The 144,179-nt window shown below is 41.1% G+C and overlaps 2 protein-coding genes across 3 annotated transcripts in view; both read right to left on the bottom strand.

Moving 5' to 3' along the window:
* Window positions 1-20,976, bottom strand: part of HBP1 (HMG-box transcription factor 1) — a 34,075-nt gene extending 13,099 nt beyond the window's left edge. The window contains exons 1-7 of one of the 2 annotated variants that reach the window (XM_079786048.1): window positions 20,928-20,976; window positions 12,710-12,893; window positions 10,308-10,536; window positions 4,755-4,893; window positions 4,278-4,389; window positions 4,077-4,189; window positions 106-262 (exon numbers count right to left, since the gene is read on the bottom strand). In XM_079786048.1, coding sequence (XP_079642174.1) covers window positions 106-262; window positions 4,077-4,189; window positions 4,278-4,389; window positions 4,755-4,893; window positions 10,308-10,536; window positions 12,710-12,893; window positions 20,928-20,942 — 949 coding nt within the window. In that variant the 5' untranslated portion in view covers window positions 20,943-20,976. Of the gene's footprint in view, window positions 1-105; window positions 263-4,076; window positions 4,190-4,277; window positions 4,390-4,754; window positions 4,894-10,307; window positions 10,537-12,709; window positions 12,894-20,771; window positions 20,901-20,927 lie in introns of those variants that run through there. The other variant, XM_079786049.1, reaches the window with a different exon arrangement.
* A 9,933-nt stretch (window positions 20,977-30,909) lies between these two features.
* Window positions 30,910-104,407, bottom strand: PRKAR2B (protein kinase cAMP-dependent type II regulatory subunit beta). Its single transcript, XM_079785398.1, has 11 exons — window positions 103,855-104,407; window positions 82,036-82,071; window positions 60,588-60,640; window positions 57,530-57,613; window positions 48,879-48,985; window positions 45,127-45,280; window positions 40,717-40,818; window positions 39,379-39,453; window positions 34,918-34,983; window positions 34,651-34,789; window positions 30,910-32,993 (listed from the first exon to the last, which is right to left on the bottom strand). The coding sequence occupies exons 1-11, from the start codon at window positions 104,165-104,167 to the stop codon at window positions 32,860-32,862; spliced, it is 1,263 nt and encodes a 420-aa protein (XP_079641524.1). The 5' UTR covers window positions 104,168-104,407; the 3' UTR covers window positions 30,910-32,859.
* Between the last annotated feature and the right edge of the window lie 39,772 nt (window positions 104,408-144,179).

The following is a 144,179-nucleotide window of genomic DNA, read 5'->3' as shown; positions in this document are numbered from 1 at the left end:
CCCTTCAAATTCTTTTTCTTAACTACCAAAGAATTATGCCACAAGACATATTATACATTTAAGATTTCTTTTAAAAGTTACTACAAATTCAAATTGAAGCCCTACCTTTATTTTTAACATAGAAAGGGTGGTCCAGCTTACACTCTACAGTTAGTAAGCCATCTTCTACTGTACCAGGATCAAAAGTTAACTTCAGTACAGACTCGCCAAATGATACACTTTCTTCATGTGATAACAGCTTCAGACCATCGGAACCATAGCCCTGAAAATACATGCATATATTAAATGAACTGGCAACATTCAATTTAACACATAGTGAAGTTCCTACTACAGTTAAGATTTTGTAGAAAAGGTAAAAATAAACAAAAAGGATCCCTGTCTTTATGGAGCTTTTGACCCAGTAGTGAACAAAGGCACATATATAAATCACTACAACATAAGGCAGAGTGGAATAAACATTTTAGTTCAAGTATAAATAATGCTAATACAATTTAATTAAATCCAAGAGAGAGAGAGAGAGAGAGAGAGAGAGAGAGAGAGAGAGAGAGAGAGAGAGATCAATCAGGGAGGCTTTCGATTCCCCTTTGAACTGGGATTTAAAACAAGAATGAAATTTAGAAAGGTAGAAGAACATGCCTTACACCAGGAATAGTTATAATAAACAACTGCTTTGGGTAGTGCTGAGTATTTTCTAAAAATATAAGATGAATTCAAAGTTGGGACAAGTACTGAAAAGGAGGAGCCAGACCAGTTAGTAAGTAAAGGGCCTTAGAGACAGGCAAAGTGCGCCAACTTTCCTTTGAGAGGGTATTGGGAAGTCAATAAAAGTATTTTTATTAATATGATTGTTCATTTTAAGATGATAAATGACTTCAGAATAAAAGTTACCTCTAATATTCAATTTATTTCAAAATATAACGAGAGAAGCCCATCAGTCTTGAATTGACAAGTACAGTAGTGGTAGAACCAGGCTAAATTTAAATTCAACAAATATTTATTAAGCATTTAGGACATGCCACGTACTAGACTGTGAAAATATAATCAACAACACACAATCCCTACCCGTAAATTCACAGAAAAACGAGAAAGACATGCCAACACCTAGCTATAATATCCAATTATTATTACATCTAGTGCATGAACAAAGTAAAGAATGGGGCCCAGCTGGTTTGGCTCAGTGGATAGAGTGTGGACCTACAGATTGAAGGGTCCCAGGTTCAATTCCAGTCAAGGGCACATGCCTGGGTTGCAGACTCAATCCCCAGTTGGGAGTGGGAGGGGGGGGGGGAGAGGACGTGCAGGAGGCAGCTGATCAATGATTCTCTCATCATTGATGTTTCTACCTCTCTCTCCTTTCCTCTCTGAACTCAATAAAAATATATTTAAAAACAAAACAAAGTAAAGAATGGGAGAGAAGGACGACTGTAAAAATCTTTAAGGAAATAGAACTGATAACTAAATATGAAGGGAGGAAAGGGAATAGCCAACATCCTGGTTTTGAATCTGGTAATCAGGGATAAGAATATCTTTAAAAGAACAGAGTTGAAAGTAGGCCAGGAATGGGAATTTAAAAAGGTGAATCCAGATTTGATTATACTAACAAGCCAAGTTTGAATAACTGACTGATATTCATGTACAAATAGGTCTAACATGCAGTTGGAAACATACAGGTAAAGGCTACAGACATGTATTTGCAAAAAACTGAATTACAGAATCTACTAATTCTTGGGGCTACAAAACTTTAAAACGAATCCAGTCCCATTTTACAGATCAGGAAGCCAGTGCCTACTAGGGTTAATTATTTGCCCCAGGTCACTCACAAAAATAGTTACTGGAAGAGCTGGAAAGGTAGCCCAGGTTTCCTACTCCAATTCCACAGTGCTTTCCACAGGCCACAAGGAGGTGACGCTGACATTATCAGCAAAGAAGAATTGATTTAAGAGAGTGAAATCGAAGAGAAACTTGCTTACATTCAACATTATGGGCAGACAAACCACCACTCAAAAATCAGGGCACTGCAGTGCCACACAAAACAAAACAATGTTAGGAACTCATCCACTCTGTCCGATGTTGAAGGGATGTCAAACAGAACAAGCAGAAGCCTCTCTAGTAATCAGAATCAAGCTAATAACCTCTGAAACTGCAGGAGAGTGGTACAGGCCAAAGTCAGACCACAACAAACCACTACAATGAAGAGGGGAGAACTGAAGGCAGCCGTGTGGGGACTAATTTTCTAAGAAACTCATCATCAGGGGATAACTAACAGGAATTTCAAAGAAGCACTTCATTCACATGCCCAATTTTTCTACCTACAGTGGAGATGGAGAAATTAAAGGTTTCAAAGACAAAGGTGTCAACAAATATTTATCTTATTGTTTTGCTTATCAACTTAGAAAATGCCAGTGTTTTTTTATTTTCAACTAGGTGACAAAAAATTTTAATTGAGAAAAAAATGTCTTTTCAACATATTATGCTGGGACATCCGTATATCTACATGCAAAAAAAAAAAAAAAAGGTTTGACTTTTGACCATTACCGAACACCATCTATACTCATAAAAGGGTAATATGATAATTAGACAGGGTGACTGGACATCTTCCGGACATCTGACTTCCTTCCGGACAAAGCCACGGTGGTGGGGGCCGAGGCAGAGGTGGTTAAGGGCGACCAGGCCACCTGGGGAGGGCAGTTGGGGGCCATCAGGCTGGCAGGGGAGTGGTTAGGCGGCGATCAGGCTGACAGGCAGGCAAGTAGTTAGGAGCCAGCAGTCCCAGATTGTGAGAGGGTGCAGGGGCTGGGCTGAGGGACCTCCCCCATGCACAAATTTCGTGCATCGGGCCTCTAGTATACATATATTATCAAAATAGATCAAAATCCTAAATGTCAGGTCTACAGCTATAAAAACTCTTAGGAGAAAACATAGGTGTATATCTTCATGACCCTGAATTAGGCAACAGTGTCCTATGTATGACACCTAAAGCACAAGTAACCAAAGAAACAAATAAATTACACTTCCTCAAAATAAAAGTGAAAATACAACCTATGAGTGGGAGAAAATATTTGCAAGTCTCCAATCTGATAAGGTATACTTTCCAGGACATCTGAAGGACACTAGTCTATACTAATAAAAGGGTAATATGCTAATTCGACCGGGAGACCTTCTGGACGTCCTTCCAGACAAAGCCATGGTGGCGGGGCCAAGGTAGAGGCGGTTAGAGGCGATCAGGCCAGGAGGAAAGGGCAGTTGGGGGCGATCAGGCTGGAGGGGGGCAGCTGGGGGTGAGCGGGCCGGCTGGGGGGGAGGGGCAGTTGGGGGCCATCGGTCCCCATTTAAAAGTAACAATATAATCAACTTTTAATTACCCATAGGAGAATTAACCACCTTGTAAGATTACCAAAGATAAAGTTTTGGTTTGTTTATTCATTTATTTATTTTTAATCCTTACCCAAGGATATATTTATTGATTTTAGAGGGAGGGGGTTGTCAGGAAACATAGATGTGAAAAAGAACATTGATTGACTGGATTGCCTTCCATAATGCCCCGACTGGGACCTGAACCTGCAACCTTTCGGTATACTAGACCACACTCCAACTGATTGAGCCACACTGGCCAGGGCTCATTTATCTGTTTTTGTTTTTTTAATATATACTTTTTTTATTTCAGAGAAGGGAAAGGGAATGGGAGTGAGAGACAGAAACATCAATGATGAGAGAGAATCATTGATCAGCTGCCTCCTGCACCTCCCACACTGGGGATCGAGTCCACAACCCAGGCATGTGCCCTGACTGGGAATGGAACCATGACCTCCTGGTTCATAGGTTGAAGCTCAACCACTGAGCCACGCCGGCTGGGCAGGGCTCATTTATTTTTAATGCCAGTTTGATTTTCCCATCTAAGAAAACATAATTACAAAGGTAAACCTAAAGCCTCTCCATCATAAGTAGTCACAAAACCACTACCTACAATTTAAGATCATTTAAATATGAAAGTAAATGAAGGATACGCCTGTAGAACAAGAATAAACATTATGTTTCATTTTGAAAGTTCTTTTTTTTTTTAGGAATTTTAAATCAACCTTGTGAGTGCCCATTTGGAGATCTTCCTCATTATCACAGCCTTCAGCTCTAGCAAAATCTTCAACATCCTGCCATTCCTTATTGCTTCCCTTATGAAAGCATAGTCGTGTGCCTAAAGTTTAAGTAAAAACAAGTATTAGTTATGTGATAGTATGCTACACAAGTAAGCTGTAAACAAATTCAAGTATTTTTTTTTTTACCTTTCAAAAAACAGTGCCAAGCAGTTGAAGGCCAGGAATTGCACCATCCCAAATCATCATCATCTGAGAGGGAGGACATGCAGAAAATGCCAGATTCTGACTCACTATTTGCCTGTGAAGAAAAACATTATAAACTGTTTATTTTTAAATGTACCTTATTACCATCTGTCTCTAGCTCAAGAGTTCAGGTTCTCTCCTGACTAGGGGATAGCTTAATCATTCTAAGCTTGGGGCAAAAATATACCTTTGAAAACTGAAGTTTTTGAAAGTTTTAGTTAATTATATATTCCCACTTGTAACAAACTTTCCTACCAATTAATAGAGCTGTACATAAAATCAAACCCAGATCACTAGAACAATGAGACATGCTATTTTCCATCTGTATGTGCTTCAAAAGACTTTTTTAGAGAGGGAAAGTTAATATATTATAACTGTTGTGCAAACTTTGTAAAAGTTTAATCTCATGAATAAACTCACCCTTTCATGTCTGACTGGTGTTTCCTCCTTCCAGTGGTGAGGGAAGGCTGGCTCGCTCTTAGAAGAAGAGGACACTGGTGGAGGGCGTGCATAGGAATGTAAACTTTTGCTAGTAGCTATGATGTGTACAGGAGATGATCTAAAATAAAGAAGCAGTTTTAACCATAAAGCATAGGTCCTTAAAGTCAATCTTTCCTTTTGATGAAAAAATTTTATATTCAAATTGCCAACATTAGTATATACACAAAACACTAGTAGAGACATCAAGATTACATTTATAGTAAACTAGAGGCCTGTTGCATGAAGATTCGTGCAACAGGCCTTCCTTCCCCCGGCTGCCGGCACCGGTTTTCCTCCGGCACTCAGGACCCGGGCCGCAGCAGAGCCAAACCTTCAGCCTTCAGGCTTGGCTCCAGCCACAGTGGAGCCTTCAGTCTTCGCTCCATGCCTGTGTATGCAAATTAACCCACCATCTTTGTTGGGTTAATTTGCATACTCACTCCTGATTGGCTGGTGGGCGTCACGGAGGTACAGTCAATTTGCATCTTTCTCTTTTATTAGTGTAGAATGTCCTTTAACTTGCTTACCCAAGCCCTCCTCACACATTTTAAACAGGTTTTTTTTTTCATATCTGACAATGTATTTTAAGTTCCAAATTGCCATTTCATTAATTTTGTATCAACAAGTACATATAAATGTGAACATTTTCATTCATGAATAATAACCCCTGTGCAGGGCGCCTTGTCCATTTCTTTCTTCTACTTTGATATAGTCAGTAAGTCTTAAAGTGAGTGAATCTATGCTTACCACTGAACTCTTTACCAATCACCTATCACTGGGCAGATACAATGAACCACCTTACCCTAAATGCTTAAACTTCTTGTAGCAGAAAGCAGCCTATTTGCAACTTCTTGTACGTGGACACTATTTTTTGTTTTCTAATACAATTTGTTAAAGAGCATCTACATATAAGGGCTAATTATTTTCCCACAGGATCACGTTTTAAAAAACAACCCCTTCCCCAGTTTTCCCCTCAAAAGTCTCTTTAACAGACACTGCTCCTTTTAGAGTACTTGCGCTCACAAGAACATACTAAAATCCTTTCCCCTAAAACAGATCAGCTATTCACAGGAAGGGTAACAGTAAGAAGCAAACCCATAAAGGATGACCAGTAATGTGTACATACTAACACAGGAGTTTGGAAAGCAGTAGAGAGGAAGACAAGGGGGTAGATCTGTCTGAAACTCCCAAATCAGAACAATTCTCTAAGATGCCAAATAGGGATTTGGTCCTTAACAGAAAAAAGTTAATGCATATCTATACTAACCCCCTTTTCAAAAAGGGGAGAAGGGACATCTTAGTTTCCAATTTGTCCCTTTCCCTGAGAAATTTTATTAGCCCTCCATTTTAATTTTATTCTCATTAACCTTTTTTCATTATACCTTTGCTGAAATTATCCTAATAAAAGAGTAATATGCAAATTAACCATCACTCCACTACACCTACAAGCCATGCCCATCAGCCAATCAGGAGTGAATATGCAAATAAACCCAACCAAGATGACTACGGCCACAGAGAGCAGAAGGGAGGCTTGGGTTTCCCCGGCAATGGAGGAAGCCAGCTTTCCGCCTGCCCTTGCCGGCCTAAGCCTCCACTCAAGGCTACAAAGTTTCAATGATAGAAGATACATAAATCCAAACAGAAATGGCGGCAGCCACGGAGCTGGAAAGAGCAGGAGGCTAGGGTTGCCCCTGGCGATAGAGGAAGCCAAGCTTTCCGCACACCCTGGCCGGCCCAGGCCTCCGATTAAGGCTTCAAAGTTGTAATTATAGAAGGTACATAAACCCCAACAGAAATGGCTGCCGCCACAGAGCAAGCAGAAGGCTTGGCTCCGCTCCAGGCTACAAAGTTTCAATTGTAGAAGATAAATAAACCCCAGATACCAGGGCCTCTGCTTGGGTCGCCAGGGGGCGTGGCCGGCCTGCAAACCACCACAGGCCCCTCGCCCAAGCCACCCCACGCCCCAAGGGAACCCCCACCCTGATCCGGGACACCCTTTAGGGCAAACCAGCTGGCCCCCACCCATGCACCAGGCCTCTATCCTATCTAATAAAAGAGTAATATGCAGATTGACCATCACTCCAACACACAAGATGGCTTCCCCCATGTGGACAAAGATCCTGCCCCCATGTGGACATAAGGTGGCCACCACTAGATGGCCAGCAGGGGAGGGCAGTTGGGAGGGAGCAGACCTGCAAGGGAGGGCAGTTGTGGGCGATCAGGCCAGCAGGGGAGGGACCAGGCCTGCAAGGGAGGGCAGTTGGGGGCGATCAAGCCTGCAGGTGAGGACAGTTAGGGGTGACCAAGCTGGCAGAGGAGGGAAGTTGAGGGCGACCAGGCCTGCAGGGAAGGGCAGTTGGGAGGGACCCAGGCCTACAGGGGAGAGCAGTTGCGGGGAACCAGGCCTGCAGGGGAGGGCAATTAGGGGTGATCAGGCCTGCAGGGGAGGGCTGTTAGGGGCAAACAGGCTGGCAGGAGAGCAGTTAGGCATCAATCAGGCTGGCAGGGGAGTGGTTAGGGGGTGATCAGACTGGCAGGCAGAGGTGGTTAGGGGCAATCAGGAAGGCAGGCAGGCGAGCAGTTGGGAGCCAGCAGTCCTGGATTGTGAGAGGGGCCTAAACGGGCAGTCGGACATCCCTCGAGGGGATCGGGCCTAAATGGGCAGTCGGACATCCCTGGTGGGATCGGGCCTAAACGGGCAGTCGGACATCCCTCGAGGGGTCCCAGATTGGAGAGGGTGCAGGCTGGGCTGAGGGACACCCCCCTGTGCACGAATTTCATGCACCGGGCCTCTAGTCTATACTAATAAAAGGGTAATATGCTAATTAGACCAGATAGACCAGACGTCTTCCGGATGTCCTTCTGGGCAAAGCCACGGTGGCGTGGGCCGAAGCAGAGGCGGTTAGGGATGATCAGGCCAGCAGGGGAGAGTGGTTAGGGTCGATCAGGCGGGCAGGGGAAAGCAGTTAGGAGCATCAGGCAGGCAGGCAGAGGGGTTAGGGGCAATCAAGTAGGCAGGCAGAGGCGGTTAGAGGCGATCAGGCTGAGGTGGTTAGGGGCGATCAGGCAGGCAGGCAGGTAAGCGGTTAGGAGCCAGTGGTCCTGGATTGCGAGAGGGATCCCAGATTGGAGAGGGTGCAGGCTGGGCTGAGGGACCTGCCCTCCTCCCTCCCCCGTTGTGCACGAATTTCGTGCACTGGACTTCTAGTTTTAAAATAAGGATCTATGAAACTATACTTTGCTTTCATGTTTATATCACTTATTAAATAAAAAACCCACCAATTTCTATGCATTTTATCATATTCTCTAATCAACTTTCTATTTCAAAATACAAACACTAAACGTTTCATCTTTGAAATTTCTTCCTTTTATTATACATTCCTTCCTTTTATTATACATTTAGAACTTTACAAAATATTAGAGAATGACCAAACTGCTAAAAATTCCTTCAGCCCATTCCTTCCTTCATCACTAATAAAATATAAGTTTAATCAATTCTTTTGTTTAACCACTTAAGTAATAATGCAGTGTTCTAAAATGTATAATGGCCTGGATGTTCTGTAAAAATTAACAGGCTAAACATGTCTAAAATTCTAATACCATTGGTCCCTTCATCCCTCTTTCTATCAGGAATAATATAAATTTTACCTGTCCTCAACCCCTTGATACTGTACAGTTACGACTTTAGACATCAAAAGCTCAATAACTAACATAGTTTAACACTCTACAAGAAGTTGCCACTATCTGTTAGAAGGCAGGCAAGACAGCAGAGCACAACTGTTGGTCTTGTTCCCTAGGAAGAAAGGAGGCATAGAAAATGATGCAGAGAATAAATTTACATCTTCAGGGAGATACTCCTTTACTTATGCTTTTATTTATATTGATTTCCTTCTGAAGGGTTTACTCAACTTTGAATGAACTATATTACTAATCTTCATGAATTTGTGGCGAAAAATGAAAAGTATTAGCTTTAAACAAGAAATAGGGGAAAAAGAAAGTCAAATGCTAAGTCAGGGTTTGTTTTTTAAATGTAAAAGAATTTTTTGCTTTTTGACTATTAAAATTATAATGAAAACTGAGACTATAAAAGAATACTCTAAAAGGCAAGTTTTCTTTCTTAAGGAAATTTTCATGGAGTTAAACCAAAGTTAAAATGAATTTACTCTAATCAAGACTAGCATCCTGCCGAAACCGGTTTGGCTCAGTGGATGGAGCGTCGGTCTGCGGACTGAAAGGTCCCAGGTTCAATTCCGGTCAAGGGCATGTATGTTGGTTGCGGGCACATCCCCGATGGGGGGGTGTGCAGGAGGCAGCTGATCGATGTTTCTCTCTCATCGATGTTTCTAGCTCTCTATCTCTCTCCCTTCCTCTCTGTAAAAAATCAATTAAAAAAAAAAGACTAGCATCCTGATATAGAAGAAAAGCAGCATAATTTAATGGGTTGTAAAATAAAACAGGTTTCACACCTATAAAGTTTATTCTTTAGCAATAATTATACTAACTTAAGAGCACTTACCAAAATTGAGTTATTTCAACATCACCTAATATGAACTGCAGTCTATCCACCCACATGAGTGCAAATTTGGGCATTTCTCCCCTCTATAATCTATCTTATTGTCTGTCTCTTTTTACATAGATAATTTTACGATTTTAGGGATAATTAATAAAATATTATCCACTTAGGCCTCTAGATGTAGGAATATTGCTTGAAAGCTTCCATAATTTCATAGCACAACTCATTTTCTTAAATCCTAGTCTGGGTATATGAAACAGTGGTTTTCACCAATTGGGAGCCCACTTTTATAAGTTGAAGATTTTAAGATTAGCTAGTTTTATTATTAGAAAACAGATAAATCACATAAGGCCACATACCCTGGAAGAAAATAAACGTCAACAAAAAAGGAACTGACCTCAAGGTTGATAAAAAGCTTTAAAATATAATCCTATATAATAAAAGCCTAATATACAAATTGTCCCCTCAACTGGGAGTTCGACCAGGAGGCAGGGCTGGCTGGCCAACCGCCCGCAGCCCCTCCCCTCAGCTGGCCCCGGCCTGATTGGCCCCGATCAGGGTGGGCCGGCTAGACCCCACCCATGCAAGAATTCATGCACCGGGCCTCTAGTATTTATTATAATTATGGTTCTTTGGACAACTACAATTTTCATTCCAATAAGTAGAAATATAGCATAATAAAAGTACTTCTTGGTCTGATTTATTTTCTAGTGACTTTAAAATACTTGCAAATATTCTTCACTCTGCTGTTTTCATATCACTTTTATCTAATTCTCAGAATGTAAAATCTTATTATTGAGTAAAATAGCTCTTTGATCTTTATAAGACAAGAAGCTTAATTCTAATGACTTTACTTAAATCCTAATTTAAGCAAACCATTCATTAAATGATTAATAGCATTACTTTTAAAACTAGAAAAAAATAATTAATAGCCACATTTGTAATGATAGAAGTTTACAATACAAATACAGCATTCTTACCTGTTGTAAAATGAGCACTGCATAAGTGGACTTTGTGGACTGGTGGCGATATTTGCTAATTCTGTTAGCCAATCCACCTCATTTTCACGGTAAGTACTTTCTGATATGTCTGAGGTATTTTGGTTCCAAGATGGTCTTGGATATTCTTGATGTGAAACATCTGAATTTAGCTGGTATATGGCAGATTGGGTAGGATCACTTTGAACAGCCTGAAGTTCAGGAAGGTCATCTGCAAACACACAATCAAAATTATAAAAAGGAAATTACTAATACCGGGCAATACTATAGTTACAGTTGGAAGAGAAGTCCTCAATTTAACTTACTAATTTTGTGAGGGAAAGTATAAGTTCAAAATGTGTTTTTTTGTATAAAACAAGTTTCAATTTTTAAAAATGTACATTAAGGGTTAACAGAGCTTAATAGAAAAGTGAATCCAATGAATGTCAATGTAATAACTTCACTACCTGAACCATGTAATTACAACTGTTCATAGACTGGAAAAATAAGGTTTATGCGGAAATCCTGATTTTTCCCCTCAATTTTTTATACTTCACTGAGGAGTAATCTACATTCTATTGACACATTTTTATATGAACACATTGAGGAAAAAGGCATTTTATGTGTGTATATATGTACTTACTGTTCACATACTTTTATTAACCTGTTATACAAGATTACTGCAATAGTGAAAATAATTTTTAAAGACAAAAATCATATAAATTTTTAGGTACTACTTACTTAATTTTATATAGGCCAAATTATTATTATTTTTTTTACTGAGCAATTCTGAACTCAGTAATACTTATTGGTTATTTTTCCTGTAACTGTGTTCCCCAAAGGTACTTCATGATACTTTCACTCCCTAAGAAAGAAGACTAGAAATACTACCTAAGTAATATTCATGTACACACCAAGGCTATGAACATTATAAGAAATTCTAAAAAGATGTAATTCTAAAATATTCAGTAAAAAATGTATTATATGGAGGAAAAAGCACCGTGCAGGCCTTAAAAAGTCTCTATTAAATACACACCTACACACTACATAGATCTATTGGTTCCCTTCAACATATGTCATGAAACTCTTCTAGTCTTGGAAGTTTTCCTAAACTGTCACTATAAATGTTTCTACACATAGCTCCTATCCAGGCAAATACCCCAGATAGTCTACTAAAACAGAAATAACTTTAGAAGCAGCCAAAATATCATATCAATTTGAGATAACCCCACCCTATAATTCTCATTCTGGTATAGCCACTTCCCTTCCCTCATAGCCAACATCCTTCTTTGACCATCACTTCTTACTATATAAGAGTTAATTTCTGCCCTGGACAGTGTTCTCAGTGGTTAGAGCATCGGTCCACACACTGAAGGGTCGCAGGTATTATTCCTGGACAGGGCACATGCCCAGATTGCAGGCTCGATCCCCAGTAGGGGATATGCAGGAGGCAGCCGATTGATGTTTCCTTTCACATCGATTTTTCTGTCTTTCTCACTCTCCCTTTCTCTCTCTCTAAAAATAAATTTAAAATCTTTAAATAATAAAATGTGATGGTGGAGAATTCAATTACCTGATTATAATAGTCTTTGCTCAAAAGTAACCACTACTCAAATAACATTAGCAAATTCTTGGTATTCAAACTGGTTATGTCCCAAGACCTTCAGAATCTCCAAATTCCCACACAGCATTCCAGCATATAATCTCCTCTATTTCATCTTTTGTAAAATGAGAATAATCACATCTTCTTGAGGTTTTTGTGAATATTAAGGAAAACTACATATTAAATGGGGACAAAGCCAAGCTGAAAAGCTGGGCAGCAAGCCAAGGTTACTCATTAACTGTTTACTCTTCAACACTTCAAAACAATATAATTCAAAATCATACCTCAACAAACCTACACATTTCTACACGTCACATACATTTCAATAGCTCAGCAGTACTGAAAACCACAAATGTCAGACCCTTAAGCTTCAAGGATCCTCTGTGATGTCCCCATCATACTAATAATCCAGCCATGAAGAGTGGCCAAGCATAATTTACTGAGCTCATTGGGATGTTTTAAAATACCTTTTGAAAAGCCACAGAGCAGAGTTTTCCTAAGGTGTTTAATAGCCCAATCTTTATCCACAAAGCAAGGCAGGATAGTATAGTAATTTGTAAATTAGTCTCTATGATAACCATAAATAGCTCAAATTTATGTTCATTTTAAGTAATATTTTTAAGCAATATTACTTAAAAATGACTTAGGAGTGACTTAGGTAGGTCACTCTTTCAATAATAAGTGAACACTGAAAACTAATGTACAAAATTTCACATACTTTTTAGCAGTTCCAGGTAGATTAAAACATGAAAATTAATCTAAATTTCAGTGATATCCCTAAAAACTTTTTAATTTTGTTTACCAAGCTCCATGTGCTCATCACAGGAGTTATAGCCGGGTGAGGATGGCAAATTTTCTTTACACTGCAGCAACTCCAATGAGTCATTCATTCCTGAAGCTCTCTTATCCATTACCAACAGGAGTTTCTGTACTGCATTAGGCATCTGATTTGTCTTCACTTCCCACACCATGTTATGGTGCTCCGACTTCAAAATAAAAATAATGCAAGGAAAAAATGTCAAATCATGTGATATGGAAATTACATAGTAGAAAATCAGAGACATGACATGTTGTATCTTTAACTTAATCTATACATTGCTATTTGTATCACTATCAAATCGTTTAGACCAACATGACCGCATATCTTGCCATACATCCATATATTAGCACTAAATTATACCCAAATCTCAAAGGATTAATAACATATTAAATGTATAAAAGTCCTTTCTTCCAAAGAATAAAAGCAGTTTTTATATCAAGTATCTCTTTCAGACACCAATATTGAGACCAACAAAGCCTTTATAAACTTGTATCTTCAAATGTAAAATAAAATTAACACACTTCCCTCTGTTAAATTCAAAAAGACTAAAAGAACTTTTATTTTAAAGATTCTATTTTAATTTCTCTATTTACCGTATTCATTATTTTTTCGCATCTTCTAAAAGTAAACAAGTTTAACATAAAATTATATTGTCTAAAGAGCATTTAAGGTGTATTTCTTAAAATGGCCATATATTGTAAGTCTCATAAAAAATGTTCTTGCCCTTGGACTGAAGGGTCCCCAGGTTCTATTCCAGTCAAGGGCATGTACAGGAGAGGCAACCAATCAATGTCTCTCTCTCACATCAATATTTCTCTGTCTCTCCCCCTCCCTTCCACTCTCTTTAAAAAAATGAATGAAAAAATATCCTCAGTGAGAATTAAACAAACAAACAAGTTCTTATGTCTTCTTAATGTGAATTTGGGACCTAGCCATAATAAAAGATACCTGTCCTTCTGAATAGGCTATTATTTCTAAAAAAAAATGAATGCTAATCATGTCAGATTTAGGTAAATTCATAGTAAATCTACCTTTATCTCAAGGCCACAAAGTTATTACAAGAAAGAAAATAATATAGGATAACACACCTAAATAATTTCTCAAGGAAGTCCACCAACTACATTTTGTTATGAAAGTAACCTTTGGACATGATCAAATTAGTTATTTAAGATGAGTGACAGTAGCAGGAAGATTTCCTGATTTCTCAGGCTCTACTCCAAATCATTTCTTTAAAAAAGTTCTGAACTAATAACAAATACGCAAAAAAAATTTTTTCCTCAAAATAAATTTTAAAAAATTGCTGTTAAAAGTACCCCAGGTCAGCTAATCAAAAAATGCAGTGAAAAGATGTTAAATGTTTAACATTTATATCAGAGTTTTCTAAGTCATGACATACTCACCAAAAATCACTGGCAATACTGACAAGTATTTTCTACAAAGACTTTTTCATAATCTTTTAAATTATGAAATATGTTTTTCTGACTATATACAAAAATTTAAAAGCATTTTTTAAAGTAAAATTAGTTCCAATTCCACAAACCAGATTTAGATACTGTTAAAATGTTGGTGTATTATCTGACATATCTTTTACAAGCAGAGACCCAAGATCAAATATTTCTTCATATACCTTTTCCTTAACACAAGTTCATAAGCATTTTCCTGTGTCATCTACTTTTTTCAAACACCTATTTTTAAAAAAATAACATACATCATTCACCATGTACCAAAATTAACTTATTCCTCCTATTACTGAACATGTTGTTCCCAATTTCTTCACTCTTCTAAATAACATTGTATTTACATTTTTTTAAGTTTTTGCTTATATCTGCTTATTTCTTTAGATTCCTATATTGGTGGCTGGCAACTAAAAATCTTCCTAAGGTTATTGACATATATAACCAAACTTCATAATTGCCTTTATTTTCTAATATGCTATTTTGGATGCTTTCTGCCTGCAAGCCTCACAAATGACCCATATCCTGGGCATTGCTTTAGAGCCTTACTCAATACCAACTGTCTGATGTACTATGGAGTAGTGAAAAGGGCACTGGGTTAGGTGTAAGAAAACACGGGTTTTGATTCCAGCTTGAGCACTTGCTAAATATGACCTGATTGAGCTTCTCAATAACTCAATGTAAAATAGGGTTAATGAGACCTGCCCAACTTTCCCCTTAAAGTATTTGTAAGGATGAACTGAAACAAATCGAGTGAAAATAAAGTGAAATGACTTCCTTCTTTGGACATGATCAAATTAGTTATTTAAGATGAGTGACAGTAGCAGGAAGATTTCCAAGATTGACAGCTGCAGGAGGCAGCCAATCAATGATTCTCTCTCATTACTAATGCTTCTCTCTCTCTCTCCCCCTCTCCCTTCTTTTCTGATATCAATAAAAGTATTTTTTAAAAGGTAATTGGTAATATCAGTAGATTCCTTACTTAGTAATGCCTAAGGCCTGAGAGGAACTAATCATTCTATGAGTTCTTTACATACATACAGTCAGCCCCACCTTTGATCTTAAACTTGAAATTTTTCTCTTTTTACCTGTATAATGAAATTCGGATGTTGTCCTACACATATATATCTCCTTAGAGCTATCCTTAACTGTAGGAAACAGTGCTGTTCTTGGAGTCCACAGAAGCAGTGTTGCAGTTTGTCTGCCTTCCCCCTCGCTCTGCAGAGCTGATTTTCTCATTCTTCCCAGCTAGATTTTCTCCTATCTGCAGGTCCTGCAGTGTCCACCATTCACCATGTACATACAATACATCAATACTACCTCCTTGCAACTATCATTTCTTCAGCACCCAGCCTTAGTTATCTACCAATATCCCATCACAATATTCTTTGAAGTTGAAAAAAAAATTTAATTTCAAAACAGAGCTACCTACAAATAATAAAAGGGACCAAATAAATACTTGCGGAACTTGAGTTCTATGTGTTTGTACCTCATGGTTACTGGCTATGAAAAGCTGATCTTGAATAATGGAGGTTTTGCTACCGTAAACCTCCTGTATAGTAACTGGGAGCCTAGACTTAATCAATAGACTTGAGTTTCACTCTTTTAGGCTTTGTCACCTTAGGTAGGTCACTTAACCTTGGATTTGCAGTACCTCTACTTCTCTCACAGGCCTAGTGTGATAAATACATGAACGCAAATGTAAGTTTTTGGCTTTCGTTATTTTTGTCAAACTATTTGGGGAAAACAGGCCCTTGAAACAGTAAAGGAATATCCAGAGTCCATACTCAAAAATACTCCCTCACATACATTGTACCAATTAGATATTCATTCTGATTAACAAGCTCCTCTTTCAAATACTTCCTGGTAGAGCTAGTCCTATTGTTCATTCATACTTTTGCATACTCTTTAGTATTATAGGATTCACATGTCATCTCTTCATTAGATCACTGATTCTCAAAAGGGAAGAGTAAAGCTCTCCAGCAGCTGTACTTTGAAATGTCATTTTCAGTATTACAAATTTTTACTGGGTGGGATTGGGAAGACCCTACTGTTTTTGTTTTCAGAAGTACATATCCACAAAATCTTAGGTAAGAGGCAAGGAAAGGAGGACTAGATAATCAAGTCTAGCCCACCTGGCGTGGCTCAGTGGCTGAGTGTTGATCTACGAACCAGATTATGGTTCGATTCCCGGTCAGGGCATATGCCCAGGTTGCGGGCTCGATCCCCAGTAGAGGGCATGCAGGAGGCTGCCTTCTCATCAAGGATTCTTTCATCATTGATGTTTTTCTCTCTATCCCTCTCCCTTCCTCTTTGAAATCAATTTTTTAAAAATGAAATAACTAAGTCTCAGTAAATGAAAAAGAAGGGAATAAGTTTTACCAAATGCCTACCTACTCCCTACAGAGCATTTCCACAGTTTATCTGATCTAATATAGACTGACTAAATGAGACCATATTCTTTTTTAAAAGAAATGAGAAAAAATGACAAAAGATATAGACGAACACAAGTTGGACTGCTACTTTCAAGTGCCTATTCTTCCCTGAATCCTTACCTTTCCATCCTTACTATGGATTTCACAGAAAGGAGCTCCTATATGCCCTCCCTTAATCCTGAAGAACTCTATACCAAACTCAAATTGTTTGGAGCAAAGGGTGAAGAGAAGGTAATTTGCAATGAATTTATATCACTAACATGAGAACTGAGGTATTTGAAGTGAATTGCATAACTTCAAGCTAAAATGATCCTCCAACCCTGCAGGTGTGGCTCAGTGCTTGAGGTCAGGGTTTGATTCCTCGTCAGGGCACATGCATAGGTTCCAGCCTCAATCCCCACTAGGGAGCATGAAGGAGGCAGCCCATCAATGATCTTCTCACCATTGATGTTTCTTTCCCTTCCTCTCTTTGAAATCAATAAAAATATAAATAAAATGAGCCTCCATAACAAACTATATTTTGAGGTACAAAAATAAATAAAATGAGCCTCCATAACAAACTATATTAAGTGCAACTTTCCACACCAAAAATAGTTGGAGGCCTTAATGCAGTTCTTCTAGAATATCTTCCATAAACTTTAAACAAAAGATTTCAAAGAAATGTTTCTACAACTTGTTTGCCATTGTGCTAAGGAAAGAAAGGGGGGACCATAACCCAACAGTGGGTAAAATATACTACTACAGAATATCACTTACTACCTATATGACTGAAGAATTGAACCTCTATGCCTCAGTTTTCTTATTTGTAAACTAGAGGCCCGGTGCACGGATTCATGCACTGGGGGGGCGTGGCCTGTGGGGACCAGCCGCTGTGGGAGCGCTGCTCAGCCAAGCGACTGTAGACCCGCCCTCTGAGCAGCTGCTGAACGAGGAAATTAGTCTGAGCTGATATTTCGGGGTAATGTCTTAGGTAAAGGTGTGTTCTGTGTCCTGGAGGAACCTGGCCGAGAGCTTTGTACCCCAAAGGCACTTGGTGAATGTCCTTGATATGTGATGCCAGGTTGGTGACACCATTGGGGATGTTCAGGGCAGCTGTGCTCCAGGATCCTCAGCCATCAGTACAGCCTCCCAGGGGGTCCACAGTCACATCCCCTCTTGCCACCCACTTATGCCAGTTCCCCGCGCTCTTTCTAGGAGCAGCGGTTGCCAACCAAGTGGTCTGCAGACCACTGGTGGTCCGTGAGGTCCAAAAGGTTGGCGACCGCTGTTCTAGAACACACCTTAGAGGGCCTGCATCAGCTGGTGGGTTCAGGCCAGAGTCTGGATTGTCTCAGGTATGTGATAGGTGCAGAGACTCAGCCTCACCCTGGGCCTGCTAGCGGCTGCTCCTGCTGTGGGAGCACCGCTCATCCCAGTCAGCCAAGCGGCACTCCCACTGTGGGAGCACACTGACCACCACGGGGCAGCTCCTGCTTTGAGCGTCTGCCCCCTGGTGGTCAGTGTGCATCACAGTGACTGGTCGACCGGTCGTTCTGGTAGTTCCACCATTAGGTCACTGGGCTTTTATATATATAGTAGATAGATGGGACCAGTACCTGTCTGCCTATTATAATTACTGTAGGTATAAAAGATCCCATATGCACTCTTGTACCTCATCGGTCACTGATAACCAGACTGACTCCTGCCCTTTGCTGGACAGTACCAAATGACATCTATACAAATTCTTATGAATTCTGAGCTGATCTGACATGAAATGCTGATATTGGTGAAGATAACAGAAAACCATAATACACCACTACAAGAAGCCACACACAAACCTGTTTAAAAGAGGACTGTCAATTGAAATAAAAATTTCATATTTGAAACTTGTTTTCCTAAACTTGATTGTAACCTTAAAACATTTTACATTACCTGTAACAACTTGTGAAAGAATATTTTAAGGTATCTGTCAGCTTTAAAATTTTTAAATTTATTGTGATTTATATTTTCATTCTACATAAATATTTACTTTCATACTTAAAATACATGCAAAATACATCTCATTAACATGGTAGTATCTTATAATTTATGACAGGAAAAAAACATACTGATATCTTTATTTCAAACAGAAATAGATATAAGACACCAGCTTGCAATTCTCCCCTCCAGGAAATCTTCAGTGCCTAGCAGTTTATTCATTCATTAAGCCCAACCTATATCTGCCTCCTCTACTGAGCACTTGGACAGTGACAAGAGTCCAAAGAAATGAAAATACAGTGGAGGAGACCATTCTTTAAAGTGAAAGTACCATGTTTGAAGTCTGAGAGGTAGGCAACTGTGAAGCATGGAAGATTATGGAGACATGTGCAGGGAAATCCCAGCAGAAGGTAACCTTTTAATGTATGTAGAAATGAACAAAGTCTGAGAAGTGAACAAAGGGGAAGAAGGATTTTCCAGGCAGAAAGAAAAGGTAATGGGCATGGACTAGAAAGTGAAATCAAATTTTCATTCTATAAAATGTATTAGTCAAGTTAGAATAAACAGCAATATTTTGCTGTGAAGTGGCTTCCTCAAAAGTATAAAGTACCTCAAAACTGGAGTGGATTTAATTCTTTTGAATATAACTCAAATTTCCTTAAAACGTGCCAAATATTGCCAACCCAGCAATAACTGGGTAGTTTACTCAAGGAAACTGAACAGAAGATCCTAACACTTTTGTTTTTTTTGAGCATCAACATTTTATTTATTTTTTTAACCTTATTTTTATTGTTGGCACTATTACTGTGTCCCCATCCTCCCCTCACTTTGCCCTCCTCCACCCCAAGCCCCCGGCACCCCCCCTTCCCTCAGGCCATATGTCCTTTGGCTAATCCCTTCACCACTCTTGGTTAGAGAAGTAAAACAAAATAGGAAGAAAAAAAAAAAAGGCAAAGACCAAAAGTTCTAGGAATACATTACAAATGTAAATTATTAATAAAGAATAGAAAGGTATTCACAATGTTAAAATTATCCTAATTCTCAGAAGTTAACTTTAATTTCAAAACCAGTTTGGAGTCAACTGTTACAGCTTACTTAGATGGCACTTCGTTGGCATTATTGGCAGGACACTAACAATTACTCCTAGTATACACAGCTCCCCCCCCCCTCTGTTTTTTTACCCATCAGTGGCACCCCCAGCTAAAAACTCTTTGAGTACTGCCCTGCTGTCAGCGCTCCTTTTAAAAACGATCCTTCCTGAAAACTTCCGAAGAATGAATTCTAAATACGCATTATATAATGCACAGAAGCGAGTGAAATCCCCTCGAGTCAGACAGCAATGCAGCGTTGAAACAAGTTACAAAAACCGGGCCCCCACGGTCGACTTGGCCAGGATTCTTTTTTGTTGTTTTAATCGGCCCGGGGCAGCAGCATAGGCTGGGAGGCGGAGACTGGAGTCGCCTGCCAAGTCTCGGTACTCGGTCACACAGAGGCAGCGCCCGCAGGTTCACGCCAAGTCCATCCCCCACCCTCTTTCGCCATTCATCGCGTTCCCCTCCCCTCCCCCATCATGTGACCGCAGCCAGGACGAGAGGCTTGTTTTTCCCCTCCGCTCTGCCCCAACGCGCAGGCGCCTCGGAGCCCATTCATTCGAACTGCGTAACAATGAGCCCGGGGGCCCAGCGGCTCCGCGAGCTCCCCAGCTCGGATCGCGCTGCCACCGCCCCCGAAGGGGGCTGCGCCTCACTGGGGTCCCCCATCCCCGGCCGGTCCCCACCACGGGCCAACCCCCGACCCTCCGCCCACACTCGGGGAGTTGAAGTCAAACTTTCCTGAGCAGCCCCTGCGCCGCGTCGGCCGGTTCACCGGCCCAGGTCCGCCCCATCTCCGCACCAGGTCGGGCCACCCACAGCGCTACCTGGCTCGGAGCAAAGTCCTCACCTCCTCTTCCCCGCCCCCGCCCCCGCCCCCGAGACCCCCCGAGCCGCGCCGCCGCGAAGCCCAGGTGAGCTCGCGGGGGACGCGGGTCCCGTGGGTTTTTAACGGGCAGTTAACTGGATGGTTAATTGTCTCCTCCGTGAGGGCAGCCTCTCGAAGTCAAGGAACACGGACCCGAGCGCTCCCGGCCGGCCGTTCCCCTCGGGATCCTGCCCCTCCCTTCCCCACCCCCACCCTTTCCCGAAGTGAAAGACAACAAACCCGCCGCGGAGTGCGGGCAGCCCGGGCAGGGCGGTCCTGGCCGCGACAACACCAGCAGCAGCTCGCGTGACCCCTCTCCAACTGACGCCTGCCTCCCGGCGTACATTACTGCTCCCGCCACCGCTCTTACTCCTCAACCGAAACTTTCCTACTTACCAAACCCGTCGCCATTACCAAGTCTTTCAAGCTTCGTCTTCCCCCTCCCCTCAACCCCCTGGGGGTTGAGCCTCCGCCCAGCTCTTTCGCCCTCTTACTGGTCTGCAGAACTGCCGTTCAATCTTTCCCCTTTCCCATTGGGTGATACCTTGGCCTGTCTCGGGGGGCGGGCTTGTATTGACTTTTGTGTTGTGTTTACTGGAGGAAACGGCACGTCAGTCACTAGAATGAGCGCTTCGGATTGGATTGCTGCTGAGACTCCGGGGACCAACGCCAAACTTTGCACCCGAAAGGGATTTTGGGTTTGTAGTCTCAGCCTTGGCTTCGTACCTCTGGGAAACAGCACGCCGGAGGAACCGGTTGGACTACATATCCCAGAGGTGCGTGTACAGCGCAGTCTTGATAGTAAACAAGAGTCATAGGGACACGTGTATCAGCTGGTTTGTTTTGGTGTCTGGGACAAAAGGGAGGAGGCGGAGGAAGGGAGTGTTTTAAAGGTTTGGCCCCTTCTCTTTCTCGGGTCCTGTCCTAGCACTCAGAAGGGCTCTAGCCTCTCGCAGCACCCGTTCCCGGCCGTAAACAGCCAAAGTGTCTCCTTGCTCAGAGTTTGGCAGCTGGCCAAGGTATTGTTTCAGTGCTAGGGGAAGGAGATGACTACACACCAGCGGAAGCAGTGCAGCCTCAGGAGGGACCTAGTCACCCACAAATCTCGGTCCCAGTCAAAATGAGGACTATAAAGGTGGTGCTAGGCTCCCGTGGAAAAAAAACAAACTAGATTTTCTTTATTCTGAGCCTTTCTTCATCACTCCCAAGACAGTAACTTAAGATTTCTTTGCCAACTCAGTAGTAGTACACCCAAGGTTTGTTGCGGCTATATGCCAGGCACTGAGAGACTTGGGAATGGGCGGTTGAGAGAGAAGCTTAGGGTCTAGAGAATTTACAAAGCTGTAAAAGGGGTGGGGGGTGAGGGCGATTACTATTTGCTTTGAAATTGAGGGAAGTCAAATCGGCGTTTTCCATACTGACCAGCTTGCTCCAAATTGGTTACGATAATGCAGAGGGGTATAAAGTGACTTACACTGATATAATTTGTAAATCATTATCTAAGTTTCTCTGGTGAGTTTTTGGTAACCATCCCCCCCCCCCCCCCCCGCTTTCTATGGCTTCCCATTGTTGAAAGAATGTTTTTCCACTAGGAATTCCTCCTTAAATTACTAATGCTCTGTCTGACTCACCAGAGGATGGCTTCTCTGCTTTACAGTAACCTTCACTTCAAACATGGCTATCCATCACAGCCCATCTAGTATATAATTGATGTGTTTACCATTCACATTATAAAGCCACTATAAAGCCTTTTCCCTCTGAACCTTTAGTGTTTAATCGTTTAAGCTGTGCTTTAGGTTTTATATCTTTAGATCATTGTATGTATGCCTTAAGTTTAAGAGGAGGAAAATTTAACAGTAAGAAATCAGTAAAGTCAAACTTTGGAAAAGAACCTGAAATCATAGCTAATTATTTCTTTATTAATTAATTACATTTCTTGAAATTTTAGATCTGCCTGAAAGCCACATAATAAATCAAGAAATCCAAAATCACACTTATATGTTGAAAAGAGTTTTCAAATTCTTTTAGGGATTCCTTGTGTGGACCAAAAAAAGGGCCACATACTAAACCTGACAAGCTCAGGGGAGGCCAGCGTGGCAGGCCTTACAAACTCCGAGATCTAAAGTGACCACATAGGATGGGCTGAAATGAAAACTTTCTGGCAAAAAGCAGGTCTTGGAAGGTAGGCACGTCCTAGACCCTCATCTTAACTGATAAAGGTCAATCTTTACCTTATCTAAACCTCTCTATTGTCTTCTCACATCTAAGAAAATATACCTTTGGAAAGACTGAGTAATTTCCTCCCTCCACCCCACCCCCAGCCCCTACCCCTCAGGGCACAACCACCAGAGCAGAGACCACAAATCCCTTCATGGTGATTGTTGACTGTTAGCTATTTTATACCCACCCATCTAAAAGAAGATGTCTATTCGTTTTACCTTTTTAAAAAAAAAATTTTTTTTTATCGATTTCAGAGAGGAAGGGAGAGGGAGAGAGAGATAGAAACATCAGTGATGACAGAGAACCATTGATGGGCTGCCTCCTGCATGCCCCCCACTGGGGATCAAGCCAGCAACCCAGGCATGGGCCCTGACCAGGAATCGAACCGTGACCTCCTGGTTCATAGGGCAATGCTCAACCGTAGAGCCATGCCAGCCGGGTTATTTTTTTACCTTTTATCCAATTTCAGAGATTCCCCTACACACCCATCTCCTTTGTTTTCTCCTACCACCCTCATCTATCAGCAATTACTAGTAATTTCATGTGACCCCCCTCTCGCCTCCTCCTGTGATTATAATATGTAAAATAAGGTTCATTCTCTGGAGCATTTTCTCAGTCCCTTGAGATTTTGCTTCCCAGCAGTTGTCATCAGTTTGGCACAAATAAACACATGAAAATTCTTAAAGGTTTGGACTTATTTTACATTGACACCTGTTTGAATTCTTAAAGTGAATTATTTATAAAATAGTCCTTCCTACCATGTGATCAAAGGTTTATTTTCTGTATTCACAAATAGTAATCAAACATATATTTTTCTGAAAATAATCCAGATGGCCAACAAAATGCCAGACTTTTTCCCTGAGGAAAAAGGACAGGATTCAAATGTATCATCATTCAGAGATTAATAAGAGTGAACCAAAAAAAAGAACTCGACCATGCAATTCTGTATATCCTTATTTTCTTCCTCTTCTAGTTTTTTCAGTAGAGGTTCATTGTGCTTTAGAATTGAAAATATAAACTCCAGCCCTAGCTGGTTTGGCTCAATGGATAGAGTGTTGGCCTGAGGACTGAAGGGTCCCAGGTTCGATTCCCATCAAGGGCACATGCCTGGGTTACCGGCTCAATCCCCTATAGGGGGCATGCAGGAGGCAACCAATCAATGATTCTCTGTCATCATTGATGTTTCTATCTCTCCCTCTCCCTTCCTCTCTGAAATCAATAAAAACATATTTAAAAATATATATATAAACTCCAATGTTAAATTTCTTGATAAAAAGAAAAGCCCATATAATTCACCTCACCATTTAAAATTAAAACCTGAGATATTTATGTCTAACTCCCTCCATGAAATTAAAAACCTTCCCCTCCCCCCAAAAATGAGTTCTCAAAATAGCTTGAGCCACTCCTTTCCCCTCTTCTGGGCATAAACTGTGAGGTCTGCTTTTGACTAAACCTTGCTTTAAAAGTTTTTTCTACTTGTAAGTTTTACTGAAAGCTTTATAAGAGGGTGAAGTACTTCCTCTCTCTGTGGCCTTCAGGCTAAAAGCTCCAGCTATAGATACCCACTCTTCCCTTGATATATAAGAAGCCTGAATTTTGAGCTCTCTTAAGATGGATTTGAGTATTGGTTCTCCCATCTTCTTGAGCTCCCTTACTCCAAATTCTGATGTATTGAATATTGGCCTTATCTTAGAAGCATGTTGCACACAAACCGAGAGCCTGTAGCAGCCTTAATGGAGACATTCTTATTGATAGGTACTGTGATGGGAATGTCACTGGAAAGAGGACCTTTGGCTGGTCTGCAAAGGCCAGCCTGTAGTGTGTGAGTTCTTGAATTCGTGCAGGAAAAGTTTCACAATGAGTCCTGACGACTATGAGGGAACATGTATTAAAGCTGGGGATGTAAAACACAAAAGCATAGAAGAAACAACAGAACAGCCTAGGCTGGGCTGCCCTCGCTCTCCAAGAAGTCACAGAAAAGTGGGCCTTGGGAACAGGTTCAGGGGACTAGCCCGTGACCAGCTGCTGCTGCCCATTGCTCCCCAGGTTGCATGTCTCGTGGGGTCCCTTAGCGTTTAGGAGGTGCATGCCTGTGGGGGAAAGAGGGGAAAGGGAATGGCAGGGACTGCTTCCCAGAGGGAGAGCACCCACTGGGTCCTTTGTCTTGAGGCTTTGATTTCTCTCTTGTAGCGGGAATCCTAGGGGAGGTCTCAGGGAAGGGTTAGCCGAATAGTCATCTGTTTTCTAAGTGTGCTTCTCCAGGGCCGTGGTCTTCCCTGATTGCTCAGTGTCAGGGCAGAGGGTCATGGTCATTGCAGCTGGTCCTGGTGTAGCCCACATGGTTTTGTTGCTTTTCTGGGGCTGGAGCTGAAATGCAGCTGAGGCCTAGATGTTATCTCTAGGGAGGTGACCAGTTTGTGCAGCTATTTGTCTCAGTTTCCCTATTCTACTTGTCCTGGCTTACTGGCCTGTCTCAGGAAGCATAACTTTAACCTCAGATCAAGATATTATATATTATTATAAGTAATAGTTTATTTTTCAATAGCACTATTAAGTTGTTTCTATTCATTCATTCAAAAAATATTTATTTAGTTCCCATTATTTGTTGACCACTTTGCTAATTGATAAGGATACAAAGGTGTTTTCACATACTTTCATTTTTTTCCAAGTCATTGAATATAAGAGCAAAATTCTGATAGTTCAGACACAACTGATTAAATATCAGCATTAGAATTCTCTCTGAGCCAGGCCAGGCCGGCATGGCTCAGTCATTTGAGCGTTGGCAGGGGGTCCCGGCTTCAATTCCTGGTCAAGGGCACATACCTAGGTTGCAGGGTCAAGGGCATGTACCTGGGTTGCAGGATCAAGGGCATGTACCTGGGTTGCAGATTTGAGATTTAATCCCTGGTTGGGGCGTGTGTGGGAGACAACCAATCAATGTGTGTCTCTCACATCAGTGTATCTCTCCTCTCTCTCTCTCCCCTCCCCCTTCCATTTTTCTCTAAAAATCAATGGGAAAAAATATTCTAGGGTAAAGAACCTCAAGACGAAGAACCCAGCGCACCACACCTCCTCCACCCCTGTCTTCCCCCGTAGGCATGCATCTCCTAAACTCTAAAGAACCCCAGGAGGCTGGCGACCAGGGCAGCAATGGGAGCAGTTGGTCCCAGACAAACCCTCTGAACCTGTTTCCAAGGCCCCCTTTTCTCTGACTTCTTAGCCAAAGCAGACCAGCGTGGGCTCATTTCCCAGCCCTTCCTTGTTTCTCTGTCCCCAGCTTTAAGAAACGTCCTCTAAAATTCACCTGGCCCGGCCGGCGTGGCTCAGTGGTTGAGCGTCGACCTATGAACCAGGAGGTCACGGTTCGATTCCCGGTCCGGGCACATGCCTGGGTTGCAGGCTCGATCCCCAGTGGGGGGCCTGCAGGAGGCAGCCAATCTATGCTTCTCTCATCATTGATGTTTCTATCTCTCTCTCCCTCTCCCTTTCTCTCTGAAATCAATAAAAATATTTTAAAAATAAAATAAAATTCACCTGGACTCCTGTTGTGAAATTTTTCCTGCACAAAGTCAAGAACCCACACACTACCAGCTGGCCCTAGGCAGACCCGCCACGGGCCAGGTCCCCTTTCTGGTAACAACTGGACTATGTTTCTCTCCTCTCTCTCTCTCTCTCTCCCCAACCCCTTCCATTTTTCTCTAAAAATCACTGGGAAAAAGTATTCCAGGGTTGGCAACCGCTGTACTATTAGGACTGTTATTGGAGAGGGGCTTGTGTCTCCCCTCGTTGCTTGTGGAAGTAGGGTTCTTGGGGTACCGCTGAAATAAGCATTTCTAGAGGCCCCCACAGGAGGATGAGATACAGTAGAAAGCTTTATTTCTATAGAATTACACTTTAGTCTACTCATAAAAGAAGTGTCTGGTGCCTGCCAAGGTCTCTAGTTAGATTTGCTGCTTGTGAAGCTCATTGGATGCTGCTCTGATAGTGTCTGAAGCTGTCCACTGGGTGTGCTGGTTTGGGGGCGTATTGGGAGGGCCATCTCTGGTGCAGGTTATTGTCAGACACTGCCTGGGACTGGCCCTGGGGAAACTTGTTTGGAGCTACAAAGCAATCCAGTTTGTGGCGGCTTCTGATGGGCCTTGGTGTGCGCAAGAAGGATCAAGCTGTGCATCCAGGTTTGCTTTTAGCAGCACTGTACCTGGGGGCAGGTCAGCAAAGGTCCCTAGGAACCCCCTGAGGCCTGCCTCCCCCTCTCTCTGCCTGCCAGCTGCCTGTTAGGTCAGTCACTGAAAGAGCCTCTGGCAGTACTCATGTTGCATGCAATAGGTTCTCAGTGAATGACTAAGTAGGGTGAGAGGTATTCTCCAGAAATATACGGGTTCAGTCTTGGTTCCAGGGCAGGGTCTAAGGCCCAAATGTCCCAGGGTATATACCAAGTCTAGCTGCCACCTGCTAGGTGCTCACACCCCTGTGTGGTGTGGCAAGATCTCAGAGAGTCATCAAGGTGAGGCTAACAGAGTTTATCAGGCCTAAGGAGACCAAGATTTGACTTTGTGAAGGGAAGGCTTTGTACCGGTCGGGCATGTGACAGGAAAATTTCCCATCTGAGAGCCAAGCAACTCAATCCCTGTTCCAGATTCTATCAGTAGCCTGATCTCAGCAGGGAGGGGCTACTTGGAGTCAAGAGAGTGGGAGGTGCCTGTCAGGTTTGGAGGAAGTTGGGGTGTGTGGCCCCTACCCCAGAGCCAGACAACTCAGACTGTCCTAGATTCTGCCTAGACTTCAGTAGGGTGGAGCCACCAAGAGTCAAGAGAGTGGGGCCACTGATAGCTAGGCTTGGATGCAGGCAGGAAGGACCAAGCTGAGCAATAAGGTCAGCTTTTACCTGCTGGGGGCAGTTCAGTGAAAGTCCCCAGGCACCCCGACAAGATCTGTTTTTGCTCGCCTCCACCTGCTGGCTGGCTGTTAGGCTCAGTCACTGAAAGAGCCTCTGGCAGAGTTGGGATGAGGGCACAAATGGATCTCCCTTGAAGGAGAAGTGTCAGTCAGGTTCAAGGAAAAGTGGGTGGAATGGCCCCCACCTCAAAGCCACATAGCTGTCACTGACACCCCCTAAGTCTGCCCAGAACTCTACCCACTGGCCAACGCTGCTGACTCCTCAGCAGGGCCTAAACTCCCCAGGGTGGGGCAAGTGGGCTTCCAGAGTGTGGAGCTATTGCTTTCCCCTGGCAGATGCCACAGGGACTAGAGTGCCCCACCCAAAAAGGATGGAATCCGAGATATGGGTGAATGACTCAGCACAGGGATCCTGGCCAATGTCACCTTAGCTCCTGCCCCAGAGCCACAAACCCCCGACTCCTCAGACGACTCTAGTGCACTCTGTCCTCCCTCTGCTAGAGCCCTGGGTGACTGTGAGTGAAATTTTGTGTTGGCACTTTAAGAGATGCCTGTGTCTCCAGTGGACTCTCTCTCCCCCATGGACTGAAACCCTGCTTCTCTTCACACCAGATATTATGTGGGCATCTCTTCCTGGCTGTGGTGCTCTGGACTGCGGAGTATGTGGTTGAGACCCCACACTTCTTAGGGGGAACCACGCACACAGTTAAGATATCCCTCCAGAATCTCAACTCCTGTCCTTGGGAACAGGGCCAGCCCTTTTCACATCTCCACCCTTTCTACCAGTCTCGAGGTGGCTTCTGTAAATCCTTGGTTATAGGACTTCTCTTCAGCTAGTCTTCAGCTAGTTATTCAGGATAATTGTTCTTTAATTTAGTTGTAATCCAGTTTGGTCTTGGGAGGTGAGTATAGCTTCCACCGACTTCACCACCATCTTGAAATCCATAATTCTATTTCTCCATCATGTATTAATCATTGTAGGCATTAACATAGATAAATATCAGAATCCATTCTTCAGTTATTTAACAAAGCCTTGGCTTATCCAGATGTATTACTTACTCCTCTAGGCTTATACATTATTAATTTTCTTTAAGAATGCCAAAGGTCATCTAATCCTTGCCAGAGACATAACATTTCTTGAGAAAAGTAGGGAAAATTATATCATTATTTTAAAGATGCTTTAGAAAGGAAAAGGACTCAGCACTTAATCTTACATATTTCAGTAAAATGCATAGTCCCTTGTTTCATGCACCATGTTTCACTGGCAGCATTTTTGAGCATAGTAAATGGTCTGCTACCTATAAATGTATAACAGTAAATCAAATACAACTTGTGTCACAGGTTGTATTTATTTGTGTTAAAATATATGCACCAAGTCCTAGTTCATATGGATATGCAGGAAGCATATACACACTCTTTATAGTTATTTAAAATAATTAAGCGTCGCCGAAACCGGTTTGGCTCAGTGGATAGAGCGTCGGTCTGTGCACTGAAGGGTCCCAGGTTCGATTCCGGTCAAGGGCATGTACATTGGTTGCGGGCATATCCCCAGTGGGGGATGTGCAGGAGGCAGCTGGTCGATGTTTCTCTCTCATCGATGTTTCTAGCTTTCTATCCCTCTCCCTTCCTCTCTGTAAAAAATCAATAAAATATATTAAAAAATAAAATAAAATAAAATAATTAAGCGGTGACCTGGCTAGTGTGCTCAGTGGTTAGAGCGTTGGCCCACCCACCAAAGGGTTGCAGGTTCGAATCCCGGTCAAGGGCACATACCTGGGTTGCAGGTTCAATCCCCTGCCCCAGTTAGAGTACATGCGGGAGGCAACCAATCGATGTCTCTCTCTCTCATATTGATGTTTTTCTCTCTCTCCTTCTTTCTTTACTCCTCCCCCTCTCTTCCATGCTCTCTAAAAAAATAAAAATAAAAATAAAAAGTCAATGGGAAAAATATCCTTGGGTGAGGATTAACAACAAAATAATAATAATAATGATAATAATAATAAAGGGGGGAAACCTTTATGTTAAAAGAGTGTTCTCTGAGACATTCTTTTTTTTTTTTTTTCAAAAATTGATTTTAGAGGCAGGAAGGAAGAAAGAGAAACATGGATTTGTTTCATGCATTCATTGGTTGATTATTGTATGTCCCCTGACGGGATCAAACCCGCAACCTTGGTGTTTTGGGGCGACTTACTAAATGAGCTACCTGGCCACAGCCTCTGAGAATTCTTAGCCACACATAATACATCCTTGAATGAAACTTCAACAGAGAATTTCCAGATAGTAGTAAGGATTCTTAGTGATTAGTAACATCCACAAGTCAAATGAGGCATTTTAGATACTTTGACATAAATTCCTTAGCCAGATTATTTGGTAATCTAATATAATTATATAAACATATCACAATTATATGAATAAATTTTTAAAAACTCTATTGCCATTCAGAACCACACTTTCTTTTTTTAAAAATATATTTTATTGATTTTTTTACAGAGAGGAAAGGAGAGGGATAGAGAGCTAGAAACATCAACCAGCTGCCTCCTGCACACCCCCTACCGGGGATGTGCCCGCAACCAATGTACATGCCCTTGACCGGAATCGAACCTGGGACCCTTCAGTCCGCAGTCCAACGCTCTATCCACTGAGCCAAACTGGCTTCGGCAAAACCACACTTTCTTGCCACATTATGCTCAGGTTGTTAAGTTTTCACATATGCTCTCTCTCTCAGGCTTTCCACATGGTGCAGTATGCACTATGGAAGTCATATTAGAAAACAAGCCAGCCCTGGCCGGATGGCTCCGTTAGAGTGTCGTCCCATGCACCAAAAGGTGGTGGGTTTGATTTCTGGTCAGGGCACATATCTAGGTTGTGGGTTTGATTCCTGGTTGCAGTGTATATATGGGAGGCAACCAATTGATGTAGCTCTCTCAAATTGATGTCTATTTATCCTCTCCTCTCTAAAAACAAAAAAAAAAAGTCAATGAAAACATATCCTCAGGCCCTGGCCGGTGTGACTTGGAGCATTGTTCTGTGCATTGGTAGGTTGCAGGTTCGATTCCAGGTCAGGGAACATACCTAAATTGTGGGTTCAATCCCTGGTCTGGGCATGTATGGGAAGCAACCTATGTTTCACATTCATGTTTCTCTCTCTCTCTTTCCCTTCCTCCCTCTCTAAAATCAATTAAAAAAAAATACTGTCAGGAGAGAATTTTTTTAAAAGGCCAAAAAAAATTTCATTAAACACAATTAACATAGTATATTATAAAAGTGTGCTTTATTAATAAGGAAAATTTAAATATAACCAATACTGAAAATAATGTAACTGGCACTTACAGCCTCAGAGTTCTTTATTAAACAGGCATTTTTTGCTATTCCATGAATAGTTAGCAATGAGCTTATGTAACAAAATAGTGAATAAAGAATACAGAATGATAAACCAGAAATCTGGAGTTCTGTGTGTTTTTTATTAACATGGCTTTTAAAATAAAATCAAACAGAAAACAAGTCATGTTATCCAAAGTATTGAGCTACTTTCAGGGCAGCTTCCCTGTTCTGTTAATTAAACTTTGGGACATTGCAACATAGGCTAGGGGAGATGAACTCATAGAAAACATTGCTCTATTCATTTACCTCCCAGTCTACAAAAAAAGAAAAGAAAAAAAGAAAACAAGTCATCTTCATGTAGTAAGTTCTCTTCCTACAAAAAAGTTTGCAAAATTGTTCAAGTGTTCTAAAATGTGGCTGAAGTTATGCTTTACAACTTCTTGTGTGTGTGTGTATATATATGTGTGTGTGTGTATATATATATATATATATATATATATATATATATATATATATATAATCTGGTTCACATTTTAAACCACATTTTCATTATACCAGTAAGACCATAAACATTCTCTAATAAGACCACACTAGCCACAGAATAATTTTACTTGTGTGTATATTTCTTTAAAACATGTTTCTCAAATCTAATTGATTGGTTAAAAGTCAAGTGGTTAGAATTAATCTCTCTAGACACTGGGGTCATGTAGGCTAGAAATGTAAGGCTATATTGCTTTGGTTGACTATAATTCATCTTACGCAGCCAAAAATAAGTCTATAAATTACCGATGAAAATCTGTTCTGGTTGAGTTCATTCTGCACTACAGCAACTGGCAAAGCCTAATGGTACATTTGGCATGGGCAGAAATTCCTTTTATCTTTGCATATGATTTTGTTTCTAAAAATGTATTACCACCTTGGAGGAACCCTATGGGAGCAGATGTCTGAAAGAAAGCTACTATGGATACAAATGAAGAACAAAAATATTCTGTGGGCATGTTAAGGACCCCAAATTATTTTTAGTAAAGATTTTTTTTGTAGTATATATAAGATCTTAGACTTTTAGAAGACAACAAGTAAATTTAAATAGCTTTCCAAAAAAACTTTGTGACATTATATGTCAAACTCAAATTTTTAAAGATAAAGAACACAGAGAATTGCAAATGAAAAAGGAAGCAGAGGGAAAAAGTGTTAATGATCTCTCACTTAAAAAAGATTCTTCCCTATTACAGTGACTCGATTGCCTGTCCTTAAAACCATTGGTTACTGACATTATGCCAAAGAAGTCAAAATGTACTTTATTGCAAAAATATAAAAGGTTTTTAAATTGCATATGCTGTTTTATACCATTTCACCAATAGGCCAAGGCCAGCATATAACTTTTCAAGCCAGAAAAACTTTAAAAGAAAAATGATTAAAATTGTACTTACTATATATATATATAACGAGTTGTAAAAAGAATGTGATGCCATGCTGTATAGCATGATTCATTGCCGAGTTCCCTCTGACATGGGCACCGTCACTGACATATCATTCTGAGTAAGTCAAAACAAACACAGATCGCCTATGATAACATCCTTTAATTATCTTCTTAAACAGATACTTGCAGTATATTACAATCATTTGAATAAACCTTTCAGTCAATTTTGTGGAGTAGAAAATCATTTTATCAGTATGTCGATATTTTTTATGATCTATTCTTTAGAAAGTGATGTTAAAGCCTATTGCCTATTAAATCACTACTCTGTTTACTGATACATTGTAAATGTAAAAAAAGGAAAAAACCGGAAATCACAGAAAATGCTTGGCATCTACACAAACACATTCTCAGTGGACTAACCACTACTGTGTAATTTTGTCACTATAGGTCTTCTTGCTCCATACGTTTGCTTCATGCAGTGGGTTCAACAATATCCATGTTTGTTCCAAACAGGGCAACTAATTGTTCTTCATAGGTGGTGATGTTCCTTTTCATAATTTCCATGCAAGGTCCCAAAAGCCTTTCAAATGCTTGCACATCCATGGCTAAGAAAAGGGGAGAATAAAAGAAATATGAATAACGTTCTTTGAAAATGGACAGAATTTCTGAGTCATTTATGATATTCTGCCTATGTCAATAATGCAATTATTAGATAAACATACAAGAAAAAGGCGTAAAGATAAAAATGTTCCACTTCCAAAGGAAGTAGAGTCCCTGGGCAATATGATGTGTAATGCAAGGTTGGTGGGAGGTTCCTGATCCAGGTTGGGAAAAGAATGAGGGACTGTTAAAGGCAAGGCCTTGAAATAAAAAAAAATTAGTGACGTCAACACCTGAGTACATAGAGAATCCTCAGAGATGGCAAGGAGTGTGTTCTGTTCCCCTCAGGGTGTACAATGCCATGTTTGGAAGACCAAATGTTACCTTCTATAGTTTTTACACTCATACCATTGTCTAGTCACTTAAAAATGGCAACCAAAATAATGCTTTTGTCCACTTCTATAACTATATAAGTCACTTTACCTGCCTGTCTCATGCATTTCTAAAAACTAAATTTATAATACACACATGGAAAATATGATCAGTCTTCACCACAGAACTAATCACAAATTAGAATTCACTTTTTTTTTTGCCTTTCAAAAAGGTAAAAAGGCAAGGCTTACAAAAATAGAGTGAATGGCCATTCTTGCACTGCTGGTAGCATGTAAATTGGTACAAATAAAAGTGACTTGGCAATATACAATATATCAAAAGCTACAAAAAGAAAACCCACTTCTAAAACCATTTCTAAGGGAAAATCCTATGTATGGAAAAGTAGTCTATACACACCAAACAAAGGCCCTCCCTCCAAATGGAGCCAAAACCCTCAAAATAGTTACCAGTGTGTGTGTAGGGGAGGGGGTGGGGGAGGAGGGGACACTGGGCGGGACACTGAATAGTTTATAATGTGCATATTACCCTAACAGAACGTTACAATTTGATGTAATAAAGTGAGAATATGCCTAAGTTACAATGAATGAAGAGAGCTGCTCACGGCTGGCGAGCGCAGCTGCGGTGGCGGGAGCCTTTCTCACCTCCGCGGCAGGACTAAGGATGTCCGACTGCTGGCTTGGGAGAGCCGTAGCGGTCAGTTGGACATCCCCCAAGGGCTCCCAGACTGCGAGAGGGCGCAGGCTAAGCTGAGGGACCCCCCACCCCTGAGTGCACGATTTCTCATGCACCGGGCCTCTAGTATTAAAATAAGATGTTATCTCATGCCTAGAAAAAAAGGATACAATATATATGTACGTGAAATTATTATTATTATTATTATTATTATTATTATTATTGATGTCAGAGAGGAAGGGAGAGGGAGAGAGAGAAACATCAATGATGAGAGAGAATCCTAGATTGGCCGCCTCCTGCACACCTCCCACCAGGGACTGAGCCCACAACCCTGGCATGTGCCCTGACTGGGAATCGAACCGTAACCTGGTTCATAGGTTGATGCTCAACCACTGAGCCACTCCGGCTGGATTATGTGAAATTATTTTCTTTTAAATGGCTTCCACAAACTGATTTTTTAAAGCAATGAATGCTTCCTTTGTTATGTTGGGGACCATAAAACCTGTGGACCCTATAAAATAATCTGTACAACATGGATACATAAAATGCAGACACAACATCAACCGGGAGAAGCATGCCCACCGTGGTGAGTCCTACCTAAACATTTGACAGTCCCAATGGCGTGTGCAGAGGCTGCTCGAGGTTTGTTGGTTACCAGAGCAAGTTCTCCAAAGTACTGTCCCCGAGAACACCGAGCGATTTCCACCGCACCGTTCTCTTCCACTTCTGCTTTACCCTGACAAGGTAATTAAAAGCATCAGCTTTGACTCTGCATGTTGAAAAAACAAAAGTTAACCTTAGTCTAAACATCAAAAAGAAAATTGATTATGTTCCTAGCTAATATGTGGATTTTTTAAAACTCACCTTCCTTTTCATAGTAATTTTCACTTCTCCAGATTCTACAATGAAAAAAGAATCAGCCAAATCTCCCTATAAGAATAAAACAAAAACAGTGAAAATGCAAATTTAGTTGACAAAAATCCTCTTGCCTATCAAAACCCTGAAGTCAATCCAACCCCAATGTACAGATGATTTGCCTGGAAAGTGAATCCCCATGGAGAACAGGCTTTATTTATCTTCCTAAATAGAGGTTACAATAGACAATCACATAGTAATGATTTCATTTGTAAAAATTATCTGAAATAATATACTCTCTACCATAGCATTTCTGAGTCAAGAAAATATGGCAAATAACGGTGGGTAAGAATTCCACCCAAATATCAGCCTGGATAACGGCACAGATGTTGGAAAAGGCAGCACCATTCCCAGCAGCACCTGCTCAGTCAGCAGGAATGGCAGTAGGTGCTGTGCACACTGTGTTGTCCTAATGTAACAAGTATTAGCATGGCAGCCCAAGATAAGCCATCGACTTTCAAAGAGAATACACCCAGACTTATTTGGAAACTGTAGATATGGGTCCTGATGTTTTGACTGCAGTCAGGGACGAAAGATGCCAGTTTACTGACAATCCACCTCCAGGCCTCAAAAACACTGGGGGCTTTGGGAGCTGGATGAAAAAGGTGAAGGGATTAAGCGTAAAGAACAAACAAAAAAATAAAACCCTTAAAAAAGAGAGAAAGTGTCATTTCTAACTGCATATCCATTTTTTCTTGGTGGTGGTTTATTTTTTTGTTAAATATATTTTTATTTATTTCAGAGAGGAAGGGAGAGAGGGAGGGAGGGAGGGGGAGAGGGAGGGAGGGGGAGGGAGGGGGAGAGAGAGAGAGAGAGAGAGAGAGAGAGAGAGAGAGAGAGAGAGAGAGAGAGAGAGAGAAACATCAATGATGAGAGAGAATCATTGATTGGGTGCTTCCTGCATGTCCCACACTGGGGATTGAGCCCTCAACCCAGGCATGTACCCTGACCAGGAATCAAACCATGACCTCCTGGTTGAAAGGTCGATGCTCAACCACTGAGCCATGCCAGCGGGGCTTGGTGGTGTTTTTGAATAAACTCTGATTTCCAATGCTGCCTTCTGAATTAAATAGTATAATATAGAAGACAGTAGATACTGACTTTTCCTGAGCCTCTCAAAGTGATTTTGAAGAAATTTAGATACTTCAAAACTCTTTAGTACTATAATTCTAGAAATACATTATCAGATTACATCACAAAATATTGAGTCAAGATTTATATTATACTAGAGGCCCAGTTCACGAAATTCATGCAGGGGGGTGTGTGTCCCTCAGCCCGGCCTGCACCCTCTCCAATCTGGGACCCCTCGGACATCCCTCTCACAATCTGGGACCGCTGGCTCCTAACCGCTTGCCTGCCTGCCTGCCTGATTGCCCCTAACGCCTCTGCCTGCCTGCCTGATTGCCCCTAACCGCCTCTGCCTGCTGACCTGATCGCCCCCAACTGCCCTCCCCTGCTGGCCTGATCACCCCCCCTAACTGCTCTCCCCTGCCGGCCTGATCTTGCCCCTAACTGCTTGCTCCCCTGCTGGCCTGATCGCCCCTAATTATCTCTGCCTTGGCCCCCGCCACTGTGGCTTTTTCCGGAAGGAAGTCAGACGTCCAGAAGATGTCCAGTTGACCCGGTCTAATTAGCATATTACCCTTTTATTAGTATAGAATAGATAGTATAGATATGTATGCTTATAAATGCTTAATAGACAATACCTCAAAATATCTTTAATAAACTCCAAGTAAAGTGTACATATCTCCTTTCCCTTATCTTTACAACAGGTTTTCATAAGCACTTCGTGTTAACTTTTCAAGTGTTTTGAATCATAGTAGGTCTATCAACTGCTGTGTAATTCAGTTTTCAAAACATGCTCTAAGTCCATGTAAAACTGGTGAAATCTGAGTAAGGTCTATGACCAATGTCAGTTCCTAGTTTTGATGCTGTGCTACATTGATGCAAGATGCACTGGCAGAAACTGGGTGAAGAGTGCATGGGGCTTCTCTGTACTATATTTGCAACTTCCTGTGAAGCTATAATTATCTATAACAATCAAAGTGTAATATGCTAATTTAGACCAGACATCCTTCTGGCCGTCCTTCTGGACTACCTTCTGGATGAAGCTGGGGCTGGGAGGGCCCAGGCAGCTGCCGAGCTTGCATCGGGCCAAGGCAAGCCGCCATGGCTGCGAGGGCCGAGTCCCTTGAATGAATTTCGTGCATCAGGCCTCTAGTATCAAAATAAAAGGCTAAAATAAAATCATTTCAAAAGTGCTCTATATTTTTTATCAATTTATATAGTAGAATCTTAGCCCTGTTTTCTAATTTGATTCCACTTTTTCCCAACCCATCACTGCTCTAATCTGTTAAGTGTGTGAGGTGGAGGGACAGAAATTGATTTACTTATTTGCCTTCTAAAACAATTATTCTTTCATCTGTCTCACAGACTTTGAATCTTTTTTCACATATACCCAAAGAAGACACAATATTTAATTTTAATGCTCACCTGAGGATATTTTTTCCATTGATCTTTAGACAGAGTAGAAGGGAGTGATGGGTGGGGGAGAGGGGGAAGAGAGAAAGAGAGAGAGAGAGAGAGAGAGAGAGAGAGAGAGAGAGAGAGAGAGAGAGAGAGAGAGAGACCAATTTGGTTGGCTCCCAAATAAGCCCAGATGGGCGGGGGATGGAACCTGCAACCAAGGTATGTGCCCTTTTGACTGGGACTTCAGCCCATGACCCTTCAGTCCGTGGGCAATGCTCTAACCACTGAGAAAAACCAGCCAGGGCAAGAGAGAATATTTTAGATAAATAGTACAACACAACATAATATATGATAAAAATTACAGAATCTAACCCTAGCTGGTTTGGCTCAGTGGATGGAGTGTTAGCCTGCGGACTGAAGGGTCCAGGGTTTGATTCCAGTTGAGGGCACATGCCTAGGTTGTGGGCTCAGTCCCTAGTGGGGGGCCTGCAGAAGGCAGCCAATCAATGATTCTCTCTCAGTGACTGATGTTTCTATCTCTCTCCCCCTCTCCCTTCCTCTCTGAAATCAATGAAAGTATATTTTAAAAAAATTACAGAATCTATTAAAAATCTGTTTAAATCATTTGCTCAATACTCCAAAAATATAACTAGGAATAAGGTACTATCCACATGCTTTATTTCTGAACTTCAACTGTTTTCATAAATCCTACTTCTTAGCAGCCCTATTCTAACCAAGGCATGTATTACTACTACTGACTCCAACTGGATCTTAGAAAAGATTTGTTGGTTAAATAGCATGTTAGCCCTTATTTAGTATCTGGAAGCCAACACAGTATACGGTACAGTGTGTTCCCTTCTTGGTTAATTTTTTCAGGGAGCAGCCTCAGGTGTCACTATGAATTGATCATACAAATTCTAATATATTCCAATGTACCTTCTGAGTCCTTATTAATTTCACCTGTTTTTTCCTCTTATAAATGGCATCTTATTATTCTTTATATGCACGTTGTGTACAAATATAAAATTATGCAGAAATGCATTTGATGATTTAAGATATATTCATTAGGAGTTAATCCTATACAATAAAAGGCTAATATGCAAATAGACTGAATGGCGGAACAACTGGAACAACCGGACAACCGGTCGCTATGACGTGCGCTGACCACCAGGGGGAGTGCGTGGAACATGGTGGGTGTTGGCCGCGGTGGGATGGTGGAGCAGGTGAGCGGGGGTGCCAGACCAAGACAGGGCGCCAGTCACTGTCATCGGGGTGAGCCTCTGGTGGTTACTGAAAAGTCTTTGCTCCTGCGCGCTGCAGTCCCGCTTGGCGCTTGCACCTGCTGCCGGCGCCGGCCCCACTCGCACCCACTGCCGGCACCCGGCGCCGGTCCCCATTGCTCGGCGCCATCAGCGGGTGCGAGCAGTGGCTGCCAGCCCTGATCGCTCCTGAGGGCTTTCCCACCTCCCCGTGCTCCTGAGGGGCGATCCGGGCAGCAGCTGCCACAGCACCCACTGATGGCGCCGGCCCCGCTCACACCCACTGCTGGCGCCGGTCCCAATCGCTCCGCGCCGTCAGCGGGTGCAAGCGGGGTTGGCACTGTCAGCGTGTGGGAGCGGTGGGAGCGGGAGCAGGGCTGCCGGCAGAGAGGGCACCGGGCAGGGGTGTGGAGGATGGGCTGAGACCCACCCCGTGCCCACTGCAGCCTCACGGCCCACAGTTCCTTTCAAGGTGCACGAATTCGTGCACTGGGCCCCTAGTTATATAAATAAAAGTATTCAAATAGCTTAATGGCTATAAATTAAACCATTTTTAACTGGTCATTGGTAAAAATAATATTCATTTTATCCATCACTACATGCTAAAATTCATCAAGATATACAATGTATAAGAACCTTTTGGGATAGAACCTTAAACTATATTGTGTAAAAAGGATTATACCTGAGCAATGATTTGTTCTCCATCGTTGTATACTTTGGTGCCTATCACATCTACCACTTTCAGGCGTTCAGAAACCTACCAAGGAAAAAAGAAGACTATTAAATAGATTAACTGGGAAATCTTACCTATTTCAGAGGTTTAAAAATTGGTAGCCTAAAAGCCAAATAAACCGAGCAGCATGTGGGTTTGTGTGTGTTATATTAACAGCCAGTATTTTAAAATAAATTTCTCACAAAAATTTGAATTTCCAGCTTCTCTTGAAAAATCAGGAGAGCCAGCAACATTCAGCCTGCATTTTCACCTGGCAACAATAAACTACGGTGAAATAGCAGCTGTTTCTTTAGATGGAGCACATGTTCTCCAGTTTACCAAAATCCCATCCTTGTGGCTTGATTTTTCTTTTTTATGTTACTTGCTTAGCTCTGAGTGCATTTGGATTTCCAACCCCTGATGTATTTTTATTTAAAGAGATGCTGCTAGAGAAGATCAGCTGCCTATTATGCATTCTGTAACGTGGCCAAAATTTCTGCCAGGCATATACTGACAATACAACAAAGATACTTCAGTAGATGAGTCAGTACTAACTACAAAGTATTTGGCCCAGATGCTGGAAGGATGATGTTGCCAGCCGCCAAGACGGGAGAGGGGCAGAGTAGATTTAGGATGTGAGATCTGAGATGTCTATTAGGTGTCTGAGAGGAAACATTAAATACTCAATTAGATAAGTAAGTCTGGCATTCTAGGGAGGGACCTTGTCCGATGATGTCAATTTTAAAAGACATGAACACACAGTGTTTAAAGCCAGGGGATCTGACAAGTTCACCAAGTGAATAAGAATAGCCTGAATAAAGTAGCAAAGATGACTGAGAAGAGGCCAGTGAGGACATGAGGGCTTTTTTTTTTTTTTTTTTTTTTTTAACTGGAAGGATTTATTTTTTGGTGAGGGAGAGAATTTTGTTCTATTTTTTGTTTCTTTTCCCTGATATGTTTATAATAGATATTCACTACATTGAGTTAATATTGGCATTGTGTATTTAGATCACCTCTCCCTGTAAAGGTATAACTAGTAGCTACTGCTGACATTTACATGGTTATTTTAAGTCTGCTTCTAGAAAGGGACCACCTATACCTCTGCTATAGATGCTCGCAGGAATCTATTACTTATAAACAATAAGACAAATGCAGGTATAGGTAGTAAAAGAAATACTGAGCTATACAAAAACCATAATTTAATCTTTCAATGAAAATACGGATTTTTATTCAAAGAAACTTTTGTATAGAAATAAACATTCCTAAGGAAACAAAAGCTTTTAAAACAAAATAAAAACATATACTTACTTCCAAAGATTTAAGGAATGGCAGTGACTCAATAAAATTTTCATACATTTTTCTCTTTTTGGCATTATTTTTTACAATTATTCTCCTGAAGGTTACCCTGTCCTAAAGGCAGAATATAAAATATTATTATACTTTTAATGTTAAGATTTTTATTTCTTTAAGCATAAAATATAAAGCCATATAAAATATTATTTTCAGTTTTTTAACGAAGAATCAGTTTATTTTATTCAGAGATTTACCATCATGCAATTAGGCTAACCCCACAAGGTGGCACTGTTGCACCATTTACAAAACTAGATTCCAGCACCGTGTTCTTTTTCCCACCTCAACTTTGAGATATAATTAACTTAAAAGTATACAAAGTATTGATTTGATACATTTATACACTGACATGACTACCACAGCAGAGTTAGTTAAAAGCCTTTATCACCTCACATAATTAACATTTCTCCTCTGTAGTAAGAACATTTAAGATTCACTTTTAGCAACTTTCAAATATATAATACAACACTGTTAACTATAAATCATCATGCTGTATATTAGATCCCAGAATTTATTAATCTGATCATTGGAATTTTGTACCCTTTGACCAATATCTCCCCATTTTCCCCGCCCTCAGCCCCTGGCAACCACCACTGTACTCAGTTTCTATGAGTTCGCACTAGCACTCAGTTCTTTTACCATAGGTAACAGCCTACAGCATTACACCATCAATTCAAGAAGACACGACCAGCATTTTTTTTTCCATTTATTAATCCGCACCTGAGGATATTTTCTCCATTGATTCTTAGAGAGAGGAGAAGGGAGGGGAGGAGAGGGAGAAGGACAGAGAGAAACATGGATGTGAGAGAGACATCCCGTGGTTGCCTCACACGGTGTCCAGACCAGGGCTGGGGATCGAACCTGAAACCCAGGTATGTGCCCTTGACCAGGAATCAAATCCACAACACGTCAGTGCACTGGCCAACACTCTAACCACTTAGCAACACTGTCCAGCGTGACCAGCATATTTTTATTGAGGTATAATTGACATAAAACATGAGTTTCAGGTGTAAAACATAATGATTCAATATTTGTATATGTTGCAAAATGATCACCACAATAAGCTTAGTTAATAAGCTTAGTTAATATCCATCACTTTACATAGTTAAAAAAACCTTTTTCTTTGTGATGAGAACTTTAAAAATCTACTCCTGTAGCAACTTTCTTCTTTTATTATTTTAAATAAAAAAATTTTAAATCATTTTTTATTTTTCAGTTACACTTGATATACAAATTATATTAGTTTTAGGTGTACACTCCAGTCATTAGACATTATAATCAGTGGTCACCACCCGGTGGTCCTCGGGCCACTGGTGGTCTGTGAGGTCCAAAAGGGTGGTGACGGCTACATTATATAATTTACTAAGTGATCATCCCAATAAATCTGGTATCCATCTAACACCGTACATAGTTACTAGAATATTATTGACTAGATATTATATTCTCTTTGCCACACTTTACATCCCCATGACTATTCTGTAACAACCAATTTTCTTAATCCCTTCGTCTTTTTCACCTGTCCTCCAGTACCCCTCCCATATGGCAACTGTCAAAATGTTCTCTATTTATGCGTCTGTTTCTGCTCTGCTTGTTTGCTTACTTTGTTTTTTAGATTCAATTGTTGATAGATATATATGTATTGCCTTAATTGCCATTTTATTCATATTTTTTAAACATTAAAAAAGATGATTTTTTTTTTTGAGAGAGAGGAAGGAAGAGGGAGAGAAACATCAATATGAGAACATAACATCAATTGGCTGCCTCCTGCACACCCCTTATGGGGGATCGAGCATGCAACCTGAGCATGTGCCCTGACTGGGAATCGAACTGGCAACCTTTTGGTCCACAGGACGATGCCCCACCAACTGAGACACACCAGCCAGGGCTGTTCATATATATCCCCCCGCCCCCCCGCCCCCCCACCCCCCCCCCCCCCCCCGCTCCATCTTGAAGAAAACCCTTTAACATTTCATGTAATACTGCTTTGGTAGTGATGAATTCCTTTAGCTTTTTCTTGTCTGGAAAGCTCTTTGTATGACCTTTGATTCTAAATGATAACTTTGGTAGGTAGAGTAATCTTGGTTGTAGATCCTTGTTTTTCATTACCTTGAATATTTCTTGCCAATCCCTTCTGGCCTGTAAAGTTTCATTTGAGAAATCACCTAACAGTCTTATGGGAACTCTCTTGTAGGTAACTGTTTTTCTCTTACTGCTTTTAAGATTCTCTGTCTTTAACATTTTGCATTTTAATTATGTTGTGCCTCTTTGGGTTCATCTTATTTGGGACTTTCTGCACTTCCTGGACTTGTATGTCTACTTCCTTCACTAGGTTAGGGAAGTTTTCTGTCACTATTTTTTCAAACAGATTTTCAGTTTCTTGTCCTCTCAGTTCTCCTTCCGGTACTCCCCATGATGCGAATATTGGCATGTTTGAAGCTGTCAGAGAGGTTCCTTACCCTATGCACATCCCCCTCCCCCCCGCCCCACCCACCGGTTTGCTGTTCTGATTGAGTGTTTTTTGCCTCCTTATATTCCAAATTACTGATTTGATGCTCGGCTTCAACTACTCTACTGTTGATTATCTGTAAATTATTCTTCATTTCAGTTAGGGTATCCTTCATTTCTGACTGTTTTTTTTTTTTGTGTGTGTGTGTGTGTTTTTTATGGTTTGCATGTCCTCTTTTATGCTGATGAAGTACTCACTAAGTTCACTGAGCATCCTTATAACCAGCGTTTTTAACTCTGCATCTAGTAGATTGTTTGTCTCTATTTTGTTCGGTTCTTTTTTTAAGGAGCTTTGTTCTCTTCTTTCATTTGGGAGATGTTTCTTTGTATTCTCATTTTGGCAGCTTCCTTGTGTTTGTTTCTATCAACTAGGTAGAGCTGCTATGTCTCTCAGGCTTGGTGGCCTAATGTGGTAGAAGTTCCATAGGGTCCAGTGGCACAGCTTTCCTCAATCACCCAAGCTGGGCACTCCGGGTGCACCCTCCTGTCCCCATGTGGGTGGGCTGTGTATACCTTCCTGTTGTAGTTGAGCCTTGATTGCTATTGGCATGTCAATGGGAGGGATTTACCCCCAGGCTTATTGGCTGCTAGGACTGACTATGACCACTGACCACCGACCACCATGGAGGATCAGCTGTGCGGGCGCCTACCTCACAGAGCAGGACTTAATTCAGTGGGGTTCTGGTGCCTGCTGAGTCTGCCCCCTGAGTGTGCCACTTGTAGAGGTGGTTGGGTGGTGCTCTGATGTCCTCTGGGAGCACTGGCTCTGGGGCCTCCGGGGAAGTGCAGGCCAAGGTCAGCTACTGCCTATGTTCTGCCCACAGATTACAATACAGTCAAACCTCGTTTCTCGAATGTCTCCCACCTAGAACAATTTGGTTCTCGACTAAGAGGTTCACAAAAATGTCTCAGTTGTCGACCAAAACTTACAGTTTTTGACCTGACAACCCTTTCAGGCTGATACCTCAGCATCACAAAAAGCATCTCTCAGGCAATCAAGGAGAGATGCTTTTGTTGCTGGCGATATCAATGATTAGCACAATTTTAAAACATAATGTTGCTAAGGGTGTGAAAGTGCTCACAAAACAACAATCACAGGCAATTGGATAGGTAGAAAATCTGTTGTTTGGATAAATGAAAAGCAGTTAACCAGTGACAGCATTTCGGAGGCAGTGATATATTAAAAATGTGTTTAAGGCTAGCAGGGGATGGTTCTTTATACTTAAGAAGTTTTTATTTGTAGATTAAACAGTACATTAGACATGTACTGCATATAAGAAAGGTTAAAACAGGGAATCATTTGGGGGTCTGGAATGGATTATTTCAATTTACATTGTTTCTCTAATGAGAAAAAAATGATTCGGTTTTCAAACAAAGCACTTCTCGAACGGCCGTCTGAGCAAATTAAGTTTGAGAACTGAGGTTCCATTGTACTTACACAGAACGCTATGTCAAGAAATAGCACTGAAGGCTTTGGTTGTTTCTTGTGTGGCTGGCTGGTTAGAAGGGAATAAAGGGGGATCATTTTGGATCTGAGTGTCTTTTTCCAGGACGAGTACACTGAGCACCTGACTTGACGGGGGAAGAGGACATGAAGATTTCACTCAGCCCGGTCTTAGTGCCCAACATTTCAGCATCCAGTAGCTGCTTAGTAAAATCCCCTGGTGCCTGGTGATCTCAAATAAATCCACCTATTTAACACGTTAAGCGCCCAGACAGTCACCGGTGAATGACACTATACTTTCCATCGGAAGACAAAATAGGCTGGGCACTTAACATGTTAAATAAAATACTGTCTCTACCTGGTTGCTGTCATAATGCTTTTTACAAATAACACTGAGCTCAAAGAAATAAGTCACTCACCAAACCCCACAGAGCGCCAGGAGAGGTAGCAGTGATTGTAGCTGCTCTGGGTGTGTTGTACATTAAGGCCAGTTCTCCAAAGCTCCCACGATTATCATAGTTACCAACACATCTTCCAACACCATCACATTTCACATAAATATCGAATGTTCCTCTGTTGGACACAGGGAAAATAAGAGGCAAAAGTAATTCAGGTAAAACCTCATTCCAATAAAACCTGATTTGAGAGAAAAGCCCTGTGCAATAAAATCTCATTCCCAGCCTCCCTTTCCCCTCTGATGACAACAAGCAGTAAAAGGTCATTAACATATGCCAGGGACACCATCTGGTCCAGACAAGCATGAAGGAACCCTCAACTAGATGAGGGTGAGGACCATACTTGTGCCTGCTGGGGAAAACGAGGCAAAACAATACAAATTTGAGGTAATAAAATAAATGATAAAAATATAACTAAGAGCAACCAAGCAGTATATGCATAGACTGCTATCAGAAAGAATGTATATGAAAATGCTGACTATAGTTATCTGTAAGCACAGGAAGAGTGAAAGGTTTCAGGGACATTAACTATCTAATTAAAAGTTTCTGTTTCTAAAGTGAACATGTATTAACTTTGAGGTCAGAAGAAAGTAACTATATATATGTATATACTAGTGTATATACACACTGAGTGGCCAGATTATTATGATCTCTGAACGCATAATAATCTGGCCACTCAGTGTATATCCTATATAATAAAAGGCTAATATGCAAATTGTCCCCTTGACCAGGAGTTCGACCAGCAGACAGACCGGCCAACCACCCATGTACCCTCCCCCTGGCCAGGCTGGCTGGACCCCACCCATGCACGAATTCATGCACCGGGCCTCTAATACACACACACATACACACAAAAACACCACACACACACACACACACACACACACACACACACACACACACACACTGAGTGGCCAGATTATTATGCATTCAGAGATCATAATAATCTGGCCACTGTGTGTGTATGTGTGTGTGTGTATAAATATATAAAAACCCAGGGCCTGTAATGACCAACCGAAGGCTTGACCAAACACCGGAAGTCAGTCCTGCAGTCGGTGCTGGGTTGTTGTGGCGACCCAGCACTGACTGCCGAGGGGGCTGTGGATCAGGCCCAGAGAGAGGCCCAAAAAGAGAGGCAGGGTCAGATCCACAGCCTCCATGGCAGCTGTTGATCACCCGTTGCCTCTCTCTTTCTCTCCAGGCTTCGCCAGCAGCCACACCTCTGTTTCTCTCCGGGCCTCCGCGGGAACTGCTGATTAGCCCCGCCTCTCTGATCAGGCCTGGAGATAGGACCGGAGACGCTGACTGGGATAGAAACCGACCAATCAGAACCAAATTGGCTGGCAGGGGAGGGCAGTTAGGGGTGATCAGGCAGACAGAGGCAGTTAGGGGCAATCAGGCCGGCAAGGGAGGGCCGTTGGGGGTGAGATCAGGTCAGCAGGGGAGGGCAGTTGGGGGCAAGATCAGGCCTGCAGGGGAGGGCGATTGGGGGCGAGATCAGGCTGGCAGGGGAGGGCAGTTGAAGGTAACCAGGCCAGTAGGGGAGGGCAGTTGGGGGCGAGATCATGCCAGCAAGGGAGGGCAGTTGGGGGCGAGGTCAGGCTGGCAAGGGAGGGCAGTTGGGGGCGAGATCAGGCAGGCAGGTGGAGAGTTAGGAGCAATCAGGCAGGCAGGCAGGTGAGCAGTTAGGAGCCAGCGGTCCCAGATTGCGAGAGGGATGTCTGACTAGGGGTCCCCGATTGGAGAGGGTGCAGGCTGGGCTGAGGGAACCCCCCCTCTGTGCATGAATTTCGTGCACCAGGCCACCAGTATATATATAAAATAGTTCTAACAACTTGGTCAATCACTACTGTACAGTACTTGTGAAGGTCCTTTATCATCTAGGAAGGGCTGGCAAACTGTGGCCCACACACTGGCTGCCTGCTTTCGCAGTTTTACTGGACACAAACACATGGGTTTATGCATAACCTATAGCTGATTTGCGCTGTGACAGCAGAGTTGAGTAGCTGCAACAGAGGCCACATGGCCCACAAAGCCTAACAAATTTACATCATCTGGCCCTTTATTTTACATCAAACCCCAAACTAAGAAAAAACACAAAAAGTGGTAGAAATTCAGACTGAATACCTGATCCTGGTAATTTTATAGTTTCTCTGTGCTTATCTTTTAGTTGGCATTCTTTTTCTAGGCAAATAAACCTCATTTTGCATGCTACTGAACTACATACGTCCAGATCCTATATTTATGTGAACTACACGCTTCTGTGGAGGGCTGTCTTTCCATGTACTGTAGGGTATCAGAGAACAAGGTTTCAAGGCTTGCTGAAGCACCTGTGATGGCAAACAGTCCTTTGGCTTTATCTTATTGGTTAAAGCCTAACACAGACGAAAAAGGGAGGGCTTTTATTAAAAAATGGATCAGGAATGGCTACAATACAAACAAAAACGTAAAAAAATAGACAAAGATATTAATGAATAAGGAAGGGAATAACTGGCTTTTAATACCATTCACAGATAGAATGGCTGTTTCAAGGATACTATTTAGATTTTTTTCATGAATAATTATTTTTCACGTATAGATTGATTCTCTTCTACTTCATACGATTTACACTTTTGCACTAAAACTGTTCTCTACATTTTCTACTTTGAATAAGATAAAATATACAATAAGTGTGCTGATGAGAAAGAAAATAAGCCATAGGCCAATTGAAATCATGAATCTAAAATCTGTTAGAATACTGTGCGCTTTTTTTTATACAGATCCCTTCCCCGATAACGTGAGGCCTCAGGCATGGAAAGAACACAGAGAGAACTGGCTGTGGGGTTGGCTCTACACCCATCATCTGGGCGATCTTAACCTACTCACGTCACTTCTGTGTGCCTGGGAGTTTTCACCTGTCAAATGGGTGACTAGGATCTGCCTGAAAAGGATGTGCTACAGACAAATGTAAGGGAATTATTATAGTCAAACTACCTACTAAGAGAAGATTAATCCTGTATTGTATGTGGGGTTCTAATATGCCCCTACAATCAAATACAGTTAAAACAGTTGAATAAATTTCTGAGGTGTTTCATTGATGAAAGCCATTAATGATACCAAATCCACGACTTTAACTTACATATGAGACAAGTGGTTCTGTTCGGTTCTAAAAGCAGACTCCACCACGGCCCTGGCTACAACTGCCTTGGCACCAGCTCCCTAAGGTCACCAGGGCATGTGGGATGAGGGAATGGGGGCATCAGTGAAAACCCTTGATCCAGAGAGCATGTACTACTGATTTATGAAAGGAAGCACCCAGAGTCAAGATCAAGGAATGAGGACTAAGCTGACAGATGGTGAATAATTTTCCTTAAGACTTCTGAGTTGAACACAGTTGTACCCAGAGAAGCAAATGTGATGCAATAAATCAGGCTGGAGACGATCTGTGTCCCACACAAAGCGAGAAGAGCTGGGGACACCAACTGTCTCATAACTACGTCATCATCACTTTACAAAAGTGAAGAAATAAAGACTCAGTTCAGACTGCTCTCCATTACATTTTAGAACTCTTACCTAATTACCCCTAAAAGCATTCAGAGCGGGCTTACAGTGCTATTAGGTAATAATAAGAGTAAAGAGGCAAAAGCAACTATGTATTAGTTTGATATCATTATAACAATTGAAATTTTACACGAAAGGTTCGTTACATTTCAGTAGGGAAGTTATGCAAAACTTACCTATCGATTACGTAAAAGTTGTCACCATCATCACCTTGATCAATTACATGTTCCCCTTCTTTGACCAATTTTTCAAACATGGCATCTAATACTTGAGACATCTGCTCCTATTTTTTAAAAAAGAAAAGATATAATATTTATGTTTATCTAGAACAGGTTTTCTTTCTTATTTATTTATTTATTTTAATTTCTTTATTGATTAAGGTATCACATATTTGTCCTCGTCCCCCCATTCCCATCCCACACCCCTCCCCACACATGCCCCCACCCCCCTGTTGTCCTTAACCGCTGGTTAGGCTCATATGCCTGCACGCAAGTCCTTTGGTTGATCTCCCCCTTTACCCCCACCCTTCCCTACCCTCCCCCTGAGGCCCGACAGTCTGATCCATGCCTCCTTGTTTCTGGGTCTTAGAACAGGTTTTCTTAAGTAATCATAATTAGCTTTATATTTCTGTGAACAAGTGCAAAGAATTGGAAATATCACCATTGCTATTAAGTCATGTCAAAAAAGAAACACAGCAGTCTTTCTGACCACATACAAATATGATTAAATATTTACTCTCATATTCAATATCTAAACGAAAGTAATTATAATTAGTCTATTTCAGAATATTTGCAATTATCACCACTTTAACACGAAAAATCAACCACCAAACCACATAAACTTTTAGCAACTAAAATGACCAGGTTAAGCAAAGAACTACTGCAAATATCTTTAAAAAAATCTGTTTTTAAAACTTCCCTATATTAGTCATCACTAGAATTTATATGGAGATTACCTAAATACTTAGTGAATTTACATTTGTAATTTCTTTCAATTACATCTTTTTTATTTTTTATATATTTTTTATTGTTAATAGTATTACAGATATCTCCTATTCCTCCCTTTCCCCACCCCCTTCCCAGTCCTTCTCCCACCCCCACCCCAGGTCTTCACTACCCTATTGCCTGTGTCCATGGGTTATGCATGTAAGTGCAATTACTTAGTAAATTTAAATCCTGACTCCAGTCCTTTTTGGTCTAGCATCAAAAACTGAAAAAAAAAAGAAAAAGAAAAAGAAAAACAGCCCAGCCGGTATGGCTCAGTGGTTGAGTGTCAACCTATGAACTGGGAGGTCACAGTTCAATTTCTGATCAGAGAACATACCCAGCTTGTGGGCTCGATCCCCAGTGGGGGATGTGCAGAAGGCAGACAATCAATGATTCTCTCTCATCATTGATGTTTCTCTCTCTCTCACTCTCCCTTTCTCTCTGAAATCAATAAAAAGATATATTTAAAAATACATATACTTATTAAAAAACAAAAGCAAAAACCAAAAATGATTGTGGTGAATATTCTATCACTATTCTTTGTCACTAATATTCTCTTCAAGAAGCAACCATTTACCACCCTAGAGAAGGCTTATTAAAACTGAAGCCAGAAACATCAAATCTATTAACCAAAAGCTGCCCTTAACAAGGATTAAGGATAGACTTCAGCTAGTGAGAATAAATAAGAGGTAAAAGAAATCCTTAGAACAAACACAGAAACAATTCAAAGGGCTTCAAATAGACAAAACAAATGGATATGGAAACATAGTATGATGCATAATAACAGAAAAGTCAAACGACTTAAGAGGATTATTTGTTTTGCCACTTATTAGCTTTGAACACTTGATCAAGTAACTCTCTATGGGTATTAAAAGGGTACAACACTAACTTGCCCACCAGGCAAAAATCAATCCTATGTAATAAGAGCCTAATATGCTAAGTGTCCGGTCAACCGGTTGGCCATTCAACCAATCAAAGGGTAATATGCTAATGACTAGAGGCCCGACGCATGAAGTTCTTGCAAGGGGCTCGGTCCTTGCAGCCCCGGCTACCCTGGCCGGCCCTCGCAGCCCTGGCTTCGTCTGGAAGTTGTCTGGATGGTTGTTCTGCTGTTCAGTCTAATTAGCATATTAGTTCTTTATTATATAGGATATGCTAAGGCTGCTCAACCGCTTGCTATGACGTGCACTGGCCACTAGGGGGCAGACCTCCGACCAGATTAGCTTGCTGCTGGGGTCCAGCTAATCGAGACTGAGCGAGGTGGGCTGGACATACCCTGGAGCCCTCCCACAGTCCCTCCCTGGCTGGCCAACCTCCCATATCCATCCCCAGCCCTGATCGTGCACCAGTGGGGTCCCTTGGCCTGGCCTGCACCCTCTTGCAATCCAGGACCCCTCGGGGGATGTCGGAGAGCCAGTTTCGGCTCAATCCCGCAGGCCAGGCTGAGGGACCCCACTGGTGCACGAATTTGTGCACCAGGCATCTTGTTATTTTAAGTTAAGGAGCTGAAGTTAGATTGGGTTGGGGGCGGGGAGAGGGATACAAGTGGAAAACAGACTGAAGAAACAAGATGCTCTGGATGAAAAACACGAATAGACCACATGAGATTCCCTTCTTTTTGAACATTTCATAGGCAATATGAAGGTATGAATACACACAATATAGAGTACGGGAAGGGGAAATTGATGGCAGGTGGCAGAGAGAGGGCACAGCCCAAAGTAGGACAGATGGGCCTGCAGCATGAAGTGTTCGACCAACTCTCAGGGCACCATCAGGCTGGAAAACAGTTGGCTCAGTTGGGACTGAGACACAGCTGAAAACAAGTGGACTGATTCACCAACACTTAATTTCCTTTTTCTGTTTGTTTGTTTTGTTAATCCTCACCGGAGAATATTTTTCCATTGATTTTTTCCCCCATTGATTTTTAGAGAGAGTGGAAGGGAGGAGGAGAGACACAGAGATAGAAACATCAATGTGAGAGAGACACATTGAATGGTTGCACACATCCTGGCCAGGGGGGGATCAGGCCAACGCTCTATCCACTGAGCCAAACCAGCTAGTTTCCTTTCTGTTGTTGTTGTTTGTTGTAGCCATTTATTATGGGTGAACTGGTTTTGATTTGCATTTCCCTAACGACTAACCATGTTGAAATTTTTTCATGTGCTTATTGGTCATTTGTATATACACTGAGTGGCCAGATTATTATGATCTCTGAACACATAATAACCTGGCCACTCAGTGTATGTATGTGTGTGTGTGTGAGTGTGTGTGTGTGTGTGAGTGTGTGTGTGTGTGTGTGTATATATATATATATATATATATATATATATATATATAGCCTGGTGCATGAATTTGTGCATGGGTGGGGTTCGGCCAGCCTGGCCAGGGGGAGGGGACATGGGTGGTTGGCCGGCCTGCCTGCTGGTCAAACTCCTGGTCGAGGGGACAATTTGCATATAAGCTTTTTATTATATAGGATATACACTGAGTAGCCAGATTATTATGTGTTCAGAGATCAGAATAATCTGGCCACTCAGTGTATATTCTTTGGAGAAATATCAATGCCTATATTTTGCCCATTTTTGAGTGGAGTTCTCTTTTTGTTGCTGGATTGTACGAGTTCTTTATATATTCTGGATACCAAGCCCCTATCATACATATGATTTGCAAATATTTTCTCCCATTATGTAAGTTGTCTTTTCACTTTTTTTAAATAATGTCCTTTGATACACAATTTTTTTTTAAATGAAATCCAATTTATCTTTTTTTCTTTTCTTACTCCTGCTTTTTGGCATCTAAGAATCCACTACTAGATCCAAGGTCATGAAGCAAACCTCTGTGTTCTCGTCTAAGAGTTTTATAGTTTTAGGGCTTACATTTAGGTCTTTGATCCACTTTGAGATAATTTTTATATATGGAATGAAGTAGGAGGTAAGCTTTGTTCTTTTATGTGTGGATATCCATTTGTTGAAGAGACTATTTTTCCCTTATTGAGTGGTCTTCAAATTCTTGTTGAAATCAAATAGTCATAGATGTAGAAGGTTTATTTCTAGACTCTCCATTATCCCATTGTTCTATATGTCTATCCCTATGCCAGTAACACATTGTTTTTTTTTATGTTTTCTTGTGTTTTTTTTAAATATATTTTTATTGATTTCAGAGAGGAAGGAGATGGAGAGAGGGAGAGAGAGAGAGAGAGAAACATTAATGATGAGAGAGAATCATTGATCGGCTATCTCCTGCATGCCCCCTACTGGGGATCGGGCCCACAACCCGGGCATGTGCCCTTGACTGGAATTGAACCTGGGACCCTTCAGTCCGCATGCTGATGCTCCATCCGTTGAGCCAAACCAACTAGGGCAGTAGTAACACATTGCTTTGATTACTGTAGCTTTGTAATAAAAGTTTTGAAACTGGCAAGTGTATCTTCTAACCTGTTCTTCTTTTTCAATATTATTTTGCCATTGAGGCCCTCTTGTTATATACACAATTTTAATACATTAGACAACAACAAAATGTTAATATTTTCATGATTTAGCTTCATAACACATCTTACCAATTTTAGCTTTTATATATAAATTAATGCTAATAAAAATACTTTTTAAAAAGATTATGGAATCTCTACAAATACTAAGACATATTACTAAGTAAAAAAAAAAAAAAAGATCTGGGCAGAACACTGTGTAGAATTTGCTGCCACCAATAGTTTTAAAAGGTTATACTTACATATACATAGCACAATCCTGGAAAAATACACATGATAAAGCTAAAAGAACTTGGCTCCTTTGAAAATGGGCTGCTGGGAGACAGGGATGACAGGGAGAGTTACTTTCACTGACTACTCTTTTGTTGTTTTAGAATTTTTACTCCTTTGTTCTTTTTGAATCTTTGTAAATTGTATATGTATACTGATTTAACATTTTTAATTTCTTAAAAAACCAAATTCTCCATTTAAACAGAGAACGTAACATTGCATCTTCATGTGAGCTAAGAAAAACTGTTGGGAGGACCATGGTGATGGTCCAGGAAGTGGTTTCCTCCCCGGCCCTGGGTCTCGGTGTGAGCGCTGGCATCTCTTTGTGAAACAGCAGCCAGGGCTGAGAGGATGCCAAGAAGGCAGTAAAATGGTGCTTCCTTACTGTGGTGCTAATTGACCCCATAGGGGCCCTTTTACCCAGGTGCGTTCACAGGCCAGGCAACATATGGCCGCCTATCAAAATTATGAAGTTTGATTAAGTGGTTTACTAATATTCTGTTTCCCTTACTGTTTGTATTTCAACTCTTTTAGGGCAGATAGAGGGGTAATATTACTTTTATTGATTAGCTCTGGCTGTAAATGTCAAATGGAGACACAGCTGAAAAACACAGCTATAGTAAGGATTTTTGCTATCTTTGAATTAGCTGCATTTTAAAACATTATAAAGCTTAAGAATGCATATATGGATATATAAAAAAGTAATTCCTGAAAAAATACAGCACAATGAATTCTTCTAGAACTTCTCTATGTGACAGGTGTCTGTTCTAGTCAATCAAAATATAATTTCCCCATAATTATGCACAGACTGGAAAGAACGTAGGAAACAGTTAATATGCAGAGGCTTATCACAATGACTGACAACTACTGTAGGAAATCCACATATTATTCTCCTACAGAATGCAATTTCAAGGCTGAGCTCAGTAAAAGGGCTCCGACTCACTTAAAAATAACAATTTAACGCGGCTGGCATGGCTCAGTGGTTGAGCATCAACCTATGAACCAGGAAGTCACAGTTCAATTACCAGTCAGGGCACATGCCTGGGTTGCGGGCTCTATCCCCAGTGTGGGGCATGCAGTAGGCAGCCGATCAATGGTTCTCTCTCATCATTGATGTTTCTATCTCTCTCCCTCTCCTTCCTCTCTGATATTAATAAAAATACATTTTTTAAAAATAACAATTTATTCTCCATTAAGGAAAGAGACTATCCTATAGCTTAGGAAAATTATTTCAGTTTGCCTCATATTAGAAATATTTCAGAAGAAAAATGGCCTACTGAGTTGAGCCTTAAAATATTCATGAAAAGAATATCTTCAAAGAGACTAATAATTATAAATGCTGTGCTTAGCGTATGAATATAAAGCACTCCAAGGAAGAATGTTCTGAGGCCTAGGAGGTGCAAGATTTTCAGGATAAACAATGACTTCAGGAAATTCAAATGAGATAGTAGACACGAAGCCAAGATTGTTGTTCTTGCTAGTCAGTATTAACGGCTTCCTGTTCCTCCGTGGAGTTTTCTTCACATCATTCCAGCTAGACACTGGACGTCATCCCAGACTCTTCCAGTCAGGTCCCAATTTATTCCATCAGCAAGTACCAGCTCCTGCTAATCCTGAATATTCTGTGAAACCATCCCTTTCCCCTTCCCTCGTTGGGCCCATTTCTTTTCCCTGGATCATGGCACTGTTTCCCCACCGAGCTCCATTCCTGTGTCCTTGCCCTGTCACTCTCCTGTCTTTAACTCAACCCTCTCGGCTGCCACCAGCCATGACCTTAGACACATCTGATTGTCACATCCTCTGCTTAAAATGTTCAGTTGTGCCTGCCCACAGCGTCCAGTACATGTCCCATGTTACAGCGGGGCATTCAGGAATGGTCACAGAACACAAGTCTGAGCTCCCACCTCTGGATGTCTTCCACTTGAGGCTCTAGTGCTAACACTCTGTACTTTTCTCAACTGGCAGTCTCCTACTCATTTTCTGAGGTGGCTTCTCCAGCCTCCTGAATCCTCGGGTGAGGCTAAGAGACCCTCATCCTCTCTTAGTGCCCTGACCATAGTACAGCATTTATCATGTTTTACCCCAATTGCTCTGTATGCGTATTTGAATCCCTCTTCAATTTTCGTTCCAAGAGGACAATACCACGTCTAAGTATTTCTGTGGCCTTCAACACTCTAGACAGGCCTTGGGGCATAGTGGGTAGTCAAGGAATTGAACTGAAAGAAGTTGCTGCATTATAAGCAGATTATAGACACTGAACATGTAATTCAAATAAATGCATTGGGCTACTGTAAAAAAATGTATACCATAAAAAACTAGAAAGCTACTTGAAATAAGAGCTTAACTTAAGGCCTTCAATCTGCCAAGTTTGAGGATAAGTTTCTTATTATAGGTGGTAATTTGCTGAGTAGAATTAACTTTTACTTATTTATATTCTGTATCTTTCCTAGAAGGGAAAGTGAGGTATTTGGGGGAAATAAGTCAAAATGGTTTGAGCTCGCACTCCATAAAAGATCTCTTGGAAACAACTATGTAAATAATATTTGCTTTTTACCTATAAAACATTCAATAATGATAATTCATTAATTAGTAGTTTCATGAACTAGCTTTTTCTTTGTTAAAAAATATATATACTGAAGACCTTTAAAATATATATTGAAGACTTTCAACAAAGTAGCAAAAAATGTCTAAAATAATTCCCATGTTTATAAAAATAATCACTTTAAGCAAAGATACTCAGCCACCCACCCAGGGCTACACTAGATTCTTAAATTTTCTTTTTTTAATATATTTTATTGATTTTTTACAGAGAGGAAGAGAGAGAGGGATAGCGAGTTAGAAACATCGATGAGAGAGAAACATCGATCAACTGCCTCCTGCACACCCCCGACTGGGGATGTGCCCGCAACCAAGGTACATGCCCCCGACCGGAATCGAACCTGGGACCCGAGAGTCCGCAGGCCGACGCTCTATCCACTGAGCCAAACCGGTTTCGGCTTAAATTTTCTATCTTAATTCCATTTTTTAGTCTTCTATTATTAGATAGAATAACCAGCAACCCCATTCTTTAAAGCTCCTAGTTTTGCAAGCTAAGGGATAATTTTGGAGGACCTGGGTCAAACTGGTCAAAAATTACAATGTGTGGTCCCAAAACAAGATCTCCAAAGTCACAAAATGTAATCCAAGTTCCTGAAGAGCATGATATAAACATAAACGGTATTAGAAACAAGAGCTTTTAAAAATATGTTTGTAATAAGACCCAGTGTAGGCTTGGCATAATGCAGTACCTTCCTCTTTATAAAAATGGCCTTTTAAAGTAAACCTCACCTTAAAAAGAGTGGGTCTAGATGTAACGCCTTCTTCTCTAGGCCATCAATCTGAAAACTAAGACACTGACAATGTTTGACCAAAAAAAAAAAAAGGTGAGGTAAGTCATCAAAGTTGACTCTGTTCACCGTTGGAACACGGCAGCAGGGACTCTTTCCCAAATGACTGTATGGCAGTGAATGAGCATCTTCTGTGATGGTGGATGTAAAACAGGGCAAAATCTGAGCAGCATGCTCATTCACACTGAGAGAGGGTATTCTAGGAACACACCCAAAACCAAAGTCTAGAAATTTCAAACTCCTTACAAAGAACAAAAAAAATCCCTACCTTGAAGACCAAGTCAAATGTTATTTTGAAAACATGTATAAGTTATAGATTAGAATATAGTTACTATTACCAGATGGGCCCTGCACATCCCTGCATGTTCCAGTTGGGTGTACCAAGAACGCAAGGTCCTAACTTCTCTTCAGCTGGGCCATTTCTCAGGGCTTTGTTTTTAGCTTGTAACTTTGAGAGGGAGGAGATAATGTCTTCCCCCAGACAAACAGCAGGTCTGCTTACTCCTTGTTCCAACAGCGTGGACCTCCCAAGCTCAACACAAGTGTTCCTCATGCAACCCACTGGTGTGCAGGCACCCACGGTGGGGCCTTTACATCGCTCGGGTGGTGTTAGCTTGTAAAGACAGTGAAATCCAAGACGCTGCACAGTTCTTCACACAGATACTGAAAAAAACCGTTTCTATTACTGAGATTTATCTTACCGGATCCAGGTTCTTAAATAGCAGGATGTCTTTACAAGCCTCTTGCAATCTATTTCTTTGATCATCAGTTTTTGGATATATAATCTAAAAAAAAAATTAAATAAACAAACAATTAGTCTCCTCTTCTTACCTGTGAGGAACAAAATTTCCTAGTAGGATGTTAGAAGGAAGATTTGTGAGTGCTGAGGTTTATTTCGGTGACTGGACACCTATCAGCCCACTAAGTAGGGGAAAAGAATACAATTTGTCTCAGGGAGGGGTTGCACATTGATTAATACACTTGAATGTTTTTCTTTTTTTAATTTTTCAATTACAGCTGACATTCAATATTGTATTAGTTTCAGGTGTACAATACAGTGGTTAGACATTTATATAATTTATGAAGTGATCCCCCCTCTAAGTCTAGTACCCATCTGACACAATAGTTATTACAATATTATTGACTATATTCTCTATGCTGTACTTTACATCTCCATGTCTATTCTGAATCTACTTTGTACTTCTTAATCCCTTCACTTTTTCACCAAGTCCCCCAGCTCCTCTCCCATCTGGTAACCATCCGTTTGTTTTCTGTATCTGAGTCTTTTTCTGTTTTGTTCATTTACTTCCTTCTTTAGAGTCCACATATAAGTAATAGCAAGTGGAATTTGTCTTTCTCTGACTTATTTCATTTAGTGTAATATCCTCTAGGTCCATCCATGTTATCACAAGTGGCGAGAGTTCATTCTTTTTATGGCCAAGTAATATTCTGTTGTATATACAGGGTGGGGCAAAAGTAGGTTAATAGTTGTTCATATGGAAAATAACATAATAAATCATAATACAGGAATACACTGTTTCCCACATTCACACATGTTAACCTACTTTTGCCCCACCCTGCATGTTCCACGTCATCTTTATCCAATCATCTATTGATGGGCACTTAGGTTGTTTCCATACCTTAGCTGTTGTAAATAATGAACACAGCGGTGCATGTATCTTTTCAAATTAGTGTTTTGGATAGCACTTGAATGTTTTTCAAAGGAGTGGTCCCCCCAGGTTAGCAAGTTCAGACTCAGGTAGTGGTGTGTTTTATGCACATGGACATATTAGAACTTACAATGGGAAATGAAAATCAGCACTTCAAGCCCATCTCAGATGGCTAAACATTAATGAAAATCATAGGCCCAATAAGAATTGAGGAAATTTACAGTATATATGTATTTGTGTACATATATATACATCCTATTTGTGTGCGCAAAAGACTATTAGCCAGCGAGAGAGGCAGTCACTGCATTTTTTTCCTATAGGGATATAATATATGCAAACTTTTGTTCACCAATTAATATTCATCTCAAACTACATTCTAAGGTGACACATAAACACAGAAAAAACAAACAAACCCAGATTTGGTGACTACTAACTCACTGTATACAAGAAACTTTAAAAATGTGGGTATTAACTAAATCATGCCAACCAAAATTCACTCCTCTCTACTTTAAGGAAGGTTAACTAGTAACACAAATTAAAAAGTTATTTCGTGCTTCATGAAATGCATTGAGACCAATCTTACATGTTTGCCACTGAGAAACTCTATCCTCAGAGAGAAAAAGTTGGGGATACCATGTGACCATTGTTGAACTAACTTTCTAGGTCCAACATGCTGGGCACCATGTTGGCAAACCAAAACTTGGATAACTTTTGTGTACTTGCAAAATGCTCTACTTTACCAGAAATGTGACATATCCAGTCACCAATCCCTGAAAGCTAAGCCAACTCTGGTCTCTACATCAATGTCCTTGTTCCTTATTCGTTCTCTATCTTTCTCCCCAACCCTTCTGGTGCCGGAATTGCCACATTAAGGAGTGAAATGGGAGTTCCTTGAAAATCTGCTGGTCACATAAGTCTCCTTATCTTGCTACCACTGGATTTTACATATATTTCAGGAAGCTTACTGATGCTATGACTTAGGGATGCAGTATCTGCTTTTCTATATTAAAACTCAATCTTATTGAAGTATTTTTGAGAGCTACAGAAATAGATTTTTGTTTATATTTTTAAAGGCCAAATTAAAAAGGAGGACTTTTGTAAAGCATTACACACACACAAAAAAAAGGTAAATTATTACTTCCATTTTCCAGGCAGTGTAATCTCTAATTTAGCTTACTTTTTACTAAATAAATAATAGAAAAACAAAGCTAAAGAACACAGCTTAAAAATTTGCTTCAAACCAAAATGAACAAATTTTTACAAAAACATTAGGACCTCCAAGAAATCAGTTTCTGAGCAAACTATAAAGACTCATAGACTTAAAAAGAATAACAACTGCTATACTGACACTTTAGATGTTATTTTGCTCTGATTTTTTTGTTCTTGTATTATTTAGTAACTATTGTATCATTTTCCTGTATTTCCTTTTTGTTGAATTTATTGGGGTAATGCTGGTTAAAAAATTATACAGGTTTCAGATGCACAATTCCACAAGACATCATCTGTACACTGTATTATGTGTTCACCAACCCAAGTCAAGACTCATTTCACAGCGATAATTTTTTTCTTAGTATTTCTAGTAAAGAAAAATACTGGGATGAGACTTCTATTCCTGCTAATTTATAATAACAGACGCTTACTCTGAAACCAAAAAACCCCACAGTAAACCCAAAGCAGTATATAGATTCAACATAATTTCTATCAAGATACCAATGGTGTATTTCACAGAACTAGAACAAAAATTCCAAAAAATTATATAAAAACACAGGAGACCCCAAATAGCCACAACAATCTTGAGAAAGAAGAACAAAGTTGGAGGAATCACTATGAGAAAGTTGTATTTTTACAAAAGAAATAAAACCACAACTGCAGTGATTTTTTATATTCACCTTTCCTTTAGCCAAAGAGAATCTTTGGATTAAAGTAATTCTATAGAAGTTGAATGAGAAGTAAGCTATAGAGATAAGACTAGAAAAAGAAACAGTCAAAATAATTCCATTATGTTTGTTAACATCTTTCCTATTATTATTATTTTCCTTACCCAAATACAGGAGTAATTTAAAATTAATTTATTCAGTAAATTACATACCCTGGACTCTGTATCATCATCTTCTTCATCAGGATTATAAGCTTCTGCACATACTATAACAAATAAAAATGGACATTTTAAAGATTCCTTTATCAAGAAACATACTAGAATAAGTACCTCTTAAAAATTAATAAACAGGAAGAGTACCATGGTGGTCTAATTAATTCACCTCATCCAGGGCAAGCAGTATATGCCAAACCAGTTTCCTCTTGTAATATATATGAAATGTATATAATAACAGAGCTACACTTTAAGACACTGGCAACCGCTTTGTTGTTGTTGAAGATATTTTTTCCATTGATTTTTTTGAGAGTGAAAGGTAGGGAGGGAAGGAGGGAGGGAGGGAAGGGAGAAAGACACATTGACTGATTGCTTCCCACATGCGGGATGGAAACTGCAACCCAGCTACTGGCCCTTGACTGGAAATTGAAGCCGCGACCCTTTGGTGCATGGGCTGATGTTCTAACCACATAGCCAGACTGGCCAGAACCTGACAATTGCTTTTTGTTTTCTCTTTTTCAGAGAAACATAGCTTATCCTCTTTCACCTTCGTTTCTAAGCTATAGTAAATGCATAAAATTTTAAAATTACCTAAACAGCAAAACAAGTCTAAGTCTGCTATGAAATGATCAATTTAATTATATAGTTACAAGTAACTCAATCTTCCAGGAACAAATACTATAACATTTTGCATATTCTTATCCAGTCTTTATTCTGGATTGAGTTCATACTGCATATGCAATTTTAAAACCTTCTTTAATAATTTTACATGCCATTAGATACATTTTATAAATATTGTTTTAAGGACTGCTGATTATTCATCATGAGCTATAATTAACCACTCCCCTAATGCTAGACACTTAGCTGACTTCTATTCAAACAACCTTGCAATAAATATCTTCATGCAGAAATATTTGTCTACATTTCAGATTATGCTGAAGGAATTATTCCCCAAATGTAATTTGGGGAGAGGGGTGTTGTTAAAAGATATGGGAATTTTTAAGACATACTTATCAACCAATTTCTTTCCAGGGAGATTGCATCCGTTTACTGTTCTACAAAGATTATATGTAAGAAGACTCCTCTAAACTGTACCACAGAGTTGGATATTGATGCTCAAAATCTTTGCAATTTAGCTGAAAAAGGATTTAAATTTTTGAAAATTATTATTGAATTTGAATAATTTGCAAATGTTTATAAACTGACTACATTTTCCCCTTTCTCTTTATGTATGAGAAATTTATGTACGTATTTGGTATTCTTTTTGACTTGTACAACTTTCTTAATACCACTTTGTCATATTTAACACAAGCACTTTATCCAGTTTGTCTTTTAACTATAATTAAAGTTTTTACAGATTACACATTTATTTATTTTTAATGTATTGAACCAAGGAAGAAAATTCCCCAGTATGATTTAAATTAAAATGTTAAACATCACAAAATACCATTGGTTCTGAGCTTGGAAATTCCTTTTTTATTTACAAGTCTGTTACTTCTCTTTCAGGTTTATTTTTTTTTAAAGTAGATCTCTTTACATTTAACCTTTAACCCATATGAACTTAATTCTGCCATAGATATAGAAATTTAAAGAACAGAGAATAGGTAAAAGGCTGAGAAATGTCTTTCCAAGGGCCTCAAATGGCATCAAGAATATTATCATCATTAGTACTGTTATTACCATTATTATTCTAAAACCTGACATTAGCTTTCTTTTCTCTAGGCATTGCTCTATATATGTAGGCCAGAGTTATTCTTTTTTTAAAATTAAATTGAAAAATTTTCCATCACCATTTATCCCCCCATACCCTCATTCACCCCCCCCTCCCTCCGCCCCGCACAGTCACCACACTGTTGACCTAGTCCAGAGTTCTTTCTCTCTTTTTTTCCTCCATGGCCCCTGCCTCCTTGCTCTTGGCCCCACCACTCACCAGAGAGCTGTCAGCCCACTCTCTATCTATGAGTCTGTCTTGGGTTTGCTTGTTAGCTTAGTTTGTTCATGAGATTCCACATATGAGTGAAATCATATGGTATTCATCTTTCTCTGACTGACTTATTTTACTTAGCATAATGTTATCCAGGTCCATCCATGTTGTTGCAAAAGGTAAAATTTTATTATATTTTATGGTCAACTAATATTCCATTGTGTAAATGTACCATAGCTGTTTTATCCACTCATCTATTGATGAACACTTGGGCTGCTTGCAAATCTTGACTATTTTAACTAACGCTGCAATGAACATAGGAGTGCATATATTCTTTTGAATTTGTGTCTTAGGTTTCTTCATATAATTTCCCAAAAGTGGAATTGGGTCATGAGGCAGCTCCATTTTTTATTTTGTTTTGTTTTGAATCCTCACTCAAGGAGTGAGGTTATTTTTTCCATTGATTTTTTTAGAGAGTGGAAGGGAGGAGGGAGGGAGGGGGACAGAGAAAGAGAGGAGAGAGAAACATCAATGTGAGAGAGACACATTGATTGGTTGCCTTCCATACAGGCCCCTACTGGGGGTGGGGATGGGACCTGCAACCCAGATAAGTACCCTTGACCAGAAATCGAACCCACAACCATTTTTAATTTTTTGAGATAAATCTATATTGCTTTCCACCAACACGCACCAGGGTCTTCCTTTTTCCACATAATCGCCAACACTGTTGTTTGTTGATTAATGCTCAGCCATTGTGACAGGTATGAGGTGATATCTCATTATGGTTTTAATTTGCATTTCTCTGATGATTAGTGACATTGAACATCTTTTCATGTTTATTGGCCATCTGTATATTATTCTCTTTGGAGAAGTGTCTATTTAGGTCCTTTGCCCATTTTTAAAATTGGATTTTTTGTATTTTATGTGTTGAGTTTTACAAGTTCTTTATAAATTTTTGATATTAACCCCTAATTAGATGTATAAGCGAATGTTTTCCTATTCAGTGGGTTGTCTTTTCATTTTGTTGATGGTTTCCTTTGCTGTGAAAAACTTTTTAGTTTGATATACTTCCATTTGTTTATTTTTCCTTTTGTTTCCCTTGCCCAAGGAGGTATATCAGAAAAAAATATTGCTAGAAGAAATTTCTTTCAGTTCTTTCTTGTGAAGGCTCCCATATAAATGTAAAAAAAAATCAACAAAATCTGTATGCTTTTCTCCTGTTAATCTTATGTCACTTTAATACTTAGGCCCAGCTAGAGACCCAAAGAAGGTACAGGAGAATTTTTCCTCCCTACATTCCTAAAGCTTCCGCCTGGAAGTGATACATGTCACTTCTGCTAAGAAGGAATATATATCACACTAGTGGCCCGGTGCACGAATTCGTGCACATTGAAAGGAAATTAATTAGAAGAAGTATTTTAATATCACTATTTGCCCTTTCTCTATAATAGAAGTGTCAACCAAATACACGATCGACAACGACAGATTGAAACATGCGTGCGATTGGTGCCAGTGAGAGCTTTATATGTATCGCACATGTGTGAGTCAATGTTTATTTTTAAATTGCCAGTGCATGTCATATGTACCAGCCAGTTGGTCAGTTGGATGGTCAGACAGTTGGTCACTTAGCCTTTTATGTATAAAGATTTCATAGGACAAGTGACATGGCCATTCCTAACTTCAAGGAGACAGGGAAGTATAATTTTACTGTGTGCTAAGAGAAGAGAAAACCAGGATATTGTGAAGAGCCCTAATGACCAAAGAGACAATCTGATGGCCCTAAACCCAAAATTTCCCCTCTCTCTCTCTCTGTCTCTCTCTCTTCCTCTCTCTCTCCCTTCTCCCCCCTCTCTCCCTCTCTCTGAGGCCTAGAAGGGGAATAGAGGGAGTACTAAAATCAACCTCACAGCTTACTTAAAATAAAAAGAAAAAAGTTCCTTAAATTAAAAATCTAACAGAGTAAGGTATATAAAATCGGAACAGAATCATTACAATTTCCTTAAAACTTTTTTCAAATAACAACTTAATATTTAATGATAAACTATGTAACTTAATATATTTCTGCATCAAACTATTCAATATTATGACCCACCATGTTGCTGCATGGATTGCAGCTACAAAAAGAGCAACCCTATCTAATAAAAGAGTAATATGCAAATTGACCATCACTCTGACACACAAGATGGCTGCCCCCATGTGGTCAAAGATGGCTGCCCCCATGTGGACACAAGATGGCCACCACAAGATGGCCAGTAGGGGAGGGCAGTTGGGAGGGATCAGGCCTGCAAGGGAGGGCAGTTGGGGGCGATCAAGCCTGAAGAGGAGGGCAGTTAGGGGTGACCAGGCCGGCAGAGGAGGGAAGCTGGGGGCGACCGGACCTGCAGGGGAGGGCAGTTGGGGGGGACCAGGCCTGCAGGGGAGGGAAGTTGGGGGTGACCAGGCCTACAGGGGAGGCAAGTTAGGGGCAATCAGGCTGGCAGGGGAGCAGTTAGGCATCAATCAGGCTGTCAGGGGAGTGGTTAGGGGGTGATCAGGCTGGCAGGCGAAGCGGTTAGGGGCAATCAGGAAGGCAGGCAGGCAAGCAGTTGGGAGCCAGCAGTCCTGGATTGTGAGAGGGATGTCCGACTGCCCGTTTAGGCCCGATCCCTAAACGGGCAGTCGGACATCCCTCGAGGGGTCCCAGATTGGAGAGGGTGCAGGCTGAGCTGAGGGACACACACCTCCATGCACGAATTTCGTGCACCGGGCCTCTAGTATATGTATGTGTGTGTGTGTGTGTGTGTGTGTGTGTGTGTATACACACACACATCCTGTACTTATCTTGCAGAAATGTTGGCAGGCTTCATTAAACAGTACTTAAGTGAATATTTAATGACCAGATCAGTATGTTCATGGCAGCAGAATTTTATTAAAAGGATTTTAGTTAAGACTGTATAACCCTATCTTGGTCAAATGATAGGAACACCTTTTCCACTTAATCTAGTTTGTTCTACCTCTCCCCAGGGTTATCAGTGGGGCTTTAAGAATCAGCTCTTCATAAACCACCTCTGGTTATATAAAATTATGTTTTAAATTTCATTCAGGTAGGTTCCTAAATCATCCCAGACATATAATTACCAATCCTAAAAAATACCTATAAATTTTTTCCTGCTGCTTTCCTTATAAAACATTCTATTGTCTCATAAGTATTTCAGATGTACTGTATCAAACAGTTCACTAAACTGCCCTGATTCATTACAAAACCATTATTCTTGTTGTACTTTAACAAAAGAGGTATTTTCAATAAGACTGCATAATTTGCCAATTCCTTTCTGTGTTTTTATATTTCTAAAAACAAGTTTCTTCCACCTGTCTACCACTCCTCTTTAAGTGACTGTATAATCAAGAACCATTCATACCTCACAAATAAACCCTCATGGCTCAAGATACCTTTGGATCAGTGTCCCCAAGACACATAAATAAGCAGCAACAGAGGGGTTCAGACAAATGAGAATTTCTTTATTTCTTATTTTCCTATTATTAAAGCTACAGAAAATAAAACAATTTAATCTGTTTCAAAAAATGTGTGAATTTTTCTTCAAAACCTCCTCCAAAGGGGGGGGGGGGGGGGAGCCCTAACTGTTAGTTTTCTGTACTTGGAATCCAAAATATTTAAAAACTTTAGCTATGAAGCATGTGGACTCAAAACATTGCATCTATCCCCAATTCACTTTCTTTCCACTACAAGACAACATACGCATTTAGTCTTTAAACATCCACCACCTCTTTTAACAATTAATTCATTTATAAGAAGTATGGCACAATTTAGAGGACAAACCATTCAACAGATTTATAAAAAGAATAATGTCAATACAGAATGTACCTGTGAGGATGAACCCAGAACTCGATAGGCTCACACACTCTATATAATTCTACTGTTCATACACTATGCGTAGCCTGTGGGATTCAGAGTCCGGAAGAAGCACCATGAGCCCTCACCCTCTCTCACATGGAACAGTGGTTCCCATAGCTACTAATGTTTCTTTCATCAGTAAGGATATAAGAAAATTAACAATGTGCCAGACCCAAGACAGGGCAAGAGCATGTAGGATATTTTTTCAAATAAACTCTTTCAAGTAAATTTTCTTTAAGAGAAAGTATAAAAATTTACAAATGACCCAGAGTAAGGTAAGAAGGTACAAATCAAAGAGCCTGAAGAATAATTCTGAATGAATATATTTGAACGACCATTAATATTTTAAACCCCAAGTATGTTTGCTACTAATCACTACAATTCCTCAATGATAGTCTCTAGAACTTTTAAGTAGCAGTCAGTAAGTGGATTGCCTGTACTAGAGGACATGTAATAGAAATTATATCGTGCTTTGCGGAAAAGGGTCTAATAAAGATATTTGAGCATTATATTTGATGGTTATGGGTTTTTAGAAATTAATAATAGCAAAGAGAAATAAAAAAGGAAGTCTGATCCTTTGATCAAAAAACTAACAGCTTCCCAAGAGGGTAAAGCTGCCCAGATGACCACGCTTATAATGTCTGGCCTCCCTTTGCTTTCTTCCCTTTATTAATATTAACCAGCTAATTATGATGATGACACTAGTACTCTTTTCACTTAGAAAATTATAAGGTTTCAGGAGCTCTGTACCAAGAACTGGGGAAATGGGAAGAAATAATGGTTAAAATATTACAAATTTTTATGAAAAACATCAATTTACAGATCCAAGAAGCTCAATGAAGCTTAGCCTAGAATAAACACAAAGAAATACTTAGGCACATTTTAGTCAAACTATTAAAAGTCAAAAGCAAAGAAAATCATCAAAACAAAAAGAAAAAGATTATACAAGGGAACAAAAAAACAACTAATGGTTAACGTCTCGTCAGAAACAATAATTGCCCTAGCTGGCTTGGCTCAGTGCATTAGGCATAGGCCTGCAGACCAAAGGGTCCCAGGTTCTATTCCAATCAAGGACACCATGGTTGTAGGCTCCTCCCCCACCTGCATCCTGGTCAGGGCGCGTGCAGGAGGCAACCAATCGATGTGTTTCTCTCACATGGATATTTCTCTTTGTCGTTCCCTCTCTCTTCTGCTCTCTCTAAAAATCAATAGAAAAATATCCTCGGGTGAAGATTAAAAAAGAAAAAAAAGGAAAAAGAAACAACAGAGATCAGTAATGGCATATTAAAATTCCTGAAAGAAAAAGAAAAATGTTTCTTAAGAATTCTATATCCAACAAAAATGACCCTTTGAAAATGAAAGTGAAATGAATTTATTTTCAGATAAACAAAGACTGAGAGAATTTGTTGCAAGCAGATGTGCCCTATAAGCAATACTAAAGGAAGTTCTTCAGGCTAACAGGAAACGCCACTAGATGCTAACTCAATCTGGTAGAAAGAAATGAAGAGCACTGGAAAAGGTAAATATTTGAGTAAATATAAGACTATATAAACACATACCTTTTCTCTTAACTTTAAGACAAGACGGCATAAAGCAATAATTATAACACTAAACTGTTGGGTGTATAACACATATCCTACATAATAAAATGGTAATATGTAAATTACCATCACTCCGCTACACCCACGATTGGGCCAGCAGGAGGCGCAGGGGGCAGGACTCAGGGTGGCCGGGGTAGCTGATTGGGCCAGCAGGACGCTGAGCTCGCTCAGCGTCTGTGTCATGGCTGCGCCGGAGGCTTTCGGAAGGTCTGGTGCACCGGCGGACAGCCGGCCAGCTCCCCCGCGATCAAAAGCCAAAGCGGGGGAGCTGGCCGGCTGTCTGCTCCAGCACAAGGCCTTTCGAAAGCCTCCGCCGCGCCGGAGGCTTTCGGAAGGCCTGGTGCACCGGCGGACAGCCAGCCCGCTGGTGCACCAGGTGCATGATTAAATCATGCACTGGGCCTCTAGTAATACATATGTTAGTAACAGCACAGTGGGCTGACAGCCTAACTAACTCTACCTCCCTCAATTCCTCCTAGTTCATACACGTTAGTAAGGTGGGATGTTACATGTAGCTATGCCCAGAAAGAGATCACCTCTTCTCAGGTTGTTCCTGGGTAGTGATCAAGGTGAAAGAGGTGTGGAGAATAACAGGGATTCCATACAGACCACTCTTAGTCATGGTACATGTCTGGCAAAAATTTTTAATGCTTCCCACACCATACAGAATAAAATCCACACTCATATCGAGACTTTCAAGGGTCTCTCATGACCTGATTCAAACCTGTTTTTTGATACATTCCTCCTACTATAATAAAGTCCATACAATTCTAGACTTATTAGACTACTCACTATTCCCTCAACACAACAGTTCATGTGGTTTGCTCAATGGGATACTTATCCCTTCTGCTCCCCCTTCCCAGCTATCAAAATCTGACTCTTTCCCCAAAGCTCTGCGCAAATGCCACATCCTCCCTGACACTTTCCCCAAGCATAAAAGTTAGTTTAAAGCTTCCTTCTATGTAGGAACACAGAATGTACCTCATTTGTACCTTTACTTCAATATAATCACATATTATGTGGGGGTAAATTCTAAATACAATATAGGAGGCAAAAATCTCCAATAGTCAATGCTATTCTTGAAAATCTCATAGGAAGCCATTGCTCAACATGGTCCTAAGGCCCCACAATAAGTCCACAACAATAGTTTTTCCCTCCGGCAGTAAGAATGACTGATTTTTCTTCTGTTGAGCACTAGATGCTGGCTTACCTTTGGAAGCCACATGTGTGGAAAATGGATACCTTTAAACTCGAGAAGTGCTCATACTCGGAGAGGCATGCAGGCACTGAGAGCAGGCCAGCAGGAATGGTAGCTTCACCTCCCCGCCTCACCCTCTGAGGGCACAAACTCGCTGAGTGGAATGTCTCTCTGCTCCTGTGCACTGAGGCTCTCTGTAGAAGGTGTACAGTGGAATCAGAGGGGGTGGCACTGACCGTGACCCAACTCTGCGGTGCTGTCCTACCACTGTCTGTTAGGACAGTCCTGGGGTCTGCCAGCTGTTCCAGGGACCTGGACACAAGCTACACCTTCCTCATCTTTAGCAATCTCACAGTATGCACAGAACAGTCTTGCAAATAGTGAGTTAATGATAAATCTTTTTTAATTTAACTGAAGTGATAGTATAACCAAACAGATATAAAGCCATCTCTTTTACAGTTATCAGAGAATAAGCATTCCTAAAACCAACATTTTTGCACAAAAAAAAGTTCTCCTCTTACAAATTAAAAACACTTGTAAGTCTAGAAAAAAACATCCAATCTGATTTTAAAATGCAGTAATTTTGCATAGTAAGAGAGAACCAGGTGGTTGGCTGCTTTTAAATATATATATACTAGAAGCCCGGTGCATGAAATTCGTGCACAGCGGGGGGTTGTCCCTCAGCCCAGCCTGTACCCTCTCCAATCTGGGACTTCTGGAGGGATGTCCGACCGCCCGTTTAGGCCCGATCCTGGTGGGATCGGGCCTAAACGGGCGGTCGGACATCCCTCTCACAATCCAGGACTGCTAGCTCCCAACTGCTTGCCTGCCTGCCTTCCTGATTGCCCCTAACCGCTTCTGCCTGCCAGCCTGATCACCCCCTAACCACTCCGCTGCCAGCCTGGTTGATGCTTAACTGCTCCCCTGCCAGCCTGTTTGCCCCCAACTTCCCTCCTCTGCCAGCCTGGTTACCCCTAACTGCCCTCTCCTGCAGGGTTGATCACCTTCAACTGCCCTCACTTGCAGGCCGGGTGCCTCCCAACTGCCCTCTCCTGCTGGCCATCTTGTAGTGGCCATCTTGTGTCCACATGGGGGCAGGATCTTTGACCACATGGGGGCAGCTATATTGTGTGTTGCAGTGATGATCAATCTGTATATTACTCTTTTATTAGATAGGATAGAGGCCTGGTACAGGGGTGGGGGCCAGCTGGTTTGCCCTGAAGGGCGTCCCGGATCAGGTGGGGTTCCCTTGGGGCGTGGGGCGGCCTGAGAGAGGGGCCTGTGGTGGTTTGCAGGCCAGCCACATCCCCTGGCAACCCAAGCGGAGGCCCTGGTATCTGGAATTTATTTTCCTTCTACAATTGAAACTTTGTAGCCTGGAGCGGAGCCAAGCCTGCTGCTCCCTCTGGGGCAGCAGCCATTTTTGTGGCAGTTAATTCACCTTCTACAATTGAAACTTTGTAGCCTTAAGCGGGTGAGCCCAGCCAGGGTGTGCGGAAAGCTTTGCTTCCCCTGTTGCCGCCGGCAACCCTGGCCTGCTCTCTCAAGCTCCATTCTGCCGCCATTTGTTTGAATTTGTTTACCTTCTGTAATTGAAACTTTGTAGCTTGAGTGGAGGCTTAGGCCTGCAACGGCTATGGAAAGCTTGGCTTCCTCTGTTACCTGGGAAACCTTGCTCTCTGTGGCTGTAGCCATCTTGGATGGGGTTAATTTGCATACTCGCCCTGATTGGCTGGTGGGCGTGGTTTGGCTGGTGGGAATGGCTTATGTAGCGGAGTGATGGTTAACTTGCATATTACCATTTTATTAGAGAGGAGATATATATTTCAGAGAGGAAGGAAGAGGGAGAGAGAAACATCAATGATAAGTCATTGATCGGCTGCCTCTTGCACACACGCTACTGGGGATCGAGCCCGAAACCCAGATATGTGCCCTGACCAGGAATTCGAACCATGACCTGCTGGTTCATAGGTCGATGTTCAACCACTGCTCAGGGCAGTTGGCTGCTCTTAATGTTCTGAAGAAATAGCATAAAAAAAGAGTTTATAAGAAGAAAATTACAGTGACCTTTAGTCTTCCACTTTATCTGTTTGAAAAATTTGTGAGATGAATGTAAAGTTTCCTTTTTCCTTTGGGGCTTTTTCCTTTAGTAGCTAGATGAATTGATATGCAAGGTAATAGTTTCATTCTTTTGAAGAGAAGCAACATTTGTCTGGTATTTATTGTCATTCTACGTGTGAAGCATTATTCTACCATAAAATAGTAATTTTTCCTCAATAGAAAGAGACTCATCCAAATGAGTCACCTGCAGTGGCACAGGCAGGTGGTAAAACAAGTTACCCGAGTTTCCCTCATGCACAGAGCTCAGGGCTAGTCAGCTGTCTCTGATTTGCCAATGTGCCGAGGACACTGCAGATGCCCCCCAGGGGCCGGAAAGGAAACTCAGTGGCCCAACAGAGACGCTGCCTTCCACAAAGAGAGACAGAGGGCTTCTTCAGGGCAGCTGATCTAAACTAAGAATCAGCTGGCAGACATGACTCCAATCATCCAAAACGGATCAATTAAAATTAGTGCCAGAGGAGGTCGGATTTCTGAGCCCTGTGTCACAGCAGACTCCAGATGGACAAAGGAGACAACGTCCAGGTCAATCCAGGATGACTGGATTTCCTGAGATTATGGGGGGCTTGAATTAGAGGGAACGTCAGGTCAGTCGCGTTCTGGTGGCTACTGTCAAATGTGGAATTGTGGTGGCCACATCCCCCACCATATGGAGAAAGCAGCCCACCACAAGAGAGAGAAGTAGAGGCAAGAGATGGAGAGATGCCTAACAGTGTTTCAGAGCCCAAGCCCAGCTGCATTCCTGCCCTCCGCCCCCAACATTTCAATACATTTTTCATTTTCACTTAATTAAATTCAATATGTTTCAGTAGCTCACAAGGAAGGAGACATCAGAAATTAAGGGCAACACTGGTTCAAAAAGATCAGGACCAAAAGTTAAACAATATAATAAAGGTTTCACTCAGTTACCAAAAATAACTAATAATAAAACCACAGAGCAGTCATTGACAAGGAAGTGGTATTTGCAAAATAATAAGTGCAAACTCTAGGGACTAGTCAATGAAATTCTAACAACAAAAGTGGATGATATATAATTCAGGGACCATGTGTGGTTCTGACAGCAGTACCCACAGTTGTTCATCTATGATACCAGGGAATGTAAATGATAAAGGTAGTCAACAAAATTGAAAGTATTCTCTGCCACCAAATTTTGCTATCTTGCAGAACCAATAATCATGAGCTTAGGTCTTCAATTTAGTTTTTATGCTCCATGGATTTCAGAACTACTGACTGATATTTTAAAAAATAGCTTTTACTGTTTTTATGAAAAATGACACATGCACCCTGCAAACAACTCATTTGTAAAGGAATAAAACTTTATTTCATCATATGCAAAATGCCTCCAGTTTTAGTGAAACCAACACATGGAAACAACTCTTACTATTTGTAAAACTGTGCTTGGTGTTATGACAGATGCAAGTACTAGGCACTAAATAGGGTCTCTGCACTCTGCTAACTTACAAGCTGCTTAGGGAGATTAATTTATCTGTTCAGGCAGTAGTATAAATTATTATCTGTGGTTAAATAGAGAGTGACTGATATACAGTGTGGGGAAAGAGCACAGGATTCAGATAGAGTGAGGCATATCTCAGCTCTGCCATTCTTTTTCCTGCCACTTATTAACTGTGTGACCTTTGTACATTACTAAGCATTATGACTCTCAATTTTTTCATATGTAAAGTGTGGCTATTATGAACTACCTCATTGAGTTATTGTGATTAAATAAATAGATGCCAGCTGTATAGGAATCACATGAGGAATAAACCTTAAAAAACAGATTGATATTTGTGGCATAAGCTCAAACACATAATGATGAAGTAGAATAAGCACACATTCATACTTGCCCATGAATGAGAGTAAGCACCAGGCCTTTGCACATAGACTCCCCTGGAATGCTGCCCCCACCCGAAACCCTGCCACCCACTTATTCCCAGATCTTGGCTGAAACATGAGTTCCTAGGAGAGGCATTCTCCCCCATGTACTAGTAAATAGTAGGTATCATGTGTCACTCACTGAAGAACTGAGTCACCCCATAGATTCTCATTCAAGATGACATCTGAGTAGGACTTTAGCCCCAAAGAAAGGCTGTGCAAAAAGCTCACATCTGGAGGAAACAAACTGACAAGCTGAGGAACCTTGGACCAGTTATTTAACTTCTTTGTGCCTCAGTTTTATCTATAAAATGGGGATAATAATAGTACTTGGTTCTATTACATGATATATTTGAAATTAAAGAATGTTTAGCCCTAACCGGTTTTGCTCAGTGGATAGAGCATTGGCCTGTGGACCAAAGGGTCCTGGGTTCAATTCCAGTCAAGGGCACGTACCTTGGTTGCAGGCTCCTCCCTGGCCCAGGCCCTGGTCAGGGCTCATGCAGGAGGCAACCGATCGATGTGTTTCTCTCACATCGATGTATCTCTCTGTCTTTCCCTCTCTTTTCCATTTTCCCTAAAAATCAATGGAAAAATATCCTCAGGTGAGGATTAACAACAACAACAACAAAATGTTCAGAATACAGTAGGTAGCCACAGCTTGATTGGATGGCAAGGATTTTGTTAGGGGTAATAGAATACAGGGTAAAAGTAGGTTTACAGTTGTTCTTATGGAATCTATACTAAAAAAGGGTAATATGCAAATTGGTCAGGACGCCCTCACAGTAATGACCGAACAGCAGGCTGCCTGGGGCAACAAGGCCGGCAGGGGAGGCAGTGAGGGGCGACCAAACAACTGAACAGCAGGCTGCGTGGGGTGACCAGGCGGGCAGGGGGGTTAGTGAGGTAAGACCAAAAGACTGAACAGCAGGCTGCGTGGGGCGACCAGGCCAGCAGGGGAGGCAGTGAGGGGCGACCAAACAACTGAACAGCAGGCTGCGTGGGGTGACCAGGCCGGCCGGGGGGGGGGGGGGGGGGGGGAGTGGGGGCGCGGCAGTTGGCGGCAACCAGGCCGGCAGAGAGGGCAGTGAGGGGCAACCAGGCCGGCAGGGGGGGCAATGAGGGTTGGCCTAGCCAGCAGTGGGGGCATTTAGAGGCGACCAGGCCAGCAGGAGGGGCCATGAGGGGTGACCAGGCCAGCAGAGGGGGGCAGTGAGGGGTGACCAGACTGGTGGGGGGGACAGTTGGGGGCGACCAGGCCGGCGGGGGAAGCAGTTAGGGGTGACCAGGCCAGCAGAGGGGCGACCAGGCCGACAGGGGGGCAGTTGGGGGCAATCAGGCCAGCGGGCAGAAACAGTTAGGGGTGATCAGGCTGGCGGGGGTGGGGGGGCAGTTAGGGGCAATCAGGCAGGCAGGCGAGCAGTTAGGATCCAGCAGTCACTGATTGTGAGAGGGATGTCCAACTGCCGGTTTAGGCCCGATCCCCAGGATCGGGCCTAAACCGGCAGTCGAGGGGTCCCGTATTGGAGAGAGTGCAGGCTGGGCTGAGGGGACTCCCCCCCATGCACGAATTTCATACTCTGGGCCTCTAGTAGTACAATAAAGTCTAATTATCATATTACACTAAGTTACTAAATATTAAAAATGTTTCTAATGGAACAAATGTAGATATTAATAAGTATAATCAAATGAGAATATCATTTTTTCCTTCTTTTAAAAAATATATTTTTATTGATTTCAGAGAAGAAAGGAGAGGGAGAGATAGAAACATCAATGATGACAGAATCACTGATCAGCTGCCTCCTGCATGCCCCCCTGACCAGGTATCGAGCCCACAACCCGGGCATGTGCCCTGACCGGGAATCGAACCATGATCTTCTGGTTGAATCGCTGACCTGTGGATTCCTCACATACATTATTACCCTCCTTCCCAACACTTTCCCCACACCCTCAAGTGCTTTTATGTAACATTTCCAACATTTCTCTCTCTTAGCTGGAACCTGGTTCTTTTCCAAGAACACCACTTCTCTTAGAAAGACCTACTCTCTGCACACAGTGGGGTCCAAAAGGTAGTGAGGGACTCTCATGGCTCCTCACACTGGCATCCAGACCACTACTTGGTCCTCCTATGCAAACACCTGTGCTCCTCTGAGATTCAGAGCATTCAGGCATCCCTCCTGATTGGTACCTGACTCAATTTTTTCCCTCCTCAATTTTGCCATCATCACAAAAGACTTCAATGTCCAAGCCCAACCTCAAATTGTGTTTGCTTCCTTGATACCAATAAAAAACGTCATCTGCTTTAGCAGTGTCACTCTGTAACTACATACATGCTGGTCCTTACTTTAATAATCTTAAACCTCATTACACATGTCTGGCCAAATTTTCCCATCCTTCTAGTACTCTCACTTCTATGTTTTTCTTTGACAAATGTAGATATTTTTCATGATGCTCAATTTAGCAGAGGAAAAGAGACACACCAACAAACTATAATATCGAAGGATGTGCAATAGTAACAGCAGCAGGAGGATGTACTCTCTATACTCTCTATACAGATGGCATCCAGAAAGAAAGAACGCTGAGGGGGAAGGAGCCTGCTTGGGGCTGTGTGTGAACTGCAGGAAGGCTACACAAGCAAAGTTTGTGGAATGTTCCAAATAGGAACAGGCACATGCCAGGCAGCAGCAGTAACAATCTGTGAACCATGGGCCTGGAACAGGGTTGCTGCATTCCACCCTTGCACCACACTGTGGGGCATGTTCACACTGCAGTCTGTCTTCACAAAATGCCAAAGGGGTAGAGTTTTGTTTTTGTTTTACTAAGCAGTTCTTTTAGATAAATGAGCGATTTTCCCTTATAAAAGCTTTTTATGAGAACTTTCGTATCTCATACAGAGCATATACCAAGGTCATGTTGCCCAAACCACAATGGCCCATGATGATATAAGCACAGAGTGTGCAAGTGTGTAGGAACTATTATAGCGATTTGATTCTGCCATGGCAATTTTATTACATTTTACAAAAGTACTGGTCAGCAATGGGTTGGGGGGGGGGGGGACTGGCCCTTCATACAAAAAATTTATGGAGCAGTGACCTAAACTCTGATCATAATTAGAGAATCCTATATAATAAAAACCTAATATGCTAAGTGTCTGGTTGTCTGGTCGGCCATTCAACCAATCAAAGCATAATATGCTAATGATATGCTAAGGCTGTTTAACTGCTCACTATGATGTGCACTGACCACCAGGGGCAGACAGTCGACCAGTCACTATGACGTTCACTGACCACCAGGGGGGAGATGCTCCAACTGGTAAGTTAGCTTGCTGCTGCGGTCCGGCTGATTGGGACTGAGCAAGACGGGCTGGACATGCCCCGGAACCCTCCCGCGGTCCCTCCCTGGCCCCGATCGTGCACCAGTGGGGTCCCTTGGTCTGGTCTGCACCCTCTCGCAATCCAGGACCCCTCGGGGGATGTCAGAGAGCTGGTTTCAGCCCAATCCTGCAGGCCGAGGGATCTTACTGGTGCACAAATTTGTGTACCAGGCCTCTAGTGGTTATGATAAGTTCAAATGTCCATCCTATCTACTCTTGTCTGTTTTATAGGCAGTGCCAGTAACCAGGACACACAAGGGGCTAAGGGAACTACACAGGCTTCCCATGTCACCTAAATCCCCCTGAGTCTGCTGGTGTGAAGAATCTGAGGACACAGGAGCAGGAGACACCCCACCCTGCCTTGCCCTGAACTGTTTATCATGTTTTTACTGTTGCATTCCTCTCTCTCTTCCCTAGAGGACTTGAAGACAACTCTGGAGAAAATATAGTTAAATTCAAGAGATAAGTGAATTTCTCACTGGCCTTAAGATAGTTTATCAGCATTCCTGGGCCTAACAAAAAAGAACCAGACTCAACACTTCCCATAGATTCCACTGGAATCTAATTCCCGAGCAGGGTAAGGCCTGAAAGAACACAGTGTGCTTAAAAAGCAGCAGTAAATGAGCACTGCTAGAAGAGGAAGGAAGAGAGGGAAGAGGCTAGGGATGAGTGTCCATTTGGTTTTATCTGTACCCATTCACAGGGGAGAACCCATTTTAATATCAGCCTGGGCACAGACAGATGACAGGTGCGTGGCGTGGTTCCGTTACTTGCACTCCATCTGAAGGAGAAGCCTGGACAAAGAGCCCCAGAGACTGCTTTGGCATCTCCGAGAACCTCTCTAGGTCCCCCCTCCACTCTCTCCTCGCACCTCCCAGGCCCAGTGCTGGCACCTCTGCTTTCATTCTGTTGCCTCGGTTGAACTGAGTCTTGATTTCAGCCTCACCCTGGGTATCATCTTTTTAACAGATTCTTCAGGTCAATCTTTGCCGTCCACAAGCTATTTCTGACCCACTTCAACATCCAGTCTGAGAACCTGGAAGCCCCTGCCTATCCAAGAGACACATTTGGAGAACAGTCTGGTACTGTGCAACCAAACTGGAGACAATACTGTGATAAGCATTTTTCATGGATTAGCTACTGTTCAAACACTATGACAATCTTTTTTTTAAAATATATTTTATTGATTTTTTACAGAGAGGAAGGGAGAGGGATAGAGAGCTAGAAACATCGATGAGAGAGAAACATTGACCAGCTGCCTCCTGCACACCCCCTATCAGGGATGTGCCCGCAACCAATGTACATGCCCTTGACCGGAATCGAACCTGGGACCCTTCAGTCCACAGACCGACGCTCTATCCACTGAGCCAAACCGGTTTCGGCACTATGACAATCTTGTGAGATAAGTACTATCCCCATTTTCTACCTGGAGAAATGGAGTGTCAGAAAGGTGGCTAAGGTTTCACACACCCTAGAGCGTGCAAGTGGACATGGGATATGTGAGTAGCAGAAGCAGTACTCCAACCCAGGTCTATCTGAACCCAGAGCCCAGACTGCCAACTCTGGTAAGAGACACTTACATTTTATTTTTTAAATATATTTTTCTTGAATTCAAAGAGGAAGGCGGCGGGGGGGGGGCGAGGGGGGGAGAGAGTGAGAGAGAGTGAGAGAGAGATCAATGATGATAAAGAATCAGTGATTGGCTGCCTCCTGATGCCCCCCTACTGGGGATCGAGCCCGCAACCTGGGCATGTGCCCTTGACCAGAATTGAACCTGGGACCCTTCAGTCCGCAGTCCGACACTCCATCCACTGAGCCAAACCGGCTAGGGCGAGACAATCACATTTTAAAACAACGGTAAGTTAAAGGCAGAAGTAACTCCTGGCCTTAAGCCCCTGCTGGCCATGGCCATGGGCATCTGCTGACTCCATGCCACAGGTGCTTGATGGCAGAGGAGAGTGCAGAGCAGAGTTCCATGAAAACAGACTGTTTATAATAAAATAGCTAGTTATTAGTAATAAAACACAAACGTTCCCCTTACTTTCCTATTCAAACCCATTTTATGAGCCTAAATTTAAAAATCAGCTCAAATGGCACCTATCTGTGAGCCACACCCTGAAAGAACTATATGTTTTCTCCTTTTCTCTTTGTGTATATTGTGGTATTTACCACACTGAGTCACAGTCCACTTCCCTGCTAGACTATGAACTTCCCAAGGGCTGTATCTGACTCTTCTTGCATCCCTACCACTGTATCTGGCGCATAGTAGGGACTCAGTAAATGTTTACTGAATGAATCAATTAATTAAAGAGGTATTCTCCCAATGTGCATTATCCATCTAGTGTTGGTGATTACCAAGCTTGAAATAAACTTCTAAAGTGCTCATTTCAAAAACATAATATAAATGTCAATATAGTCATATCAGGAAAATAGTTTGACAATTGGAGTATGATCCCTGGAAAAATCATTGGGGGGTTAAATATTTCATCAAATAACTTCAGAATAAAAACAATGAACACCACGGCTACAACATATTTTCAAAACAAAACAAAAGGAAGCATATGTTCCCTGAATCAGATTCAAGACAAGATCTGAACTTCTGCTATTTCACCACTTTCTTTGAAACTAATCATTTTCTGTTTGGGGTGATTTCACGGAATTTTTAATATGTCATTTTACACAGTGGGTTGTGAGACTTAAGAACTTAATTTCACCTCTGAATTATTCTAAATGCTCGTTTAGGAAAAAACATGAAATTTTAGCTCTGCTAAAAATATACTGTATAATTCAATGCTCATGTTATGGTTAAAAATCTAGATATGGTTAATTATCCACATGAGAAGAGAAAATCAGCAAATTCATAATTTGGAATTAGATTTTCACTTCTATTATAAGAAGTAATTATGTATTAGAGCAAATAATGCTCAACACTAGTTCATGAAAGCAACACTAAATGTCAATACAAAGATTTCATGAATAGCAATGGGGCATAATGACCAGACAGTGGGTGTGCCCACGCAATCTAAGAATTCATAACAGGCGATACCGTGAACTGTTTCACTGTTAGGGATAACCTTCGGAACTCTAAAAGAGCAGACTGCAAATATCTCAGGGAGTCAATTTATGAAAGATAAGAAATGCAGAGTTGCAACATAAAAGCCTTGAATGAGCTTGAATACAAAAAAAAGAGAGAGAGAGAGGGAGAGAGGACATATCAAGACAACTGAGAAAATGGAACTCTAGACTGTATATTGGTTAATAGCATTTATCAAGATTAAATTCCTTGTGTTATATTATGCAGAAGAATGCCCTTGTTCTTAGGAGATATCCATGAAGGTTTTAGGATTCCTAAAAGGTTCAGTAAAAAAACAAGTGTGGGTACATGCATGTGTAAGGAAGGAAGGAATAGAGTGTGCAAATGTGGCAAAATATTAACAACTGAGAAATTTAGATAAAGGTGATCACTGAATTATTCTTTATACTTTCCTATAAACTTGACTTTTTTCAAATAAAACCCTGGGGTTAAAAAAATTCAGAGAGAGGTGTGACCTCATGCTGCAAGGCACTGTTTCAAGATTAATGGGACACTTCTAGACATTTTTTTTTTAATTCGGAGGGGGGGGGGAACCATAGAGAAAAACCATTATAATATTCTTAAAAATAATGAAGTACAAATAGTAAAAAGAGATGCCTATATTAAAGAATGACTATCAAATATATAATTCTTTAAGGCTTTTTAAATAACAGGCTAAGGCACAGAGCTGAGGATTTTACTGTTTTCTTTTATTTTAAACAATGTTCTAGAGAACCACTAACATATTTGAGAGTCTAGACATTCTGCTTTATAAAAACCATCTAACTTAACCATCACAACAAGTATGATTGTAGCTGGTATGATCCCAAACTGAAAGAAAATGAAAATAAGAAAGTAAAACTCAATGAGGTAAAGAATGCACATGCAAATTCAGAGAGTAAATGGGTGGTTTGAACTCAAGTGTGTGTAACTTCACAGGCGAGGGTCTTTCCCATATGGTATACTAGATGACCAATGAAACAAGATTGTTGTTTGCTTGGTTTTACTCTCAGAGTTTTATGGAGAGACTACATCTACCACCACAGCTAATTTTTCATAATTACAACAATAAGTGGTATAGATCTATTTTTTCCACCAAAAAGAATCACCTTCCAAAACAGAAAGCTTACAATAAGCTTAAAGAAAAATTAAACCCCAAACTTTCAATGTTAATTACATACAAATTCTAAAATAGATTTGTATGACTTCTGTATATTTAAAAAGATATACAGAGAAGAAGTCATTACTAAGAGTAGAAATGGGTTTAAAAAGAACAAAAGTAGAATATTTCTTTTTCATTTTGGATAGAAATGCTCTCACAACTGTATCCTGTACTCCCTACCAGTGTAGGCAGTGAACCTAATTGAAGCATCATTAATATGCGAAGGTCTATCACTGTGAATATGCATTAGGCTACTGTGGTATCTTTAAGATAGCAATAACCACACGGGTATTAACTAATGTAAAGCAATTTGCTCTGATTCTAAATGGTCCATGATGACAAGTTCTTATGGTAACTGCATTTTAAGTTTTCCTGTCCTTTATTAAAAACTATCATCAAACACTATTTGTAGTGTCCTTTACCCAATCTTCTAAATCACTGCTTCTAAACTGTGGCTCCTCAATCAGGTAACCATGCAGATAATCACTGGTCAAGAGCAGGAATAAACAAATTAGGGTGCGAGTCTCCATTTAAAAAGGTACATCAGCCTCAGTGCACAGTACGATTTTAAGTTTTAGCCAATCGGAGAATATTTCCAATTATTTCCTAGTTATTACATATCACAGGTTATGTTTTTCTGGGCAAATGTCAGACAAATAAAATACTACTTTATAGCAGGAATTTTCTTTTTTAAATATATTTTTGTTGATTTCAGAGAGGAAGGGAAAGGGGGGGAGAAGGAGAGAGAGAGAGAGAGAGAGAGAGAGAGAAACATCAATGATGAGAGAGAATCATTGATCAGCTGCCTCCTGCACGTGCCACACTGGGAATCGAGCCCGCCGGCCTGGCATGTGCCCTGGCCAGAATTGAACCTCCTGAGCTACACCAGCCGGGCTATAGCAGCAATTTTCAACCTTTTTCAACTCATGGCACAGAAAAACTAAATATTTTTTGCCAATCTGACCAAAAAAAAAAATAGGTATAATTTGATTCATTCACACTGGATGGCTTTGTTGTGTTAGCTGCTGTCATTTTTTAAATGTGACAATCTAAGGGAAAAGGGCTCAGTGCCCTTGACTAAATAGTCAGGTATTGCATGGTTTAAAATTCTTGCAGCACACTGGTTGAAAATCGCTGCTCTATAGCAACTATTCTTTTCATACCTTCTCCAATACTGCAATCATCTGAAAAATGTCACCATTAGAAAGCAAAATCCATAATTCAGTCAGACTTACCTGAGGCACGCCTCGTGAACCGGTTTATTACCGCAGCTAAAAGAAAAAAAAAAAGGCAGAATAATATTAGATAAAAATCTAATTTTAGCCACAGCCATGAAAAGAAACTGAATTGTTAAGTGATCCTATTAAGTTGAATATGAAAAAATAAGTGAATAAATAATCAAGAGGAAATACCACAAATGTATGAAAATTAAATGTTTAAATTTACTCGTAGCCAAAGAAATACAAATTAAAATATTTCACCTGTTCAATCAGTTTAAACACTTTAAATAAAAAAACCCTAGTAATAGACAGTTTAATCTACTTAACTGAAGACAGTGTAAATCTATAGAATATTTTTATAAATAAGTTGGCAATTACATCAAGTGCCATTAAAGGTTTGTGTCCTTTAATAGAGCAATTCTATTTTAAAAGATTTATCCTAAAGAAATATCACTAGAGAAAGAAAAAACAATGTATGAATATAACTTCCGCAGCATAATTTTTACAATGAAAAAAAAATTAGGAAACAAAATTTAAAATGCCCATGTATACTGAAGTCATTAGTAGGTAAAGGACAACATATCCTTGATATTCTCAATTGTATGATATGTGGTTTTGACAATTTTTGTGTAACCCCAGGGTCCATGACATACAAATCTGTATATTGTGAGCTGCAATTTCAGGCTGGTATATGGGAGTGTACCACTCAACCAGTAATCCTAGTATGGGCCCACTCCCCGACTCACCTCAGCTCTGCTGTTTCTTCTTGGTTTTGATTTTAGTTCTCTCAAGAAGTGAGGTTTTTAAAAACTTTATTTCTTGAGAGAAGCAGCAATAAGTTTACTGTCCATATTATTTACATACAGGACATCATGCAGTACACAGTATATTTAGTGGCAGAATGTCATGGGCCTATTACTTTTTAATACTTCAATATTTTCAAAACAGTAATTATAAAAATTATTTACATTATGGAAATAGATCAAGTAAAAGTAAGACTTAAACATTTTACCAGCAGTATGGTTATACTGCATGAAAAATCTGTATGCATAGGAACAAGTATGAGGAGAAAACTGTGTCAGATGTTTTACATTAGTCCTTGCAACCATGCAATATTACTGATGAGGCTCAGAGATATTGATTAATTTGCTTTAGATCACATAGCCCCCTGTGGCAGAGCTGGAGAATTTGAACCTAGGTCATCTACCACTAAAATGCTGCCTCATAATGAACTCTCAGAAAAAGAAACAAAAACAAAAAAAAAAATCCCATTTACCATTGCAACAATAACAACAACAAAATAAGGTACCTAGCTATAAACTTAACCAAGGAAGTAAAAGACCTATACCTGGAAAACTAGGACATTGAAAAAAAGAAATAGAGGAAGATACAAACAAGTGGAAACATATACCGTGTTCATGGATTGGAAGCATTAACATCATTACAATGTCCATACTACCCAAAGCAATCTATAGATTCAACACAATCCCTATTAAATATCAAAGGCATATTTCACAGACCTAAAACAAAAATTCCAAAAATTTATATGGAACCAAAAAAGACCCCGAATAGCTGCAGCAATCCTGAGAAAGAAGAACAAAGTTGGAGGCATCACAATATCGGATATCAAACTATACTACAAAGTCTTGGTAATCAAAACAGCCTGGTACTGGCACAAGAACAGGCATATAGATCAATGGAACAGAACAGAGACCCCAGAAATCGACCCATGCCATACGGTCAATTAGTATCTGACAAAGGAGGCAAAAACATAAAATGGAATAAATAAGTGGTGCTGGGAAATTGGACAGGTACATGCAAAAAGATGAAACTAGACCTCCAACTTACGCCATACACAAGAATAAATTCAAAATGGATAAAAGACTTAAATGTAAGTCACAAAACCATAAAATCCTAGAAGAAAACATGGACAGCAAAATCTCAGACATCTCTAGCAGCATTTTCACAAATACATCTCCCAGGATAAGAGAAACAAAGGAAAAATAAACAAACGGGACTACATTGAACGAAAAAGTTTCTGCGCAGCAAAAGAAACCAGCATCAATATTGAAAAGGGAAACCTATTGTATGGAAGAACATATTTGCCAATGATACATCTGATAAGAGGTTAATTTCAAAAATATATGAAGAACTCATACAACTCAACAAAAGGAAGACAAAAAAATCCAATTAAAAAAAGGGCATAGGTCCTGAATAGACACTTCTCTAAGAGGACATGTGAATGGCCAATAGACATATGAAAACATGCTCAATGTCACAAACCATCAGAGAGATGCAAATAAAAACTGCAATGAGGTATCCCTCACACTTGCCAGAATGGCTACCATTCAACAAGTGTTGGCGAGGATGTGGATAAAAGGGAATGCTAGCACACTGCTGGTAGGAATGCAGACTGGTGCAGCCATTATGGAAAACAGTATGGAGTTTCCCCCAAAATTAAAAATGAAACTGCCATTTGACCCAGTGATCCCACTTCTGGGAATATATCCTAAGAATCCAAAAACACCAATCAGAAAGAATATATGCACTCCTATGTTCAGAACAGTGTTATTTACAACAGATAAGATCTGGAAACAGCCCAAGTGCCCATCAGTAGATGAATGGATAAAAAACGCTGTGACATTTATACATTGGAATACTATACGGTTGTAAAAAAGAAGGATCTCTTATGCTTTGTGACAGCATGGATGGACCTGGAGATTATTATGCTAAGCAAAATAAGCCAGTCAGAGGAAGACAAATATCACATGATCTCACTTATATGTGGAATCAAACAACAAAATAAACTGACAAACAAAATAGGTCCAGAGGCATGGATGCATGGAATAGACTGACAGATCTCATGAGGGAGGAATGGGGGTGAAGGACGGGAAGAGATTAACCAAAGAGCACATCCTCCTATATAATAAAAGGCTAATATGCAAATCGACTGAACAACAGAATGACCAGCTTACAGCCTCTCCCACCTCCATGGCAGCGCTAAGGATGTCCAATGCTCCCGTGGGAAGTGGGCCTAAGCTGTCAGTCAGACATCCCCCGAGGGCTCCTGGACTGTGAGAGGGCACAGGCTGGGGTGAGGGAACCCCCCCCTCCCCTGAGTGCATGAATTTCATGCACCGGTCCTCTAGGCTATCATCCTTATTTTCCTCCCACATTAGACTGCAAGCTCTGTGAGGGCAGGGCCCTTCCTTGTCTGTCTGCTTCACTATTCTATCTCCAGGGCCTAGAACACCACTTGATATAAAATATTAGGTTTGACAAATGCTGAATGAATAGTGCTAATGAAAAATTAATATAACAGGGGCTCTTCACTCTGACATCTAAAGATTATGTGGACAAATGCAAGTGATATTTATGCAGGTACAAAATTAGTGAGAACTCATAAATTAAAACACAGTACTGACTGGAAACATAAAATGAAATTAAAAGCAGTAGAGCTTGACTTGCCTTTGACTTTTTGTACAAGTAGCAAAAAGCAATCCCATTTATGCCCCATAATTATGAAAATGTAACCCAGATGTTAGTGTCCAACAAAAATAATTAGTGCAGAAAGCAATGAAACTTTTATATTAAAATATGGAAAAGGGGATTTCAAGGACAGCCATGTTTCCATTTTTAAAAATCAAGGTGAAAAACTGACATACAATGGAATGCACAACTCAGTAAGTTTTGACAAACATATACACGTATGTAACCAACACTCCAATCAAAATATAAAACATTTTTGACACTCTGGAAAGGTTCCATGAGCCCCCATACAGCCAATGCCCACTATACCATAGGAAATCACTGTTAGGCTTTCTACCACCATAGTTTAATTTTACCTGTCTTCGATTTTCATATAAATGTCAGATTCATTCTTGCTACTGAGGGGATCAATAATCTGTTCTTTTTTTTTATTGTTAAACTAGAGGCCCGGTGCACGAAATTCGTGCACGGAGGGGGGTTGTCCCTCAGCCCAGCCTGTACCCTCTTCAATCTGGGACCCCTTGAGGGATGTCCGACTGCCCGTTTAGGCCCGGTGGGATCGGGCCTAAACGGGCAGTCGGACATCCCTCTCATAAGCCAGGACTGCTGGCTCCCAACTGCTTGCCTGCCTGCCTTCCTGACTGCCCCTAACCGCTTCTGCCTGCCAGCCTGATCACCCCCTAACCACTCTGCTGCCAGCCTGTTTGCCCCCAACTTCCCTCCTCTGCCGGCCTGGTCAACCCTAACTGCCCTCTCCTGCAGGGTTGATCACCTCCAACTGCCCTCCCTTGCAGGCTTGGTCCCTCTCAACTGCCCTCCCTTGCAGGCCGGGTACCTCCCAACTGCCCTCTCCTGCTGGCCATCTTGTGGCCATCTTGTGTCCACATGCGGGCAGGATCTTTGACCACATGGGAGCAGCTATATTGTGTGTTGCAGTGATGATCAATCTGCATATTACTCTTTTATTAGATAGGATAGAGGCCTGGTACAGGGGCGGGGGCCAGCTGGTTTGCCCTGAAGGGCATCCCGGATCAGGTGGGGGTTCCCTTGGGGTGTGGGGCGGCCTGAGCGAGGGGCCTGTGGTGGTTTGCAGGCCGGCCACGCCCCCTGGCAACCCAAGCAGAGGCCCTGGTATCTGGAATTTATTTTCCTTCTACAATTGAAACTTTGTAGCCTGGAGCAGAGCCAAGCCTGGGGCTCCCTCCGAGGCCGGCAGCCATTTGTGTGGCAGTTAATTCACCTTCTATAATTGAAACTTTGTTGCCTTAAGCGGGTGGGCCCGGCCAGGGTGTGTGGAAAGCTTTGCTTCCCCTGTTTCCGGTGGCAACCCTGGCCTGCTCTCTCAAGCTCCATTCTGCCGCCATTTGTTTGAATTTGTTTACCTTCTATAATTGAAACTTTGTAGCTTGAGTGGAGGCTTAGGCCTGGCCAGGGCAGGCAGAAAGCTTGGCTTCCTCTGTTACCTAGGAAACCTTGCTCTCTGTGGCTGTAGCCATCTTGGTTTGGGTTAATTTGCATACTCACTCTGATTGGATGGTGGGCGTGGCTTGTGGGTGTGTCGGAGGTATGGTCAATTTGCATATTTGTCTATTATTAGATAGGATAGTATTCCATTGTATGAACAAACCACAACTTGCTTATCTATTCTCCTGTTGATGGACATTTGGGTTGTTTGTAGTTTGGGTTATTTTGAATAAAGCCTCTATAAAAAAATTTTTATATATATATATATATATATATATATATATATATATATATATATGAAGCCGATGCACAAAGATTCGTGCCAGAATGGGCCTTCCTTTCCCTGGCTGCTGGCACCACCTTCGCTCTGGCCGAGTCACCTTTCCACCTTCCCACGCTGCCCAGAGGCCTGGAACGGCCGGGGGGTGGTGTGGAATGCCTTTGTCATCGCCATGGTGACGAGGCAAGCGTCCCACCACAGCTTCTCTGCACCTGCGTATGCAAATTAACCTGTCATCTTTGTTGGGTTAATTTGCATTCTTACTCCTGATTGGCTGGTGGGCTTCACGAAGGCATGGTCAATTAGCATGGTACTCTTTTATTAGGTAGATACGCGCACATGCGCGCGCGCGCGCACGCACACACACACACACACACACGTCTTTTTGTGATCATATGCACTTCTCTTGAGTAAATGACTAGAGTTGGATCGCTGGGTCCCAGGTAGGTGAATGTTTAACTTTATAAAAACCCATAGTTTTCCCAAGTGTTTGTACCATTTTATATTCTCATAGGCAACATAAGGTATAACTTATTTCAGCCATTCTAGTGTGTCTTTAATGCCATCTCATTGTGGTTTTAATTTTCATTCTTTTGTAACTAAAAACACTGAGCACCATCCCACGTGCTTATTGGCCATTCTTATGTCTTCTTTATTGAACTGCTAAGTCTTCTGCTCAGTTTGATTAGGGGCTTTTTATTATTGAGTTTTACCAATTCCTTTTATATATTCTGGGACAAAAGTAGGTTCACAGTTGTTCATATGGAAAACAATATAATAATTAATAAGTAATAATACAAGCATAAACTCTGTGTTTCACATACTCACAACTATAAACCTACTTTTGCCCCATCCTGTCTGCAATAGAAAAAAATCCCAGTTATTAAAAACACACACATACCATACACAAAAATAAACTATAGATCAGTGGTTCTCAACCTTTCTAATGCTGAGACCCTTTAATATAGTTCCTCATGTTGTGGTGACCCCCAACCATAAAATTGTTTTTGTTGCTACTTCATAAGTGTAATTTTGCTACTGTTAATGAATCGTAATGTAAATGTCTGTGTTTTCCGATGGTCTTCGGCGACCCTGTTAGCGGTTCTCAACCTGGGGGTTGCGACCCCCAGGTTGAGAAGCGCTGCTGTAGACCCCCAGGTTGAGAACCGCTAGCAGGGTCACCTAAGACCATCGGAAAACACAGATATTTACATTACGATTCATAACAGTAGCAAAATTACAGTTATGAAGTAGCAACAAAAATAATTTTATGGTTGGGGGTCACCACAACATGAGGAACTGTATTAAAGGGTCACAGCATTAGAAAGGTTGAGAACCACTGCTATAGATGGACTACAACCTTGATTCTGGAACTCAAGACTTTAATATTTATTAAAAAATGAAGACATTAAAAAATTGAGGATAGATGGATTCCTTAAGGCTGAAGAAGCGTAAGTGCAAGGAAAAGGACAAATGTTAAGACTACTTCAAAATTAAGAAATTCTGCTCAAAGTCACAAAAACAAAAAAAAAGTTTAAGACTGTGAGAAAAAATTTTTCAATGCATATTACAACAAAAGATTAGGAATCAGAACATTTAAAAAGAAAGAAATCTTGGCTGTTACAAATAACGCAGCAATGAACATAGGGGTGCATACATTCTTTCAAATTAGTGTTTCAGATATATTCCTAGAAGTGGAGTCACTGGGTCATAAAACAGTTCCATTTTTAATTTTTTGAGGAAACTCCATATTGTTTTCCATAGTGGCTGCACCAATCTGCATTCCCACTATCAATGAACTAGTGCTTCCTTTTCACCACATCCTCGCCAGCACTTGTTGTTTGTTGATTTATTGATAGCCATTCTGACAGGTTGAGGTGATGCCTCATTGTGGTTTTAATTTGCATTTCTCATGATTAGTGACATTGAGCATCATTTCATATGTCTATTGGCCATCTGTATGTCCTCTTTGGAGAAGTGTCCATTCGGATTCGTTGCCAATTTATTAATTAGGTTGTTTGGGTTTTCTGGTGTTGAGTTTTATAAGTTCCTTATAAATTTTGGATATTAAGCCCTTATCAGATGTATTGGAAAATATGTTCTCCTATTCAGTGGGTTGTCTTTTCATTTTTGTTGATGGTTTCCTTTGTTAAATAACTTATATATCACCTCTACTTAGCTACCATTGTGTGTGTGTGTGTGTGTGTGTGTGTGTGTGTGAGAGAGAGAGAGAGAGAGAGAGAGAGAGAGAGAGAGAGAGAGAGATTGAGATTGATTTAATTTAAGATCTATCCTCTTAGGAAATTTCTAGTATATAATACAGTATTGGTAACTTTCATCTCCAAAGTATACATTAGAACTACAGAACTCATTCATCTGCATTAGCTGAAACTTTGTACCTTTTTTTTTTAAAAAAAAAAAAAGATTTTTTTCTTGATTTTTCTGGAGAGAGGAAGGGAGAGGGAGAGGGAGAGAGAAACACCTATGTGATAGTGAAAGATCTATCAGCTGCCTCCTGCATGCCCCTTACCAGGGATCGAGCCTGTAACCCAGGCATGTGCCCTGACTGGGATTCAAACCAGGAACCTTTTGGTGCACTGGACAACACCCAAACAACTGGGCCCTATTGGCCAGGGTAAACTTTGTACCCTTCCTACCTTATAATAGAGAAACATGCAAATTGACCACACCTCCGCTACGCCCACGATTGGGCAGGCGGGAGGCTGGGGGGCGGGACTCTGGGTCACCTATCCGGCCGTTGAGAAGATCAAGATGGCGGCGCCCAGTCCTCTTAGTTCCGGGGGTCGCTGGGAAGATCGCTGCTCCGGGGAGGCGAGGCCAGGCTGCCCAGCCGCTCCCGGGGGTCCCTGGGGAGATCGGCACCCCGGGGAGGTGAGGCGGGACTCGCCCAGCCGCTCCCGGGGTCCCTGGGAACATTGCAGGCATGTGGTTGCTGAGACCCAGACCAGGCCTCTGGCCACAGATTCATAGCTTTGCGGAGACCTAGGGCAGGGATCTGCCTCATCTGCAGAGAGACAGAGGTTCTGCAGTGCCCCCAAGACGTGGGTGGACCCAGCCAGGGATCAAGGGGCATGGAAGGACTCCTGGCAGAGGGCCAGGACCCTCACCCCTGAGGCGGGGGTTGAGGGGTGGTGCCACCTCAATGGAGGGGTGCTGCACTGCAGGGTACTGGACTGACTGATGTGATTCAGAGAAGCTCCCAGTGCTAATGGGCCTCGCTCAGTAGGCCTTCACACTTCAGATGCAGAGACTCCTGCTCCTGCCTTGACACAAAAGCAAGCTCGCGACACCCTGCCCCATGGCAGAGCATGCCTAGGCAGTGAGTGGGAAGCCTTCCACCTGCTTTGGAGAAGGGGGGGCAGTAAAGAATGGGGGGAGAGGAAAGAATGTGGAGCATCCGCAATGAAGAGGTGCTTGAGAAAGAGGCTTGGAAGCCTGAATGGAAGGTTTGTTCTGTTTGCTGGGCGGCTGCCCCTTAGGAAGCGCAAAGAGCATGGCTCTGAGGGCTTCCTGTGTGCTGAGTCAAGTTCCACAGCCAACTGGAATTGGCCTCAGTTTCCTGGTCTGTAAAATGGATGAAGCGTGTCCCAGTGCCTTCACTGAGCTTTGATGGCCAATTGAGATACTATATAAAGAAAATGAGGGAAGAAGTGAGAAAGAAAAGGAAGGACAAGCAACACAAAAGAAAGACTGAAAGGAACCTGTAAACCCATTGTCACTTAAATAGGGAATATAGTCAATAGTGTTGTAATGATGGTATGATGCCAGGTGGGTACTAGAAATATCGGGGAACACTTTGTAAAGTATATGATTGTCTAACCACTATTCTGTAACTAATATAAAACCTGAAACCAATACAAAATAATGTTGAATGTAAAGAAATGAAAATTGGAGTGAAATTTTTATAAATTTCAAAGTTTAAATAAAAGCTGTAAAGGAAGGAAGGGGAGAATAAAAAGTGTTTTTCATTTTACCACTTCATTAAAAAGACAGTTGTCTTTATATGTTGCTTTTATACTTTTCTAAGTCATTTTCTCATTTTAATTTCCGGGCAACTTAAAGACAAGATAAGTATTCCCTCCACTATTCAAAGAAAGGAAATCTTGGTGTCTGGTCCTAATGATTCAATCGTCAAGCCCTTATTGTAAAGCAGGGTTAGTAAAATTTTCTGTGCAGGGTCATATCTATACTAATAAAAGCCTTGGGGGTGATCAGGCCAGCAGGGGAGGGTATTTGGGGGCAATCAGGCCCGCAGAGGAGCAGTTAGGGGGCAATCAGGCCAGCAAGGGAGCAGTTAGGGGGCAATCAGGCAGGTAGGTGAGCGGTTAGGAGCCAGCGGTCCCGGATTGTGAGAGGGATGTCCAACTGCAGGTTTAGGCCCGATTCCACAGGGATCGGGCCTGAACCTGCAGTTGGACATCCCCCGAGGGGTCCCATATTAGAGAGGGTGCAAGCTGGGCTGAGGGAACCCTCCCCAGTGCACGAATTTCGTGCACCGGGCCTCTAGTTTAATTATAAATATGTTGCTAAAATATTTTTTACAAAATATTCTTTTTACAAATGAATGTTAAAATTCAAATACTGAAATACTTTGGATTATTTTTAAGGAAATTATATTAAGGAATTATGAATCAAAAGTCCTATTATTATTTAGCTGTTAAACTGCTATTTATGACAGTAAAATAAGAAATCAAAGCCTTGGCCAGTTAGCTCTCAGTTGACAAGAGCATAATTCCAATATGCCAATATTACAGGTTTGATCCCCCCACCACCTCTCTCTTTAAAATCAATAAATAAAAAATAAAAATAAATTAAAGACCTGTGAATAACTCCATAAAAACAGTTATTCAAAAGGACTGCCTTTTTTTCCTTCTAAAACTCTATTAAGCTAGCAATTTGTAGTGGAGCAAGTACAGAATTATGGGTTTTTGGAATAAAACTACATTCTAATGTAAAACCTAAGTATAAATTTGTCCTACCCTGAGCTTACTTTCATAAATATTATGACATGAGAAAATGGTAACAAGCAGTCAATTTAATGCAACTAATTTTTTCCAATTAATTTCTATTTCAGACACATATTAATGCTTTTACTATAAACATCTGCCTCATTTAAATAAAGGGACGATTTTGAATATCCCTACTTACCATTTCCCAAGGTGCTTTAAGATAATTTGTTAAAACTTAAATAAAATCATAAACTTGGAGATTTTGCACACACAAGTTTATTTATTCTATCAGTTAAACACTGATTCTCAAGATAGGGGATGTTGTGCAAATGAAGCAAAACTTTACCCCATTGCTTTAAAAAAAGAAGTCAGACTATTTGCCTTGCATTTCAAGTGCAATTAAAGGAGGGCTTGAGATTTAAAGGAGCATGGTTGTTGTTTTTTAAGTCACTATTACAACTGCCTTGAAAGCAACCTCTTGTTTCTTATATTTCCAATCAAACTTCGTTTTTAAAAACTGTCATGTTCTCACTGACATTTAAAACTTACTCTTCCTTTTCTTTCCCCTTTTCCTCCCTTCCTTCCTCTCTTCCTTCCTTATGAAACTCATAACAATGAGCATATGCCAGACAGTGTTAACTCATTCAATTCTATGGCAACCTCCTGAGGTAGGTATTATCATTATTCCCATTTCATAGATAGGAAATTCAGGCACAAATGGTAAAGTAACTTGCTCAAGATTCCACATGTTATAAACGTCAGAGCCAGAATTCAAACCCAGAGTCCATGCCAAAGTGAAGACAATTTTTTTTAAGTTTCCTCTGTTTCTAACTTTTTGTCATCACTTTCTTTTTCTTTTTTAGATAGGAAGGAAGTGTGTGTGTATGAGAGCGAGAGAGAGAGAGACAGAGAGAGACAGACAGAGAGAGAGAGAGAGAGAGACAGAGAGAGACAGAGAGAGACAGACAGAGAGAGAGAGAGAGAGAGAGAGAGAGAGAGAGAGAGAGAGAGAAACAATGATCAGCTGCTTACCACACATGTCCAGGCAACCTAGGTATGTGCCTGACTGGGAACCGAACCCTCGACCTTCTGGTGGGCTGTCATTACTCTAAAATTTCAGCAACTAAAAGCAATATGTTTGTTTGTTTTCCTTAAACAACAGGTTTAAGAAGTATGAGGCAGAGGAAAGAGGCTTTAACTGATTATGTTTATCAAATTAGTGGACTGTGGCAGGGGTGGTGGTGGTGGTGGTGGTGAGATATGTGTGTCCAAGAATGATTACAACTGTGGCAGAAGATAACACATTCAGTTTAAGACAAAATTGTCCTTAGGCTCCCGAAGGACATAGGAAAGGTGGTTGGTAAGCAGGCAGATGTGTTCATCTGAATTTTAAAGAAAGGGGCGGTCTGTGCTGGAGTGAGAGGAAAACTGGAGGGTTCCCAAGAGCCAGTGAGCCTGGAAGGGTGGGCAGGATTCACACAATAAAGGGAGGAAGGCAGCCTGCACTCAGGGCGGTAGAAGCAGGTTCATGGCAACATACCAGTTTTGGATTTGGCATGAGGCTCATATAAGCAGAAGCAGTAACATGGGAAATTTAAGGAGGTCACAAGAAGGTGAACTCCTTACCAGCAAGACAAGCCTGTGTACCCAGGTTCTTTGCATTTTGCTAATGAGGGTACATAATCAGTTTTGATGGAGTGTTTAAAGCATACGAAGTGCTAATTTGAATGGAATAGACAGAAAAATCGTAAATGGGACAGATCAATGCTGGACTAGACTGCACATTTCTAGAAGGAAAAGTAGGTAGCTTAATTTTTGATATGTGGTTCTTCTCAACCATGTTACTGCTGTAAGAATTACTGAAAATGAAGTATATGTACTATGGTTAAGGAGAGAGGCTCTGAACTCAGACTGTCGGGTTCAAATCCCGACTCCACCGCTTACTTTGGGGAGGGCTAAAAATGTATAAGCAGCTTTTTTCAATGTCTGGTAGTGAAGCAGCCAAAATGTTAGCAATTATTAAATTTAAAAACATCATTTAACAAACTTTAGCTTTCTATAGTAACTGAAATGAAACAGCTGAGTCATGTTTTAATTTAGATAATCTTTTGGAATGATGCTTTTTGGGTCTGAAATATACTTAAACAAATGGAAGTTTTTTTCCTTCTTTTTAATCCAAAAAAATCCCCTCAATATCACTGCCATGAACTATTTTGTCTTGGAACAGCTAATGTAAACTAAACAATGTCAGTCCCTAGCCAAACGGATACAGGAATAACTGTATACAGTATATCTTCTTGGCTCCACTTTTATGTGGAACATGTGTTTATATTTTGACCTTTTGTCTTTTTTTAAAATCACAGAAACATTTTTAAACAGCAGCAACTGGAATGAATTTTATTTTAGTTTCCAAACATATTAAGCTACACATGGCAGAGGCTATTACTGAAACATTTATAAATGTTACACCAACTGTGTTTGTATATCTGATTTTTTTTTAAGATTGTTTTGTTTTCATGTAAGCCATGACCTACAAATTATAGATCAAATTCTTTCCACAAAATAATTACATAATGGAACAGTTTGAGTCATTTTGAATTTCTGAAACACAAAACTAGCCCCCCATAAAATAAAGATAATGATTAGCATCATAGTGAGATTTTTCTATAGGGTTGTGGGACTATCCCAACCATACCTTAATGGCATGGATGAGTGGAAGGACAATAAGAACAGGGCCAAGAACACGATGACAATAATTCATCCAACTCAGAAAAATCTCTGCATTCTTTTTCTTTTCAATTGTCTCTTCTTAAGCAATACAAAAATAAAGCCTAATATGAGATTTCACTGCAATTAAAAAATCAATGAGAGAAAAAAGTTAATTCTGAAGGCAAAAGTACAAAAGTACTTCTTTTTAGCCTAGCCCAGTAATTTTCAACCTTTTTCATCTCATGACACACATCAAACTAATTACTAAAATTCTATGGCACACCAAAAGAACATATTTTTGGCCGACCTGAAAAAAAAAAAAAAAGGGTATAAATTTTGATTCTTTCACACTGGATGGCTATTGTTATTTTTTTTTTTTTGTGACAATTTAAGGAAAAAGAGGTCAGTGCCCCTGACTAAATAGTCAGGTATTGCATGTTTTAAAAATTCTTACGGCATATCGGTTGAAAATCGCTGTCCTAGCCTTTTAAACCTTATTTATCACCTTGATGGAAGGCAGAAATAATTTGAAACATATAAGTTAATATAAATAGCAGTCAAAATGTAAGTGACAGTTCTATGTAGAAGAAACCCAAAACCAAGTAAATTTGAATGAGAAACTTCTCTGGCTCCCAGCTGCTCTACCTGTTAAATAAAATAGATTACATATACCATCTATTAGACAGTCTCTAACAAAAGGACTGATTCTTTAGAAGTCTAAAGATGGAAAGCTTAAGAGAATAATAATTTTTTTCTTAAAAAAAAAAGAGGCATTGACTCTCAAAAATTTCTGCAGTGAGTCAATGAGTGAATCAGCATGGCATCCTACCTTCCAACTTTCACATATTCCTTCTTCAGGTCTCAGCCCCTTTCTGGGATCATGTGACTCTAGACACTAAAAAAGTAGACCCTGCAGTCAGTTACTCAATCTCCTTAACTGAACTCTTCAGTCTCAAATAGTTTATCAATCCCACCTTCCACCACAGGCCTTCTCTATTGCTACTACTCTTATTAAATTATTTAATGGGCTACAAATAAACTCCTCATTGATCAATTCTGTGGTCTCTTGCTAGTATTTACAGTTTAAAAAGAAACACATTTGTTGTTTGACACAATTATGAACAAAATCTTGAAAGCTGGAAATTTACTGAGATCTATGAAATGAGATTTACAATAATAAATAATCATTAAATATTTACTCCAGTCCCACCCAGACATAGTCCATTACTTTATGTGCAACCTCAAATGGAAAGCTTGTAACTATCACATTAAGTAATGGCTACACAGTTTGATTCTTAAGTAGACACATGCCAGCATCCAATGCTTCAATTTTTGTTTAGGTGTTTTCATTCCACGCCCTGTCTTCAGACAGAGTATAATTCACTCAAAGAACCCTTCACAAGTCCTAACTGACTTTACTCTTCTCTCTTCTTCCCTCTCTCTCTTCTGGTTCCTCCATCCCTCCCTCTCCTTGCCTTTCTCCCTTTACCTCACTCCTCCCTTTTCCTAAAGCCTAAAATAAAAGATGGATAAGAGTTTGAGAAAGGGCAGTTTTAAGTCCTTTGATTTTCTAGTATCAATACTAAAGCAATTCACTTAATACTAATAGCAAGATTAATAATGTTCTTGCCCTGGCCAGTGTGGCTCAGTTGGTTGGAGTGTCATTCCATACACCAAAAGGTGGCGGGTTTGATTCCTGGTCAGGGCACATACCCAGGTTGCGAGTTTGATCCCGGTCAGGGCGCGTATAGGCGTATAGGAGGCAGCTGATCAATGTTTGTCTCTCACACTGAGGTTTCTTTTCTCTCTCTCTCTCTCTCTCTCTCTCTCTCTCTCTCTCTCTCTCTCTCTCTCTCCCCTTCTCTCCCTACAATCAATTGAAAATGGTCTTAACTATCTACTCTGAAAATCACAATTACCATCTATAGCTAAAAATATTTTTTAAATCTCTAATATTATTGTTTTATGCTCATAAGTAAAATAATGGCTTCAATATTTTAGCCATTTGTCATGAATGATGTAGTCTATTTCAGAAGGATTTAAAACTGCCACATAAATTTCTAACAGCCAAAGACAATTTAGTCTCATTCATACAAAATCCCAGGCTCTTAGCTACAAATTATGAGTTGCAAGGATGTGGGTTTTTTAACTGTGCAACATAACTGTACATTAAATCCTAAGTAGAACTGCACATAAACTCATTTCCTTCTTCATCTTTCTAAAAAGTGCAAATGCCAGATTAATTTCCACTAAATTGCTATTCTGCAAGAAAGCTTACACTTCTGTAAGATTTCATGTTAATGAGATAATTTGTTTAACATGCAACCAAAGTTTGCTGTATGAACTGAAATGTTTGCTATGAGCCTTACGAGCCTTACAAATATTATTAATCTATTTATCCTTGTAACAACTTTATGAGGTAAGTACTATTAGTAAAATAACATGTCAACATGCCTAGCACAGCACTTCATACATAAAAGAAAATAAATGTTGCCTGAATTGAAAGCTAATCCAAAAAAGCTGACTTTCATGAACATTTTTCAAACCAGTTAAATGTATTAAAGAGGTTGATGATGTAAGATATTTTAACTTTCAGTTAGTTGCTTAAGGTAACTACAACTACTAAAATTTCTTTAGTCGTATGTTGGAAGCTACATGTAGCAGGAGGCAAGAGCTGATGATTGGTTGCTTTGTCTTTTAATAATCTCTAGTCACCACAGAGAGAACAAGTTCTTATATAAGGGCACAGAGAAGTGAAGCTAATAAATCAGCCAAAGCAACAATTATTTAGAGCTATGATTGCTCTCTACAATTTCCTGCTACCAGTTAGGCCATGAACTCAACAAATAAACATGCTTCTTACTCCTAGTATGAGCACGGTTAAGAATATTTCCACAGCAGATTCTTGGGAAGTCAATCTGTCTACTGTCCTTACTGCTTTGCCATCAGCTCATTTTAAGAAGACCACATAAACCATTTCAACAGATAAATTTGGCTTTTATTCTTCAGGTTACAACGAAGCTTTAGTTCTTCTAAGTCTGTATCTAACAGGTATTTGCTCATAATCATCTAAGAAAACTTTTTCGGACACATGACCATTCTTCTCAACTCTCCTTCAACCATGACTTCTCATAATAAATGTTTTCTTAGTCTCCCTCCTCCACAACCACCACCACCACAAGCTCCAACTTTCCAATATTTTGCATGATTCTGAGGATCCCTTAAACCATAAAAAATTAAAAATAAGATTCTCCAACAAATATTTGACATAGGTCAGAGTCATAGGTTTTACATGGTAAAATTCTATTTATATACTTTGCTTCTTAGGTATGGTTCTATATTTTTTTTTTGCTTGTGTATCCACTTTGAATTCTAGCTCTTTTTCTTCCATGATATAGGAAATTACTTCCATATCTTATATTTGTTTAGTTTTCTTCCAGGTTGATTGCTTTTCATATACCCATATATTATTCATTATGTTCTGGCCACTTGTCAATTTATCAAAGTATTTTCAAATTTTATTTAATTTTTATAATTTCACTGAAGAAATTATTGAGCAGCCCTAACCGGTTTGGCTCAGTGGATAGAGCGTCGGCCTACGGACTGAAGGGTTCCAGGTACGATTCCGGTCAAGGGCATGTACCTTGGTTGCGGGCACATCCCCAGTGGGAGGTGTGCAGGAAGCAGCTGATCGATATTTCTCTCTCATCGATGTTTCTAACTCTCTATCCCTCTCCCTTCCTCTCTGTAAAAAAATCAATAAAATATGTTTTAAAAAAAAGAAATTATTGAGCAACACAATATCTTACAATGATGCCTATATAAAACCACTACAGGTATTCTCTTCTTTTCAAAAGTTCATGTTAACGCCACTTTGCTTTTACAAAACACCTGCATTTAGTTCATACCTGTTTTCACTAACTGAAAAAAATACAAAGAGGATTTTTGTTTTTATGAAAAAAAGCAAAAACAGTTCAGCAAGCCATTATAGAGGTAGTGCACACGCTGAGTAGCAAGAGTAGCACTGCTTTCATGATATGTTAGTGCTATTTTATGTTTTATGTGCTATTTGGCATGATTTGGTAGGTTATTTTTTGGGTCAACACATTTTCCATATAAATTAATGGTACAGTTAACTCTTGAACACCACAGGTTTAAATTGCGTGAGTCTACTTCTATGCAGATTTCCCCCCCATAAGTACTGTAAAAGTATTTTCTCTTCCTTATGATTTCCTTAATAAATTTCTTTTCTGTAGCTTATTTTATTGTAAGGATACAGTATATAACACACACAAAATGCAAAATATGTGTGTTATAAACTGTTTATGTTACCAGTAAGGCTGCCCTTCAACAGAAGGCTATCAGCAGTTAAGTTTTGGGGAGGTACTCAACAATTATACATGGATTTCCGACTGCATGGGAGGTTGGCACCCCTCACCGCCCCCCTTCCGGTTGTTCCAGGCTCAACTGTAATTGCTTCTTCACTTTTCCAAAGATTTCATAGGAACACTCTACTTTCGGATGGGGGGAACCTGTAACTACCATAGATTCCTCTACAAATTGATGCTAATCCAACTCTTTGGCCTGTAAGCTCTAAGCCCTTCTAATAAATTCTAAGTCTGGGGACACTACCCTTTCAGAAGTGACAGGTCAAGCGCTATTCACTTTCTACACTGGGACAGAGGGAGGCAGAGTCTCCATTATAGCTTTTTTTAGGACCTCAACAGTTCCCTAAAAGGGGGATCTCCATATGCCATTATTCTAACACCTAAAATTGTCCTTTTAAACAGAATTGATAGCAAACTGAAAATAGAAATTAGAAGTGATAAAATTAGAACAAAATTGGAGAGGTATGGGAAAGCGACCAGCAGAAAAGTAAAGACCACCTTCACCCCTCTATGTGACCTGGTGCCATCAATGTCCATGCCCACAGACCCCACTGGCTTGTTTGATTCAACCTCCACACTGAGAGGTCACTGTCATATGCTTGATCCCCTATAGCCGTGGTCGGCAAACTGCGGCTCGCGAGCCACATGCTGCTCTTTGGCTCCTTGAGTGTGGCTCTTCCACAAAATACCACGGCCTGGGCGAGTCTATTTTGAAGAAGTGGCGTTAGAAGAAGTTTAAGTTTAAAAAATTTGGCTCTCAAAAGAAATTTCAATCGTTGTACTGTTGATATTTGGCTCTGTTGACTAATGAGTGTGCCGACCACTGCCCTATGGGAGTCAATGGGTACCAGTTTCACGGTCAAGAACTTGCCTATTTGCCCATTCCTAAAGCGATTCATGAGAATGGAGATGGACCAATCAATGCAATTTTATCACCATTAGTGGAAAAATAACCAGGAAAACCTGACCTGTGAGTTAACCTATGGTATAAATTTAATTTAGGAATAACTCCAATAGGCTTGGATCAGAGAGATGTAAGAAACCAGGCTCTGCTACTTACTAGCCCTCTGTGTGTGACCATGGATGAGTTAATTTTTCGGAGCTTTAAAGATAAACCACATTAAGGTAGAGCTTGACATTAAAAAAAAGAAAAGAAAAAAAAAAAAGCTCAGATGATGCCAGCCCCACCCCCTTACAGAGATAAAAGCTGAGTTAACAGTACAGGGATGGAGCCAAGTCTACCTGTGTTCCCATCCTGGTTTTGCAGCATACTAGCTGTGAAATACTGGGCAAGTGACAGTCTTATCTTTCTTCTAAGGCTGGGATAATGAGTTGCAGCATTTAGCTAGTGCCTACTACACACTGTCAATAAATGGCAGCTATTTTTTAACTGTTAATATGAGAAAGATATTATCATCACCACTGTTTGCTGATCAATGTTTCTCAAAGTGTGGTCAGGGAACTATGAATATCAGAAAGATCAGGCATGTCTGTGGGGGGGCAGGGGGATTCCATGTCCCAGCCCAAGAAAGCTCTCTAAGAACGGTACCTGGTAATACTTCTGAATCAAACTTCCTTGAGATGCATACTAAAATTTAAGAATTACTGATCCAGCTGGTCTTGTGTGTGTGTCATAGTAAATTAAGACTTACCTTCTAGCACTTATTCTTTACCATGCTAGTAGAATTATCCAGTATTTTTAAAAGATATATTTTGGCACTGTTTTGGACCTAGACATGAAATTGACAGGCTCACTCCGCTTTGTTTTCCAATGGCACTACTTTGACTTTTTCCCCCCTCTCTGATCTGAAGTTGGCACACTATGGCCTTGGTCTGTGACCAACCTCCAGAGGCAATATGTGTTCAAAGGGTTGTTTAAAAAAAGAAAAGAATATGCCTGGCCTGTGTTCTAAGTGGTTAGAACGTCAAGGGTTCAATTCCTGGTCAAGGGCATGTACCTGGGTTGCGGGTTCACTCCCCACCCCCGGGGCACATGTGGGCCAATCGAAGTGTGTCTCTTTCTCCCCTGCCCTCTCCCTTTCACTCTCTGAAAAGCAATGGAAAAATATCCTCAGGTGAGGATTAACAGAAATAAAATAACATGAAAAAAAGAAGAATGTGATAGAGACCAAATGTTGCTCACAAAGTCTAAAGTATTTACTGCTTGAACCTTTACAAAAAAGTTTGCCAGTCCCTTAGTAACCTGTAATTATTGTTTTTTTTAAATCATTACCTAAGGATATGTGTGTGTGCTTTTTTAGAAATTGATTTTAGAGAGAGAGGAAGGGGAGGGGGAGAGAGAGAAAGAGAAACATCAATCGGTTGCCTCCTGTACGCACCCTGGCTGGGGATCAAACCCACAACCTAGATATGTGCCCTGACCAGGAATCGAGCCCACAACCCTTTTGGTGCATGGGATGACACTCTAATCAACTAAGCCACCTGGCCAGGGCACCTGTAATTGTTTATAGACCCCAGGTCTCAAAACAATTTACTTAAAAAAAAAGAGAGAACTGAGTATAATAGAAAATATTAGATATTTTCTACTGCACCTAGTAGAGGGAAGTACCATTGCTGAAGTTTCTGATGGTGTGTGTATGTGTGTGTGTGTGTGTTGGATAATGATCAAATTGTATTTGGTTGCAATCAAAGGTTTTAAGTCCTCAGGGTTAGGTCTGGGGTTAAAAAGGGCAATTGGTTAACAAGTATGTATTAAAACTCACACTGAGTACTTTTTACAATAAAGGCTCATTGGAGAATACAAAACCATATAAAATGATTCCTGCTGTTTAGAAGTTAATAGGCAATTTTTTTCATTCCAAAATAGAAATGAAGTCTGCTCTGTGTATAACATACATTACTGTAAGGAAAAAATGAAATCATCAATGCCAAGTACTTCAAAAGCATTATACAAACAAAATATTTTAGTTATATTAACAACATACTGTATTGGCCATATACAGGTTCTTTAACAAATGCCTTGGTTCCTAATTTCCTCCAACCTTGGAAACTAGACCCTTTTTCCTTTGTGTGTGTGCATGTGCATATGTATGTACACATGTGTGCATGTGTGCGCTGGAAGCACAAAAAAAGTATGAGATGCCTCTGCCCTTTGTGTCACCCACTAATGGCTTCTCCTTCGCATCTGTTTATCATATGTATTCTTTTATCCTTTTCTTGTTCCTGGTAAATAAAGCGTTTGATTAAATTCTTGTGCAAAAAGAACAATTAAGACTGATTTAAAAAAATTTTTTTAAGTAACAACCTTTCCCTTTATCTTCACAAAGCACTAATTTCCAGGGATTTTGTGACTATTTTGAACAAGCTCAAGATATATTCATTTTATAATATATTTCAACAATTCTGCAAAGAAAAGAAACACCTTCCTAGGTACAGACACAAGAAAATTACACTGGAACATGTTCTCATTACATGAGATGTGCTGCAGGCACAAACCACAAGCAGTGTAAATAAATACAAGCTGGTGCGATGCTGCACGCACGTTTGCCTTACACCACAAAGAGAAACCCCTGCACAGTGCACACCATGTTGTTTCAGCTTGGGATGCCATGAAGACGGGTATTAGGCGTTTGTGTAAATACAGGCAGGAGATTGCAAATGTGTGTGTGTATGTGTCTGTGTGTTAGGAAAAGAGGGTGGTAAGCAGGAGGGGTGGGACTTGACAGGAGCAGCTATTTGAGAAAATTCCTTTTTCTTTCCCATTCATTCTTTCTAGATTCAATGCCTGGCACAGTCCTTACAATTACTCATTGGCTTTTCATTCTGAAGACAACTAACAAGCTCCCAAAAACTTCCTACCGTGTTTTCACACACTTTTTTTTCCTAAGGCACCGAATCATTCAATATTTGTTTTATACAAAAACCAAACTATTAGCCGGTTTCCTCATTCCAAAGACCCTGAGTGTCCCAGGCTAAAAAGGGATCCTTTGTCGTGTGTCCAATATTAACACAACGCTTCGGTATTGGCAAATAGGAAAATAATAGATTACTTTGTTTCCAACAATGTCAAAGCTATTACCATACGTTTTGTTCTCCAATTTCACGCTCCTTTCAGAGAATTTGCTCTCCTAACAATAAAGCCAATTCAGTTGAACACCCCTCGCCTTTCGCTCTGGACACTCCATTAATAAATACAAGGGCTGAAAGAGGACCCGTTTCCTTTATGCACAATGGTACCCGTCCTCCAACCACCGTGAAAGTTGTCTTGCAGATGCCCACCCCAAACCGGCCGTCCTCGGTCTCTCAGCCCGGGACCGGAGGGGGCAGACGGGCAGAGAATTCGTAGCTTTCAGCCCCCACCTCCAGAGGAGGGGACGGAGGGGAAAGGCATGACAGGAGAGCGGAGTAGAAAGGTGGGCGAAGGGGAAAGACAGAAATGGATGCTGAGGGGGTGGGCGAGCTGGGGAGGAAGGTAGAGAAGGCGGGCAGAGGTGGGTGCAGAAAGCTGCGGAGTTAGAGCAGAGGGGAGAGAGGCGGTAGGGAGAGGGGGCGCGCAAGGGGTCGCGGTGCTCACCGTTGAACGCCACAGTATCCGCGGCGGCCTCCTCCTCCTCCTCCGGCTCCCCGTTCTCGGAGTCGGTGTGCATGGGCTCCTCGGCGAAGTTGACGCCCTTGCTGGGGGTGCCGCCCCCGGCGGCGGCGCCCGCGTCCACCCAGGCTTTGCCCTCATGGCCGGGGCGCGCGGAGCCTTTGCGCTCGTTCTCCTGCTGCAGGCGCGTGAAGTGCTGCAGCGCGAACTCCAGCAGGTCCGGGGGCTGGTGCCTCAGCACCTCCACCGTGAAGCCCTGCAGCAGCTCCGTCAGTCCCGCCGGGATCTCGATGCTCATCCTGCCTGACGGGCGGCGGGCGCCTGCGCGCCGCCCTCGCCCCCTCCCCGGACAGGCCTCCGGCCCTGCGGCCGCCGAGCAGGCGCGGGCGGTGCTGGAGGCGCTACCGGCTGCAGGCGCGGCGCAGTGGGCCCGGCGGCCCGGCTGGCCCGGCGCGCGTCTCCTCGGTGCAGCGGCGGCAGCTGAGCGAGCGCGGCCCGAGGAGGGCTGGCAGCATCTCCGGCTCCTCCCGCTCCCGCCGCCGCCGCTCCTCTCCCCCGCCCCGGCCGCCCCGCCCCCGGCCCTCCTCGGCGCGCAGCCGGGAGCTCCCGAGAGCGCCCACGTGACCCCCGGAAACCATGGTAACCCCGCCGGCGGGCGCCGCGCGTCCACCAGTCGGGTGGCTTCGGGGCTGCGGACGCTGGCAGGCGCGGGCGGGTTTGCTGGAAACCCTGCTCTGGCGCGCGGCCGAGGCGTGGGTCCCCCACCCTGCGCTCCCCGGGGGGGTGCCCGTCCCTCCCACTCCGACCAGCGGCGCCTCGCCGTCCACCTGTCCGCGCGCCCCGGCGCGGGCGGGCCGCGGGGCCAGATTCCCACTCGGAGCTCACCACGGGCACCCACGCAGAGCTGGTGCTACGCGGTTTGCCCGGAAACTTCAGTCTCCACCTCGGTGGCGGCGTTTTATTTTCTTCCGAGAATCTGGTTGCATTGATAAGTGTTGGTAATGTCTTTTGTTTAAAGTCAAAGAGTGGTACTGGTTCTCCGGTGGACAAAGAAATATTTCCCCCACCCCCATCTTTGTTACACCTTCTTTTTTTCCCCCACCACATTTTATCCAGTCTTTCTCCATCCATTTTGTCTCATTATGTTTTGCTTTCATGATACTATTCCATTTTCCACCCTAGTCATTTACTACTATTTATTGAAACAAATGCACCATTTATTGTGAGGCACTTATCAAAGTTAGTTCATACCCTTCAAATACGATAGTGCAGAAACTAGAATAAAATGTCATAGTTAGGACAGATGGTCCTAAAGCAAGGAAAACTTTGCTTGATTAGACTCTTATTGTTCATTTTAAGACTTTCCCTTAGGCCTTGACTGATTTTAAATGGTATCTCCCAAAATAAGAATGCTTCAATATAAGGAGAATAGAGTTAGAGATGGGTGTTTTCAAAGTAGAAATCTTGATTTTGAAATGAGGCTAGTTCTGCAAATGTTGAATTATACAATTGTCTTTTACCAGTTAAATGCTATTTAAAAACACATAGTTCATTTTCCACAATGACCATCATATTGTAAACTAGAGGCCTAGTGCACGAAATTCCTGCATGGGTAGGGTCCCTAGACCTGGCTGGCAATCAGGGCCAATCTGTAGGGTGACCAGTGGGGTGATGGGGGGCGGGATGGCTGCTGGCACCCGCCTTGGCTGGCCTGTGGCCTGTGGGCTGGGGGCAGCTCCTGCGTTGAGCGTCTACCCTCTGGTGGTCAGTGTGCATCATAGTGACCAGTTGTTCCGCTGGTCCTTCCATCATTTGGTCGATTTGCATATTAGGCTTTTATTATATAGGATAAAGTATTTCAAGGGCAAGCTCACTTAGTTATTCTGAGTTATCTTCCTATCCACAAAAAAGATTAAATACACGACTCAGGAAATTCAGAGACTAAAAATTGAGATGTAACAAAATAGTCACTTTTATAAAAATATATCTTGATACTAACCTTTTTTAGTAATCCAACGTGAATTCACTCCATAAGTGAATGTTTTCTCTATTTTCATTTCTTTTCAACCTCATATGTTTTTAAATATGGTAATGTACTTTTACTTGTGAGTGTTAAGCATTTTAAGAGGCAAGCTTTTATTAAATACCATGACATCACTTGCATGGCCTACAATATTAATCAAACTCTAACCATATAAGCATTATTATCTTTACACATGTAGTAATTTAAGACAAATTTGCATTATCTGTGTTTATGATGTTTTTATTAAGATTAGCATTGTTTGCACATGGCAGAAAACGCAAAGTACAGTGGCTTAAACAAGAAAGAAGCTTACTCTATAATGTAAAATGGGAGCAGTTCAAGAATGTTATGGTTCCATGATCATCAGGCACCCAGGCTCTTTCCAGACCCCTACGCTGTAATTCTCAGTTTGTGGTCCAAAATTACTGCTCCATTTTCAGTCATCTCATCCACATTTCAGCCAAGAGGAAACTGGAAAAGAGAAAGGAACTTGCCCTCGATCCCACACACACCCCATAGAACTTAGTCAAGATGGGCACATCTATGGTGCGACAAACTGCATTTTCCAAAAATGGCTGCAAAAATATCTATCTCCTGTGCCATGTGCTCTTCTACAGTGTGACTGCCACTCCCCTATCAATAGTTGAAGTCTTATTTCCCCTCCTCTGAATTGGGATGGGAGTGTGACTACTTTGACAGAAGTTCTCCCAGTGTGACAGGAACAGACAGTCCTGTCATTCCCTGGCTGAAATCCTGACCCACAGAATCTGTGAGCATAATAAAAAGGTTGTTTTAAGCCTCCAAGTTTCAGGGTAATTTGTTACACAGCAATATTAACTGAAACACCTGGCTGTAAGGAAAGCTTGAGAATGTAATCTTCATTATGGGTAGTCGTGTGCCAAGTAAACATTTGGAGATTAAGGGAAATGGACTCTGGGAACAATAATCAATGTCTGTCACAATGCTTAATACCCTTTCCCTCAGAAATGGTAGGGGAAAAAAGCACTCCTTTTTCCAAACATTTACAATAGTCATATTTCAAAGTAGCATCCTACCTGGTGTTTCAAAATGCATTTAGTCTTTTTTGTGGATTTACTGCCAAGGTCATGTGGCTGTCATTTCTTTAGGGAGATAAAAGGGAGTCAAGCATGAAGTGCATAATTGGTTAGATGACCTATGTAGTCTCTCTCATACTGTTATATTGTACAGTTGTATAACATTAAAAGAAGACATGTTGGATTTAAAATATCTTTGCAAACAGCTCTCTTATAACAGTATTTATTTGCATCAATTCTTAAATCAGTAACCATGACCTGGAAAAGTAAAGCTTGATCATGATCTTCCTATTATGTTAATATTATTCTCAGAACAAATGTTCACGTTTCAAATCATATTCTGGCTTTTATTCACTATCACATAAACATTTTGGTAATGTATGATTTCCTTTGCTTTCATTTTCAGAATATTTCCTTTTGAACCTTAGAATACAGTGACAGTGGCTTATGGGGACTATTTATCTTTGAATTCTTTAAAAGAACATCACTGATATTGATTCTTTGGTTGTTGATTTACAAAGCAATTTGCACTAGTTTCTCGGGGAATCAGAAGCAATTGCAAAAGATCTCCAAGTGTTCAGCATTGGAATAAAATAAGAGTGCCACCAAATTTGTCTTTACACCTGGGAAATTAAAAAAAAAAATTGAACACAGACATAAATTTGTTTATATGCAGCTGCCAAAACAGGATAATAGTATGGACAAGTCAATAGTTTGGGCAGGTTTCACAGTGGATGATAATAACTATGACCAATCAATCACACAGCATTTCTTATCTATATTTAAGATATGTCATGATCAAGTGTCTTTGTTGGAAGAAATATATACCCACTCAAGGGAAAAAGATAGGCAAATTGAAAGGACACAGGAGCTGCGCTTGCACAGAGTCCACTGTGGCCATCACTGTCAGTTTTACGTACTTTAGCAGTTTAGCATTGACTACAGTTTTGGGTCTTGTTCCTGTTTTCAATAGAAAGAATCCAGATAGTTGGTCTTGACCATCCAATGGATTGGCTGGTCTTGAGTGAGAAGTTCTCTCCTGGTTAGGTCAGTGTGGGCAGTGGGGTGCAGGATAAGGAAGTGGTCAGTTAGTATATGACAAGCCAGACTCTTCAGCAGAGAGAGAAGTGCAAAACATGGGCATTGCAAGTGGTACAGACACCTCACAACTTACCTGTTAAAAGATGGTCACCTCATAACTTGAAAAGCTAGTACACATTTGGACTAAGACTAAATAGAAAGTTTAATCTCTAGATGCGGCTTTGCAAAAGGTTGCCTCTGGCAGACCCACTTCTCAAACTTTAGCAAGCCTAAGGAGCACTTGCCTGGCTTGCTGGCTCCACCCCCTAATTTCCAGATTCAGTAGCTCTGAGGTGGGGCCTGGGAATTTGTGTTTTTATAAAACACCCAGGTGATGCTTATGCTGCGGGTCTGGGGACCACACTTTGAGATCCACTAGACTAGATTTCCCAAAGAAGAGTTTATAATCAACTAAAAAATAGCTGCTTGAAGTAACATTTTTGCTTAACATCAAAGCATAATTTTTATTTGGCTAAATGAAAACTAAGTGCAGCTTCATTATTCTGTTCTTCCTTAATGGGTCTTGCAAAGTTAAAGAGGTTCTCAAAAGCAACAGAGAATATAACCTTAAATGGTATATTTCATAAATAGAATATGGGTTTCCTATTAAGGACTAGATTGGACTCACAAGCTTATCTCTGCTTCCTGAAATTACACTTAACTAATGGCTAAAGGAATGGGGAAAATAAAACTGTAAGCTCATAAGGACAAAAGAACAAGAGAACCATAATGAAATTAAAAAAATAATAATAAAAAATTTAAATTATTCAGCCTTATAAAGGAAGGAAATTCTGATACATGCTATAACATGGATAAAATTTAAGGACATTATGCTAAGTAAAATGAGCCAGTTAAAAAAAAAAAAAGACAAATACTCTATGATTCCACTTATATGAGGTTTCTAGAGTAGTCAAAATTTTTAGAAACAGAAAGTTGAATGGTGGTTGCCAGGAGCTGAGGGGAGGGAGGAATGAAGAATTGTTTAATGGGTAAAGAGTTTCAGTTTTGCAAGATAAAAGAATCCTGAGGTTTGTTGCAAAACAGTGTGAATATACTTAACACAATTGAACTATAGACTTAAAACTGATTATAATGGGAAACTTTGTTATATGTATTTTTCTATAATTTAAATTTAAAAGTTTTTTTTAATTACAAAAGAAAAAGAATAGGAGAAGAGACAAGAGCAGATAAGTATTATCTACTACAATTTTGGAACTAACTTAGCAAACTAGAGAATGCTGGAACGTAAGCTTGGGTAGTGAGAGGAAGCCAGCAAGATGCAAGATCACATCTGCATCACAGAGTGAGGAGCACAACATCTGGAGACACTGGAGATACTGGGTGCCTCTGAAAGCGGATAAGGAGTGAGGAGTAATGAAATGTTTATTAATTTCATTAGGGGGCTGATAAGTCTGTCCACCCTGTGGCCCCTCGCTGTCCTACATAGACCAGCACCTGCTTCCTGCATTCCCAGCAGGAGATGGAGGAGTTGACTTTATGCAGAGGTTTGTGCAGCTGGTTGTGGGGATAAGGTGCTGTACTAAAAAGAAGGGCATTGATTCTGATTTGGTGAACTACGTATCAGTGGCCTTCCTCCTCCACTGAACTCCCAAATTTCTGAGAACCAGATTTATACCCTCCCAGGCAGAAAATCAAGGGATTCCTCTTTAGGGAACTAACCAGCCCAAGAGACAAGAAGTACAGATGCTGATATTTGAGTTTGAAAAACCCAGCTTTCTGTCTTTTCGCCCCATTTTGAAGTTCACCAGTCAATAACCACTACCACCTCCTCCACATACTTCATAAACGTGAATTCAGGTAAGAATCACCAGATGTCCAGTAAAAACTTTTAGTATGAAGGACTGGGACCAAAATAAATGAACCAAACCAAAAGGACCTCAGTGAACAGGAAAAATATATAAAAAAACACTTTAATATCCTCAGATATACAAGAATAAAATAAAATAATAATGATTAACATTTATTTATCAGATACTGTCCAGAGCACTTCATATCTATTACCTCATTTAATGTTCACAAGAACCCTATGTGATGTATATATTATTACACTAAATATTAATAAACCAAGGCATAGAGAGGTTAAATAACTTATCTAAGATCACATAGCTCACAAATAGTACTGGGGTGGGATCTCAGGCAGTTTGGCTCTATAGCCACTATTCTATATTTGGAAGTAATAAGAAATAACACAGAAATTTAAACTATCCTATATAATAAAGAGGTAATATGCAAATTGACTGTCATGCCCTTGCACAAGATGGATGCCCCCATGTGGTCACAAGATGGCCTCCACAAGATGGCTGGCAGGGGAGGGCAGTTGTGGGCGATCAGGCCTGCAGGGGAGGGCAGTTAGGGGTGACCAGGCCAGTAGGGGAGGGCAGTTGGGGGTGACCAGGCCAACAGGGGAGGGCAGTTGGGGGCGACTGGGCTGGCAGGGGAGGGAAGTTAGGGGCGACCCGGCCAGCAGGGGAGGGCAGTTAGGGGTGACCAGGCCAGTAGGGGAGGGCAGTTGGGGGTGACTGGGCTGGCAGGGGAGGGCAGTAGGGGGCAACTGGGCTGGCAGGGGAGGGCAGTTGGGGGTGATCAGGCCAGCAGGGGAGGGCAGTTGGGGGCAATCGGGCCAGCAGGGGAGCAGTTAGGCGTTGATCAGGCTGGCAGGGGAATGGTTAGGGGGTGATCGGGCTGGCAGGCAGAAGTGGTTAGGGACAATCAGGCAGGCAGGCAGGCAAGTGGTTGGGAGCCAGCAGTTCCGGATTGTGAGAGGACTGCTGGGGATCGGACCTAAACCGAGCAGTTGGACATCCCTGAGGGGTCCCAGATTGGAGAGGGTGCAGGCTGGGGGACCCCCCCCCCCCCAGTGCACGAATTTCATGCACCGGGTCTCTAGTGATTATATAAATATCTATAAAAGGGTTCAAGATAAAAGCTGAGGAAATTTATCAGAAAATAGAATTTAAAAATCTAAATCTAGAAAATGGCAGAGAAAAAGTAACAAAAAAAAAACCCCTCAATATAAGTTCAAGGAAAAAACACACACAAAAACAATGTTAAATGGAGAAAAATTTTAAAAAAAATCATACAGGAATTTTCCCCCCAAAATTTAAGGATATGGATTTCTAGATTGGAGGGGCCCATGGACAGGCCCTTGGAACAATAAATAAATATACCTTCACCAAGACTGTAATACTGAAATGTCAGAACACTAACGTAAGCAGAAGAGTATAAAAGCTCAGAATATCATCAGACTTCTTAGCAATAGCACCAGAAGCTAGAAGATTGGAACAATATCTTCAAAATGCAGAAGAAAAATTACTTCCAACCCAGAATTCTCCAGCAATCTAGTCTGCTAAGTTAGTATCCAGCAAAATAAAGGTGGAATAAAGATAGTTTCAGATATGTCATTTTAAATAATACAAACTTCGATGACCTTTTCTCAAGAATCTGCGTGTTATCAAAACAAGGAAATAATCTGAGAAATATATAGGAATATATAGGATCCAGTGAGCAGAAGAGAACTGACATATGCTCCCGCCATATCAACCGGCTTACTTGTGCCTGTGCTCACGTACCTGTACTTCTGCCTGTGAATTCCGATGTCCATGTTCTGTCTACCTGTGCTCTATCCTGTTCCCTCTGACCTACTCAGGGAAATTGCTCTGCACTTGCCATCTCTTTCTTTTGTCACTGTTTTCCTTTCAACCGAACCACCCAGTAGCACACAGACTCTAGGGGACCACTGACTCATGCCCCCTCGAATTCAGGGCTTGTAGAATCTCCTCCCTGAGTGTAAGTAGTCCTTGTTCCTTCCTTCTAGCCAATAAAATGTGGCAAAAGTGAAGATATTTTGCAGATGGTTAAGGTCCTAAAGCAATTGATTCTGAGTTAATACAAAATGAGTCTATCCAGGGCTTGACTTAATCGGCTGAAAACTCTTCAAGCCTCCCTGAGGGGAAAAAGTCTCCTTGCTGGCTTGATGCAGTAAGCAGCCCTGTTGAGGAAGCCCATGTGAAATGCCTTTTTCACTTAGTTTTCAGGACACCACTTTTTTAAAAAAGTTATCTGTATTGTTGAAAGTATTACAGATGTCCCCTTCCCTGCAACGCCTCCCCCACCCCCCGATTAACCTCCTCCACCCTGCTCTCTTCCCCTCCTCGGGCCTTCCCTGTGTTGTCTATCCATGGGCTTTGCATATATGCATATAAATTCATTGGCTAAACTCTTCCTGCTCCCCTCCCCCTTCCCTCTGAAATATGCCAGTTTGATCCATGTTTCAATGTCTCTGGACCTTTTTTGTTCATTAGCTTATATTTTGTTATTAGATTCCACAAATAGTTAGATCCATATGAGTGAGATCCATGTGATACTTGTCTTTCTCTGACTGGCTTATTGCACTTAGCATAATACTCTCCAGATCCCTCCATGCTGTCCCAAAGGGTAAGAGATCCTTCTTTTTTACAGCTACATAGTATTCCATCATATAAATGTACCACAGTTTTTTAATCCAGTCATCTACTGATGGGCACTTGAGCTGTTTCCAGGACACCACTTTTTCTTGGTTCTCCTCTTACCTCCCTGTCCACATCTTCTAAATTTTTTTTTTCTGGATAGTAAAAATGTCTTATCCTCTTGACCTCTAAATATTGAAGCACATCAAGTCCAGTGCTTTTAAAAAACATTAATATGTAAATGATTCTCAAATTTATACCTCCCGAGCTACCTCTGAACTCAATACTTAAAAATTTATTTTTATTTTTATTTATTTCAGAGAGGAAAAGAGAGGGAGAGAGAGAGAGATAGAAACATCAATGATGAGAGAGAATCATTGATTGGCTGCCTCCTGCATGGCCCACACAGGTAATTAAGCCCACAAACCGGGCATATGCCCTGATCGGGAATTGAACCATGACCCTCCTAGTTCATAGATTGACACTCAACCGTTGAGCCATGCTGTCTGGGTTGAACTCAATCCTATATAATAAAAGGCTAATATGCAAATAGACTGAATGGTGGAACAACCAAACAACCAGTCGTTATGACGTGCACTGACCACCAGGGGGGCGTGTGCGGAACATGGTGGGCATTGGCCATGGTGGGATGGTGGAGCAGGTGAGCAGGGGTGCCAGGCCAAGGCAGGGCGCCTGTTGCTGTCATCGGGTGGAGCCTCTGGTGGTTACTGAAAATTCTTTTCTCCTGTGCACTGTGGTCCTGCCCAGCACTTGCAACTGCTGCTGGCACTGGCCCCGCTTGCACCTGCAGCCAGCGCCAGAGCCACTGCTCAAACCCGCTGCCAGTGCCTGGTGCCGGTCCCAATCGATCGGCGCCATTAACAGGTGTGAGTGGTGGCTGCTGGCCTGATTGCCCCTGAGGGCTTCTCCCCCTCCCCCTGCTCCTGAGGGGTAATCGGGGCAGCAGCCGCTCCTCGCACCCACTGACAGCACTGGCCCCACTTGCACCCGCTGCTGGTACCGACCCCAATTGCTCCGTGCCATCAGCCTGTGGGAGTGGCGGCAGGAGCGGGACTGCCAGCAGACAGAGGACTGGGTGCTGCAGAGGGAAGGGCCGGGCAGGGGCATGGAGGATGGGCCGAGACCTGCCCCTGTGCCCACCGCAGCCTCGTGGCCCACAGTTCCTTTCAAGGTGCATGAATTCGTGCACTGGGCCTCTAGTATTTTTATATTCAACTGCCTTGAGATGTCTAAGAGACTCACCCTGTTTACCCTGTTCAACTCTCTATTACTAGTTCTGCTCTATCCACAGTCCCTAGAACAATGCCTAGAACATAGTGACACTCAATATGTATTGAGTAAAAAAAGTGGAAGGAGGGGGAAAAGAAAGAAGGATGGGGGGATGCATGCTTAAAAAAGGCTAAGGGAATTAGGATAATGGTGAAAGGTCTGGGATCGCTGTTCAGCGGGTTCAGAGATCATCCAGGTCCAACTGAAGCAGGAAATCAAAGGCATACAGAAGGACATCCCCCAGGAAAAAGAAAGGCACTGATAAATTGTGTAATTCGTTTGATTGTATTGTGGAAAAGTACACCTCTGGCAGAGGGTTGGGAAATGAATAAAAGATAGTTTCAGAGAAAACTAGACAATTGAAGAAAATAGCACAGTCCACTCCAGGGAAAAACAGAAGGTTGAACAAGAAAAGAAATAAAATCAAAGAACACTATGTGGCTTAGCCATAACCAATATTTATGAGGTCATAACACTCAAAACACCAGTACAATTCAAAAGTGTGGTATGATTATATAGGGCAGAAAAAGAGAAAGAGAAGAGTGTGAATCTGTTTGTGTTTCTGTGTCTATGTTTTGGAAGCATGGAATAAGAACATCATATCCTGAATATTCCATAACAGGAAATCAATAGAAATGTCTGAAATGGAGGATCAAGTAATAGTAGCATACATATTATTTAGAAACATTTCATTAAATAGCAAAATAAATAGCTTAAATAATTGAAAGTAGTTCTATCTGGGAAATGGGAACGCAATACTCATATTTGTTAAACTGAGGAGTATGAATTTCTATAGCAGGTACTCAGCTACAGGGATCTCCACATTTCATACAACTCTTTCCTTTATTTCTGGGTTCAGGGGACCATATAGCTGAGATTTTCTAGCCCCTATTTAGTGGGTTAAACCTCTGGTGGGAAATCCCAAGCCTGTATCTTCAGGTTCTATAAATTTTAGAAATCAGCTGTTCTTAGGACAGGTAGCCACATTTTACAGAGTATTATTCATAAAGATTCCATTTATTGTACCACTTAGTTTAATGTTTATGAAATTTTTCTTTGTTTTATAATATCTTGTTCTATCAGTAACTTCCTTTTTTTGCTCCTCGTTTTCTTTCTCCTATTTCGTTACTTCATTGTCACTTGTGAAATTCAAGAACCAAGATTCCCAGGTGTAGAATTCTCTTGTCAGTCATCATCCCGGTGGGATAGAATGTTCCATTTTTGCGTTCAGTCCTCTTAGTGCTAATGTGTGCTTTATTTGAAGAACAGTTTACCCTTTACCCTGCCTCATGGTCATAGTGTCTTTTGTTGAACTGTGTGGTCTAGTAAATTCTGTTTGCTCTTTTCCTTGCCAACAGAAACAAATTACACATGTATCAAAGCAGAAGGAGATACTTGGGGTATTTAAACGACATTTTAGTTACCATTTTAAAGGTAAATTTTCTGCATTTTTTCAACTCTTTTACTGCACAAGTCCTAGAATTTGTAAAAGCACATGTAAGTGGGTCACACTTAGCAAATAGAGATAGGTATCATTTTAGGTAGACTCAGGGGCATTTAGATCTTTTTGTGCATGAATGTTTTTGTTCGTCTATGAGCAGTCCTTGGTGTTACTCCTCTTAGATGACTCTAAAATGATTTAGACTTTATACATTTTTAAAATTTTATTTTTTAAAATATTTTTTATTGATTTCAAAGAGGAAGAGAGCGAGAGATAGAAACATCATGTGCCCTGACCAGGAATGGAACCGTGACCTCCTGGTTCATAGGTTAACACTCAACCTCTAAGCCTTGCCGGCCAGGCTGCTAAAATGATTTAGACTTTTAATTCAGTCATCTCTCTTAACCATCAAACCCACAATTCCACTTACCTGCTGGAAGCCTCTTCATGGCTATGTTGCCAACACCCTGAATTCAATTACCAAACTTACCAGAAACAAAAAATTAAGCTCGGTCTCTTTAGAATTGTTCTTCCTCCTCTGTTCTCTGTATCTGTAAATAGCATCATAACACCTTCTAGTCACTGGCTTAGACTCAGCGCCTCTGATGACCTTTGCCTCTCATATCCCAAAGTGGATTAGTTGTCAAATCCTGTTTATTCCATTTTCATGGTGTCTTGCTGACATTTGTCCTCTCCACGCCATTCCTGTCTGTCTGTGTCAGTATGCCACAAAATACCATGGAGTGGGTGGCTTAACCAGCAGAAGTTTGCTTTCTCACACTTCTGGAAGTTGGAAGTCTGAGATGAGGGTGCCAGCATGGTTAGGTTCTGGTGTGAGCCCTCTTCTTGGCTTATCACTGTGTTCTCACCTGGCCTTTTTATAAGACCACAGATCCTATTGGATTAGGACCCCACCCTTATGACCTCAGCTAACCTTAATAACCTCATAAAAGCCCTGTTTCCAAATACAGTCACATTGGGGGTTAGGTCTTCAACATATGCCCTTGCAGGGCCTAATACTAGCAGGCATTCAGTGAATATCCTATATAATAAAAGCCTAATATGCAAATCGACCAAACAGTGGAACGACTGGTATAATGACCGGTCACAATGATGTGCACTGACCACCAGGGGGCAGATGCTCAATTCAGAAGCTACCCCCGCCCCACAGACCTCAGGCCAGCCAAGGCCAGTGCCAGCGCCACCCCCCACCCACCCCCAATCACCCCGCTGGTCGCCCCACAGATCAGCTCTGATTGCCAGCCAGGCCTAGGGACCCTACCTGTGCATGAATTTTGTGCACTGGACCTCTAGTTTGTATAAACCATGAATCTATTCATGGAATGATAATATTTCATAGTCAAATGCACATAAGATAGTATTTTGATTAGTGATTTTTAAGCTATGTTAATTGGAGTTATATTCAATTCCATACCTTAGTCTTTGACAAAATATTTCATTTGAAGAAAATGTTTTGTTTCAAATATTTTAAACCACTGATCTTATTCAACTCCTTCATTTTGTAAATGAGAAAAACCAGGTCAGATGGAAATGAAAAATGACATTCCCAAGGTTTTCCAATTATTTATCAGTAAGATTCTGATATATAAACTGTATTATTTGAAAATATATACTGGTGTAGCTTCTCTGCCTTTTGGCTAAGATCAAATGAAGATATATACTTGTAGAGCAGCTTAGCAACCTCATCCTTTCCAGGATAATACCCTGCTACTGGAAAAATTCAGATAACATCTGAAGCTAATCAGAATAATTCAGTAAGGGCACCTAAGGTTAAATCTCATTAAATCATTTTTTTTCTAGGCACTGTTTGGTACTTCAAGACCATGAAAGATTGTGTTTTCTCAGGAAATGTGTTATTCACCATGAATCCCAATAAAATAAGCCCACTATCTTAAAAGGCTGGACACAAGCTAAAATACACCTAAACTCTATAAGTATTGAGCAAAGATTTGAGCATGTAGTATTCCCCATGATTTTTCAGGGACTACATTAAAATAAGACCATGCAGTTATTAGGATATCAAATATACTTGCTGTTTGTGTGTGCTTGCATGTAAGATAATGTTAATGTTATAATAGCATTTTTGGCTTTTGCTTAGTTCTTGATTTTTTTGTTGTTATTGAGATTTCTTTTAACCAATCCCTAAATTCACAAGGTCTCAAAAAATGAGGAAGAATTGGAGGAGCATGGAAGGCTACCCAAAGTATTGTTTTTTACTGCAATGTCACTTTACGATAGTTCACCATTACTAGTAGCAGCATAGCCTGACAAGGCTTATCTATGTATTTAAATAGAACCTGCCACTTAAGGAACTCAGAGCGCTGTGAAGCATGCCTTTTTTGGCATGAAATAATCCAGGGAGGATGGGAAGCTATTGGGAAGAGAGTTTATCACCAATAATAATATGTCCAAGATGCTACTTCCTGGGCCAATTTATGTATTTAGATTTGATTTCCTATTTTTGGAGCACATCTCGGTGAAATGGAAAATATTAATGCCGAGACTCACACTAAGCAAAATGAATAAGAATAAGCCTCGGAAGATATTTGAAATGCAACCGTTTTCCAGGATTAAAAAATATGGAAAGTTACCTGTTTGATATAGATTAAGGGACATTTCCTTTAATAGCTGTATTTGGCTCTCAGAGAGAATTCATCCAGGAGTCAGCATTATTTATAGCACCCACTCTGTGCAAGGCACCGTGCTAGGCAGGGAAAATTAAAATGAAGGCAAATGTTCCTGATCTTATATTCTGGCTGGGGAGACTGACATTAAGCAAATAAATGGAAAAACAAATTACATAATTATGGAGAAATATAGGATGGTCTAAGAAACGATAAACTAGGAGAACTAATTAATTTGGCAATGAGTGGAAATGTGTCCTCTTTGTTGACTGCTGGTATTGGGTATAGACACACCATTTTTGGCCATTAAATAGAGCCAGAGAATGTTAGCGGCAAGGCTGCCAGAGCAGGAGCAGCTGATGCCATTATAATAATCCTTGGCGCAGAGCCCAGGCCCCAGAGATAGCAGTTGGCAAAATGTAGCCATTTTCCATAGGACTTCCTCGCTTAACATACATCTCCCCTAAGTGTGCGGGACCTCTGCCTGGCCTCCACAGCTGCTTTGCCGTATATTGCAGGAGCCTCTGATTTTAGTGGGAACTGGGTCAGCATTAGTCATGAAGAAAATACTTGACAATCTTTTTATTTAACTTTAAGCTGCCAATGCTTTCTGTATAAAATGTCATAAGTATTCTTAACTTAAAACAATTTTTCTGGTTGGGTGATATAAAAAAAACCCCACAGGAAATCAAAACATGCACAATTGTAATATTTATCAAAAGCCAGTCTTTCTCCTTGCATTATTTTTGTACTAGAGGCCTGGTGCACGAAATTCACGCACTGGGGCGGGGGGTGGGGAAGGGCTCCCTCAGCCTGGCCTTCGCCCTCTCGCAGTCTAGGAGCCCTCGGGGGATGTCTGACTGCAGCAGAGGCGGGAGAGGCTCCCGCCACTGCCACTGCGTTCGCTGGGCTTCTGGCTGGGCAGCGCTTCCCCTGTGGGAGCGCACTAACCACCAGGGGCAGTTCCTGTGTTAAGCATCTGCCCCCTAGTGGTCAGTGCGCATCATAGTGAGTGGTCATTCTGTCATTCAGTCAAATTGCACATTAGCCTTTTATTATATAGGATTGATGAGTTTCTTTAATGAAATTCTGTTCCATTTTGGAGGTCAGATTTATTAATTGTTAATGTAACAGAAATCTAAATTTAAATACCTCAACCCAAGCTTTATACATTTTTGTTGTGCATTTTTACTTCTACTCATTAGAGAAGATTTTCCTCCTAAGGCTTGGATGCACTATTTTATACCAAATAATTTCTTAAAAATTCAACTTATTGACCTAGCTGGTTTAGCTCAGTGGATAGAGCGTTGGCCTGTGGACTGAAGGGTCCCGGGTTTGATTCTGGTCAAGGGCACATGCCAGGGTTGCAGCTCAATCTCCAGTGGGGAGTGCACAGGAGGCAGCCAATCAATGATTCTCTCTCATCAGTGATATTTCTATCTCTCTCCCACCCTCTCTAAAATCAATAAAAAAATATGTTTTTAAAAATCCAACCTATTTCTGTGTTTCCTTGGTCAGTGTTTTCTGCGAGCGACCCTTTTTCCACTTCCTTTTATTTAGTAATAGTTCCCTGAACAGAAGAACTCTATTAACCCTCTGTTCTCCTTTCAAGACTTCCAGAAACCTTTCCTATTGGGATTTCCATAAAAAAATAATGATTTCTGAGTTTATTCATCTTTCTGTACACTTAGATCCTAAAATTTCATTGTTTCTACCAATCACCAGTTTTCTATAGAGAGCTATCTCGTTCTATCCATTCCCTCCCATAATTCAAGGTCAGTCTCAATTGGTTAGTCTCTTTTACTCATACTTTCTAAGTTACATTTTTCATGAACATCCCTTGTCCCCAACCCCCACCGCCATTTTCTCCATTCAATCTAGAAGTAAGTTGCCTCTTTCTTTGAGTTCCCTGTTAGTTATCCAATTCTTTTCATTTTAGAAAAGTCGAACACATCCCTTTAAAATATGCATTTATCATGTCATGGCTCCCCTCTAATGAATGCTCCTTCTCTTTTTTGGAAGTTGTAAGAGGATGATTGCGATGCTCACATACAGTGTAAACTACAATGGAATCAGACAAAAGGAGCACTGAATGCTAAGACCTGTGTTCAAATTCCAAAGCCTCTCTCACTAGGTTTGGGTCACATTGTTGCTGTTTTGGGCCTCATTATTTTTCTATAAAATAAAGAATTTGGATACTAAATAACCTCTAAGATTCTTTAAAAAAAAAAAAAAATATATATATATATATATATATATATATATATATGTATGTATTTATTGATACCAGAAAGGAAGGAAAAGGGAGAGAGAAATAGAAACATTAATGATGAGAGAGAATCATTGATTGGCTGCCTCCTGCACACCCCCTCCTGGGGATCGAGCCCATAGCCCAGGCATATGCCCTTGGCCGGACTCGAACCAGGCACCCTTCAGTCCGCTGGCCAACACTCTATCCACTGAGCAAAACCTCCCAGGGCTAAGATTCTTTTTAGGTCTATAATTCTATAATTCTATCAATTTCTCAATAGAAATACTCCATATTCTATAAATGTACATACATGTTATAATTTTATACTCTATATGTAGGAAATCAACTCTGTTTAAATATTCTTTTAATTTAATATTCCTGCCAGTTTTTTGTTTTTATCCTTTCATTTTTTTAAAGAAATCATTCTCTTAAGACTAATAAAACTTTATTTTTTTGTTCTCATTCTTTTTATGTTTTTTCCTCTTCCTTTCCTCAGCCACTCTGTAGTTGTTTACACTGCATCTAGACCTGTGTATATGTCACCAAAATGAAACCATGATTCATCTGTTCTTGTCATCCTTATAATAATATTATTTTTGTAGGCTGCAACTGACATGTGCTTTTTCTCTTATTTATTCAGTGTACTGGCCTTATACTTGCCGCACAATTTTTTAAAAATATTTTAAATAATAATACATGAATATTTTTTGAAAAATAAGAAAATATAAAGAAGAGGTAGGATTTCCCCAAATCCAGAGACAATAGCTATTATTTTAAAGACAAAATTGGGATTATACTTTACATATTATTTATCCTGATTTTTTTGATACACAGTACAGAATGCTACCATTTCTAATTCTGTCCTCTTTATTTATATAGCTTCACTTTTTCCTGAACAATAGCTTTCCAATCTTTAATAGCTCCCTACTTTCACTGATTATGCACAAAAATTTTTGCTTATTAATGTTTCGTTAACATTTTACTGTGCAGTGTATTTTCAGAGTTTCTATTATTATGCATATTCAGAGGGTTGCATGAATATTTTTGCCTTATTTTGAGCTCTATCCATAATGTATCAGAATTCCAATCACAGTTTCCAAGCATTGTTATATATTCAACACAGTTAGAAGGCAACCCATATGTTGACTCTATTTTGTATTGATGAGACAAAAGCATTATTCAAGTTCTTTTTGTTCATTCTATTTTTGGTTTTAAGGTATTGGGAAGTCTTGTCTGTCATCTTTTTATAGCATAATTTTAGGCCTGAGGTATTATTCTGTCACTTGCTATTACAAGTCTTTGCAATGAAATTATGAAAAAGTCTTAATCTGAATCCAGAAATGCTGGGCATCTCCAATTATTGCTATTCTTTTGTTAGCGTCCTTAAATGAAATAGTCAAAAGCACTGGTGTCAGGGATTTTCTTATTTCCCTTTTCTCCAGAATCAGACTGACTTTAAAGGCCAAAGGCTTATTTTAACAGTAGGGGAATTATTTGCAAATGCAGTGGTAAGCCATTCTGTTCCAGGAACTCTGTTTTCCTCCTCTAACTCTTAGATGTTTACCACTGCCACTTAAAATCCAGTCTCCCATTAGGAAAATAAAACAGTACCGTGCGAGAGCATTAGAAGGAATCCTGTTTCATCCCCTAATACTTGCATCCTTGTCAGAGGCTGTCTTTTCAGAGTTGGACTGTGTAGACATTAATCACTCTCCAAGAGTCTTGGAGTCACAAGTTCTTGCAGGCTTCTCATTTTTCTGGAGGAAAAAAATGACGAGGTCAACTCTCATACTTTTTTCATCTTTTCTTTCTACTGATATTTACTTACTTACATATCTAGATGGCTAGCTATCCAACCTTTGACCATTTTCTTCTTTATCTGACTTACATATGTTAGTATATCTCAGTACAACTTACCTGAGTCAGTACCGTCTTTCACCTTTCATAGACTTACTTGCTCAATTTGTCTTTAATTTCAGCGATTTCTTCTCCTTGATTGATTCCCACTCTTTTGGCTGCCTCCTTGGTGCCACACAGATTCCCTTCCCCAGACCACCTTCCTTTTCCCTGACATCTCTGTCTCATGATCTGACATGGCTCACCAATCTCACACATGCTGGGTTAGGCATTTTAGTCAACAACTCTTCTGATTCCAAGCACAAAGTGCATCTACTCTCTGTTACACATCTTTGCTTGTTTGGGAGCAAATGATTACCTTTATTCTACCCTGTTCAAAAGAACTTTTTTTTTTTTTTTTTTACTTTTTATGGATAGTCCTATTTCTTCAGCTTGGTTTTCCTCCTTTAATGTTTGTTCATCACTGAGTATGAGAAGATGAAAGCTGAATGGAAAGGAATCAGGTTGTAAAATAAATAATCCACAATTAGGATGTCTGGCAGCCAGCAGACATCAGAATCTCCAATTAGGGGACTTTCAGCAGAGACTTCAGAGTGCCCACTCATCCTGTCTTAAGTATAATGTGAAGCCACAGAAATATAGTTTCATAGGGAGACATCTATACTTGGTAAGAAGGACTGTGTCTTTCTCAAAGGCCCCAAACCTAGAATTGTTTGACAAGGTGAACAACTGATCTTCATTGAAATGAAATGTTTTGTTGAGGTAGTTAATGACTATAACTTTGGTTATTTTATGGAATCTTATTAGTCTATGATAGTCATTCTTTCCCCAAGTATTAACATTGAAATAACAGAGCTTCCTTTAGCCTCTAAGTTCCCAGATTTCTGCCAAGACTCTCACAAGAATTTTAGCTGGAAGGATCAATTCTTGGAGCTTCGAGGCAGTTTTAGGGGAAAAATGATAGAGAACTCAATACTTTTTAAAAATAATCACTCTCTCTCTATATAAACACACACACACAGGTTGGAGCAAAAGTAGGCTTGTAGTTGTGAGTACGCCAAACAGAGTTTATTCTTGTATTATTATTGATTAACTAGAGGCCCATTGCATGAAGATTCATGTAATAGGCCTTCCTTCCTTTGGCTGCCAGCACCGATTTTCCTCCAGCACCTGGGACCCAGGCCTTCACTCTGGCTGCCGCCTTTCGTCTTCACTCCAGCCAGAGTCTTCACTATGGCTGGAGCCTTCACTGCGGCCAGAGCCTTCAGTCTTCGCTCCAGCCGGAGCTCCGCTCCTGTAGCTCCCTCTGCCACCTCCCTCCCCCTCATAGCTGTCATCCAGCCTCGCCCTGCTGCTCCGCACCTGCATGTGTGCTGCCCAGAGGCCTAGAATGGCTGGGGGGCGTGGCCGCTGCCACCTTTGTCTGGTTATTTTGCATACTCACTCCTGATTGGCTGGTGGGCAGCACAAAGTGACTGTCAATTTGCATATTTCTCTTTTATTAGTGTAGATTGTCGTACTATTTTCCATATAAAAAACTGCCTACTTTTGTCCCACCCTGAATATGCATGTGTGTCTATAGATCTCTATGTATCTATCTTTGAGTGAAATTAGGAGTGGTGGACATGTTCTCTTGATTTCAGAGATTAGTACCATAAAGAATAATCATATTCTCCCACAAAATCTTGTTTTACTATGATAAATAGAATATTGGGCTTGTATAAATCATGATCTGAGCAGAGTGGCACTTTGCAAGTTTTTAAATTGTAAAACATTTTTTCTTATATTCTTATATAAACCCTGATTCTGTGTTCCAAATATGTTGACATTGCACCTCCCCAGCTCATCAGCTTTTTTTATTATTTAATTATTGTCTGAACAATTTTTGGCTGTGATGTGCAAGAATGTTTCATGAGTAGCTTTTTGTTTTAAAATATATTTTTATTGATTTCAGAGAGGAAGGGAGAGGAGAGAGAGAGAGAAACATCAATGATGAGAGAGTCATTGATTAGCTGCCTCTGGCACACCCCACACTGGGGAGGGAGCCTGTAACCCGGGCATGTGCCCTGACTGGGAATTGAACTGTGACCTCCTGATTCATAGGTCGACACTCAACCATTGAGCCACGCCACAGGGCACGAGTAGCTTTTTATTTATTTATTTTTTTACCCTGACTACTTTGGTTTCTTCCTTCTTTCCCTTTTTCTGCCTTCCTCTTCTTCCCTGCTGTATGAATGAACTATGTAAGTATGTAACAAATTACCCTCCAACTCAGCAACTTAAAACAACCAACATTAATTATCACAGAAGAAGAAGCTTGGAGGAGTGGCTCTGGCTCGGGACTGAAGCCCGGCTGTTATTCAGGGCAGCAATCATCTTGCTTCCAAGAAGGGGCCCTGAAAGGACTATTGGCCTTCGTTCCTCTCCATAGGGTTGTGTGAGTGTCTACGCAACACAGCATCTGGCTTCCTCAAGAGCAAGTGTCCAAGAGAGAGCAAGGAGGACGTCACAGCGCCTTTTGGGACCTAGTCTTGGAAGTGGCACATCGTCTCTTCTACCATATCTTGTTTGTTAGCAGCAAGTCAGTAAATCCAGCCCACACTCAAGAGGAGAGGAATCTAGCTCCACTTTTTGAAGAGAGAATTATGAAACAAAATTGTGGGCCTATTATAAAATCACCACACCTGCCTCCTCCCTCCTTTTTTGGAAATTCTTGTTTGATGAACGAAAACTACAAAAAAATCTATGTTGCTTTCTTCTAGGAACCAAAATAATGTTCCCAGAGGAAATAGAGTAGCCGAGGACTAGGAACCAGAAAGCCAATATACTCTCAATTCTGTAGTTAAGGAACTTTGTGATCTTGGCTGAGTCATGTAACCTAACTTGCTTCAGTTCTACACATTGTTAAGAAGCTTGACACTCTTAAAGGTTCTTTTTCAATTCAAAATTCTATTTTACTTTATCTATTTATTTTACCTAATTGCCCCCCCAAATTAAATTCCTAGCTCTTTGGGTGTCAATTATATAATCTCTATATTTTTGCTCTAGCCTTATTTGCTTTTACCTCCCTTTGATAATATATGGGTTTAAAGTCAACCCCAACCTATATGAGGGCCCCAAAGGAAAGAGACACCCTATCTAAAGTAGATAATGGAGGAGAGTTTAATAAAAAGGTTTTACATTGGTGGGGGCAGGATTTAGGGAGACCAATAAGGGACAGTGCGCTATCTTGGGACTAGCAATACTGGGGAACTGTTACCACCCTGAGGTCAAAAGGGGGAAACATACAGACACAGAGTGGGCCCTCCCAACAAGAGCTCTGATCTTTGCTCTTAGAGATGGAGCCTATTTGGAGGGAGTTGAGGTATTAATATCCCAACCTCATTTTCTTCCTTCCCTGTGATCTCTGACATCCCATTCATTGGCCAAATCTAACCTTAGCTGGCAAGAGAGTATGCTAGTAAGTGGAAAGTAGGCAGAACACCCTCAAAATGAGGTTAAAATTACACTTGAACATAAAAATAGGAATAATTAAAACATTAGAGATAAAATCAGACCTACAGAGAGAGGTCCCAACAAATTGTGAGTGTCCAAATATAATCTGTGTATCTATCACCTTAGGAGGGCAAGATTGAATTATAATGACATCTAAGCAAAAATATATTTAGTTAATTAAATTGTACCATGTCTGGAGAATGAATGTGTAAATAGAAGTAGGAGAATCTATATATATATAAAAAAGATATTGAGAAAGATAGAATATGACAGCTCCTCTAGCGGTGGCCAGAGGGATGGCACCCTAGCCCATGATCACCACTACCTTCCAAGGCAGATGATGACTAGAGTGCAGGTGAATGCGCTGGGCTATCTGTTGCTTAACAGTAGGCATTGGGATCCCCCAGCTCCCCTCCTCTTGCTGTGACCCATTCTCTTGGAGCAATCCAGCTCCACTTAGATTTGTTATCATGAAAGAATGTGCTCATCAGAGAATACAACTATCCAAATCATTCATATTTATTTTTCTTACTAAATAAATCAATAAATTGGCCTTCTGTGGTCATGCCTTTGTGAGCTTGGCTAAGGTGTATCCATCCCCAAGAGATGGATGTGGCCATGGGAGCAGATCAAGTTTCTGCACCTACAAAGCCCAAGAGCCAGCCCCTGGATTGGGGGAACATCCTGCATGGAAATGAAGGCAGCTTCTGAGGACCTGTCATGTAAACTTAACTGCTTAGCATGCATGGCAGTTCATAATAATTGCTTGTTTAATTGCTGGTCTCCATTGCTAGGCTCTAAAGTCTGTGATCAACATGTCCATTTTGTTATTGCCAGAAGAACAAGATTAATAACTATTTGTTGAAATGAATGAATGAACAAATGAACTTAACAAGGTGTTTAAAAAATAACCAACCTCTCCCTAAAAATTTTCTTTAAACTGCAGCACCTTAAATCAGCATGCTGCTATATAGCTTATGTGGAACTCTTACTCTCCTGCCCCTGTACTTGGTTTCCTTGTGGAGCATCCTTCTGTTTATCTTTCACTATTTCTCATTTGGAGTTGAATCCTAATCATTTTCATTTCTGATAATAATTTTTTGCTTGTGCCTTAACCTTTGTCATTCAGCTTCACCTTAATGCTTTCATCTTGGCCTGGTTTGATCATATTTTCTTCTCTTCCTTGTCCTTGTCCTTGTCCTTGTCCTTGTCCTTGTCCTTGTCCTTGTCCTTGTCTTTCTCCTTCTCCCTGTCCTTCTCCTTGTCCTTCTCCTTGTCTTTCTCCTTCTCCTTCTCTTTTCCCTTCCTCTCCCCCTTCCCCTCCTGTACTTCCTCCTCTTCCTCCTCCTCCTCCTTCTTTTGCTAGTGAGTGTTTAGAATTTCTGGTTTAGTTTTCCCTTTTTTTACTTCCATTTGTCTTTCCACTTCTATTTCTTTTCCCCATGCTATCATTGCCTAAAGTTGTCTTTCTCAGGCCCCTACTCTACTTTTTTCTGTTTATTCCTCCATCCATATCAAATGAGGCACACATTTCTTCCTTTGTCCCAGAGTCTATAAGTTCTTGGTATGGCTGCTGCCAAGTGCTTCTTTGCCTCACTGCTCTCTTCTGGCTCTGAGAGATCAACAATTACTAACATTTGCCAGTTTTGTTTTTAGATGTGACCTTCTAAGATGACAGATTATTAAATTCCTATTCCCTATACCATACTTCCAACCTGCAAGTATGAAGCGGACTGTATCCTAATGCCCTCCAGAGCCATAGAGTGTTCAGGTAGAGTTGGCGGCTCACTGCTCTGCTCCCATCACACACTCTGAACAAACCTCTCTGTGGTTCGTATCACGCTGTTCTGATATCATTCTTCTCTCTCTCTCCTCTCCTAGACTGTGAGCTCTTTAAGTTGGAAGTTTTATCTTCTTCCTTCTATTCATAGCACCTTGCTCACAGTGCCTGACATTTAATGGATGGGTCTAAGCAAAAAGTTCTTGAATGACTGAATGACAAAATGTACTGCAATGACTTACTGTATGTCAAATAAAAAAAAAAATCAGGTATTCTGGTCACTTCCCTACTATGATCTACTATCCCTTATCTCTATTTCCCACTGTTTTCTCTGAGGCAATGCAGTTTTTCACTCAGTAGATTTAAATGACATGTTTTGTTATCATCCTATATGTGGTAATAAAAGCTTAATATGCTAAGTGTCTGGTTGTCCAGTTGGCTATTCAACCAATCAAAGTGTAATATGCTAATGATATGCTAAGGCCGCTCAACCGCTCGCTATGATGTTCACTAACCACCAGGGGGCAGACAGTCGACCAGTCGACCAGTCGCTATCATGTGCACTGACCACCAGGGGGAAGACGCTCCAAACAGTAGGTTAGCTTGCTGCTGGAGTCTGGCCGATCAGGACTGAGCAAGATGGGTTGGATATGCCCTGGAGCTCTCCTGCAGTCCCTCCCTGGCTGGCCAACCTTTCATGTCCCTCCCCGGCCCTGATCATGCACTGGTGGGGTCCCTCAGCCTGGCTTGCACCCTCTCGCAATCTGGGACCCTTAGGGGATGTTGAAGAGCCAGTTTCGGCCCAATGGCAGGATGACCGGTCACTATGACGTGCACTGACCACCAGGGGGCAGACGCTCAACATAGGAGCTGCCCCCTGGTGGTCAGTGGGCTCCCACAGGAGGAGCACCGCTCAGCCAGAAGTTGGGCTCATGGCTGGTGAGTGCAGAAGTGGTGGCAGGAGCCTCTCCTGCCTCCACAGCAGCGCTAAGGATGTCCGACTGCCCCGAGGGCTCCCAGACTGCAAGAGAATACAGGCCAGGCTGAGGGACCCCTTCCCGAGTGCATGAATTTTGTGCACCAGACCTCTAGTTTATATTTACATTGTATCTATCTACCATTTTGTTTCTAAATGATACATACAACAACATATGTACACTTACTATGTGCTGGATACCATATAAAGTCCTTTGCAAATATTGTCTTTAGTAATCCTAAATCAATAAAATCCAGGAACTAGAAACTATTATTATCCCTATTTTCCAGATGAGGACTCCATGGTCCAAAAAGAATAAGATCACATCACCAGTGAGAGAAGTCTGTATTAAATCCAGATCTATTTGATTCCAGAACCTGAGCATCTAACCACTATGCCATACTATCATGAAATTGGTCTTTATCTTTGGTTGACTTAGTGCTATTTGTGTCCAGCCAACAGCTCTAGATTTTTTCTCCTCTAGATACTGTGTCCAAAATAAATAAGCCATTGCTCTATTCCTAAGGCTTAAGTCTTGTTCTTTCTGCTCTTTCACCCTTGGCAACTTAATCACTGCAAAAATGTCTCTTAAAGTCTTCCCCAGTGACTTTATAATCTGAGTTCCCACACAAAATCCTCATGCAGGCACTTGTTGACTTGCTTTTCATCTTATCCTAATGACAAACAGTTCTGTGGATGGCTTCACAATCCATTCCCCTTTCCTTCAGAGAAGGAAGTCTGTTCTTTTCCTTGTGAAAGTACAAGTACACACTGCTAACAGGACATTTCTTTCATCTTTTCTCTTTCCTTCTTTTGCTCCTGAATTCTACTTGTATCTTTAGCGTCACACACACACACACACACACACACACACACACACACACACATACACATTGATTTCAGAGAAGGGAGAGGGAGGTAGAAACATCAATGATGTGAGAGAATCATTGCCTCCTGCACGCCCACACTGAGGGGGTCGAGCCCACAACCTGGGCATGTACCCTGACTGGGAATTGAACCGTGACCTCCTGGTTCATAGGTCGATGCCCAACCACTGAGCCATGCCGGCCAGGCTATTTCAGTCAGCTTGGTCTTCAAATCTCCTATCTTGGGCTTGCTCACCATCGTGATCAATTCCCTGATCACGGGAGTAAACGTGTGCTTTTCTTGCTTAGTTTGACTTTGGGGCATCACCCTTCCCACCCATCCTTTCCAATCCATGTGTTCTGGCACTGCTCCAACCATAGTAATTGGATCAGAATGAGCACATGATTGATGATGAGCCAATCAAATCCTTTAAGGAGACTTGTGCTATTCAGCAAGCTTCACTCTCTCCTGAGAGTGTAGGTTCTAAGTATGACATAAGCCTGAAACTGCTGGTGGGCCATCTTTGCCTCAAGTAGAAAGAACCTTGAGAATGGAGTCTGCACAGAAAATGGAGACACAGATTCCTGACCCCATGGTTTAATGCCTGCATCAAACATGCCTAGCCCTGGCCAGTGTGGCTCAGTTGGTTGAATGTGCACAAAAGGTCACTGGTTCAATTCCCAGTCAGGGCACATGCCCAGGTTGCAGGTTCACTCCCTAGTCAGGGTGCGTGTGGGAGGCGGCCGATTGATGTTTCTCTCTTACATTGATGTTTCTCTCTCTCTCCCTTCCTCTATCTCTAAATCAACAAATACATAAAAAAAACCACCATGCCTAAAGTCACTTCAACTTCTGAGCATGATAACCATCAACAGAAAAATACTCTACAGAGTAGATTTCTGTAATGTTATTAGAAAGAGAACACCCAACCTTCATGAAGTATAAATAGTATTTAGACTGGGTGTAAGGAAGGAGGCAGATATAAAAACAGGAAGTTTCAGACCATGCCCTGGGCTGGCCTGAGGGGTGCCATGAAAGTTCTTCAGGGGGCACCATGGAAACCCCAAAGCAAGGCAAAGAATAGCTCTGTATTTGAAATAAGATTTCTGAAGAAAGGCTCTGATGCTAACAAAAGCAAACAAAAATCCTTTGAAAATCATTGACACAACATTCATGTTAAGTTTTCTAGAAACCCAATATCTTCTACTGTCTAAATCCTGCTTTTCATCTACTTTGTCTGTATTTATGCCCGCAAGTATATTTCATATTTTTTTTTTCCATTTTCCCTCTCATGGCTCCATATACTTTTCTCTCTCATGGGAGTCAGCCAATTTAGATGTTCAACAAAATTCAAATTCAGCAAATATTTGTTGAGTGCAAGGTAGTGCTATGTGCTGTATTTTGTAACATTCATGAATGCTTTGAACTCCCTGAGAGATGGGTAGCTATTTGTATTTGTGTTTAATGAATAAGGTGAAGCGATCATCTCAAAGGTCACACGGCAAATTGTTGATAGAGTTAAAAATTCAATTTCTACCTTAGTCAGGTATAATACAAAGAGTCTGAAGTTTGGGAACAGACAGGTTTGGATTTGTATCCTGATTGGTCACTTACTTTATTTTTTGGAACTTGAGCAAGTTATTCAACTTCCCTTAGCCTCAGTTTTCTACCCATAAAATGTACTACTCTCTGCCTTGCAATGACATGTGTGGGTTATATTAAATAATGTGTTAAACACATCAGCATAGAGTTGGCTCAGGAACTGTTAGTTTCCTTCCACTCTACCAGGAAATACCTGTGTTCCTCTATCCAAGAGGATGTGCACATGAAAGAGATCTCAGTTACATGTTAACTCCCTTTAAATACTGTTTTCTATTTACCAATAGATGCTCATGCTTGTAGAACGTATTGTGCTATAAGTTGCAGTATTTAGTCATTTTATTACTGATAAGACTCTTGTTGGCCATCAGAGAGCAAAGGCCCATTACTGTGGGTTCTCAATGCTAAGATTCATAATTGAAAAGAATTAACATCAAATTGTTTTTTTTAAATTCTGTTCAAGAAAGATGAAGAGAGGAGGGCTTGCAGACTTTCAACAAATTGTGACTTCTCTCTAATCCTCTGGATCTGGAGAGAACTCTATTTACTGAGTCAACAATTAGATAGTTAGGCCTGATGTACTCTAGGCACTGCTCTACAGGCTGGAGGTACAGCATGAACAAGATGGACCATGTCTGTGGGGAGGACAGAGGTGGAGACTGCTGACCCGTTCATCCTGCCCCCTGCCCTTGATGGCTCTTTGCTTGCTGCAGTCGGTTAAGGCAGGGGCAGCAAATCATGTTTTGGTACAGCTGGGTGAAGAATGATTTTTACATTTTTAAAGAAAATTTTTGTATGCTACAAAGACTAAAATATTTACCACATGGCTCTTTACAGAAAATATGTGCTGACCCTGGTTTAGAGCGACCTATAATTCTTTCATCAAGACCAGAGTAAACAGCTTCATGGTATAAATACTAGAATCCTTTAAACAAATTGTTATTTATGTAAAGCATTATTAAGTACTAAAGGCCCAGTGCACGAAATTCGTGCACTGGAAGGGTCCCTAGTGGCTGTGGGCTGCCAGTCGGGACCTCCCTCCTTTCCCCCGGCCAGCCCCACCCCCTGGTTGAACTCCTGGGTGACCTCCCGGTTGAGGGGACAATTTGCATACTGCGCTTTTATTATATAGGATTATTTACTATGATTGTTAAATAGTATTAAAAGATTAAAAAGTGGTGGCTAGTGGGAGGGTAGACATTTTATATCAATTTGCAAGAAAATAATTCTCTTTGTAAGTCATTTGACTCTAACTTTGTTTCCCTAGAAGATAACCTCCATATAAAATGTGGACCATCTCTATCTAGGTTTTCTGGGATTCCGTGCCCCCACCCCCCATCCCTCTGCCCCATACCAAAACAGAGGATTGGACGACCTAAAGGAAGGATCATCATTTCCCCAGGACAATGGGGAAACAGAAGAAAGTTACTCCACTGAAACTTTTGCCTTTTGACAATTGCTACTTAAAAATATCTTAGTCTTTCCATCTGCATTTCCTTCCTGTGTCACATTTATTTAAAACAAAACAGCCCTTTTTCTACTTGTTTGAATGTTTCTTAGCACTCTTTCTTCCTTCCCTTCCCACCTGCCGGAGCTTCTCCTATTGGGCAAAGTCGGGGTCACTGGCTAGTGCGCACTAACTCAGGGCTTGTTGACTTTTACTCCGAAGGTAATTCAGAGCCTTGGAGTGGCACCTTCTTCTTCCTCCTGTTAACTGCTTCTGGGTAACAACACTGTCACTTCCCACCTTGAGCTTGTAGCGGGCTGTCATAGAGTCACCCTAGTACAGAAGAGTTGGTGCCAAACCAAGCGTGCCGTGCACAGCATTTGAAGAGGCCACTAGTGCCCAGGCTTGGGTGTCAGCAGACTGGCTCCAGCTCTTCTTCCTCTGATTTGTTGTTGGGTCTGAGCCAACTTCTTAGCCTTTGAATGGCTCATGTCTCACATCTGTGACATTAAGGCAATGCCGACTTTCATTTCACCTCTGGAAAGAGAATTAAATTGTATATGGATATTGATGTTTCTATGGTAACAGTCAGGGAAGGTATCTGGCATGCCACCAGAGGCAATAAATTATTTATGGTAAGTACTTGTAAAAACTCCTAACTGTCACTGTAATAAAAGATTCTTACAGGAAATCCTGGGGTTATACTTTCCCATTAATTTGCATTCATTATTTCAGGGAGAGTTCATCATTCTGCTTCAAACTACCTAATTATAAATCTGCAGAAGAAAATCAATTAGCACGATCTGGAACTGCTAAATTAAAAAACAAGGCAGAGTTCTCCCGTGACCCTGGTAAAAGGAAGGAAGAGACTGACTTCCTGGGCCTATTTATTAAAACCAGGGAGGAGTCAGTGGCTGTAGCTTGTCTGGGTAGAGGTGGCTCCAACTTGGGACCCTCTGAAGAATACGAGAATGTTAGGCAGCTCTACCAAAACAAATTTGTTGGAATTTATTATTATTATTTTGGGAAAATTAAATATACAATAAAATACAAAAAAAGTAATAATAATCAGTCAAGAAGGTGAAGAGAGTAGGCAAAGAACATAAATGCATAGCCCGTGGACACTGACAACAGAGTGGTGAAGGCCAGGGGAGGGGTGGTGGGAGCAAAGGTGGGGAAAATGAAGGACATCTGTAATTGTGCCAACAATTAAAACACTTCTAAGGAAAATAAAATTTTATAGAAATCTAAATGTATTTTAAATATACACTAAGGGGTCCATAACCAAGTACTTTCATAAATCAAAAATAATCATTCATATCATTCAGAGATAACCCAAATTAACATCTTTGTTTATAGCCTCTTTATTCTTTTCTATACTTATATTTTTCCAAATGTTGTTTTGTAATCTGCTTTTCGATTTGTGGACATTTTTTTCAAAGCCCTTAATATTCTTCTAGAACATAATTGGCTGAATATGCCATCATAAGGATGTATCACTTTACTTAACCAATTTACAATTATTAAACATTTAGGTTGTATCCTGACTTGTCTTTTAATTAAAATCAATTCACGTATCAATCTGAGATCTCCTGTTAATTTTAGACCTACAAATATTTTGATCCATCGGTAATACTTCCATTGCTAACATAACTCCCCTTTTTCCTTCCAAGTGATTTTGCTATCACCCCTCATGAGCAAATACAACTAATTTCCCCTCCAAACACAATTTCCCATGAAAGTCTCAAAAAGAGAGGACTCTGGCCTGAACTTCATTTTCCAGATTCTTTAATCCTTACAAATAGATCGTTTGCCTAAAACTTTATTTTTGTTCTTAATCTTACTGAAAATATCTTTTCTTTCTGAATTCTTGTTTCTTTTAACTACAACATTGATCTCATCATTTGGATTTCAAATTCATCCTTACTCTTTCTTTTCTTTTGATGTGATTTGACTTGCTCTTTTTACGGGGGTTTTATTCCCTCACCCAGCAGATCTCAAACTTTTTGCTATCAAGATTCCTTTAAAATTTATTGAGGACCTCAAAGAGCTCTTGTTTATGTGAGTCACTTCTATTTCTACCTATCATACTAGAAATTAAAACTATGGAATTTAAAAAAAATTTAGTATTTTAATTTAAAGTAACAACAAGAAACCCATTACATATAAACATTTTATGACAAAAACTATATTTTGCAAAACAAAAACAAATTCAGTGAGAAGAATGGCATTGTGTTACATTTTGCAAATATCTTTAACGTGTGGCCTAACAAGAGGCAGTTTGATTCTCTGGTTTGATTCCTCGTTGAAACTGTTGCCATGTGTTGTTTTGGTTGCAGTATATGGACAAAACGCTGCCTCACACAGATATGTGGCTGCAAAAGGAAGGCCCTGGAAGAGTCCCCAAGACTCCCAGGGATCCTCTGCCCACACTTTGAGAATCACTGCCCTAAATTGACTCTAATTGCTGGACAGTTATTTTATACTTCAATTTCCTTTTTATAAAAATGTGGCGGGAATAATAGTATTTCAAAGTGTTCTGAAGTTATAGCATGAAGAAGGCTGCAGTGACCGGCAGAAATCTACACTTGTACAACCAATAGGGAAACACTGTCCATGGGGCCTTTGGGAGCCAAAGTAACTTGGTTCCTAAAACAAGTTATTCTTTCCAATAGGTATTTAGGTTTTTACCTTTTACCCCTGCAAACAAAAACTAGGAATTTTCTAAGGAGACTTAAAATTTTCTTATGGTTTTGTTAGAGAACATTTTTTCCCCCAGGAGGGTAAAATGTGAATTCTGGCTCTGTTCAAAGTGGAGCCATATTTCTCTGAAACCTATCGCCTAGCTACCTTGGTATTCTTTGATTGATAAGATGGATTCGTGCTTTGTTTTTTGGAAAATGTTGCATGTGTCTCATTTGAACTTAATTTAGGTCAGAGATGGAACTAATTCCTATTGGACATTTCAGGGTCAGAGTGTAAAGTTTTCCGTGGGAGATTTCATGATGGGTTATATGTACTGCAGCTGACCCAACGTGAGTTGCAACCATTGTTGTATACATATTCCAGTTGGCTTGATTGCATGGACTCTGTGAGGCTGGAATGTTGGGGTACCTCACAGGGCCTATTTCACAACAGTGCACATTGTGCTTAATCTGACTGTGCCTCCCCTGAAAAGGAGGGATTTGGGTGCAGGATGGCACAGAAGACTCTGTCCTTAATCCCCACCCGAGGTCCGGTAGATTGTCCTCTCCTCCAAGAACTTCACTGACTCTGCAGTGCCTCTAGCAGACCCACAGGAAACGTATGTCCGGCAGTAGCTCTGCTCTCAGCCTCTGAGGGCCGCGAGTGGGGGCAGGACCCAGATATTTCTCTCTGATCCACTTCAAGTTCTGGATTGCATCTCATGGTGTTGAGTGGTTGCAACCTGGATTTCAGAGAAACTGAGTGTGTCTGCATTTGGTAAATGGAGATAATGGGCTGGGTGAGGACAAAATGGGACAGGGTATGAAAGTGTTTTGAAAACACTTTAAGGCCCATATGAGCATAAGCATTGTTATTATTGTTTTTAAGTGGCTAAACTATCCTTGGTGTGAGGAATGGCAGTGAATAGGGGCGCCTCAGGCTGAGATTCTTTGTTTTTATCATGTCAGGGAAAAGAACATGCGATCCTTCCCAGATCTTCTCATTGAGCTCATCTGCTCTGTGGAGCTCCTGAAGTTGACTCGATATTGACTTAAAAGCCACTTGTTGGTCCACACCCCCCCCCCCCCCCCCCCCGCCTCCCTTAAGTCACAAATGAAAGGTACAGTCTGATACTGAATGCTTTTATCCCCCTACATTATCTGGTGGCTGTTGTGCCCTGCAAAGTTGATTGCAGCATTTATTATCAATGACTTTCTTTTTCAAGTGTTTTATACTTCTTTGACATGTGAAAGTAGCTAATAAAATTACTGAATGTCCTCTTTATAAGACTATATCAAATACTGCAGTGTGCACATGCAACATTTCAAAAATCCTCTATTCATTATTTTTCTGTTCCAAGTAAGCCGAGCCTTGGCACTGAAATTGTGAATCTAGAAATTGGTTCTTGACTGAAACCTTAACTTCTTTGTGTTTAATTAGATTTCAATTGCTCCACTTAAAAAAGGTCAGCTAAATTTGGAAAAGACAACTGATTCTAATTGTGACAATCTCATGCTTGCTGAATTTTATCAGAAAGGTTAAAGTACTTTTCCCCCACTTACTAAGTAGCATTTATCCATATTTTCATGACAGTGTCACACCAAAATAAAGTCTTGGATGCTAAAGAAATGAGGCAATCACATTTTAATGGTTAAGCTTTGATTCTTTGTCTCAGCAGCTGCAGCAGCTTGGTGTGCAGATATTTTAGACTATTTGCACCTAATTTTCTTTGCTGTGATAATGGAACTGTTTCCTATGGGTCTGTTAGAGGTGTTGCCAGTTGAATGAGAAAATGACCGTAATGCATTAAGAGTTTCTACAGATAGCTGAGTCATAATTAAAGTGACTTTATTTCTAGAAAGCCAGGCTCGGATAAACCCGATGACTGAGGGAGAAGGCACAACAGGAGGCAAGGCAGGGGACCTTGAAGAAGGCGCTGGAGGAGCCTGTGCTGGAGCAGCGGCGGCTTTTTCAGCCGCATGCTTCCCATGCTGATGTGAAGCTCTGAGGCTACGTGGCATTCACATTATTCTTTGGTTCCTTGGAACATGGGAGGTCAGTTCTAGGCTCAGATCTGAGCACTAGACAAAAGGCTCCAGCTAGCTTGTGAACCATGTCAACTTAGTTTAAATACAAGTATTGGGCAACAGGAGAAAAATATTGTCGCCAAACATTATATCCTAGAGCATCTCACGTAGACTGCTATTCAATATTCAAGCATAAACTGGATTTCTTTTTTACTCCTGGCTGTATATTTTGTATTTTAAAAGCAGGTATTACCTTCGTTTTTTGACCGTTCTCACATATCTGAGTGGTAATGTCAAATACTATGGAATTAATACAATACTTAAAATGTCATTTTTGCCTTACAGCAAAATAACAGTCTGAGCTGTCACGTTCCAAGAGGCGTCTCTGAAAGGAAAAGGGTGACCAATCCAAGGCTAGAATGAAAGAGGGACAGAGATAAGGAGGGCCATCAAAGCTGCCACCATTGTAGCTGCTTCTGCCGTTTCCCCGATAAAGACAGGAGGAAGTACGCCAGCGCGAGTCCTGAGCCTTGAACTCCTTGATCTACCAGCAGGACAGGAAAACAGCGCTGAAGGATTCATCAGCTAACAGTTTCTTAAGAACAGTTGAATGGTGCTATGGAAAATACATTGGGTTCTGTTCTCCAGTGTTTCTAGCAAAAAAAGGTTTGTACTCCTGTTTCAGATATAATGGCCACACTAAGAATTTAGAATACCTCATAGGGTTACTTTTTAAAGCCTCTAGGATACGAGTCATTATATCAGAATCTTGAACAAAATACAACTTAGTTATGGAAGACTTTCAGAAAATGGCATTTCATCTCCAAGTCTAGCTAACACACCAGTTACTTTAAAGGACTAGTTGTAGATTCTTCACTGGCCTGTTAATGGTGTATGTTCCCAGGACAGAGAACCTCGCTGTAACACATGGCCCAGGAGAAGCTGGCCAGTGATGTTTCCCTCCTCTGTTTTCTCCTTACCCAATAGGCCTTACTCTCTATCACATTGCTCTCAAGAAAGGATTTGATCAATTCCCTTCTCCAAAGAGGCAGAAAGAGAAAATGACAAACAAAGGTTTAATGTGTTCTTTTTTTTTCTTCAGGAGTATTCTCATTAGGGAACTATGGACTTCTACTTACAGGATTTCAAGCATCAGTTATCCCGATGGGAAGAAATTTGGGGTGGCAAGGAGAACATTGTCTATTTTACCTAGTTGCCTCTCTGCTTTTAGCAAGGCAAACCCCAATGGGTTCCCACGCACATGTTAGACATACCCCTGATGGCCCTTCAGAAATCATACTTGTCTGTGTGGTAGGTCAGGGAAAGCAGCTGAGTGGAGGAGGCATGTCCTCATGTCCTGTCTGGCACTGCCTCAGGGGTTGGGTCTACTGTGACTTGACAGCATTTACACGAGTTTCCAAGGTGAAGCCCCTCTGGGTGAGGGTGCAGACAGCATACCTGGAAGAGGGGCCAGTTGCTAAGCAGGGTAGCTGTCTTTTCTCAGGATGATTTTTATAAAGAAAGCAAAGGGAAAATTTTATTACACAGTTGCAACAGATTATAATAAGAAATGCCAAAGCAACTGTAAGTATGAAACTATCCTCCTTCCCTTTATCCAGAAAATGCAATCCTCTCTTAATAGTAATGTTTCCTCCTAGTACACCACGGACTTATTTGTCTTACTTTGCATCCTTGTTAAATTGTGAGCTAACAATTTAACAAGAATCCAAACCGTGGAGCTTTCTGTACAACTCTTTCTTTTTCTGTTGTTGTTAATCCTCACCTGAGGATATTTTTTTCCCCACTGATTTTTAGAAAGAACAGAAAAAAGAGGGAGGAAGGAGGAGAGAGAGAAACATCAATTGGTTGCCTCCCACATGCGCCCAAATCAGGCCAGAGATCCAACCTGCAACCCTTTTCTTTATTTCCTTGAAAACTCTACTAATCTAGGACAGTAATCTTTCTAATAATATCAGCCTACTCTGTGGAGAACACTTGGATAGTTCAGATTGAAAAATTAAAAGTAATATTGTTTTTGACGGTCTGCAATAAGTGCCCTTAGAGACATATTAACAAATGTTTTTAGAATGGAAAGAAGAAATAATTCCAACTGGGGAAGTGAATGATATGGATAGTAACTATAATAGCAGCAAATATTAAACTCTAAACGTACACCCGGGCTTAATCTTGAGACATAAATGTCTGTTTCAAAGGGAGAGAATGACAGTAGGTGATGGTTCTGTGCCCAATGTCGCCATCGATTACACAACAGACTTTCAGTAATCTGTTTACAGATCTTATTTGTCTCACATTCTTCACCGGTATGATGAGGCTGTGATACTTGTGCATCACATATTTCATAGGAAAACTTCAGATGAGAACAAAAGTATGGGCGCACTAAGCTGTGGTCTAATAAATAGCACTGAGCAGCAGTAAGGTGTTGCTGTGAGTTTTGACATTGCCATTATATCTTGGCCTTGGCTGTGTGTTGAAATATATTTCATAAGCATTTCTTGGAGGCGAATTTAGGCTTTTTGAAATACTGGCATATTTTTAGTAATTTCATATTGGAAAGGTTCCTAAAAGCTTTATTAGCCTCTGATATATTCAGACATGTTCAGCATACAAAAAACCCAACTTGTATTATGAAGGCCAGGCTAAAAGGAGGGATACAAAATGAAGTTGACCAGACCTCTGCCCCCATGGCGCTTCCAACCTAGTGGGGAAGACTGTTGTTTAACCAACATTTTAGCACCATGAGAGGCTTGAAAAGAAAAATATTGGAATGGCAAGGAGGGAATATAACTTCTAAGTGTGACAATCAGAGAAGGAAATTATACCAACAGTAACAACAATACTGATAATAGCTATGATTTTTAGTGTCTTTTTATATTCAAGACACACTAGAAATGTTATCAGATTTACCCCCCTCCAAAAATCTATGAAATAATTATTGCTACTGGCTAGAAAAGGGAGAAGCAAGGTATTGAGTTAGGGTTCATCTAACACAAAAACCCATCTTCTTTCTATTCTGCCACCATGCATCTCAGGAACAGTGCCATTCTAGAAACATATTACAGTGATGTTTAACCGTTTTTGAACCTTTTAGAGAGACAATGTCCCTGACACCAGCCAGGACTTTGTGGTTCCTCCAGGGCCAAAGACCATGGAGGTGGTTCGATAGGAGCCCTGTGCACCAGCTAACGTGAGGGTCATGTGGAGAACTACTCTCCAGTCTGCCGGGGCTTATATGGGCCTGGCCACCGGAACGAATAACAGCATCCGAAAGGGTTTTTCCATTTTCTTTAGAAAGGATTGGGGCTTGGGGAATACCCCCAGGCAGCCATTTCCAAGGGCAAACTTGTACACACACAAATGGCTTGCAGTTCATGCTTTTCTTACTGGAATATTTTCCTCCTACTGTCTCTTAGGAGACTTTTCTTCAAGAACAAATAGGCAAATCTTTACTACATTTTACATGACTGTATTCTCTCTCTCTCTCTCTCTCTCTCTCTCTCTCTCTCTCTCTCTGTCTCTGTCTGTCTGTCTCTCTCTCTCTCTCTCTCTCTCTCTCTCTCTCTGTCTCTCTCTCTCTCTCTCTCTCTCCCTCCCTCCCTCTGAGACATACTTTATTCTATTTGTCAAAACTCCAGAGAACAAGTATCGGACAGACATTCCACCAAGCATGAAAGGCCCTCCTGGACTCCGTGGACTTATAAACGCCAGCTCCACATCACCCTCTGGCTTGTTTCTTCCTCTTCTTCTTCTTCCTCCCCACCCTCACCCTCATCCTCATTGTCCCCCAGTCCCGAATGACCCACTTGTTGGGGTCCTAGAGGATGAGGTCCTGGCCCTCCTCCGGCTTCATGCAGAAGTGGAAGAGGCTGTGAGCATGCCCCAGGCGTCCTCTGCTCAGGTTGCTCCGGCTGGCACACTCCTGGGCGTGCACTGCTGGGTGCCCAGGATGACGTGGTGCGGGAAGTCTTCCTCACGGTTCCAGGACAGGTAACCACGCTTGAGGTCCTCGGATCTGGCCAGCAAAGCCCAGCAGGTCCATCGGGCCAACTTGTAGCTGTTGTTTTTCAGCTCGGTGGGTGGCACTGAAGGCCCCTCGCTGAGACTCCAGCTTCTGACACCAGGCAGCGCCATTGGAGCGCCTGGAGTCCCACTCGTTGAGGGTCTTGATGCTGATGGAGGACACTCCCCCATGGGCTCCAGTCATGACTCAGTCATGTGCACCGCAGGCCATCAATCAGGTCCATGTTGTCTGCAGGCGATGTAATCCTTATTCGTGTCGTCCTCCACAGCGGGTTTGGAGGAGGAAGTTGTATCTTTCTTTCCCATCCTCAGGCACTGCTGGGAGACGCTGTGGTCCAGGTTGTGGGCGAGTTGAAGGACTTACCTTCATCTCAAGGGGGCTTGGCCATATCACTCCCCGTCAGGAGGTCAACGTCAGAGCTATGCTTCTTGTCAAAGAAGAGCTTGGACCCGACTCTCTGGACCACATTGTCCCGGGAACACACGGAGCAGGTGCAGCCCATCATTGTGGACAGAACAGCCTGGGTTCTGGCCAGGTTTCAGATGGCGGGGTCCCCTGTGGTGGCCACGGCGTGGACCCCACGCTTGAGGCTCTGCAGGGGCAGCTCGCTCCTCGTGGTGATGTGGTCAAAGGCTGGTGGGGCACATCCTGAAAGGGCTCGGGGACCGCCCAGGGACCCCAACCTGAGGGGTTGTCTTGGATCAGGGGTGTCACTAACTTTGTCATCTTCTAAAACCTGCAAGGGCCTCAGCCAGCCCCGATGGCGAAAGATAGTCCGGGCCAGAGAATTCGCCATCAGCTGCGCTCAGAGGAACCGGGAAAGAAGGCTCAGTGACTATATTTTCTAAGATGAAGATTTTTTTTTCTGATTACTGAGTTTATTATGTGAAAATTTTTACAATGATAGAAAAACTGCATCACCATTTAGTGATGGTTGTAAATCAAATTTTTTTAAAAATAGTAAACATCACATGACTGTGGAAGGGGGTTGGGGCTGTGTTGTATTTATTATGTGCAAAAATGAACTGAAATCCGACGTGATAATTTTCATCCTTCTGTGAAAAAACGCAAAGAACAATATATTCTGATCATATTATTCTTATTTTAGAATCTGATAGCAAGAAAGCCTCTGCCCAATGGAATGACATTTTAGAAACATTAGCACCAATGAAACAAGAAGTTGTGTGTAGAGTCCGATTCTTCTGTGATCAGCATGATGGCTAACATCTGTGGTGTCTGGATGGCGCACTGTCGGTTTGCCAAAACCCCAAAATACAGAGGCAATTTTTGTTGTTGTTTTTTCCAGTGTGGTCAGGAGCCTGAATTCTTATCCGAACATAGTCACCAGGATGGCTGCTAAGTTACAAAGAATGATAAATGACTCTACTGTGGTACCACTTTGTTAAGCGGTACTACTTTAGCTCTTGCCATGGAATTCAAATTGTGCCAGCCATCTTTTATTAGTCAGTCCCATGGGATTTTTATTATTATTTTGAACAAGATCTATTTTTGTTTAATTCTATGGGAACCACACATTCTTTGTACATTTGCCAGAAATTTATTTTCCAACGAATATTGCTCAATTCTAAATAAGTACATTCTGCATTTTTATACTGGGACATAGTAGGGTGAGTTCAATTAGGAACACCACTTAAAGTTACATAATGTAGCCTGGACTTTTTTATAACTCTAATGTCTTTCAAGGTGATCAATTTTAAACAAAAGCATTTTTTTAAGAAGTCATTAAGAACTGATTTGTTACAAGTGTGAACTTAAAATTGTTGAAATGCGAGTCAAGAAACACTTCATTGGAATTGAAGAATTACAATTTGGGAAGCATAGATTCAGGTAGAAAGCCAGGTAGTGTCCCAATTACAGGGTGAAGGCAAGGGGTTTTCTGAGAAAAGGAAAGGAATAATTAACACACACACACACACACACACACACACACACACACACACACACATAATTCCTACAGGTGCTGATCAGCTGAGCTGCTCTTGGCTGTATGTGATGGGTTACGGATTCTGTCTTCAGATGGAGAGTTCCTAACATCAGTCCTTGTGGTCAGGATGTCCACTGTCCTGCTGGCTTTACAAATACTTGTAAAGACAAGGTTGGTTTGACCCAGTCCAAACATTCCAAAGTTTCAAGGAGGGAGATGTGCAAGGCGGTTTCTCTGGAATGGCGGCTCCGACTCCATTTTGCAATGGCTTCATTTATGTCATTTTTCACACACCTGCTCAATGCACTTATTCATGCATAGAGATAAACATTGTTAGCTATAGTACCCAGAAAATTAACATCACATATCCCTTCACAACAGAAAAAAAGGAAATATATTTTAGTAAATTTGGGGGCATGGCATTCATAGAAATCTTGAGCTTGTTTCCAGAGGCCGAAGACCTCTTGTTCTACTGCACTGCGGGTCGGAGCATGGATCTTAACACTATGTTTCTCTGTCCTCAGAAAAGCAGAACATTTTCACTTGCAACTAGACTTACGTCCCAGGACTGGCAGAAGACAAAGTGGCAATCTTATTACAAGACAGGACCTTTCAGTGTCTCAGACCCCGAAGGATACTTAGAAGTTACATTCTATTCAATGAAACAATAGAATCTTTGAGCAAAACTGTCTAAGCAAAATCTCTAGAAAATGATGAATCCTGTACTAAAGCTTAAAAAATAATAACATTACCAAGCTTCTGCAAAGACTGTTTTCAGAGCACCAAGAAGAAAACTGAGGGGATTTTTAGTAAATGTCATTTAGTGTCTTGCCAAAAAAAAAAAAAAAAAGGAAAATAAAGCAGGGATTTTTTTGTTGTTTGTTTGTTTGTTTGGTTGGTTGGTTTAGTTTGGTCTGGCTTTTTATTGTAGAGACATAAACAATGGAAGACTATATGATTTAAATTAGTCATGAAAGTATTTGCCCAAATATATAAGACATGAAATAAAATTCTGGGTTTTGTTTTGTCTTGCCAGATATTTTGAAAGTGTACTTCTTTATATAGAGAAAATAATAAAGAGTGAAATTTAAATGACCCCGAGTCCCATTGTCTAGATAACTATTGGTATTTTTTGAAATTTAGAAGTAATATAAGCACATGTTTTTTTAAAAATTCAAACATTACTGAGAGGTGTAAATGATAAATACTAGTGTTCCCACCATCTCCCACCTCTTTCTAACAGAAAAGGGAATATGTCCCCAGACACACATACACACGTATGTGTATGTGTATACATTATATATATATGTGTGTGTATATAATTAAGATTTTTTTCACAAAA

Source organism: Cnephaeus nilssonii (genome assembly GCF_951640355.1).
Source record: "Cnephaeus nilssonii genome assembly, chromosome: 12".
Lineage (NCBI taxonomy): Eukaryota > Metazoa > Chordata > Mammalia > Chiroptera > Vespertilionidae > Cnephaeus > Cnephaeus nilssonii.
Note: the sequence above shows the minus strand (reverse complement) of the source record. Positions and strands in the feature narration are given on the sequence as shown.

Excerpts from the sequence above, each read along its gene's own strand:
- PRKAR2B (XM_079785398.1), bottom strand. The coding sequence starts at position 104,167 with ATGAGCATCGAGATCCCGGCGGGACTGACGGAGCTGCTGCAGGGCTTC. Across the intron at positions 48,986-57,529 it reads TATTTAAGAACCTGGATCCG|GAGCAGATGTCTCAAGTATT; the intron begins GTAAGATAAATC and ends TTTAAAAAATAG. Across the intron at positions 40,819-45,126 it reads CTGGCGCTCTGTGGGGTTTG|GACAGGGTAACCTTCAGGAG; the intron begins GTGAGTGACTTA and ends TTCTGCCTTTAG.